This window comes from Euprymna scolopes, chromosome 2, assembly GCF_053919585.1.
Source record: "Euprymna scolopes isolate OS-2025 chromosome 2, ASM5391958v1, whole genome shotgun sequence".
Lineage (NCBI taxonomy): Eukaryota > Metazoa > Mollusca > Cephalopoda > Sepiida > Sepiolidae > Euprymna > Euprymna scolopes.
In genome coordinates, this window is record NC_136483.1 from 128,544,551 (window position 1) to 128,688,729 (window position 144,179).

The following is a 144,179-nucleotide window of genomic DNA, read 5'->3' on the forward strand; positions in this document are numbered from 1 at the left end:
TTCGAAAAAGTCGTCCAAAAACAAATAAATGAAAGCAAAGGTAAGGTAATTTACGTTTCTACCTAATTGGATAATTGTTTAGTGTTTTTATGTAATGTAAAATGTTTAATTGGCTCAAAAAACAGAAATGGTCACGAATTCTGTTGAATACGTTAAGTTTGGGAAAGTAAGTTGAAAACTAAAAACTATACAAAACAGTGTCTGAAACTCACCGAACATATGTTACCATGACATAGGCTGGCATAATGGATAGGTTTCTGACAGTATTTTGTATAGTTTTTTTAGTTTTAACTCACTTTCTCTAACTTAAAGTAATCAACAGTGTCCACCACCACTTGTAGCTTTCAAATACACCAATAAACACTGTTTTTCGAGCCGACTAAACGCTACATTAAATGAAAAGGATTTATATTACTAAACACAGATACAAAGAAGTTGTCAAAAAATCAATATATAACAAATAAATGTTATCAAAGGCAAGAAAAGTAAGTGTTCTACCTAACTGGATAAGATTTTAGTGTTTTTATGTAATGTATAATCGGTTCAAAAACATTCAATGTTTATCGGTATATCTGAAAAATACAAATGGCGGCAGACTGTATCGAACATGTTAAGTTTGGGGAAATTTTGGGAAAATGAGTTTAAACTAAAAATACTGTTAGGAACTCACTCAATATATGTTACCATGATGTAGGCTGGCATATAATCGGTGGTTTTAAACTTTTGCTCGATACAGGTGACGACTTTTAAAAATCCGTTTACCTGGTGTGAGGATATTTGTACAACTAAACGGCAAATCTGCTCAAAAAAATCCAGTATTATTTTACTTTAAGGCCCGTTTCACGTTCATATATAACGAAATATTTTATTGTAGATTTCGGTGTGCTAAAAACGAATCTGCAAACCGTTTACGTAGCAAAAAAAAAGTTTTCATGACATTCATGAAATTACTTTTTCGAAAAGTGGGTGATCACTTTTCAATGTAAATTTACCTTAGAATGAGCACCCACTTTCTGGCCACCTGAGAGAGGGGCATTTTTCTGTTTCTTGGCTAAAAAGTTTTTTGTTTGATTTCTTTTGCATGGTAATAACCCCTGAACTCTGGGACTATTTTCCATTTAACAGCCGTAGCCTTCGTTTACGCTATGCGTAAGCATAAACGAAAGCTGTTTAGCCAATAAACATGGGAAAAAATCCCCCCTCTCTCAGGTGGCTAGAAAGTGGGTGCTCATTTTAAGTTAAATTTACATGGAAAAGTGATCGCCACTTTTTCGAAAAAGTAATTTCTTCATATCATAAAAACTATTTTTTTGTGACGGAAACGGTTTGCAGATTCGTTTTTAGCACACCAAAATCTACAAAAAAAATTTTGTTATTTACGAACGTGAGACGCACAGCCCTTAATGGAAAATTATATCAAAACTCCGGGGGAAAATAGTTTTCAATAAAAACAGCAAATGAATTCGATAGAAAAAAAATGGATGCTATTTTTTTTTTCTTTCTGTGTGTTTCTTGGCTTGAAAGTCTTTTTGTTTGATTTCTTTTGCATGGTATTAACCCCTGAACTCTGGGACTATTTTCCATTTCACAGACGTAGCCTTTGTTTATGCTATGCGTGAGCATAAACGAAAACTGTTAAATATGCATTCGCGTACCAAACTGCCTTGTAAAAAAAACCTTTAAGCCAATAAACACGAAAATAAATGCCCCTTCCTCAGGTGGCCAGAAAGTGGGTGCTCATTTTAAGTTAAATTTAGATGGAAAAGTGATCACCCACTTTTCGGAAAAAAAAATTTCTTCAGATCATGAAAACTATTTTGATACTCCTTGGGCGTTGAGTTCCATGGCGACCCGCAGAATTATTTAATGGTCGTTCCCTTAGTACCCCCCTAGTCAAGGCTAACGCATGCGTACGTAACATTTTTTATTTATTTACTTACGTGGTGGAGTTTCTATACTGATAGGTTTTTTGAAATTTTTTCACTGGATTATTATTGATTGAACACTAACCAGATTATGAAAAAAAATTGAAAAAAAAAAAAAAAATCATTTCAACATTTGAAAGGGATACTCACTTTTTAGTTACCACGTTCTGGTAAATCGGTCACTTTTTATTTATTTATTTTTTTTTTTTCTAAATACGGAAGTGTCTTCGGGAGATATAAAATGGTCGCATGTTGACGAAGCAATGTATCGGGAGGCGTACGGGATTAAAAATTATTGGTAAATTTTTAGATTAGGTCCACCTCCTCAATTTTCTTTTAAATGACGACTTGAAATGGTTTTCGACAATGCTGAATACGAAAATCGCATCGAAATTTTGCAGAAATAAGTAGTTATCAAGATATAAAAAGTTGTATTATGCATTGTAATCTTTGGCGGTCATCTTTTTTACGTGTGTGTATTTGTTTATGGCGCGTGTGCACGTAAAAAGATGGCCGCCGAAGAATACAATGCATAATACAACTATTTATTTCCGCAAAATTTCAATGCAATTTGCGTGTTCAGCATACTCGGAAACCTATAAATGTCGTCATTGAAAGGAAAATTGTGGAGGTGGACCTAATCTAAAAAAAATACCAAATTATTAAACATTTCTCCAGCATGTTAGTGAAATTTATAATACTTTAAAAAAATTAAAAAGAAACAAAAGAAAAGTTTTGAAAAAAAACTCACCTTTCACAAAAACAATTTAAAAAAAAAAAAAAACACAAACTGACTAAATAAGTAAAAAAAAAAAATAATTAAAAATCTCGAAACTTTATTTTCATGAAAACAATAAAAAAAAGTCCTGTTCTCTCTATTTTTTTTCTTTAAGAAACAAATATATTTCTGACTTACAAATGCGGTAGAGACTCATTATTTTTACTTTCTATGGTTTTGATATACCGCGTTTTTATTGCTTACAAAATGGGTGACTGATTTATCAGAACGTTGTAACTAAAAAGTGAGCACCACTTTCAAATGTCGAAATAATGATTTCTTTTTTACATTTTTTTTTTTTTTTAATAATCTGTTTAATTAGTGTCCAATCAATAATAATCCAGTGAAAAAAAATTCCAAAAACCTATAAGTATAGAAATTAAGCATGGGAGTAATGTTTGTACAACAACGTAACGTCGCCTTTCGCACTTTTACAAACATTTTTTAAAAAAAGTAACTAAACCATTTATTGATAATTTGTCACGTGTACAAACATTTATTTATTTACATAGGCTTAACTCCTTTCATGAATAAGAAAAGTTTTACTCTTTAAGAATAATAAAAGGCAAAAAGTTACTGAACATTTATAAAAGGACTTCTTTTCATGAAGGCCAAAGGAATAGTTGGCCGAAAATTCGTGAAACAACAACAATAAATAAAAATGGTGCTAATGCAGAGAGCCGCGCTATTTTTTAAATCATATTTCCACGTTTAAATAACGTTTTACGATATGTTTTTTTTTTTATTCAATTGTAAGGTTAAAGTACAGAATAGGTACAAAACATCCTTACCTCCCCATGTTAAGAATGACTTTTTAAATAATAACATTATTTCAGCACGGATCACTCTCCGCATGAGTAATCTTATATAGAAAAAAAAAAAAACTCAAAAGCAAGCAACAAACTTTTTTTTTTGGCCTTATATAATAAAGAAAAGATGTGTAAATTAAAAAATTTGGAAGATAAACAAATGAAATATGTTTTTTTTTTGTTTTTTTTTTTTTACTTATCGAGTTAACAGAAAATTAAACCTTTCGTCAATTCGTGGCTGTGAAATGAATCGAACCGGAAGTTCAGTTTTATCAACAGAACAGATTCGCAGAAACGATAAATAAATATATTTATTTTATTTAATATTTTAATTTTAATTAGGTAAATTTATTTTAATAACATAAAAACATACCTCGACTCTAAAAATGGGTTGTCTGAAAATTTCAAATAAATTGGTAACGTATAAACATGGTTTTATTTCTTTAGAACGAACCAACTTTATATTTATATATATATATATATATATATATATATATATATATATATATATATAATCTTTTTTTCATGAATCCAGTTGCTCCTATAATTGGAATGATGGCTATCTTCCTAATATTTCAATTTTTCATGTCAGACATTAGTATTTAGTTTTCTCCTTTCTTCTCAGCTAAAAGCATTGAGTTCCACTTTCTCCCATATCACTATGTCAAGTTTAACTGCTCCATTTTCTAGGTAGTTGTGGGGGTCGCATAGTATTAGTGGATTAGACCAGAAAGAACTGTTGAAAATATGTTTTCAGAATTTGCTTTTACACAGAATATTGAATTTTTTTATATGATCCAGTGAAGTTATTTACATTCCACTGGATCACATTTCATAGTTTGTTTATCAACAATTGTTGATAATTGATCCTTTCCCATTTTTATTGTCTTTTCTTACCAAGATTAAAATTATTAAATGAAGGACGAAAATTAGTTACAACTTTTTCGATAAGGCATACTCACAACTGAAAGGTTTTAAAAACTACAAAATTTTCCAATTGCTAACACTATCGAACTATGAGCAACTTAGTCGATGAAAAGATGGATGAAAAGTATGCAAGTTTTTTGTTGTTGAAAATGTGCTGTTTCAGCAAGACAATGCCAAGCTGCACATCACCAGATTGACAAATTGTAATGCATAGAAATTCTGTTCAATCCAAATATTGAACAATGTAGCACATTGTTGGTGACCAATTTCAGTCATATAATGAAGAAGACTCAAGAATTTCTTAATTCAAAGCTGAAAGATTCGTAATTTTTATTAAAGTTGAAATCATAGAAAACAAGAATATTTGGTGTTTACAAATTCTGGCAAAATAAATTTATTTTTATGCAGGATGCAGGAATTGCTTCATCAAATTTGTTTCAACCAGAAGGGTTGACTCTCTACAGTTCTAGGTGTCTGAAGATAGCGATTTTGATCCTACCCAAATCCGGCCAGAGACTTAATTGGCCAAAACGTGGTGAGATGCCAACAACTATAGAAGGCAGTAATTACTGTAGATACAGTTGAAGATTCAGCATTCCTATCCTGTCATGATAAACAACTTGATGAAGGCCAGAGGAATAGTTGGCGGAAAGATCGTTAAACAACAATTATAAAAGATAGAGATAATAGTCTGCAAATAAATAAATAAAAATATACAAACTACTTATCTCAAAAGAATTAAAAATAAATAGCATTAATTTGCATGTCTAAAAATTAAAAATAAATAGCATTCATTTTCATATTTAAAAATTAAGAATAAATAGCATTCATTTTCATATTTAAAAATTAAGAATAAATAGCATTCATTTTCATATCTAAAAATTAAGAATAAATAGCATTCATTTTCATATCTAAAAATTAAGAATAAATAGCATTCATTTTCATATCTAAAAATTAAAAATAAATAGTATTAATTTTCATATCTAAAAATTAAAAATAAATAGCATTCATTTTCATATCTAAATATTAAAAATAAATGTATTTACAAGATTACAAATGCAGTTGTTGTCCCCTACCACTCACCGGAAAAAAAGTATGAGCTTAAAAAATCTTGCTTAATGTCGAGAAAGCTTTAAGTATTTTACAGAAAAGTCAATCATTTTTATGGAGACTATCACCCCCGTCCCTGAAATAGTGGATATTTGACATTTTTGTAGGATTCGGTCTCAGTTGAAAAATAATAGCATTTTCATTGCAAAAAGTGCAGGTTGAATAAACCTCATCTTGAAATGCGTGGGTGCATCCAATGCACAGATTGGATCCGGAGTTGTTTCGGAAATATCGAAACAGATGGACTTATTTCTTTTTGGTTTTTAAGAAATAAATGTTTGAGGAACTGTTTCCATTATTCATGATCAGAATGTCAAAGAATTTTGTTATATTCACGTTTCAACCGTTTCTAGGTTTCAGTTCAAAATGCAGTAAGCTTCAAAATGAAGGCGACCATGTTTGATCATCATCATATTCACTTTACATTTTTTTTTACAAGGTAGTCACCACTTATCAAGGCCTGGAAGCCACTCGGGGATAAGGGTTATTGCGTGTACAGTAATCAATGCATGCACAGATTTTTATATTTAAGACTGCTTTAAAAATGACTAATCTCTACTCAGCTCTTTTTCTCAAATTCATCCTCATCATTTCCTTGCTACTTTAACTGCTCCACAAGCCAAGTACTTTCACCAATTCTTTCAACCAAACCAAAAAGTCTCATATTCGGCAGACATCTCTCTATACTGTACAGATTTAATCTTCCGTGATTTTTTTTGATTGAGCACGATTTGGCAAGAAAGAAAAAAATGTTTTAAATTAGTTTCATGTATTTTTTTTTTTGGGGGGGGTACTTTGTAATTATAATTTAATTGTAAAATGGACACTAAAACCAGTGTTATAAAAAGCTTCCTTTAAAATCTAGAACAGTGTTTCCTCTTTCCGTATGTAAAAAGGAAGGATTTCAGCTACACTATGTTAGTAGATTTTAGTTTTCTATAAAAAACATAGATAGGAGAGTTCATGTTTTCGTATTGCGGAAAATACTTACTTCGCCTTGTGAAAAGTTAGCTACATGTTAATGACGATACATCAATGAAATTTTATAAGTTGGATAAAATGAAAGTATGGAGATTAAAACAAATACTTTCTGTTAACATAAGATCAGCATCTTGAATTTATTTTTCCTATAAAAAAAGTAACAAATAAAGCCAATGTTCAAAAAATATGCAAAAATGTATTTTTCAATAATCTATATAATTATAAAACTAAAATGACCTTGTAACAGGTGTTGTACTCAACATCCGGTTGCGCATGCGTACATAAACATTTACTCACCGTCTTCCTTTTTTTTAAAAATTTATTCTCCATTTTTTTAATACACTTTTCTTAAAAACATTCATACATTTTCTTCTACACTACCAACATAGATAAATAACCCCGAAAATGTTTTTTAAATTGCGTTACAAATAAATAACGTGACAATAACGCATATTGTTTTACTGTGTACGCTTTCTGTGTCCCAATTGTTTTTTTTTCACTGTTTAAATTATTCAAATAAACAATTGTTAATATTTTCTGCATTTTTTTTACAGCATTCATTTCTGTATTACGTTTAAGTTATTTTAACGCAATTTTCTTACAAATAAATCTACTTTAACCTGTTGACGACCATAGGAGCATTTTACAACAGCGATTTACCCACCACCTTCATTTTTTAAAAATTTATTCTCCGTTTTTTAATACACCTTTCTTAACAAACTTTCATACATTTTCTTCTACACTACCAACATAAATGCTTTTTTAATTTGCATTACAAATGAATAATCAACGCGACAATAAACCATATTGTTTTACTGTGTACGTTTTCAGCGTCCCAATTGTTTTTTTTTTTCGCATTTAAATTAAGATATACCAAAATTTGAATTTAACTTTATGGCAAATCACTTATAATTCAATAGCTGTAATTTTTTTTTTTTTAAATAAACAATTATAATAAACAGAACGACTCATAGAAATCTATCTATATTCTTTTTCCATTTTAATATACTTTCATAGAAATGTTTCTGTTATGTCACAAAAAACTATTTTCTTTATGTCACAAGTGTCATGCTCATACATTAATTCGATAGCTAATATAACATACTGACCCAACGGGTCACATGTAGTCGAGTTATCTTATAAAACTCTGGTGAAATTTCAAACTGGATCTCCTAATTTTAGAATGATTTTTTATGGTTTGTCTTTTACAAAATTGTAATAACACTAGAAGATGTAGCTGTAGAAGATTTATTCAGTTATGTCTGTATTACAGATAGAATATAGCAGTGCACAAATAAACACACATAAAATGAAAACTCAAAATTGTTCATTGACGTTCCATCTTTATTGGTCAAAGATTTTCTCAAGATAACTGAAATATAGAATTAAAAAATTTGAAATACGTACTGCATCTATGATGTGAAAAGAAAAACAAAAATACAAACTATGTGAAGTGGAATCAATGTTTTTTTGTTATATCGATGTTATGTACAAAATTCAGTCAGCCTAGATCTAAATTTAAGTTACAGTTAAATTTAGTTATTATTCTGTTCATAAAAGGAGATAAATTGTAGAAGTTCTGATTTAAGTATTTCATGAGATTTATTTTAAATGAATTTACAAAGTTTAATGATTATGTTGCATAACACATTTTTGTTTTGAAAGGTTTCTACATTTCTACAACTCATTTAAAGTATTTTTGCTGAATCAGGAAATGGCACCCATTTTCTCTCCATTGGATCAGGTTTTTGTGCTAAGTTGATTTGAAAAGATCAGATCTTGTGACAAAATCAATTACATTTTGTGGCATTATCAGCTTTGTCAACATATATCATCCTAAATGTTTTTTAGAAAAAAAAATGTTTTGCTAACAACATACCATTATCTGCCAGAAACATTGATTACTGTAAAAATAAGCACATTTAAATTGCATGTTGCTTGACCATTGTTCAAACTTTAGGACTTGACCTTCCATTCTTTGAACTCCTGAAATGCTCAGCAGCAGGGAGGTCTCTCTTCAGATTCCAACAGTAGTCAGCCATCATGATTGCCTCCCAAATACCTGATCTCCAACTCTTTTAGTTCCTGATGAAATCTCATCTCCTGCTCATCACTCATTGAACCCAGGTTCTCACAAAATGTATTATGTGAAAATAAGTAGTGCGTCTTGACGTTCATGTTGCAGCCCAGGTTTCTGAAAGTAGTCAGCATGTTGTTGAAAAGTTCTGCGTATTTTAACTTTTTTTGTCAAGAAAATTCTTCACCAGTAGAACAAATGCCTTCCATACTTTCAGTTCCACTTCATTGAGTTTTCGAACTCTGATGAGCTGCTGGATCTCAGGATTGTCAAAGATGCTAGCTTTGAACTTCTACACGGTCAATCCTGGCACAAGTAAGTGAAGCAGTCACGATCCTTGTCGAGAGCCTTGGTGAATTGCTTGATTAAGCCAAGCTTGATATGCAGCAATAGAAAGAGTATTCTGTCTGTCCACCAGAGGGTTATCGATGATGTTCCTTTCTTTGCACCAATTCTTCCCGCACAGGTCACTCCTTCGTGTATGCTGAGTACCAATTTTTTGGAAGATTTTGAGGTTTATGGCTTTCAAACTGAACCCCTTTTCAACATATTCAAATCCAATAGTTCCAAGTGATTACTTCTTGTCATTAAAATAATTTTCAATCAAAAGAATTATTTGACACGGCAGTTTACCCACCACCAACTTATAAAATCTTATAAAATACTCCACAGTGTACATGTAAAAAAAAAAAAAAATGTAAAAAATGACATGTGGCCATAGCTTGAAAACTTGACCTGATTGAGCAAAATGAATGTGATTTTTGGATTCTAATGCATCAAATTTGTACTAAATCAGTTGAAAAAAAATGAAGACAAATTTGTTGACCATCGTAATATATGAGAGAAATTTAGGAAATTGTCATTTTTAATGTCTATGTTCATCAAGCCTTTTCTTATATATTTAAAATTTTGATGCTTATTCTTTAAAAAGAAAAAGCAAAAACATTTTTTCCAGGTGCAACAAATTTCAAATCAATGACCTTGAGAATGTTTTTGAAAAATAAAAAGTTGAACATATAAAAAAATGTTCAGTTTCCTCGTTTCATTCTTAATTATGCTGGTGTATCAATTTCAAAACTACCATTACATATATATATATATATATATATATATATATATTAGAGGTATATTAAAGAGTTATACTAAATTTGAGGTAATTAGGGCAGTCTTCAATATCATAATAAAAGAAATGTTTATTTTACAAAATTTCAGTAAAGATGAGGCGAAACGACTGAATATAAAAATAACAAAATGAGTAGACAGTCTCATCTCAAAAAGCACAAGTGTAGGTGAGAATGAGAAAAAGATTTGAGTTGTTATCATGAAATCATGAAAGGGTGGGAGGTGTGGTAGAGAAACAGGATTTGTTAATGCTGATATTTGCATTTGAATTTTGATGCTTTTCTTTTGTAGTTTGATTTTTTACTTTCAAAACCAGTTTTTCTTCTATCGTGTTTTTCATCTCTGCCTTTAATTGGTGTTTACAATTGAATCGAACTGAGTGGCTGATTCCTTTTATTATTTTATTTGGATGGAAAAAGATGCTTAAAAAAAAAAAAAATAAAAAATAATAATAATAATAATAATAAAATAAATTAAAAACAAAAACAAAAACGCAAGTGTCAGGTCTGCAGTAGAGTTATAACATCTGCATAAGATTGGTGCAATTAGCTTGTGTTGCATGGAGGATGCCCTTCCCCCAAAATTATTATAAAAAGAAAAAATATAATCATAATATGAGCAAACTAAATATTTTTTTTAATATTGGGAAGTGATTTTTTTTTCGATTAAATAAAACAAATTAGCAGTCATGCAAGTATGAACAACAAATGCAGCAGACGAATGAAAATGCATTCAGTTAAAAAAGTTGATTGAAAATGTAGAATGAATTAAACTTGACACTTAGTAATAGTAATATTCATTTTCATGAAGAAAATTAATTTTATTCATTAAAACCAAACGGATGAATAATAAGTCAAAATTCTTTTGACAAAAACAGTAAAAAAAATTTTTTTTTCTTAAATTATTTCTTTTTATTTGTAACATTGCCCCCCCCCCCCAGTAGGAAATTTAGATTTAGGCCAACTTGCATTTTACAGTGTACAAATGTTTCACAATATAAACAAAGTAATAGGTTAAAATGCACATACATATTGTTGCCGCCAATGTCGATGAACCAAAAGAATGTCTCCCAAAATGTCCAGATCTCAACGCAATGTTTGCCGCTACTGTTTGGAGTTTACCGTTACATCAGCTTCATTTACGTAGAGAAGTCACAAATATAAAATCCTTAAAAAAACTGTTGATGGATGCTTGAAGTCATCTAAAGGCTGACTAGAAGTTAGTTAGACAGTCTTTGTCATTGCACTAGTCACAGAAGAGACATTATGAAGATCTCATGCAACATTTCCTTTTCTTCTTTTATTAACAACAGTTTTCTATTTCCAACGCACACACCAATTGTGCTAAAATTCCTGTTTTTGTGAGGCAGCATGCATATAGGTAAGATATAACATTAATGAAAGAAACTAAAACAAAAACAAACAGCAGCATAAATAATTATGTGCAATGAATCAATTGATCCAGACATCATAATTGCTGGTGGGCTTGAATTTCAGGCAGAAGAGTCTTTTATAATTCTTTGGCCCATGACTGCATGACAAGAGCAAACTGATTTAGTTAAATGCCATGGATTCCACCTTGGACAGATTATGATTGGCCAACAACCAAGTGGCGTCATTTCTATGCAACTTCAATGAATCTTATTGGCCTTCTTTTCTCTTCTGCACGGACAAACATGTTTTTATTACTGTTTAGTATTGTGTTAGTGTTCTGATTTTATCAAAATTCTTCCATTTTTCATGAAATTTTATATCAAGTTAGAAATGAGCATAGAAATCTGACTAAGCCAGATTTTAATTTTCTTTTGAAGAGTCTAGTTAAAACTTCATTTCTTTTTGTAAATACCTAAATATCTTTTAAATTTTGAGCAAAAAGTAAAAAGTTTGGATTAACAGTTATTTACATCAAAATAAGCACTGATGACTCCAAGTCCAAGTGATGATGACAGTTTAATTTTTTTTTACAAATACTTAAATGTACACTCAGTATTTTTTTTAACCTAAAATTTATAATTATGATTTTTTACATTATTCAAGCAGTAGTGATTAGCAGAGGTAAACAACCAATGCTTTACTCATTTTCCAATAATTTCTTTTTCTATATTGCAACTTATATTTTTGCATTAGAAAAGAAAGTCATTTTAATATGACAAGAAGAAAAGTAAAATAAGTTAATGCTTGATTTAATTCAAGATTTAATTGAGTTTAAAATAAACCTTGCTTAACAAACGTCATGCTTTTTATTTTATAAAGAAACTTAATTAGAAAAAAGAGAGATAAATGAAGTCAAATCTAAATCAGAGATTTTTGAAAACATCTTTTTTAAATATTCGGCAAAAAGTAATTAAATATATATTAAACTTTGGGTTTCATCAAAACCAAATGACTGAGATCATGCCAATGAAAAATAACTATTTTGTGTGTAGAAAAAGTGGGAAACTATCTCAGAGTAAAGATGACACGAGTCATATGAAATTCAGTTATATTTTCTTTAGAAATGCAAACCTAAAACAAAACAAAAAGAGGTTTTCAGGTTCTTATTCAAGTGAAGTATGGCAGTTCAAAATGATTAACAGAAAAACTTAATCTACTTATCAGTGAAAAGTATTTAGTGTACACCAAAAATTATTGAGTAGAATTAAAAAAAGAATTTACTATTTGGAGTTAACAAACTCTTAATTAAAAAACTGCATGATGTCTTCATATTAGAAGGGAGATAATCTTGTACAATCTAATAGCTTAAAAATGCATAATAGCACTGCATCAACATGTACTCAGAAATACGAGTAAGAAATTAATTTTATTTTTTCTCAAATTCTATCCAATATTTTTTGATAATTTTTAATGTACACACATACAGTTAAGTAAAAGTATATAAGTTTTTTTTTATTCTGTTAATTCTACCATATTTCACAATCTGAATACAAACCTGCTTTCAAATGTGAAATGAATAAGAAAAAATTGTCTTTCCTTAATATTTGAAAACATCTTTTTTCTCTGCTTTTACTGATTTAAAAAAGATATGCTTAAACTTTCAGCAGTCTCTAGTTGGAAATGTTTAAAAATTCTCAATTATATTTGCTATATATGGAAAACGCCTCAAAACATGTAATGTGAAGCGCACACAGAATTTGAGATGACAATCTGCAGAATGAATTAACATGGGTCAAACTTCAATACAATAGAACTGTTGATCATATTCTCCAAACATTGCACAAACAGATTACTATTGCTTTAGAAGCTTTTCCAAATCATTTGTTTGAGTGCATTGACTAAAAAAATAAAATATAAAAAAAATATCTAAAATGAGGAAATATGATCATGGAATTCAAGGTAATCAAGAATAGGCACTACATTAAATCAATCTGAGATTTTTTTTTTTTAATTGAGATGAGGAAATGGACAGGACTTTCATTCAAACCTTTATATAATTGTTCCGACAAAACAGAGATAAGAAGGAAATTAATTTGGCTTATTTCAACATTTTATGTTTTATGATAAATTTGATTGCCATAAAATCTATAACATACATTTAAATACAAACTCATGTTTAAATTTGTATTAAAATGTACAAAATAGTAGTCAAATTTGTTATAAACTTCTAACTAAAAGGATATCCATTTTTAGAAGTTAAATGTTTTTTGTTTTGAAGTAAAGAAGAGATGAAGTCATAGGTCTAAAATTAAAAAAAAAAAAAAAACAATACAAAATAACAAAAAAAGTGCTGTCAACTGCATTTCTTGCACCTTTGATTACATATGGACGATGTTTAATTTTAATAAAACATTTGGTTATCACCGTCAATTCACCACCAACCTTGATATTGCACAGAAGCAATGTGAAAATTATGTGAAAATTGCAAGCAGCATAAAACTGTCATTGTGAGTATTTATTACTATTATACTGCGCTATCTTAAAGGATAACGAGCTTTTTGTATATGCAATTATTATCTTTATTTCAATCTGCTCTGACTTCTAAAAGTTGATTCTCCATGTTTATTATATATATATATATATAGTAATTGTCTTTTCAAGATAGTAGGTATACACGGCATATCAACCTCAAAATTTGGACGTCGGTAATCAGTCTGTACTGATCATGACACACACTATACGACACAGATATGTATGGTATGTACTGTGATATTAAAATGCTGATGATGATATAATGAAAATGTGAATGGAATATAGACTCAATGGCAGTAATGCTGATAACCAATGATTGTAGACATTTTTACGTTGGGCTGAGTTTGCTTGTAGACTGAACCAGGAAGCTTTTGGTTTTTCACCTAAATTATTAGAAGAAAAAAAAAAGGCATATAAATTATTCTACTGAAAAAATAATAAAATCCTTTGTTTTTTTTAAATGTCTCTGAGTGAATTTTTTCTTTTTATTCCTTTTTTTTAAAAGTAAACAAAAAGTTTTTCCAGAAAAACTGAATTAAGAATTTTTTATATTTTAAAAATTACATAAGTTCTTTTTTTTTTTTTTTTTTTTACAGTTTTAAAAATTTAAACAACTTTCTTTTTAACAAAACTTTGAGTGCTTTAAATTAAAAATGACAAAATTTTCTGTTTTAATGAAAAACAATTAAAAGTTGAAAAATTACAAGATTTTTTATTAAGGAAAAAAAAAAACTGGTTTAATTTTTCAAAATAATTAGTCTAAAAATTCTTACGATAAAATAAATTTTTCATCCACATAATTTAAAAACATTAATTAAAAAGCGAAAAATGTAACAATTTTTTTAATGAATGTAATGGTTGAGTTTTATTTTTCTGTTAAAACAAAAAATTCTTAAAAAAAAAAATGAATTTATTTTAATTAAAGAATTAAATATGAAATGTTTCTTTTTTTTTTGCTAAATGTGACTGAGGATTCTTTGTGGCTGTTATTTTGTTCTTCTGTACATGGCACAGACATGAAGAATAGATTTTGTCAATAGACACACAGACAGACAAACATAGATGTGATCAATTCACAGGTTTGCAAAACATTAAAAAAATGAGGGGATGGGGTTCGTTGGTTGAATTGCTGGCCTCTCTAAGAGACTGTTAAATTGTAGTAGTAGTAAAAATTGAAAAATGGTGGTGGTAGGAGGAGGAATTTAAGGGATGAAATAGGAGAGGAACAGAAGGAGGAAGAGGAGGAGAATGCATTGTGTGGTGGTGGTCATAGTCATCCCTCAGCCAATGGCTACCACGTTTTGTAAAGATTAAAAAAAACAGCTCCAGCACACATAGAAGTCCTGCTTCTCCCCGAAGACGGCCAACAGCGAGACAAACCACTGGCCGTACATGAAAATAATAGGCACAACTGGGACAGTTCATTTTGTTTTTAAACACACCAGATTTTGAGTGCTTTAGGTCTCTTCCTCAGGTTCATCTTCATCCTCGTCCTCATCATCTTCCTCCTCATCTTCCTCATCCTCCTCATCATCTTCTTCCTCATCTTCCTCATCCTCCTCATCATCTTCATCATCATTGTATGGTATCAGGTTGGAATTTGGCAGCTCTGAATCATCAATGTCGGGGTCATCATCTTTGCTTTTCTTAGATGTTGAAACTGTCAGGTCCAAAGGTGTGTCCCCTGCACGTTTGACAGGTTTCTTGAACGTCTTATCTCCTTCCCCTGACGACGTATCTGCAACATAGAAAAAAAAAAAAAAAATCAATAACAATACAACTTGCGCAAGGAGTGAAAGGAAGAAGTGCATCTTTACTAGAAGCGCAGAGTACTGCAATCTTGGGATTGCACTTACAATTCCAAACAAAAACCACTGGTTGTTATCAGTGAAAAATCAATGGTAAACGACTGTGGCAATAATGCAAAGTAATTTGCAACAGTTATTGATGAGATTTGTTATCACTCAGGGAACACCACTTCCTAATGCAACTGAGCAATTACTGTTAATGCCTTGTGTGTAAACAAGTAAATATCATATCAGAAAAACTGAAGAGGGAGAGCACTAAACCAGACCTCCATTGAAATCTTGGGGAGGCTTATTGCCACCCAAATTCCAGAAAAGACCAATGGTCAGTGCCAGCAAAAAATTAATTGGCTTTTGTGAAGAGTACTGGAAATCTGAGGAGATTTCAGGGAACACTACTGAAAGAACACAAAATATACTGCAATACTGAGGACCGTTAGTGTTACTCAAATTCCATAAAAACCCACAAGCAAAAATTCAATCGTAGGTAGCAGTTGCTAGAAATCAAAATGATTTGTAATGGTGAAGTGAAATGTGCTGGAAATCTAAAAAGACCTGTTGTCACCTGGACTCTCGGGACAACTACCTGTTTTTGCAAGTGAACAATCCTTGGTCATAAATTGTGTGAAAACTAGTGCGTAAAAAATACAGTCTACATCACACATGAAAAAATTGATATTGTTTTAAATATCTCAATGACATGCAATGATGCTCTAAGAAATAATCTTAAATTTTAAAAATGTCTAATTTAGGAAGTTATGACTATTTTTGTGTCTTGCACATTTGAATGTTTTTCTTTCTTTTAGACCATATGCATTTCATCACATTTTTGACACTACTTTTTCGGTAAAAATGTTAGGGTCTTGTTAAAACAAAATAAAACAATGAACTTGCCATGTGTATTTTTGTGCAAGGAATCTGAATATGGCACCGAAAATCTCCAGAAATTAATGGTTTCCAAAAAATCTGCAGTAAATGCACATAAATGTGTTGCAATTACATAAAAAAAGAAAGAAATTAGTGAACTCAAAGTTAAATTTAATCTACACAATACTGAAATCTAATAATAAAACTGTTAGAAATTAATATATCGTATGATTTCTTTGGTATTATTGTAGATTAACACCTAAATCGCTCTCACCTGGCATCCTAAAATATATTTTTAGGCAATTACATATGTAAACACTAAAAATAAACTTGTGAGAAATAAAAATCAACAAAAATATAAATTTAATGGAATATAATCTTAGATTTTAGGGCCATTCTAACGTTTTAGGGCAGTTAACCATATACTTTAAATCGTTTTTTCCCTACAATGTGTTTTTAAGTAGAAGAAAATGGCTTGCTATTCGGATTTCAGGTTAGTGGTAGGTAGCAATTATGTATGAACACCCTAAAAACTTAGAAAAAAAAAAAACAACAAAAAAAATTATTGTGACGATGAGGGGGGGGGGGTCTTGCTACTCGGACTTGGTGTTAATGGTAGAGTTATGAAGTGGTAGGGTCAGAGTGTCATTCAGACTTAGGGTTAGTGGTAGGGTCAAAAGGGGATTTTTTTCGAGGTGGAACTTATCACTCAGATTTAAGGTTAATGATACGACAGGCTCAGGGGAGGCACTTTTAGGAGATGGGCTTGTTACTTTGACTTATATTTAGAGGTAAGCATAATTTTTAATAAATATACTAACTTTTTAAATTGAAAAAATATCAAGAATTTAGAATACTAACTGCTCTAAAGGACAAGAATGGACAAGAAATGGGTCATTATACATTAAATTTTTTTTATGTGATTTTTTTTTATGTGAAAATTATTATTTTTTTATGTGAAAATTATTATTATTTTTTTTATGTGAAAATTATTATTATTATTTTTTTTATGTGAAAATTTTTTTTTTAAATTTTTTTTATGTAAAATTATCCCATTTTTTTTCTTTTTTAAAAAATTTTTTTTTTAGGTACTTTTTAGGCTATTCGCACACACAAAGAATAGAATCTTATTTTTTTTCCGTTAACTTTCACTGAAAAATGTTTGAAATTATCGAGCAGAGCCCAACAAATGGTACTAAAAGAAAAAAATTAACAGAATTATTTTAACACACAAAAATAAAAACATTCATTTACTTAGTATTCGGGGTATGAAAAATATTTAGAAAAAAATCTTCAAAACATGCCATGTTGAAGTGTTATTTTTAAAAAAAAAAAAACAGACCAGTTTATTTTGTACCCCAACCATAAGTAAGATTTGTTTTTTTTAAATTGTTTTCCAATTGATTGGTAATGAGCTTCTAAATACTGTAGGGGTAAAAAAAAAAAATCTGACGTAAAATGGTTATTTCATAGCATTAACATTTTTATCATTACTTTCCTAAAAATCTTAAAACATATCATGTACATTATTATTTAAAATATGTGAAAAGATGTTCATTTCTGAATAAAATGGTGATGTTTTGAGGACTTCATCACTCTTAGAGGAAACTTTTCCAGTCAATACTTTTTTTTTTACCAAATTGGATAGTCTTTCAATAATTTATTATTGTTATAACAGATTACTATCATCAATTAGACTGCCAGTAATTGGTGCAGTTATAGTTACAATATTAAGTTTTGGTTGCTCAATATCAAACGATATTAAATGAATAAATGAAAAAGTTGGGCCTATTTCTCAAATAACTGTAAAATCAAATTAATTCAATCGATGTACCATCTATTATATAAATCACAGCCATTTGTGTGTATGTGTTTGTCCATCCATAGCCCTTGAGCCCCTGCAGGGGCATAGGCCATCTACAACTTTTGTAATTTGGCGAGAACTGGTGTGTCAACGTGATTGTGCCGTACATGTGTTTGTATGTCCATTAAAAACTTGTCATTTGCATCAAACAAGCCCGAACATGATATCATTAGAAAAAGTGATCTCTCGGACACATAATAGTGAAAAATTAGAAAAACATTGTCAATTATTTCATGTTTTGTTTGAAGGAGGAGTCAAGTAAAAACCTTGCTTTCGACACTGTTTCTTAATCATGCATATACGAACTGTAAATTTGTTGTTTCATTTAAAAAGCTAAATTTGCAACATCATAAAATGTCTTGTCGTGGTCCAGTCGATAACATATTCGTTTATAAACTTAACTTTTGCGAGTTCGCATCCACCATGTGGCATTTTTTTTTTGTTGCTTACAAAATCGTTCTGTTATTTTTTTTTTTAACGTTTTATATGTCAGCTGCAAGGTTAACTAATTTGAATATTGAATATTTGAATATTCAAAAAAGACATTTTATTAATTATTAGTTGTTATTGTTTTGAAATTCAATGATTATCTTGATTTTAATATTAATATAAGTCTTTGGAACATTGTTTTATTTGCAAGAAAGATATTTAGCATTTGTGTTCAAAGTTCTTTAGACTTGATTTTCAACAAGTTGCAATCTATTTTTAAATTTGAAGTGAAAAGGCGAATTGATTTATTTTTTATGAATAAATTTGTATCAAAATTACCAAAATCTTTATCTTTATGAATAAATGGAAAAGATTTTATTTTATATTTACAAAAACGTTTTCTGAATAAAATTTGTAATTTTTCAAATATTAAAGTAGGGAATTTTGCAAAGTGATAGGGACAACTACTAGCTAACAACTGCGTAAAAGCTATCAGAGCACACAACCTTGCTTAGCTGACACCATGATTTAAAAAACAAAATAATATTTCAGTCTCTGTTTTCTTCTTTCTACACTGTTCACTGCAATACAATTCTTCTCTCTTTTCAAAGTGAGAGAGAAAGAGTTTCTATTACTCTTTCTCTCTCACTTTGAAAAGAATGCAGTTGAAGATTGGACTTCAAAAAAACATCAGACCAGTTTATTTCGGACCTTGACCATTAGCAGGCATAAAATGTTAAGATCTGAATGCCATTGGCGACGCATGCGTCAGGTTGATATTGATTTAAAAGTTTGAAAGGAAAAAAAATACCTGATGTGTAATGCTGTTGCATGCGCCAGGCAGTACCAAATTACCTTGCTTTTAGGTGGAATGATTGACATGAGGTTTAAGGAAGTCTAGATTTTGGAAAAAATGATAAAATGTGTTTTCATTATGATGTGAGAAAAAATAATTTCTCAAAGTAAAGTGGACATTTGGCGATATGGGGTCTGGCTCGACATCCATAGGGATGTCAGCAATAGGCTTTGTGTTTTATATTAAGTGCAGGTGATAAGAATTAACTTGAAAGACGAAAAGACCTCACGAGAAAGAGAGAAAAGGATTTCAGAAGAAAAAAAGAAAAAGGAGAATTAAAGAGAGATATGGATTATGAGAAAGAGAATAGAGGGAGAAATGGTAATATTGCCTAGAGAAGGGAGAGATTACAAATCTTATAAAATAAATAGAAAGGACTTGCTTGATGGCCACGAAAGAGTGCACCTCAACTTTAGGCTCCTGATCAGATGTTGTCCTGAATTGAAATAGGATTAACTAATGTTACACACTTGTAATACTTTTGTCATCAAAATCGGTGAAATTGCCCATTTTTTAAAAATCAAATCCAGATTGCCTGCTCTAGTCGGGGACCCATCGCAGTGCACCAAGAGGAAGCTTCACATGCTTCCCCGCAGTGACAATCCCAAAACATTGTAGTCTACATTGCACTGTAGAGAATTTAATCTTGATTTTATGAAATTATTTTTACATATAATGGCTTGAATCAAAGGTTCCATTATAGTCAGAATAAAAACATTTATTTTGAATATGCTCCTACCTTTGATTTTATATGCTAGGCCCTTCTGCTAGTGCAATGATAAAATGTCTCAAATGAACTTGTGATTTCGGAGTATGTAAGCGTTAACGTTGGTTGTTCCTTCATTTATCAGATTTTTCGATTATTTATTTTTGATACATCAAAGGCATTCCAATAGAAAACTATTTAAGAACACTGCCAGACACAAAGCACATTTGTGTGAAATTTCAAAAACTTCAGCCCAGCTGTTTTAGAATCCATGGAATTTACAAACACACATAAAGTGTCTTCTCTCTCTCATATATATATATATATATATACATACACATAATGCATTAGATATGTCAAGAGCTATTGCTCTAGAAATGAAACCACTGTCAATAGATTCACTAATCCTGTGTGATATTACCGTCAGCACATCAACTGTTGATCTCTCAGAACAGAAACCATATTGCATGTCTCTGAATAGGTTATTTTTGTTGCAGTGGTTCTCTATCACAGACTCAAATAACTTACTCATAATATGCAGGAGATTGACTAATCTGTACTGAGAAGCAGAGGAATGATCTCCCATATTTTTAAATACTGGGCAGACTGTCAAGGTTTTCCAGAGAGTTGGGAAGCATTTATTCTAAAAGGCATCTTTTAAACAACTTTGTATAGGAGTTAGTTCCAGTTGCAGCTTTTTGATCACTATGAAATGTTGTCAGGATCAGTTGCTTTGCTAGAATCAAGGTTCTTGATAAGTCTAACAACGTCTCATATGGATGTTACATAGAATATTTTCAGTTTTGAGAGGAAATTCAGTGGGTAGGCAGCCCTGATCACATAGGGTGGAGTTTAATCCAAAAGTTCTTGGTGAAGAGTTTGGTTTTGTTGAATGCTGATGTAATCACATCAGGACCGTTGATTATGTTTGTTATATGCCAAAACTTGTGGGGACCAAACCTCTGCTCAGTTACTTTAGTTTTTAGAGTATAGGCAAAAAACTTGCATTTTCTGTAAGTCAGTGGCTGTGAGCATACCTAAAGGCAGTTTTAATTTCTGAACATTTAAAGCAATTAAAAAAGTGATTTCTGAGTGCAATGGCAGCAGCACATTCAGAAGTGTACCATGATTGATTATTAGGTTTCAGCTGGAGGGTATTTATCTGCCAATACCAACTGTTAGTCAATCTGTTAAATCGGATGCTATGTCCTTTTTGAATATAGAGTATAAGGATATTTCAGAGATGAATGAATGGAAACTATCCCAATCATCGATCAAGTATCGATACAGTGTGATGGAGAGGAACATCTGAGGTCTTGTTACACATTGTTTTAATCTTAATCATGACAATAAAATAGACAATGGATCCCAGCGGAGACAGAATGGTGCACAGTTCAAGGCAAAAATGATATAAAAGGCAAATTGACCATTAGCATTGGGAAAGCAAGTGAGTTCGTCTGGTTAGGTCTCTCATAATTGGATTTCAACCTCAGGAAGGTTGGAACAAAGACACCTGAGGTTGGAGAAGTACACTTGGTAATGGAGACCGAGGTTAGAAGTTGGGGTACTGGGTTTAATCTTTAGGAAGTTGTTTTTCCTATTAATGGTGAGGTTGGGAAGTATTGTGGAAAAAGTCAGCAGTTGTAGTAGTGAAAATAGTAAGATCATAATTTTGTCCTGTCTTTGACAATTGTTCATGGAAAATTTGGTGGAATTTTGCAAAGTTTGCTCAAGTATTTATTATTAGGTTGAGAAGAAAGTTCTTGCAGAATTTTTAATTTTGATTTCAAATGATGTTTTTTCAAATAAGTTTTCATCAAAACATATATATCATCTTAAAGAGCATATCTCATTCTGTCTAATTGTTTAAATTACAATTGTTTCAAAACAAGTATGTCTTCTTTTCAGAACGTTGAATACAGATGAAAAAAAAAGATGCACAATCTTTTTATTTCAATTCAAGCTAGGCCGAAAAGCTGCTGAAAAAGCTTGTGATATCAACAAAGCATTTGGCCCAGGAACCACTACCGAACACACAGCACAATGATTGTTTAAGAAATTTTGTGGCAGCGAGGAGTTTTGAAAATGATGAACGTAGTGGTGGCCATCAGATGTTGACAAAGATCAATTAAGAGCCTTAGTCGAAAATAATCCACACACAACTGTTTGAGAACTTGCGTCTGAATTAGATGCAACATATACGACAATTTTCAACCACTTGAGAGAAATTGGAAAGATAAAAAAACTTGATAAATGGGTGCCTCATGAATTGAACGACAACCAAAAGAAACCCTGTTATAAAATGTCATCTATCCTTTTACACAATAAGAACGACCCATTTTTTGACCAGGCTGTAACTGACGATGAGAAGTGGGTTCTATTTAAACCGGCGATACTTAGCTCAGTGGTTAGACGTTGACAAGGCTCCACAACACTTCCCGAAGCCAGAGTTGCACCAAAAGAAAGTCATACTGATTGTTTGGTCTCATCTATTAGTTTTTTTTTTTTTTATCCAGGCAAAACATTACGGCAAAGAAATACTGTCAACAAATGGATGAAATGCATCAGAAACTTCAACAACAACACCCAGCATTAGTCAACAGAAAAGGTCCAATTCTCCTCCATGCTCGACTGCATGTTGGTAAACTGACCTTGCAGAAGTTAAATGAATTGGGCTACAAAACTGCCTCTTCTGCCGTACTCTCTAGACATCTCATCTATCAACTACCACTTTTTCAAGCATCTTGACAGCTTTCTGCATGAGAAATTCTTCAGAAACCTAAGCAATATAAAAAACGCCTTCACTAACTTCATTGCCATCAGAATGCAAGATGTTTTACATTACTGGCATAAAAATACGCAATTGTTTTGCGTTGGCAAAAGTGTGTTGATTCCGATGGTGCCTATTTTGACCATTAATATTTTGCTTGAGCAGAGATATGTTCATCTGAATTTAAAAGTTAAAAACCACAAAAACTTTCTTGCGAACCTGATAATAGTAGGAGGAGTTACAGAAGTCATCATCAAAAATAACAACTTTGATCACAACTTATGTTCCCTGGAGTCTGAGTGACGACAAATCCCCCTAGATTTCCAGTATTCTCCAACTCTTTCAATAACGTTTAAAAAAGAATCGGCATTATCGCAACATTGGCATTGATCTTCACTGGAATTTTAATGGCAAAAAGCCTCCCCAAGGTCCCAGTCCTCTTTGCACTCATTCAGCAGAGGTCTGGCCAGTGCTTTCTCTCCTTAGTCTTTCCATCCTCCTTGACCCTCATTTATTTGGTGTAGTTTATACGAAAAAAAAAAATTTTTTGAATTGGTTGGAATGCAAGGGCACATAAGGTACCTAACAATTATGCCGTTTCAGTTTTCATGATTTCATGTTCCTTTCTATTTTACATCTGTAGCATTTTCTGCATGTCCAGTTTGTGTCTGTAGTTCATGTGTGGTGTCAGTCTCCGCATTCTAGGGTTATCCTTAATATTTCTGCAGTTTTCATTATTATTATCCATTATTATTATTATTATTATTATTATTATTATTAGTAGTAGTAGTAGTAGTAGTAGTAGAAGAATTATAGCCATCCTATGCCAAGAATGCTTCATGCCATATTTGATGCAATTCTGCCCAATGATTTTGAAGTTCATGTTTTGTTTTTAGTAATCTTGCTATGACATACTTGGTTAGTAGTAGTAGTATTAGTAGTAGTAGTAGTAGTAGTAGTAGTAAAAGGAATAACAATTTTAACCCATCTTATTTTTCAATTCAGACAAAAATTAATGCCTAACAGAAATTTCATTTACAAAAGAATTTTCATTTTAGATAAAAACAAAAAGACAAGATTTCCATTTTAGACAAACATTAAACCGAAAGGCAACGCCATAAATTGACGTCAAGTTGAAATGCTGAATTCAGTTTTTTCATTTACTTAGTTTTAGAAAAATAATGAGGAAAGGAGCTTCAGCATAACTTTGGTTGACCCCCACCCCATCTTGAGAGACAATGAATACTTTCTCAACAGCTGCTTATACTATGAGGAGTTTATAGTAAAGCAAGGGTTGCACAATTTCCAACCGCACTTACTGTAAACTACATTTAAATGCACTAGCAAGAGGAAATTCAAGTTGATTCGAAATAATGCTGAGATGAGTGGAGAGAAGGACCTGTGTTATTTTAAAGTTTTTCCTTCTCCAAGTCCCCTACCATGAATGGAAAGTGTTGTCTACTCTGTATCTTTCATAAGTGGGAGTAAGAAAGGTAAGTTCAATGTTATTAGAGTTAGTGTCTTTGACAGACACTTCCATCTTGAATTACTATATTCATTAGTTCTTTATACTCACATAAAACATGTTTCTTTCTCACCGTGCTTCCTTTGGTGGGAATAGATTTTAATATCCAAATACCTGCTCCTCATTATTTTCCCAAGCACTTATTCACCTTGCAACTTAAAGTGGGAATATTATAAACACGAGAAGGAAATTGAAATTGTAAAAATTTTAACTTTAATGTCTTCCTTTCTCATTATCATTATCAACACTATACAAACTAAGATGCTAACCAAGTTATTATGCAGTGCAGGTAGGTCTTTAACACTGCTGTAGTAAAAGCCAGAAACACACCAGTTTTTATATATATATATATATATATATACTAGCAGAGACACCTGAGGTTGCCCGGGATCGAATGAGGATTAACAAATGTTTCACCTTTCCATACTTTTATTGTCATCGAAATTGGTGAAATTGCCCATTAATCGATTAATTGCCTGCTCTAGTTAGGGATTCCCTCCCCACCCGCAATGTATTGAGATGAAAGCTTCACATGCCTCCCAGCAGTGACTTAGTCCACAATACATTGTAGCCTACATTGCACTGTAGAGAATCTACTGTTGATTTTATAAAATAGCTCGAATTAAAGTTTAAAATGCAAATGGTTCAATTGGGCTCTAAACAAATTCATTCTGAATGCACTCCTCTTATTAAAAGCACCAACTGTTGATTTTATGAAATTATTTCTACATAAACACTTGAATTAAAGTTAAACATACAAGTCAAGTATCATGGTTTAATTGCGCTCTAAAAAGAAACCTTCATTTCGAACTTACCCCTATCTTATAAAAAAATCTTCAATTAATTTTATAGGTTGGATTTTTCTACTTGTGCAGTGATAAAACTTCCCAAATGCACTTGTGATGTTAGGTTGTATGAGTGTTAACTTTGATAATCAAAAGTCTGATTTTAACCAATTTTCAATACTTATCAGACACATTCTGATTAAAAATCTGTATAAGAACACTCTCAGACACATCAAGTACTTTTGTGTGAAATAAAAAAACAAAAAAACTGGTGCAACCATTTCAAAGTCTATTGAAAATAAACTCATACACAAGTTCCTTTTATATAATATTAGATATGTATAAAAAAACACAACAGAAAATGATTTTGTGGTTCGTTTATCTTGTTTTATTGTCAATCAAGAATTTCCTTTTAAAAAAATGAACCTGATGCTTTTTTAAAGGGGGTGAGGCTTCTGTTTACAATGTCAAAATTATCACGGCCTTTTGGACATTAATATCATTTCCAAATAAACAACTCATTTAACATGTTGAAAAGTTACTGATCATTTGGACATTTCAATTTTATGTGAATGCCAAACTCAGTGAATCTAATATGACAAGACAAATTAAAAGATTTTTTTTTTGTATTTTTTTTTGTATTCAAATAAATATGGTTCCTAAATTTTTAACCATTTTTTTAGAATTGTATCTCAAATGTTTTAATCAACAAAGAATTGTCTTTTGTTTGTAAAAACATAAGTTTTTCAATAAAATATTGTTTACCAGAACTCTTTATTGACCAATGGTGCTTAAACAAATTGGCCCTGGTATAAAAATTAAAAAAAAAAAAAAAATGGATGAAGTAGGGAATAAGAAAACTGCAGACTTCACTGCAAAGAAAGATAAAAGAGGGCACATTTTCCTCGACATCGGTTTGACCTTCACACATTGCCTCTATAAACAAATATTGTGACAAGAAAACTTTAAAAGCAAACTTTGTAACAAGTTATATTATCATATCGCAACAAAAAACTTTAAACTAAACTTTGGATTGCCTTTTTTTGTAAATAATAAAACAAGTTCTATTATTTACTTGCGATCAAAATTGATTTTTACAAACCCTTTTGTGGGGAAGAGGATTTTCCCTACATTAAAAACTGACATAAGAATTTAAAATTTAGGATGTTGATCTCAGTTAAGGAGAAATAAGTGAGATTTAAAAATTACATTATTTTTTTATAATTTTTATTTCTATAAATATGAAGTGTAGTATCACAACGTACATATTTTTTATAACATATCTATATATCTATAAAAGTGAAATTGTCTGTGTGCGTGTGTGCACGTGCATTTCCCTACCAAACTACTCTGTCAATTTTCAGTCTACGGACTCGAGATTTGACATAAGGGATATTGAGATTTGGGAAAATCTTTTTAATCGGTTTTCAGTCAGAAATTTTGTTGTCAAGGAGTGAAAGTTCAACGATTTGACTTTTGAAAACTCCTTCACCAATTTTGGATCTAAACTCTTGAAATCTTAGATGTAAGTTACATCTTAGATGTAAGTTACATAGATCCAACTTTAATTTGATTTGAGCCCAAAACAATAAATGTTAAGGGGTCAAAATTGGGATCAAAGTTAAAAATTTGACCTCTGCGGTCTCTACCAAATTATGCAGCCAATTTTGGGTCGAAACATTTGAAATTTTATATAAAGGGTATGCAAACATGCAACAAGCCTTTTAATCAGTTTTGGGGCAAAAATTTTGCTGCCAAGAGGTCAAAGTTGAAAGAATTGACCTTTGCAGCCTCTACCAAACTCCTCCACCAATTTTGAGTCTAAACACTTGAAATTTTAGATGTAAGTTACCTGGACAAACTTTTTAATATATATATACATATACACATAAAGTTATGAACAGTACATAAGGCCCGAACAAAGCTGGGCTGAACTGCTAGTTTTCTATAAAAGAGCAAAAAACTAAAGGTTAAAAAATAATATTTCTAAATAAAATGTTTATTGACACTGATCTTTCCTGTCAGCAGTAAATGAAGAAATCCTTGTAAACTGAGGCAATTTTATCAAAATGACATAATAATCAATAAAATACATAATTTTATTTAGAAACGTTTTTATAACTTTTTTTATAATTTCTTTTTAGCTTGCCTCCCCACAAGGACAAAGTAATATGAGGTATGATTTTAATGTAAAGAAAAAAACATTTAAACAGGTATCATACAGCTGGGCATTGATTTAATAAACAGTTTATCGCGATTCCACCCAGCTTTCTTAATTCTCAATTCTTATGTCTTATGTTTTTAACAGAAGAAAAATCCTCTCCCCCACAAAATATTTTGTAAAAAAGTTATGTAAATATATAAACGCACTCTACAAAAAAACAAAATAAATCTCGCCCACAAGTAAATATTACTCGTTTTTATTATTATTATTTAAAAAAAAAAAAAAAACAACAAAAAAACACAGTGCAGGTAATGTTTTTTTTTTTTTTTTTATCTTTCTTTGCAGTGAAGATGTCAAGGTTCTTATTCCTTACTTCGTCCAAAAAATAAAAACCCTATTTATATAGGCAATTACTCAAAGGGAGATAATTCAATTATCTTATCAGATAGAAGGGAGATAACTCAATTACCCAAAAATAATAATGCGGCGCATTATTAATGCGCCTTCATTACATTTTGCAGATTTGGTTCACTTCAACAGTCTTGAAAAATGGAAAACATTTTGAAACTACAATTACATTGTCTGTTAACAGACAAAAATCAATTTGAAATCAATTTTTCCAAAAGTAGAAATCACTTGATGCGAGAAAGATCTTCTTTGAAATTGAAAAGAATCAAGAATGAATGCGGCAAGACAGACTAAAACATTAATCAACATCGAAAAGAAACTTTTGTGAATGATATTATAGAGAAGTTCTTTCTCAATCAAATCTAGAAATCGTCATAAACTATAATTTTTAGATTTTTAGATCATACTTGCAAAAAGACCCAACATTGCCAAAAATTGAATGAGAAACCTTATGCTCCTGTGCACTGAGCCCATAATACAATATTTCCCTTTTTATTCTTATCTCTTAAATTTTATGATATTCTATTTGAGGGCGAGGCCAAAGATGTATTCAGCATTGATTGAGTGAGAAGTGGGGGTATATAAAATGACAGTTTTCAGTAAATTTATAACATTTCCATGGAATCAATGAATTCTATGCAGTTCTGGTCCAAGTTCTGAATCCCATATTACCATCTCCATTTTTTTTTTAAATAGTTTTTATAATTTTCAAATACTACATTAAATCAAGTAAAAAAATAGTATTTATTTTTAAAGATGACAGGTCCAAATACAACCACCATATCATTGTACCCCTTTTGATCCAAATAACGTAACTTGGATAAAAAGATTATGATGATCTGTCTTTAAGAGCCGAGGAGAAGTTTGAGAACAAACAGAAACTACACTTTTATCAATATGTGATATTTTATTCTTTAATCGTTTGTCACTTAAAATGCTTGATTCTGATACTCTAAATCTGAATGTGTTAATCTGTAAATTTCTTTTGTGCATTTTGGAAGAGTTTACGTCTGAGATGTACAACAGGCCTAATCAGGCATTGGTTATCACAGCAAATCAGCTTCAACAAAAATATAAAATTTTTCATCCTTTCATTACAAGTGAATTTCCTGCTCTTTCATTTTCCTCATTTAGAAGAGTATCACTAATCATAGATTTGAAGCAGTTTTTACAAGAGCAGATCATAAGTTTTGCAATATTTTGAAAAGATTCAGCAGTTTTTGCGAAGATTGTGAATGTAACAAACCAAACTTAATTATAAGATTCCGAGATAGTCTAATACTCTTGGAATGTTACCAGATTTTCTTTATGATTGGGGTATGGTTTGAGAATACATAATTTCAGTCCTATTTCATGGTCACAGTTGTTACAACGGGAGCATTTTTTGAGCGGTTTGGTTACTGTGAACAAACGAATCTTCAGAATCTTATGTTGATTTTAACTGAGGTAATCTATAAAGAACTGATCCTCGGATGCTACTAATGTTTTTTCTCACGTTTTGTAAGATTTGCTAATGTGTTTTCCAGAATTATAAAAGTATATCATTTTGAAGATGCCAAATATTTGACTTACCGTCATTTTTGTCTGCCATCAAATCAATAAGTTTTCCTTTCTCTTCTTCATCTTGATGTGAATCACCCTGGGAAAAGAGAAAAAAATATTTACACATCAAATTCTCTTGAATATTTTATCAAATAAAATGTCCATTTCTTCTGTGTTTTGGACATTTATAAGCTACAAAACTACTGGACAGAATTACAAGTTTGACACTAGAAACACCTTTAGCAAACCAGCTGTCATAGGGGAGGGGGGAGTAAGATCAGAATTATATTACTACTTAATTAATAATTATAATAGAAAAACTGAACTATTTTATATCCAAGAAGGAACTTCCTTTGTTCGTTATTTTCTTAACTCTTTATTCATAGATCTCCATTTATTTTCCTGATTGACAGATCAAAAAGTTCTTATTTAAAAATAAGAACTTGCCTGTTCTCTCAATCAGGAAAGAAGAAATGGAAATCTACAAATAAAGAGTTAAGAAAATTGTGCATGACACTGAATGGGCTTTTTACTGCTAAATACAAAACAAAAGAAAATATTTCTTAATTATTGGTACATTTTTTTAAATGATATTTTGAAATTGATATTACTTAAAAGATTAAGTTGAAAGACCGAATACCATTTTAGATTGTTCATTCTTTGGTTATTATGTCATGGCATGAATGGCAAAGAAAGAGGGCAAGAAATCAGAAAAAGAAACAAATAAAAGAAATAGAATAAATAGAAGTTAAAAAAAGCACAAAAAAAAAGTAGAAAAGAAAAAAAATAAGAAAAACGCCCCCCCCCCAAAAAAAAACACCCCCACTGATGGAAGAAAATATGATAGAGAAAAATAGACAAACAAAAAGAAAGGAAAGGATTTGAAAAGAAATACCAATCTGAGTAGCATAGAATGTAAAGACAAAGGAGTTTGTTAATGGCAGAATAGCAGAAGAACAAATGAACTGATGCAAATTTCATGGGGTTAATATTAATAGTTAATCTAGGTATGTAGTTGCAACAGAGAGAGGAGGGGGTTCGGTAATGAAAACTATTAAGAATGAGATCTAGAACTGTTAGCATAGTGAAAGAAAAAATTGCACTTTTGGTTGTACCAAGATGATAACGAAGAGGGGGGGGGCATGTCTCATCACAAAATTGCTAAAATTAAAAAGAAAAATTATTTAAACTTAAAAATATTTACACAAAATCAAAATGTTAAAAAGTTCTTAAAACTCTGTAATGAAGGAATGTCACTTTTTAACCAGTTTTCAAAATAGCAGCCATATTTATGTTTTTATCTTTACTTCAAATATTTGGGGAAAAAGTCACATTGTTAGAGATTAAGCATTTTATTAGCAATCTCTATATTTATTATTTCGCCCATGTTCTGAGTTTTATATTCATATCCTGTTCAATCAAATTATAGTTTCATTTTCTGTTTTACAAGTTTGGCACAAGGCTACCAGCTTTGATTGGTTTACTCAATGCTTGCATTATGTAAGAATAGAATCTGATGTAGATGCAAATGGAAAATAAAACAATCTAATATTAATCGTTAATCAGTAAAAATAGGATATGAACAAAAAAAATCCACATAGTACAGCAAAATAACAAATGAATTTAAAGTGATCACAAAAAAAAGGATCAAATTTAACTTGATTCCTTTATTCTCTAACTACAAGACAAATCAATCGGACATTAAAATTATTGGTTGCTTTATAACTGAACATGGATGAATGAAGATAAACTTGGTGATTGAGTGATTTAATGAGTAGGAGTTGGATGATCCACATAGATACCACGTTGGGCTGAAACAAACTACTTAGGAAAGCAAAATATTTGCCAAAGTTTAAAAGTGAAATCATCTTTGTTTATAAACTTTTAATCATTTTTTAAACTTTAATATTTTAACTTTTTTTTTCTTAATTTATAAAACAGCACTTTGCTCCCTTTTATGTCTTAAACGACACTCACGATATGTGAATGATTAAAGTTTCAGTTGAATCACATGCTACAAAAACTATAAATTATTGGCAAATGTTTTGTGTTCATAAAAGGCCTGGCAGCTTGAGTTTCATGACTGCAAGTGAGAGATTTAAATTTCATGAGGAAATTTTTAGCAATGGATTTGTAACTAATTTTTATAATATTAAAAAACAAAATACAATTTTTGAAGACAAAACTGTTTAAGAAAAGCCATATTTGTGAAATTTGGTTTTAAAAAGGCCAATCTGGTAACCCTGGTCAAGAATATGAGAATGACCTAACTTTGATGTAGCCTTGTTTTTGAATATCATTATAATAATATACATGTAATGGTGTGAGGAAGGTACTCTTAGTGATTTCAATATGCAATGGTTCTTGACCAAAGGAAGAAGTCAGCGAAACAATAAGTACAAAAAGGAAAATTTTAAAGAAACAGGGGAAGGAAGAAAAAAAAATCTGCCTAGAAATGCTAGACTAAAGAAATTAAAGATTGGCTCTTACAGTGTGATTTTTTTAAATTTGTATTGAACTATGTAGCACAATATTACTTTGAGTATTTATTAGTAATTATTAATTAATGTCATTTGGGTCACTTCTATATCTTTACACATAATAAAATAGGAACAATTAAAAAAAAAGCTTGACAAACGCAGAGACCACAAATTCATTATGATCACACTACTAGCCACTATCTTATGGCTCATCCCATTGGCCGTCCCCTTTGCATTTCTCAGAATAAGGTATTATCAGTTTCTGGTATTTTTTGAATGGTTAAATTCAAAACAAGATGCCATAAAGCAAACGGCAATACGACACTGATTATCAGAATATTTACCTCAAATAATACTCACAGAATTTCTTACAGGATGTTTTATTGATTCATGTTCGACTTTGCATTTATCTTCATCTTTTTTGTCTTCAGTGTTCAATCAATCTCCAACATCCATATGTAAACAAAGACGCTATTTTTAATGACCGGCAGACTTTCTATTGTTTTTTTTTTTCTGCGATTTCTTTCTTCTACTTCTCCTACATAAAACTGATAAACAATTTCTTACGGGAAGTTTAATGGACACGTTATTGATCGAATAAAGGGTTTTTCTTAAGTATAACTTGCGATTCAACAGTTTAAATGTTTCAAAATTCATTTTAAAATTTCCACAATGTACATGAATGACATACTAAAGGCAAGGTTTTTGGATTGTCACCATAGCTTGCACAGGTTTTCACTGGGTGCATTAAAAAATATTTCCAAAAAAACAAATATGAATAGGTTTTTTAGAGAGCATATATTTTTACAAATTGTGCATAAACAAGCTGAATTGCATTCAGACTCTTAACACTTTATACATATCTGCATCACGCAGAATACAGACCTTGCTGAAATACTTTAATATTTATTGATCTAGTCTTAATGTAGGAGACACTTAACAATTATTTAAACAATACCCACTGTATTCTATATAAGTTTACTTGAACATAATGTCAAATATGTCACATCTTTATTCTGCATACTTACAAAACATGGTGTGATATAATATCTACACCAGCAAACTTTACATTGATCATCGCTACCATTCACCAACATTCGATGAATGACAAAGAATTGTTAAGGCAATCAGTGCCCACAAGTAACCTCAATACAGCAATAACTGCCAGTTTCCGTCAGTGTCATCAACTGAAAGTAACCACCTAAGAAAATCACTATCCTCCAGTTACTGGTGATAACAGTCATATCCACCACGAGATAATAGTGCTTGCCACTGAATTACAATGATCAATACTGACCACTATGCACGGAAGTTGTAAAGGCAAGTAATTGCGCTAAAACACTGCAAACAATAACAACCAATGGATTCTATGGCTGCCACTATAAGACAATGTGAAAGTTGGATGCTTTCATTTTGGCCACTGCCACCAGTGTCCACAATTTTCTTGAGCCGAGAATGTTTACCACTACCATTACTAGGAAGGGAATTATGTGGGTTAAATCATGAAAAACGATTGTCGAAATTAGCAACATATCCAAGAAATATGAAAAGTGATTACATGTAAGCTATATGTGTTTATAATGAAATAAACAGCCCATATGTAGTCTGAAAGTGATTATTTTAGTAAGAGGGGGTCAATTATGTGGGTTACATGATATAAAATGATCCTAAAATTAGTAACATATCCAAGAATTATGAGTAAATTTGAGTTATTTGTTTGGTGTGTTCTTAATGAAATAGAAAGCCACGATGATGTATCACAGTTATTATTTTTGTAAGAACGGGGCTATAATTAGTGTTAAATCAAGAAAAATGATTATCAAAATTAGTAAAATATTCAAGAATTATGAAAAATGATGACATTTGAGTTATTTGATTAGTGTGTTCGTAATCAAATAGACAGCCCAGACAATGTCTCAAATGTATTATTTTAGTAAGAGGTGGCGATAATGTTGGGTAACTCATGTAACATGATTGTCGAAATAAGTAACATATCCAAGAATTATGAAAAGTTATGAAATGTAAGTTATTTTGTGTGTTTATAATGAAATAAACAGCCCAGAAAAAAGTCTCAGGGTTATTTCTTTAGTAGGATGGGGCCAATTATGTGGGTTTAATAACGAAAAATTACTGTCGAAATTAGTAACATATCCAAGAATTACGAAATATGATAAAATGTGAGGTATTTGATTGGTGTGTTTGCAATGAAATAACCAGCCAGACAATGTCACAAAGTAATTATTTTAACAAAAGGAAATGATATTATGTGAGTTAAATTATAAAAAACGATTGTCGAAATTAGTAACATATCCAAGAATTATGAAAAGTGATTAAATAGAAGTTATTGGATTGGTGTGTTTATAATGAAATGAACAGCCCAGATATAGTCTTAAAGTTAATAAGAGGGGATCAATTATGTGGGTTACATCATTAAAAATGATTGTTGAAATTAATAACATATCCAAGAAAAGTGAAAAAGGATGAAATGCGTGTTATGTGATTGGTGTGTTTGTAATGAAATTATCAGCCCGGACAATGTCTCAAATGTATTACTTTAGTAAGAGGAAGGGGATTATGTCGGTTAACTCATGAAACATGATTGTCGAAATTAGTAACATATCAAAGAATTATGAGAAATTATGAAATGTTAGTTATTTGATTGGTGTGTTTGTAATGTAATAACCACCCCAAACAATGTCTCAAAGTTATGATTTTAGCAAGAGGAAGGAGATTGTGTCAGTTAAATCACTATAAACGATGGTCGAAATTAGTAACATATCCAAGAATTATGAAAAATGATAAAATGCGAGTTATTTGATCAGTGTGTTTATAATGAAATAACCAGCAAGACTGTCTCAAAGTTATTATTTTAGAAAGAGGAGAGGGGATTATGTGGGTTAAATCATAAACAATGATTGTCGAAATTAGTAACATATCCAAGAATTATAAAAAATGATTAAATGTGAGTTATTTGATTGGTGTGTTCGTAATGAAATAGACAGGCTAGAAGATGTATCAAAGTCGTTATTTTTGTAAGAGAAAGGGGATCGTGTCGGTTAAAGAGGAGGGCGATATTTGGGTTACTTCATTAAAAATAATTCTCGAAATTAGTAACATATCCAAGAATTATGAAAAATGGTCAAATGTGAGTAACTTGATAGGTGTGTTTGTAATGAAAAAAAAACAGCCATACAATGTCTGAAAGTTATTATTTTAGTGATAGGAGGTGGCGATAATGTGGATTAACTCATGAAAAATTATTGTCGAAATTAGTAACATATCCAAGAATTATGAAAAATGAAGTTTTAGTTATTTGATTGGTGTGTTTATAATGAAATAAACAGCCCAGTCAATGTAGCAAATTTATGATTTTAGTAAGAATTGGGCGATTATATGTGCGCACTAGTTAAATTTGATTGTCGAAATTTATAACATATCCAAGAATTATGAAAAACGATGAAATGTGAGGTATTTTATTGATGTGTTTGTAATGAAATAAACAGCCCAGAAGTGTCTCAAAGGTACTATTTTAGTAAGAGGAGAGGGATTATGTGATTGAACTCAGAAAAAATGACGGTTGAAATTAGCAACATATCAAAAAATTATGAAAAATGATGAAATGCGAGTTATTTGATTGGTGTATTCGTAATGAACTAGACAGACCAGACAATGTATGGAAGTTATTTTAGTAAGGTCGCGATTATTTGGGTTACTTCATTAAAAATAATTGCCGAAATTAGTAACATATCCAAGAATTATGAAAAATGATATAATGTAAGTTACTTTGTTGATGGGTTTGTAATGAAATAACCAGCCATACAATGTCTAAAAGTTATTTTAGTGATAGAAGGGGGCTATAATGTGGATTTACTCATGAAAAATGATAATCGAAATTTGTAACATACCATAGCCTATGTATCAAAGTTTTTATTTTAGTAAGAGTGGGGCGATAATGTGACATGGTTGTTGAAATTGGTAACATATCCAAAAATTATAAAAAAATGATGAAATGCGAGTTATTTGGATGATGTGTTTGTAATGAAAAACCAGCCAAGACATGTCTCAAAGTTATTATTTTAGACAGGTAATGTGGGTTAAATTGTTGAAATTTGTAACAATCCAAGAACTATGGGATTCAACGAGATATGTACACATATATACTTACAGATTACCCGGAGTCACCCTGAATTCAATGAGATACATGCAAATGTATGCAAGCAGAATACATGGTCGCCTGGGATGTAATGAGATAGATGCAAATATATACTAGCAGAATACTTGGCGTTGCCAGGGATTGAATTAGATTGATTGAAATATATACTAACAGAATACCTTGCGTCGCCCAGGATTTAATGAGATTGATTGAGATATATACTAGCATAACACCTAGCGTTGCCCGCGATTGAATGAAATAGGTGAGAATATATATTAGCAAAATACCTGGCATCGCTTGGGATTTGATGAGATAAATGTGTTGCATATTACCTGTCCTTGCATATACATGCTGTAAATTAGCTACCCTAGGTAAGATACAATTATTTCATATGTGTAATACCCGTCTTATGTAGGTAAAATATTCTTTTGCTCAAAATAGCATAAACATACAAAATTCCTCTCTCATAAGAATAACAAATATATTACAAAACCAAATTCAATTTTCTCATTGTTTATACGGTCCCGAGCAACGCCAGGTAGCCCCGCTAGTTTAATATAAAAAAAGAAACTAAAGACAGAATGTTTAATGTCTGAAAATGGTTTAGTCAACATATGGTACCAAATTTTAGACAGTTCCATGGCATTTCTAAGCCAAAAATTAAAAATACTAGAATTCTAAAGTATTCTTTCAAGAAGTTAATAAAATATATTTTTGATATTCACTGGTAGTAAAAGCTGAGGCCAAATTTTTAGATTTTCTAAAATGTTCTTCCTGATTACCATGTGAAAAATCAGTTATAGAAACAATAAGTTAACAATTTTATCTTCGCTAAAAAACAAAGATGACCAAATAATGACAGAAGACATGGAATGTGTGTTCAGTTACAAGATTCACTTTTGGAAGTATGAAAGAACAGAAGTTAAAAGATGTATTGTTAAATGTAATAGAGCAAATTTATGGGTGAGCAAAAGGGTCTCTGTGACACAAGATGACATGATAGTGAAATGAAGCAGTTAAGAAGTCTATCAAAAGAATAGCAGAAAAGATAATGATTCGAGAAAATGCTTAGTCAATAAGTATAAATATCAAAGTCTATTTATTAAATTAAGGAATGTAAAGGTCAACATTAAAGTGATGATCAGTGGCTGTAGTGTTGGAAAACAACTAGAAAGAGGAATGTGTTCTTTGCTCAGTTTATGGAAAGGAAGTTGAGAACAACTCCATTTCTTGTGATACTTGTTAGTGTTGGGCAAGACAACAAGTGCGGTGGAATTACATGGAGATTGAGAGATGATAAGCAATTTGTGTGTAAAAAGTGTAAGACAATGGAGATAGATGTGGAGAAAGTATATATGGATGAAGCTATTGAGATTATTCAAACGTTTTATTACCTTGGGAGAACTATTGCTGCTGTGATTTCAAGAGTTAGGAGTGGATGGATAAAGTGCCATTACTAACCAGCTGAGGTTTACCATCAAGTATATGTATTGTAATATATGCGATAAAAGGGGGGGGGATTAAGTAGTCAGCAAACGTAGGGGTATGAAAGGGAACTTACGATTAAAGCAAATAAATCATTATCTTTGTAACTCATTATCAAAGGGGGGATAAAAGGGAATTTACGAGAAAACAAACCCAAGTATTTATCGCACATGTGACATGGATAAAAAAAACAAAGGAATAGAGACACAAAGACTGAACATAACAAAAACGCAAGAAAAAACGAACATAGACATCAGTGATAATATTTCAAAGTTAATTTTATTATAAAAATTTAAACTATGGTAGGGAGGGGGGATGAGACTAAGTAAAAATAAAAGAAACAGATTACGAGGGTGTGAAAGGGGTATCTTGATATACTCTTTGCAAATGCCAACGAGAAATATAACGATACAAAAAAAAAACCATCAATATCAACAAATACAATGGCAAAATGAACTCATTGGTGTAATATATGAGAGAGATATTCAGAGAGACATTTACAGTTTTTATTTTTATTTTCTCCTTTTTTTGTTTCTTTTCTGCGTGAAGTTTAACCTTCATTTTATTCGCTTCGGACAATAGTTCATAACATGCGGTATTCCTATGTAGTATTCATCCAATGTTTCGGTTATTTTTGGAGTGCTGTGTCTCTTGCTCGTGGAGTTGGCATTCTATATTTTGATGATGCCGGCTCGTTCTCGCAGGCATTATCTCTTTCCTGTCATTGTTGATGGGGGGGGGGAGGGGGCGTCGACATCGGTTTCTTCTCTGTCGTTTGGTGGAGTGGAAATTTTTCCATGTCCGCTTGGCATGATGCCTCGGCAGGGTGTCTTGTACCAAAAATGTCTCCCCCCCCTCTCTCTTCTCTATACATTTCTTACCCCTCTCTTTTCTTTCTTTGTTGCTTAGCAACTAGCAGGGGTCGGAAAGTGTGTCGTTGACCGGGTCACCTGCCAACTCGCTAGCTTGTCTTCTAAACGTCTTTCTCACCTATCCCTCTTTCTTCTATACTCTCTCTCTTTATAGGCTTAGCCTCTCTTTCTCTCTTTTTCTTCCATGTTCATTTTTCCTCGGCGACAAAATATAAAAACAACAAAAAAAGATACACTTCTCGTCGGCCTAAAATTAAATATTTAAATTTTCATTTAAATACATAATCCAATTTAAGGATTATGTCACAGTATGCAGTAGGATGATCAAAGTGAAACCTGCCCAGTTGTGGACAGGCGAGCTCAGATCAAAATTAAAACTGCACAGATGTGTGCAGAACAAAAAACTACTAATTTGGTCACATTGAAAGAATGGATCAAAGTTAGATGTAGAACATCTAAAGTAGCAAGGTCAGTTGGTAGGGAAAATCCAGGGAAACCTTGGAGGAAGAGATAAAGATGGGTTTGAGAGAAAGCGGAATAAATAGAGAAATTTATCCAAAACTTGCGTGCACACACACACACACATATCTGTCTATATAATATAATAGTTAAAGTATATGCTGAGAGACTGGGATCTAATTGTCAAATGAGTTATATAACTAATGCTCAAAAGTGGTACTTGATACGTCTTTTATTACGTAACATGTATATGAAGCAATTTTGGGAAAGGAGTGGCACCCACCCTTTCACCTCACTGTAGGAGCTAATGAAAAGGGAACCTTTGCGTCACCATCTATGACTGATCCATGTATCCATATACCAAGTTAAAGGGTCAGCAGCGAACAAGAATTTGTTGACCATATCACTGACAAATTCATGAAATAAATGTTGGTTAATTTTTTATTATCATAAAATTAATTATCAATAATAATTATTGGTATTTACATATTGATGCATAGCAAGAAGCATTGTTCAACGTATTCACATATGCAATTGTTGTATCAGACTGAAAATATAACTGAACCAGAAAGGAAAGGAAGGGGTTAATCATGACTGAGCAAAGTTACACAGTTGGGTGGACAGGGACTGATTATAAGGTATAAATTAGTTGCAAATATTCAAAATTACAGGTGATCTACTTTGTGCATATGTATGCATATATATATATATATATATATATATAGTAACAAATTTTTTATATGTATGTATATGATATATACGTACATGTAGATAAACCCAATATACAAATGTGTATATACATATATTGTACATACATAACTAAATATCTATATTCACATATAAATATCTATGCAAATGTGTGTATATACATATTATACACATGTGCATATACAAATCCATAAGGCAGAGGTAGACATTCTTAAAAAAAAAAAAAAAAAAAAATTCACTTCAACACTTCTGTTTATTGACATTAATGTGTTTGTATTAAATTAGCATTTGACAAAATTGATCATGGCAAACATCATCCCTCATATGTGCTGTTTGTTTTCATTAATTTCTGAAGGCGTTTTTGGGGGTTGACCTTAACTTTCCAGGATTGTTTTGTCAATGTGACTTCCACATGAATAACTTCAAATCTTCAGATACATAGAGCTTATGCAAATGCACCTTTGAGTTCCCATTCAAAAAATAATCTCATGGACAAATCAGTTGACCAAGAAGGAGTGGGCCACAGGAGTATCAACAAAAATAGGAGATGGTCACTGAAAAGAAAGAGAAAGCAAAAATGTCTATTGACCTGGATGGGTTAGGGTTGTCATAACATCTAGCATAAACTATACAGATCAAATTGTTGATGTGTTTCCTTTGCAATTTACACACTAAGTCATTTATCATTGCCATGATCACACGCGCCATATTTTCATTGTCTTAAGAAAAAAAGTAAGGACAAATGATGCAAATTTTACCAACAGCAAACCATCACTTTGCGACTGTATAGATCTTTTGGATTTTCAAGATGCCAAATGACAATTCTGTTGCGATAAAAATGCACTTCATCTCTAATGTGCTACGAATCATTAAGAAGCTTCTAATGCATTAGCTGTTGAAATGTGATTTTTGCACATTTTTTAAGATACTTAAAATAATACAGAATAGGGAATATCACTACAGATATTAATGCTATTTAATCTACTGATTGAGAGAGAAAGGAAGAGTAAACAGAAAGCGATTAAATTTGGAATTAGTCTTTATTTTAAAGAATTTAACTTTGTAAACTCACTTTTTTCTGATTAAAACAATCTCACCATAGTTATTTTAGTTATGTTAGTTATTTTATTTCTTTTTATTATTTATTTTATTTTTTTTCATATTCCGTGCTAGCTACTTGCTTGAAACTTTTCTCAGATTTCTGTCTTGCGTATCATCTTGTTTAAGCTAGCAATATACACACACACACAAACGATAGAGAAATTGGAAATATGCATCTATTTTCTAGCATTCATCATCTTTGGAAATTAAGTTTGTATGTTTGGAAATAGGAATAAAGAAATCGAAATTATACTGTTCCAATTAAATACAAGGAGGGAAATATCAAAACTACTGTCCGACTATATATATTTTTTATATTGGAATCTCTTGACCACCTGAAGAAGACCAGATGAATAGTTGGCCGAAATATGGTGAGACAACTATGAAGATGAGGATAACAGTCTGCAAATAAATATAACAGCCAGATGTGTTCAAAAGAACACATCTGGCTGTTAAGGCAGACCCTCCCTCCCTCTTACTTCGCTCAAATAGATAGAAATCTTTGCACCCCAAATACATTCCATAACCCTAACCCGATCAACACGGATCGGATCGCTGAAAGAACACCAAGTTAAGTACCTCTATCTATCCGTGTTATGTGTAACTTCTATATGTAAATCTAATCCCACCATTTCTTTTGTTTCTTTGCTTTGTATTTTCTTACATATCCAAGTACTTATTAATACCTATTCATTTATTTTAAAACAAATTAATTACTAAAACAGATTGGTTTTCTTAATAGATACACAATTTCTTCTTAATGTTAGAGGGGAATCCCTCCCTCAACCTGAAATTAAACAAAAACGTAATGAAATGACGACCCAAACAAATATCACGATCAAACCAGACAAAACGAAATCAATTTGCCTCCTCTCTTGAGGCTCGCATTCACAAATATCCATCGGCTTAGAAGTAATCAAGATGATATAGAGCCTTACCTCTTAGTAAACTCCCTGGATATCTTAGCATTAAGTGAAACAAATCCAGACTCCTCAATCCCCTCTAACTACTTTAACATGACAGGATAACTCCCTCTCAGCCATAAGGACTGATAGATTAATGCATGGGCTTGGAAACTAACCCTCCTCTTAACTAGAGAGCAACGTCTTGAATCTGATGATCAGGCTTTTATGTTTTTTGACTAGCCTTTCATCACTGCATAGGTTACTTATATTTTCTTGACCATTCTTCCTTAAGTCAGGACTGTACCTTAATCGATCATGTGTGATAGTATATATGCAGCACTAGTAATGCCCAAATACATGTGTTTGATGACTTTAATGTCCACAATAAAAATTGGATTAGTTTCTCAGGTTGCGCAGATGCAGCTGGATGCTCTACTTATAACTTCTCTATAGCTCATTCCCTCACAGACAGTTATGTTCCTGACCAACCTCCCAGGTCGTGAATACCAGCAGGCTTCACTTCTAGACCTATTTCTCATCACAGTATCCAAGGATTGTGTGACTAATGCCCACATTCTACTTGAAAACGCAGACCACCTAGTGGTATCAGTGGACATCACACTTAAATCCCAATGCCAAGGTGAGGAGTCATTGCTCAAAACAACAAGGTACTACAAGAGGTTTGACTAGGAAGCCTTCAGAGAACACATCAGAGATACCCAATGGACCAATATCTTCTCTCTTCTTGATGAAAGGTGTGCCAATGGGATAACCAAATAGTGCTGAGTGAACACTGAAGCACATGTTCCCACACAGAAGTGTTATAGCAAGCCCCACTCATTCCCATGGTTCACTACAGACTGTGCAGCTGCCATTGCACTAAGATGGCATGCATTCGGCCGGTTCATACGTCATAAGTTAAACACAAATAGGCAAAAATTTATAGATGCTAGAAATCATTGTAAGAGAGAAATAACCACAGCCAAAGAAGGCATACTGAAATAACCAGGAAATGCATAGAATCACAGAAGATAGGAACTTGTAATTTCTGGAAAATCTATAATATTGTAGTGAATAAAGGGCAGTCAGTAATTCTCCCACAATCAAACAAGAAAGTCGCATGCACGGCAACTGAGAAGGCAGAACTGTTTGCCCGGCGATTCATCTCCAACTCCAACTTAGAGCCAACAAACTCTCCCAAATTTCCCTCTGCACACTGAAGCCACGATGATGTGAAAATCACCTATTCTCATGTCCGTGATATCAAAAATAAAAAAAACACCTCCAAGTCATATGGGTTGATCTCATCCATACTATACTAATTAAGAAATGCTCAGCTGAGCTAGCCCCCATACTTTCCGAACTTTACAATAAATGCCTTGCTGAATCTAACTTCTCTAATAGCTGAAAGATGACCTCTGGTACAAGAATTCTGGTAAAAGGACTTTAAAAAAAAAAAAAAATTTTTTTTTTTTTTTTTTTAATTGTATTTTCACCCCAATTGGAACGTAATTTGTAGGGGCTCTATGTAAGAAGTTGAGCAGTAAGATGTCTGTTTACATTACACTTAAACTTCTGCATGTCAGTACAGTCGGGGAAGCAGGAACCTGGAAGGGAATTCCAAAGTCTAGCAGTCCTAGGGAAGAAACTAGAAGAGTAGAAGGCTTTCTTACATCTAGGGATTTCTACCGTGTAGGGGTAAGATTTTGCAGTTTGTCGGGTGTATTTCTGTCATGGGGACACAAGAATTTGTAGTTTGTGGGAGCATCCACCATTAAAATACTTGTAAAACAGGCAGATGAATGCAACATTTCGTCGATAGGACATCAGCTCAGGTGTAAGTAACTTTCTAGCACAGTAGAGAGAGCCCACCTTCTTTGCAACAGCCTTAGGAATGCACTCAATGTATCTGTTTCAACTCATGTTCCCCGTGAATGTTAAGGCGAGGAGTTTAAATGAAGTACTTTCAGGTAATACATTACCATTAACCATGACTGTTAGTGGTTAAGTAGGTTTCTTGTAGTTAATAAAGAAAAAAAGCTTAGTGACCATCCATTTTTGTCCCCATTCCACTACAGATTGGAGGTCTTCCTCTAGTGTTTCTGCCATTTCCTTAGATACATGTTCATTTGTTTTCCCCTCATGTCTGTTATAGAGCATGGAGTTATCTCAGAGAGGTCATTTATGAATATCAGGAATAATAAAGATCCAAAACACCTGCATTTAAATCATTGTTTAACATGACTATTGAGGACAACCTGGATGCTTCTCTCATTTAAGAAGGATTTAATTATGTTAAATATTCGTCCAGTTATATAGGATTTGATTTTCATGAGAAGACCATCATACCAAAGGCCTTAGATATATCTAAGGTTACTGCTCTAGCCTCCCCTGCTTTATCTAGTGTATGGTATATATGTTCAGAGATTACAGTAAGGATATCTGTAGTAGAACAGGCTTGCCTAAACCCATATTGTTGGTCAGACAGAAGTTTAGTAGCTGTGCAGTGATGCACTAGAGCTGGATTAATCATGGACTCAAATATTTTGGCGAAACGAGGGAGGAGGCTAATGGGATGATAATTTAATGAGTCAGTTCTTTTGCCAGAATTCTTGTAAATCGGTAACACAGAACCAATTTTCCAGCAGTCAGGAAAGCAAGATTCGTGAAGGCATTTGTTGAAAAGTTTGGAGAGAACAGAGGCAACCTCAGCAAAGCAATTTTTTAATAGTACAGCAGAGATGAGATCAGGTCCACATGCTTTTGAGGTGTTTAGGTTTTTTTTATATCATGTACTTGAGAAGGGTGATTTCCAGATCATCTAGTATGGTTTCTGTCTGCAGAGGAAAATCTGGGAAGGAGTGATTTTTTAGGTTCAAAGTAGAGTTGGAGGTAAACTGATGAACAAGCAGATTAGCCTTCTCAGTTGCCGTGCAAACAACCTCATGATTGTTGGATAGTGGAGGAATTGTTGATTGCCCATTATTTACTACACTGTTAAAGATTTTCCAGAAGTCACGAGTTCCTAATTTCTGCACTTGAATAAGTTTTCTGATGGTTTTGGTATATTCTCCCTTGGCTGTGGGTATTTCCTTCTTACAATTACTTCTAGCTTCTATATATTTTTGTCTATTTGTACTGGATTTTTGTAAAGATATGTCAGCGGTATGCATTCTGTCTTTGAGCTGTGCAAGTAGAAGTTAACCATTGTGGAGAATGAAGTTTGCTTCCAATTAGCACCCTATCAGTCCCCGCCCCTTCTTCCCTAAAATCTTTGAGACCTTAATCAATCAAGCACTACTCCACCACCTTGCAAAAGCTAATCTTCTCGCTGGAAATGCACTGAAAGGCCATCTCAATTTGAGGGAAGTTCGTGCTCCACAGAATGTGGATTGTCAAGTTAGTCACCTATTGTCCTGCCTGTTGTGCAGCTGGTCATGAGAAGAACCACAGCATGCTTGGCTCAACTGGGTGTTTGACCTTACTAAGGAATTTTTAGCTTTTGTAAAATGTTTTTTAAGGTCTTCAGTATCTTCATGGCAATTCAACTCGCAGACCAATAAGTTACATCTCAAATTTCCAAGTTTTGCATTCTGGTTTGAATCCTCATGTTCTTTCGACATTTCAGTGCTTTCCAGACGTTCAAAACCTAAAAAAAAATACACAAACAGCATCTGTTGCACATAACCATTATTAAATACTTGAAATTCATCTCAAAACACAGTGTATTTCTATTTGACATCTGCATTTTATTTGGAGATTTTCATTTAATATTTTAATGATCATTTCTAAATTATTGCAACATTTCTGCTTGATGTGATTTTAAGTAGAGAATATCTTAAATATGGCTCATATGTATTTTTATCAGAGTTGAAAGTGATATTTAGATAAAATGCTATTTTGATGTTTTAATTCATCATCACTTGAACCTAATTTATTCATTTCCATATCTTTGTTTTTTGGTTTATACTTTTTATTCTTTTTGTATTTATTACAAAGTTCTTAAAACTGTTCGTTAAAAATACTTTGAACATGTCTTTATGAGATAAATTATTTTTCTACTTTCAACCAAGTTAGGTTTATGCTTAATTATTGAAGATGGCTGATTACATATATTGGAATAGTAATCCCCTTCATATATGGCTTATAAATTCCTATGTCTTGATTTAATGCAACATCTAGAAATTTAACTTGTTTAATAATAGACGTTACATTAACTTTTAGTTCTTGTATATTTTTTCTCTTAATATATTTTCATTAAGCTACGACATTTCAAGACTGAAAGCAACAGAAAACTACCATCTTTACTTGTCTTCCCAAGACTACCATGGCTCTCCAATTTGGAGAGCCGTGGTCGCCGACGCTGTAAAAACAACAGGGCTGTTGCATGCATCATATATTGACTTTCATATTTCTATTAGTGTCCTGTATAATGCTATGGTGTTTATATCCTGTATAATGCTATGGTGTTTATATCCTATGGTGTTTATATCCTGTATAATGCTATGGTGTTTATATCCTGTATAATCCTATGGTGTTTATATCCTATGGTGTTTATATCCTGTATAATCCTATGGTGTTTATATCAATATATCTGGTTAGATTATATAATTTAAACAGAAACAGTAAAATTTAACCAATCTATTTGAATTATCAAATGAGTTAGGGTTGTCCTAAAACTCCCCCAAAGAAACTGAGCTTTATGAAGTCTAAATTCATAATGATCGGTTAATTAATTTAGGAGTGAATCTTGTATATGAAAATAAACAAACAGACAGGCATAGACTCATGCTTTATCAAACAGCCACACCTGACCCCCCCCCCCGTCCCAGCATATGATCTAAACATAGGCAATGGAAGACACATTTTAATAATGAAAGGTTGCCCTTTTGTTTTTTTAAGAACAGTAGATGTTAACAATTAAGAGTTCCTTTCTATCAACACACTCTCCTTAAAAAAAGAAAAGAAAAAAAGGAAAGCCTCATACCTCAATATTGGGGGGGGAGGTCAGAGGGTGAGATTTAGCACACACAAGTAGAGGGCCTAATATAAATAAACAGATTGTGATAAAAAAAAGAAAAAGGTGGAAGCAGATGCTGTACCCCCCCCCTCTCAATTTTGAATTGAGTTCTCCTCTGATTAGAATCAGCTGTCAATTTTGTGGAGGAAGAAGGAATTGCAAGGTGAGGGGTGGAGATGAGGACTAAATCAGATCAGGTAAAGAAGGAAAGATCCCTTATCAGGTTAGAACCCCTACACAATTACAAACAATCAAAGGTGTGAAAAAAATATTTTTAAATCAGCTTGCTCTCTCTCTATCTCTGAGGGCTATCTGGTATCACCTGGGATCCTAATTTTTATAAATTAAAAAAAAAAAAAAAATTAACAATTTGCTTAATAGTGAAATTAACACTTATTAATTATGTTTAACTTTAAACAGACCAATTTTGGCCTTATATGGTGAAAATGTTTTTTTTATTATTATGCACCTTGTAATCAAAAGATGAGGCATAAAGAGTGATAAGTCATAAAGTTATGTCAGATACCCCCACACACACACATTTGTGATAGTTTTTTTTTTTTTAATACAAGATATATATAGAACTGATGAAACATTTTTTATGTAAGGCAAAAGTTGATCTGTTTTGACTAAAATTTATTATATTTAAGTTTGATAAATATTTAGTCATAAATAAAAGGAAAGGGAAAAGGTTCTCAAAAGTCCTAATCATGAGGTACTAATTTAATAACATTTTTTTTTTCAAGCTTCACTATACTTTCTTATCCTTTCTTTTTTTCTTTTGTTGCCTTTTATTGAGAGGGGGGAAAAAGAGAAAGTAAAGAGAGAGGGTGAGAGAGGAGGAAAGGAAAACAGAAAGAATGTCACCTGCTGTGTTTCTGATCAACCATAGAAAGAGAGAGATAATTCATTTTGTGGCTCACTAAGTTAGCTCACCATACTTAGATGCAGAGGTTATGAGTTCAAACCCTACCAGGGCATAAGTATTTTTATTTTAAAAAATGTGCAATGAATGCAATTAAGTGGGTAGGTGTTTCTATGCTATGGTGAGTTTGAGAGCTGGAGACTATGGACAACTGAAAAGCACTAAGAGAAGACTTGAGTGATCCAAATCATGAGAGATTCAATAATTTTGAAATCTTGGCTGCAACTCAATACTCTTTAAAAAGGCTATGAGGTGTGAGTTGGAGAATTGCAATGAGATCTGAAAATAGTGGTAGGAAAGATTACACAGATACACTCAGAATGTTAAGAAATTTATTGAGAAGCAGAAAAGAAAAAAGATCCAAATAATGCTAATGGTGATAAATAGGATAAGCATCGGATTGGCAACTATGAAGAAAATTGCTGAATGAGAATCTTTGCAATTCCTCATCTAAGAGTTTTGGAAAGGGAGGGGTAAAGGTGAAGACCAAATCAAAGCAGGTAAAGGGAGAATCCGTTATCAGGCTAGAACCCCTGCAAAAATACAGGTCCAAAACAATAACATTATAAATAAGAAAGGTCGAACACCCATTCAAGTTGTGCATACTCTGATTTGTTTCAAATGAGAAGAACTTTTACCAGAATCGATTGCACAATAACAGAAAGCTATTCTTCAGTCCATAGTTTCATGTGTCATGAAGCACAAGTTCCCTTAAACTGTGATGTCTTTGGTTGTGCTTCCATTGAAGGTAAAGTCATGCCACATCACATCTTTGAAAAGCAACTCAGACTCACTTCTGATGGTTAATATTGATTTTCTGTCAACTGTTAAGCACTGGTTCGAAACGGTGTAAGAAAGCCACATGCTGAACTCAGCTACATATTTTTGGAAAAACCTTAAACTCACTATTTGATAACTTCTATTTTATCCTGTTTCTCTCTTATGACAAAAGGTCCATATTCCAAATTTCAAGATGTTGTCCATCTTATCATTTATTTCTTTAAGCATGTTAAGATGTTCAATACTTGACAGCACCTGTTTCGTAGTGTAGAATCATTCATGTACTTATGATATCAATTTCTGAATTTATTCTGCCCTAAACTCATCAGAAGAAAAGGAACTCATCAATTTTAAAAGAAAATAAAGGCATACAAGCATGATTATAAAATCCCAAAATCGATAGAGAAGTTGCAATTGTGTTTTATTTTAGTTACACCATCTTTAATAGTGGCCTAGCAAGGCCACAGGAAGGCAACCGAAGCAGCAAAACCAACAAATGTAGGAGAGACAACTGAAGCTGCCCAACAGGACACTATCTATAAGCAAATTTGGTTATATTTTATTGGTTTGAAAATATAGGTTCTTTGTTACCAATTGTCATAAAATTTTAACCATAGAGTAGTATTATAATCTTCAAAAAGCCTGCAAATTTATATGTAGTTTTGTCTCATATAACGAAAGATATGAGCATTTCAATATTCAATTTGGCCATGAGTATAGATATATCCATATGTAGATATACCACCTTTTTTTGGCAATTTTATAAGTTTGAAATCTCAGCGACTATTGATCAGAATTTAACAAATGAAGGCTCGTTGGAAAACTAATGACCTGAATTGTGTAGTGGGCTATGTGACATTTGCCCTTAAGTTCACACATTATTGTTTCAAAAGTGGAGGATCACTTTTTTATATTAATTTAACGTAAAATAAGCATCCACTTTATGACCACCTTTTTAGGGGTGTGTTATTTTATTTTAGGGGTGGGGTTTATTGTGACCTGGTAGATCAATACAAAACCTACCTTAAAAAACTTGCTTTCCATATGCTTTTGGGTGTACTGAAAATGAATATCACATTTAAATTTTCTGCAAATTAGTATTTTTCTGGTTATTTTTCAGAGTGCAAAACTATGTGCATGCTTACATGTACAACAATGGCCACCACTTTTAAGAAAGAATTATATTGCTTAATACTCGGAAAAATACTTATTTGCGGAAAATTTAAATGAAGGGATATCTCTACAGAAGATCCTAATTTACCTTATATGTGTTTCCGGGTTGCACTTGCTTACACCACTGCATTTATATTTGCCCTCTATCGGCCCCATAACAGTGGAGTTACTATCTTTAAGAGTATATCTGAGAAAATAGACCACATCCTGTCTGCACATCCCTCGGCTAACATTCACATCTGTGGTGACTTCAACGTCCATAACGTGGAACGGCTGACCCATTCAAATAAGACAAACGATGAGGGGAGGTTTTATCATGATTTTGCCATTGCTTTGACCTCACTCAGATTGTTCGCGAACCCACCGTGTGCCCGATACTACAGGTCAGTATGCAAGCCTTCTAGACCTTTTTCTCTCAACTTCCCCTGAGCTATGTTCATGTTCCGTTCTTTCTCCTCTAGGATCCTCCGACCACTCCGTCGTATCAGTTATGATAAAAATGAAATGTAATAAGTCCCCAGACGTACCCCTCCACTGTACTATATACCGATACTCCATGGCTGACTGGGATAGCTTCCGTACATTCATATCTGATCTACCTCTGCATTCCACGTTTAAAAAGGATGTGTTCTCTATAGTATCAGACCTGACCGAATGGTTAATTGTAGGCATAGACCGATTCATACCATCTAAAAAATTCCAACAAAAATCTAACAGCCAGCCATGGTTCTCCATAGCTACCAACGTAATAGATGCACTGAGACTAAAGCTGCTTTCAGGAATGCCAGCAACCACTGTAAAAGAGTAATAAAAAATGTAAGAAAGCTATATGCTCAGTCCGTTAAATCCAAAGTAGCTGATCAGCAGCTTGGTTCCCACCAGTTTTGGCAAATAACAAATAGGATCTTGAACAGAAGTGTGCGTTCTATCCCAACCATTATCAATGGACCAGAGGTCATCTCGTCAGCATCAGACAAGGCCAAACTATTTGCCAAGAACTTTGCAGTTAATTCTACCCTATGCGACGAAGGCCATCAACTCCCCTTCCTCCTATAACACAGAACACGCTAGGTAACATACAAATATCTGTGCATGAGGTCGCCAAGCTAATCAAGAACCTTGATTCCAGTAAAGCAACTGGCCCTGACGGCATCCCAATTATAGTGTTAAAAAAGCTTTAACCCGAACTTGCTCCCATACTTACAAAACTGTTTAAGCGTTGCCTGGAAAACCTTGTCAGTATGCCCAGTATTTAAGAATTCAGGTGATAAGTCATCTCCCTTTCAGTACAGACCAATAAGTCTCTTGTGTGTCATGAGTAAGTTGCTGGAATCCATATTAAATAGAGAAATAGTCAACCACCTCAGCAGAAATAACCTTCTGGGCCCAACTCTCTTCCTGATCTACATCAATGATCTCCCTAAACACATACTTAAATCATTCGTTGACATCTATGCTGATGACACGACCATCTACAGCAACACATCAAAGGCTGTAAATGACAAAGTTCTCTCTAATTCTCTCTCCTCTGATCTCGAGCGTGTGGTTCAGTGGGGTAAGACTTGGCTGGTTACCTTTAATGCATCTAAAACCAAACTCCTATCTTTACATCATTAACGCTCTGATCCCCATCTGGCATCAATTGAAATGGATCGCTCTCGTCTAGGAGAAGCCCCATATTTTGACATGCTTTACTCCTGATCTGAAATGGAACACATACATCAAATCTGTTGCCAAGGTCGCTGGAAAGATGGTGGGATCCTTCTACCGCTCCAGAAGATATCTCACTACTGATGCAATTTTCTATCTATATAAAAACCAAGTACATCCAAGGATGGAATACTGCTGCCATATCTGGGCAGGAGCTGCTAAAAACACCATATCCTGCCTTGACAGAGTACAAAATAGACTTCGTGGCTTAGTGGGTATGCCCTTTTCTTTTCCCTGCAACCTCTCTCCCACAGAAGAGACATTGCAAGCCTATCTTTGTTTTATCGTTATTTCCATGGCAGGTGCTCGTCTGAGCCCCAATCTCTGCCCCCCCCCTGCCAATCCTTTACGAAAAACACCCGTCTAGCTGAAACCACTGTCTAAAATTTTCCCCACTCTTTATCTGTGCCTAAATCAAAACGTAGATTTCATGAACAAAGCTTCTTTCTTAGAACTGCACGCCTGTGGAACTCTGTTCTGCCTGCCTGCTTCCCACCTGACTACAACCTGGATGTCTTCAAGTCCAACGTAAACAAATTCCTGATGAACCGCCCCCTTAAGTAAACACTTTATTAAATCTCCACACTAACATACTGTTCATGCAATAACCCTTATCCCTGAGTGGTTTCCAGGCCTTGATAAGTGGTGACCACCTTGTAAAAAAAAAAAAAAAAAAAAGAGGCCACAATTACGAAATAAACACCAAAGAATTTGTCTATAAAGTATGTGATCATTTTACATTAAATTAATATAGCAAAGTGATCCCCCACTTTTTAAAATAATAGTTTCTTAATATCTTGGAAACTACTCGTTTCCTTATTTTCGTTTTCAGCACCCTTGAAAACTTATTTTAGTGGTAATTTTAAAGGATTTTTTGGGGTGGAAAGATACTGCACCTTTATCAATATTTCAATCATAGTCATATGTTTTCCTAGTTTTGCATATGAATTACAAAATACCTGATATTTCCCCAAAGTCTCTGGCCTTGATGGAGGAGAGACTAAAACTTGTTGCTATTGTTTCAAATGATCTGAAATAACAGCAAGGGGAACTTGATTCCAAATATTTCTCATGTTACATCTCCTCTCTTTGTTTTTTTTTCTCTCTCTCACACACACACAGCCTAAATACATTCACATATGTACATAAGAAAATAAAATTAAAAGAATACTCTTGCAACATAAATGTTGCTGTTATTATCATTTTATATGAACTTATGGGTGCTTCACTATATGTATGCATATAGATGTACACATCTGCTACCACGTATATATACACATGAATCTATCTACGACCGTAGATAATATATGCGCACATGAATGTACATTGAGGTTCACAAAGAAACATGCATATAAAAACATAAAACCCTAACAGCTACCGTGGTTCTCTCTAGAACGTGCTGCTGTCATTGTGCATAGGAATCATTTTTCCATTCCTTTCAATGAAATAGATGTACTGAGACTAAAGCTGCCTTCAGGACTGCCAGCAACTACTGTAAAAGAATAACAAACAGGGTCCTGAATAGAAGCATGTGCTCTATCCCAATCCAACCATCATCAATGGACCTGAGGTAATCTCGTCAACATCTAACAAAGCTAAACACTTAGCGAAGAACTTTGCAGCAAATTCTACCCTATGCGATCAGGGTTGACAACCCCCGTATTTCCTCCTGTGTTTGAAAACATGCGACATACAAACATCTGTGTGTGATGTTGCTAAGCTAATCAAAAACCTTGGTTCCAGTAAAGCCTCTGGCCTTGATAGCATTCCAATTATAGCACTGAAAAGGCTTCAACCAGAACTAGCTCCTATCCTTACAAAGCTGTTTGTAAATATGGGAGCTACAAAGTTGTCCTATGGAGAAATGCTTCCTAACACTCTGGAAAACCTCATCAGTATGCCTCATAGTTAAAAATTCAGGTGATTGGTCATCTTCCTCCTCTCTATGTGTCATGAGCAAGCTGTTGGAATCTGTATTAAATAGAGAAATAGTCAGCCACCTCAGTAAAAATAACCTCCTCAGTTTCAATTCTACTAGATCTACAATAGATGTGCTAACAGTTATATCTCATAGGATTAGTGAATCTCTCAGTGGACACTTCTTTTCTAGGGCATATCAAAAGTCTTTGATAGAGTTTGGCATAAAGGTATACTCCACAAGATCTCCAGCTACAGTATAGCTGGAAATGTTTCCTCAATTATTAAATCATTTTTCTGATAGGTTTATAAAAGTAGTAGTTGATGGGTAAAAATCAGAAACTCACAGCATATAGCTGAAACAGCTTACGATATTAAAGAAGCGTTTGGTTCATAAACCACTACTGAACGCACAGTACAATGGTAGTTTAAGAAATTTTGTGGCAGCAATGAGTCTTAAAGATGAGTGATTGGATGTTGGCAATGATCAATTAAGAATCTTTAGTTGAAGTCAATCCATGCACAACTGTTTGAGAACTTGCTTCTGCATTAGATGTAACATGTGACAATTACAAACCACTTGAAAGAGATTGGAAAAACAAAAACCTTTATAAATGGGTGCCTCACGAATTGAATGACAACCAAAAGAAACGCCATTATGAAGTTTCATCCTCCCTTCTTTTACGCAATAAGAAGAGCTCGTTTCTCGGCCGGGTTATGATTTGCGATGAAAAGTGGGTTCTTTACGACAACCAATGATGCGGAGTTCAGTGGTTAGATGCTGACAAAGCTCCATGACACTTGCCGAAGCCAGAGTTGCACCAAAAGGAGCTCATGCTGACTGTTTGGTGGTCTGCGACCAGTCTCATCTATTAGTTTTTCAAATGTAGACGAAACCATTACGGCAGAAAAGTACTGACAACAAATGGATGAAATGCACCAGAAACCTCAACAACAACACCCAACATTAGTCAACAGAAAAGGCCCAGTTCTTCTCCACGACAATACCCGACCACACTTTGCTAAACCGACCCTGCGGAAGTTGAATGAATTGGGCTACAAAACTGCTATACTCTTCAGACCTCTCACCTACCAACTACTACTTTTTCAAACATCTTGACAACTTTCTGTGAGAAATGCTTAAAAAATGTAAGTGATAGCAAGAACACCTTCAGCGACTTCATTATCACCAAAATGCAAGATTTTTACGTTACTGGCATGAATACACTTGTTTTGTGTTAGCAAAAGTGTGTTGATTCTGATGGCGCTTATTTGACGAATAAATTTTTGTTTGAGCCAAGATATATTCACCTAATTTAAAAGTTTAAAACCTCAAGAACTTTCTTGTCAACCTGATAGATTCACAAGAAGCACATATCAATGCAAACAAAACTTTGTGGATCACGTTTGTTAGATTCATTGTCTTTGTGCAAACTTGATGACATCACCAAGATGCTGTCATTCACTAAAACAGACATAGCGAAGACATCCTTTATGATATCATAAATCCTAAAGTAATAAAACGATAATCCATGACCTAAAGACACATGTTATCTATGTGAACAGTGACTGCATATATATATATTTGATTATTTTCCTAATATTACGTTGTGATTTGGTTTCAAGCATACTTGATGCATACTTTATTTTATTCAAATTAAAATCACGTTTCTATATGGAACTTAACTCATACCCTTGACGTTATTCTCGTGTTGCCTACGCACAGTTCAAACATTTCAAAATACAACTGCAGGATAAAAAGCGGCTCTTTACAAACAGACTTTTCTTTCTCCAACTATACAATATAACAAAGAAGAAAAAAAAGAAACAAAACAACACACTGAAGATGGAGTATATCTCTGAAATATTTGTGATAAATTTCAAACAAGTAAAATATTTGTTTATTTTCCTAATATTACGTTGTGATTTGGCTTTCAAGCGCACTTGAAATATATAGATATATGTAATATAAAGCTGAACGTCTGTGTATGTGTGGTCACGAATAGGCTCCTATATGGTTGATTATTTTAAAAAACTGATTACATATGATAGAAGATGTATCGAGGATCAGGAATGGGTATGTTTGATCTGGCAGAACGGTGGATCATAAAAATTGTGGGGTCTGTGTTCGCGCCATGCCCCCAAAGTATGGAAATAAAAAATTAAAAAAAAAAAAACGTTTACAAGGGTTTTTGATATAGATGTACATAAGAATACTTTAACTTAAATAGAGATGGTATAATAAAATTGTGGGGTCTGTGTTCACGCCTGGCCTCCATAGAATGGAAATACGCACAAACTTTAAGACTTTTCATATTTATCTGTGATAATTATGTTTCAGTTTGAAGAAATATGGTATAATAAAATTATGGGGTGTTCGTTCGCGCCTGGCCGCATAGACTGGAAATATGTCACAAAGTTAAACAAGGTTTTTTTCATATAGATCCACAAAATATTGTGATAAGTGTTTCAGTGTGAACAGGTATGGTATAATAAATTATGGGAGTTATCTATTTTATTTTTACTTTGTTTTGATACCCCCAAATTCGAAGCTTTCTCTTTACAACCCTTCCTTTTCATAACCTATCATACTTTCATAAATCAGAGTCCATTTTCTGTAGGCTGTTTTTGAACCCAGTCAACGACGGATACTTTTGCTAGTATATATATAATTTGCTCTAGAAAAACATATATATATATATATATATATATGCATGTGTACCCGGCGTTTCCCTGGTTGACAAAGTTTCATTTTGAACACAGCAACTACACTAAGGATATTAATCATTTTCATCGTAGGTAATGTCAATACCCCCCCTCCACACACACACACAACAATTTAAAAAATAAAAGAACAGATAAAAACATGTAAATTTAATCGTCCAAAAAGGGTAGCCAATTCGGACGCCCATAAATAAATTATTTTTACTATTGTTAGAATCTCACCAGGTGGAGAAGGTATTATGTACCCTTAAAAATATGCGAAAGGGAATGTGGTATTATATCGGAGCAGCACACTTACACATTTCCTCTTTGCCGTCGACGGCCGTTCAACAGTCGAAATATCCTTATCTCGAGAAAGTTCTTCCACCGGCAATGAACAGCCGTAAAAAAAATAAAATAAAAAATAAAAATATTAAATTTTCTTGAAAAAAAAAAAACAAACAAAAAAGCTAAATCTTTTCCTGTACTTTCATCTAACAATTTACGCTTTTCGTAAATATATATATATATATATATATATATATAAAGCTGAATGTCTGTGTGTGTGTGTGTATCTGGTCACGAATAGGCTCCTATATGGTTGACTATTTTTAAAAAACTGATTACATATAATGAGAGACACAGGAATGGGTATGTTTGATCTGGCAGAACGGTGGTTCATTAAAATTGTGGGGTCTGCGTTCACACCTGGTCCACAAAGTATGGAAATAAAAAATTTAAAAATTAAAAAAAAAACCTTTACAACTGGTTGCCTATAGGAATAAATGGAATTATTTGAAATCCAGGTACTTATATTATAATATTTTTGCATATTCTCATAGAAAATCACCCTAAATCTTAGAAAAGAAATAAACAAATTCTTTCAAAAACCTCTTTATTTTTTAACTATTTATATATGTTTTTTGTGCAATACAAAAAATGTCAATTGTTAACTTTTGGGGAAATTTTAACATTTAAAATTTAATTAAAAATAGTAGAAAAAGTTTTACATTATTCTGCTTTCTATATGATAAAATTCAGGGTTTTATCTTTCTGGAAAAAAAAAGTTACTCAGAAATAATGGATTTTAATAAATGTAATTTCATTTTAAAAAACAACAACAACTTGATTTTTCGGCCATTTTTGGCGGTGTCTATATATATATATATATATATATATATATATAAAAAATAAAATAAAAATATTTTCAGTCCGCTAAAGGTATGTTTTTGTTATTTTTGATTATTTACATTTATATTTTTTCCAGTTTGTTTGTTTTTAAAACATCTATTACAACGCTCGGCTTAAACCGATGATTGCTGGTCTCGCACGATCCATGCTAGATGGGAAATTCCCGAGAATCCGGGTAAAAATATGCAAGAGTATCAAATATTTAAAAATGAAGCAAAACAGCTTTCTGTCTATACAAAATTATTTTTTCATGCTAGAAACGTCTTGCGATTACCAATTTGGAAAGAGTTTATTTTTTTAGCTTTCGAACTTCGGAATGTATAAAAAAAAACTCATCAGGGGAAATAACTACTCGTTTCATAAAAAAAAAACATCGATGTCGGAAGTAATAATTCCAAATAAATTTGATTAAATATATTATCAATATAATTGTTATTTAGAGTTGATGAAATAACAATCTTAAATAGAACAATTAAAATAACTCTTTTACTAGAAACTTAAACTAACATGCAGCTATTTAGTGCAATCGATTTTCCTTAATACAAACAAATGAGGTGACCTCTTAATCATATATTTTTTAAGAATTATACTATATATAGAAATAAATGTAATACTAAACTAACGGATCTTTTGCATATATTAATCAAATTGTAAACAAACAAATAAACAGGCAGTAATACAAATTTATATATATATATATATATATATATATATATATATTTATTTGTGGGTTTTTTTTTAAGGTTTTCTGAAAACCTTTAAAAAAACCCACAATTGTTGATGGCTACACTCTTTTAAATATACATTTTTTCTCTCGTTTGAACTACACAACCATCACTTTAAATATATATATATATATATATATATATATATATATATCATACATATACACACACACACACACACGTTTTTCTATAGCAAATTTGGTGTATCAGACAAGAGGCATATATCAGATCACTTACAGGATTGAAACCAATATATATATATATATATATATATATATATGTGTGTGTACACACACGTTTTTCTGTCATGTAATATTATAAGACATGATATAAATTTTCAGTATTTCTTTCAACAATAATGTGTGAGTAGAGGCAAGAAATAAGTTATGAAAATATATTTATGGCAATTAAGCTACACAGAGGCATCAGTTTTTCATTTCCATTGGAATCATGGGGCTAAAATGCATTTTAGTTCAATGATTCTCTACAGTGATGAAACACTGTAGCTTAATTGCCATAAATATATTTTCAAATTTTGGAAGGACGATCTTCCGACAACAGAATCCCATGAAAATATAATATAATAAATTAAATCAGTTTATTTTTCATTCACTTATAAAAATGCCTCACCATAAAAACATTATTTTTATAGTTCCTTGACCTTTTAGATAAAATAAAAGTGTACGCGATCCTGGCCATAGCACAAATATGTGTGGATGTCTCATCTGAGAGATGACCAAGGAATGTAATGTTTTGTTGATCAGGAGATGATCCTTTTTTTTTTTATAAGCATCAACTGAAGGTCAAGATCAGATGCTATAGAAAAAGATGGCATTTCTTGGTTGTTGAAAAAAGATAAGTATAAGCAGCAAGGTATGAAATCGAAATCAAGTATGAGTATATGTTCCTTGCCTGAACATGGGATGGTTATTTGTTCTATTTTTTCAATAGCCCTTCAGATGAGTTTAGACTTTTAGAAGTGAATGATTAGATTAATTTAAAAATTACATCATTATTTAGTTGCAAGTTCTGTTTTAAACATTCATACATATATGATGCTTCATAAGATGTAAGCATTTCTTTATTCAAACACGAGCCATCAAATGAAACACATTGTACAGACTTGACTTATACCTTGCTGAACATTTGGCATCTCAATGAGACCCCCACCCTGGATTAATACCAAAATGAGGAAAAGAAAAAAGTTATATTTAGATATGGAAAGTCTTAGATAAAAAAAATTAAAATATTCTATTACTTTCCAAATTGTAGCTTTTTTGGGCTTCAATTTTAATTTTAAGTATAAACTAGTTTTAAAATATTGCATTAGAAAATGTAATATTCAATAGTTAAAGATTATACGCAATTTCGCTTTCAATTCACGTTAATCCTAATTTGTAACTGCTAACAAGCTTGGTGGCCATCTCCAACGGTGATGCTAACGAGCTTGGTGGTCTTCTCCAATGGTTATCGTAACAAGCTTAAAAAATGACATTTTTAGTTTTCTTATTGAAGCAATACTATAGTTTTGTTGTGATCTTTTCAATCTTTTAAACTTCCATAAAAACCTGTGTTTTCGCAAAAAGTTCAAATTCATTTTTCCACGCTTATTGTACCGTAAAAATATTTTTAGTCTAAGAAAAATTAAAAATAGAAAAAAGAATGTTTGGCGGCAATAAAACTACCAATAATTGATTTTTCCAAAATGTCGGCAAATTAGGTAAGATTTCGAACAGACACACTTTTAGATTGACACTCTTCACTGGCCCCTTCCTCAATTATATTATGCTTTTGATCACACGTAACCTGAAAAAGTGGACCCCCCCCCCACAAAAAAAAAAATGCACACACTTTATCTTTCCAAAAGAAAAAAAATTAACTGCCTTAAAACGCTGGAATTGTCTGGAAAAGGTGTGTGTACAGTGTTCTACATTGCAAGTGAAACAGTCGCATTTGCGAGTGATTTTCCGAAGTGGCAACTAGAAATAATGAAACGCTTATCTTGTGGCGATTGCATTTCTTTAACTGAAAATCTTCCAAAGTTCACTACTGAGTGAAAAAAAAAATCTTTTCAACGTTTTTTTTATAATAAAGCAAACAAAGTTAAATTATTTAAACAATAAAAGTTTAATAGAACAATATACTTTTTTTAACGAAGGCTGTTTAAAAAACATTTGAAGAAATCAGAATGTTTATATGGTTGAACATGTATCAACATAAAATTTGTTGTATATTTACAATTAGACTTATTTAAAAATATACAGAAAAATCTTCATGATGTACATAATCGTCACAGAATGAAGATGTCATATTTCAAAAATCACGTGGGTTTGGAAATATAAATTTGTCTATGGAGTTGGAGCCCTGGTGTATGAGAATGGGGTCATTTTACATTAAATTTTAAAATAATTTTTTTTCAGGGTAAAAGATCGAATTTAATTTTTCATGAGTGTGGATATTAATAATATATACTAAACATAATATTAACGTATTTATTAACTGCGTTAGGATATCACTTATCAGCGGAAAAAACTAAGCGCACTCGCACTGCGAGACCATAATTAAATGAGTCTTCCTTTTTTCTTTCTGAAAGGGCTTATGCAAACTGAAGGTCATTGAAGGAAAGGATTACATTTAAGGTGACTGAGAAGGTACCGAAATATCTATATTTATAGCCCCAATTCCACAAAAGTTGGAAGGGCATGCGCGTACGACCCCCCCCCCCAATCTTTCTTTCGCTATCTAAAACCTTTATTACTAAATTAGCACAAGGCCTGTGGAAATTCCACGATGACTAGATTTTTCTTCTTACTAGAAAAATATTTGTCAGATGTAGCACTTTAAATATTAAAAAATTTTTTTAAATAAATAAAAATAAAACAAAGAAAGCCTCTTTCAAAATATTTATCAGTTAAATTTAGAAAACCGAATGTCGACCACAAGGACAGAATTATAATGTACGACATCGTATTCGATTTTTGGAACAATTAAATAAATTGGTAAATTGTACACTTCTGATACTCGGCTAAACCATAATAGCATGTGTGTGTTTTTTTGTTTGTTCGTTTTTTTAACTATTTTCTTCTTTGGCATCGACGATTACTATTCTTATCAGATTTGAGAAAATATTATCAATTAAACATCAATCAGGGGGGGGGGGAGAGAAAGAGACAGAGAACTTGTTCGATTTTTTTTAGGTAGCTTGCTATACAAGTAAAATGCCCCCTTCCCCCATAAATATTTCTCGAAGACTTTTTTTTAGAATAAAACTTTTGTTTGTGTCCATTTTTAGGAAGATGAACTTTCCTCGCATTAAAACCGATTTGTGCCTAACTTTGACTTCATGGGGAAAACAGAAACCTATTCGATAATTTTTATTTCTATTTTGTGATTTATAAATGTAAAAACAAGAGAAGTATTTTAATCCTTGTTATTCTACGAAGTTATTTTTTGTGGTACTTAAAAATTAGAGAGAAAAGTTGGGAGTTTTTTTTTTAATCGAAAGTTTGCGAATAAACTTTGAAACAAATTTAAAGAACGTTTCTGAATTTTTGAGATGAGGATTGGTTATTCGTATATTGGATGGATTGCTGTTATCTTAAGTGTGATTTTTACAACGTTCTGGTCGATGTTGCCTCTGACCTTTAGGTATATCTTGTTGAACTCGGGAAATTGGACGTGGCGCAGTGGTTAGAGAGTACTTGGAAAATCAACTGTAAAAAGTGATATCCTCCTGAAGGTTGAAGGTGTGGACGAGACTTACCTAGGATCTCTATCCAGGCTGACGGAATAAGAGCATGCTACCTCCGTGAGATAAATAAAGAGTTCCGCTCGAAATTCCGTTCAAATTCGAGTTTGACAGATATACCTGAAGAGATTACATCGACCGAAACCTTGTGAAAATCACATTCAAGATGTGAGCAATAATCCGATGAATCCAAATAATACGAAGTTTGAGCCTGTTTCGTCCGTTTGACTATAGGTGGCGTTACTGTTTGTCCACCCAGTTACGGGAGCACAAAATATAGTGGCACCCTTGAAATAAAAAGAAATGTTTTTGTTATATTTTAATTTTAAACATGTTTTTTGTAAACATATTAAAGTTTTTTATTTTCAGACATATTTACGTTTTTTTTTTGTTTTTGCAAACATTTAAATTTTATTTTTCCAAACATTTACGTTTTGTTGCTTGTTTATTTTCAAACATTTAGGTTTTTTTTGGTTTTTACGTTTTTTTTTTTCTGCAAGCATAAATTAAATATTTTTGAAATATTTTTCTTTTTGAAAAGTTTTCTTATGCACTTATTGTACCGCGCTATTTTTTAATAGTAGTTTCAAGTAAGATTCAGGTTTTACAATATCCTTTTTCAAACATATATATATATATATATATATACTCGCGGAAAAGGTAAAATAAGTGCAGAAAAATTAAGAAAAAAGAGGGGAGTCCATAAAAAAAGATAAAAGAAAAAACATTGATTCTTTATTATAAGAGCGTAAAAAATACTCGCATAAATATGTTTAAAAGAAAAATATAGCAAAAGCATTTAATTTAAAAGCATTTGCTTGCAAAAAAAAAACAAACAAAAAAAACGTAAATGTTTGGAAAAATAAAACTTAAATATGTTTGCAAAAACAACAAAAAAAAAAACAACGTAAATATGTTTGAAAAAAAAAACAAAAAAAAAAAAACGTGTTTAAAATTAAAATATAACAAAAACATTTTTATTTCAAGGATGCCATTAAATACATTTTGTGCTTCCGTAACTGGGTGGACAGACAGTAACGCCACCTATAGTCAAACGGAGGAAACACTTCAAGATTACCGGTATAAAGAAACAAACAAACAACAACAAAATAAACATTATTTGAAAGTCATTAGACATATTCGAAGTCTTTAATTGTTGCATTTGTATTATGAGACGAAAGCGAATTTCACGCAAATTTTCGCGCCAATTCTCAAAACCGCTCTTATTCTAATGAGCTCCGTAAAAAGGCAAGGTAAAATTGAACTCCTAATAATCTGAAAAAAAAAAAAAAAATGCTTATCGCTAATTGAACTTCAAAAATAATAATTTTTTTTTTTTTTTTAAATTAAGGGAGAGGATCAGTTAATTATCCAAAGTTCCTTATAGCGAATGGTAACGATAAAACCATTGTTTAATTTTGTTGTTTCGATTAGAGATCTCATCCAAACATTGGACAGAATCATTTTTAGTATGAAATGATTAGTTCTATCCTGAAATGATAATAATAATGATGATGATAATAATAATAATGATAATAATGATAATAATAATAATAATCTAATTTTTTAAATTTTAATGTATGTAAAATTTTACATTTATGTAAAATGTTTATCCATCGCGTTGCTTTTTCGAAACTTATTAAATATTAAATTATCAATTGTGTTTTAGATTTTAATGTTCGGATAACTGTCCTTAAAGAGAGAAATCAGGGGTTTGTATTACTGTACACATAGATTCGAAAAAGTTGTCAAAAAACGAATATATAACAAATAAATGTTATCAAAGGCAAGATAAGTTATTTTTCTACCAAACTGGATATATTTTTCGTGTTTTTATTCAATGTAACATATTTATTCAGCTCGAAAACCATACAGTGTTTACCGATGTAGTGGAACATTCAAGATGGCGCCTGATTCTCTCTTTAACACGGCAAGTTTGGGAAAAGGTGTTATAAATAAAAAACCGGATAAAATACTGTTAAAAACTCGCTCAATATATGTTACCGTGACATAGGCTGACATATATTCGGCGGGTTTTTAATAGTATTTTGTATAGTTTTTTTTTTTATTTATAACACTTTTTCCCAAACTTACGGTATTAACGAGGGTGTGAGACGCCATCTTGAATTTTCGAATACATACATCGGTAAACACTGTACGTTTTTCGAGCTGAATAAATATGTTACATTGAATAAAAACACAAAAAATATATCCAGTTTGGCAGAAAAGTAACTTATCTTGCCTTTGATAACATTTGTTATATATTTGTTTTTTGACAACTTTTTCGAATCTATGTGTACAGTAATACAAACCGCAAAATTGTTTTATTAAAATTATATGTTCTTACGCAGACTTTTGAATTAATGTCTTTACAATTATATTTTGATACATTTTTATACAATAAATGTTTTGGTTTTCAAATGGCGCTCGCCCAGTTTAAATAATTATGCATATGTCATTTTTATTTTCTGTTTTTAATAATAAAAATATATATACGTTTCATGAAAAACATTCCCATTTTCATTAATTAAATCGAAACATTTTCAATTAAATAATTACGGATATGTTCTCTTTCTCTATTTACTTTTTTTCAGAATTCTTTCCGGAAGTAATTAATATCTAGCTTATTTATTTATTTATTTTTTGTTATTTATTTCCTACTTCGGGTATAGTTTAAAATACTGATTTCTCCCTCTGATTGTAATGACAGATGCCCGAAAAAAAAAAAAAAAAAAAAAAAAAAAAAATGGCGTCTCCATTTCCGGCGATGAACTGTAGAAGTACCAAAGTTTTGATTTAAAACTCTCATGCTTCTTCGTTATAATGGCGAAATTTTAAATATTAAATTTCAAGTAAAATCAATGATATCTACTATTAAAAAAATTTAACTGAATTAAGTTATAATTATTGAATCTCAATTTTGAATTGTCAACAAATAACCGTATTGAAGTTAAAAAATTTAACTGAATTAAAACATATTGAAATTATAAAATTGTCTAAATTAAGACTTGTGTTTATTGGATTAACTTGCTATTCGTCGTTTGTCCGACCGTATTATTAATTAACTTGTATTGGGAAAAATGTAATGATTATCCATTACTTTTTCCTCTCCTCCTTAGCAGTGTGTGAGAAATTCCACATTCAACCGCCATCTTTCTTTTAGGTCGCCTACACGGTTTGGTAGGCGGACTGTGATTGGTTTAAATTTGAATGTGTCAGGCGATTTGACTTGGCGCCTCTTTTGTATTCATGCATTTATTTCAGTCTGAGAAAGAACAAAGAACGATACAGAATCAAACCAGCGGTTCCTTCATGGACACCAAACAGTCGGTGAATGAAGGACATATCTCTACAAGCAGAGACAACTTATTTTACCGAGCCTATTCAGATCCAGGATGACATTCAAGAAACTCTTCAGCATATTATTTGATTATTGGATCTCATTTCATCTTGAGTCCCAAGGGGCTCACATTATGCCTGATTATAGGCGCCATCATTCCTGCCGTGTTCTCCATAATTTTCATGGATCCTTCCAAAGGAACAATGAACTAACATTCCAACAATAGGAATTCATACTAAAGGCTCCATGTGTATGGGGGCAAATTGGGCCACTGTTTTGCAATAAAATGAGAATGTAAGAAATTTCTTTCTTACACACTCAATTTCCTCCCTGCAGTAGCAAATGAATTCCACAAACAAAAGCCATACCTTTAAACTCAAAATTTATTCACAAATAACAGCAATGAAAGTTCTTCAGTTCTGGTAAGTCCTTTTGCAAAAAGGTGGCCTGATTGGCTGCCATACGCATGGAGCCTTTAGTATGAATTCCTATTGTTGGAATGTTAGTTCATTGTTCCTTTGGAAGGATCCATGAAAATCATGGTAAACTCAGCGGGAATGATGGCGCCTATAATCAGGCATAATGTGAGCCCCTTGGGACTCAAGATGAAATAAGATAAGATCCTATAATCGGAATAATAAAATGCTGAAGAGTTTCTTGAATGTACTCCTGGATCTGAATAGGTTCAGCAAAATAAGTTGTAGAGATATGTCCTTCATTCACTAACTGTTTGGTGTCCATGAAGGAATTGTCTTGGCTCCCTAGTGAAGGAACCGCTGGTTTGAGTCTGTATCGTTCTTTGCTCTTTCTCAGACTGAAAAATAAATGCATGAATACAAAAGAGGCACCAAGTCAAATCACCTGACACATTCAAGTTTAAACCAATCACAGTCCACCTACCAAACCATGTGGGCGGCCTAAAAAAAAAAAAAAAAAGAAAAGTTCAGCAAAACTCAGTTTTCTCTGGATTGGAAAACGTCATTAATTTTCTACCTTATCGTTTTTCGTAATTTCTAGATACATTCATTACTGCAACATGACAAGTACCATTGGTTTTACTTGAAATTTAATATTTCGATTTTCGAACGTTGCTTTTATAACTAAATTATAATTAAAGTTCGATTTTCAAAACTTTAAAAAGTAAATGACAATTTTCCTTCAAGATAAATAGAATTTAAGACAACCAATATTCGGCGTTGTCCGGGAACCTTTTCACTTTAGTTTTATTTATCGCCTCATTCTCCTTGATTAATGTTTAAATTCAATTTAAAGAAATCAGTTTTGTATTAAAATCTGCGGGGACGTCTTATGAAATGCTAAAACTGAAATTTCATAAATACTTTTGCGTCTTTTACCGACAAAAACAGCTGATCCCGACATCCCTTTTCATTGGATTTTATTTGAATTATTTAAGGTATCCTTTGGTCATTATATTAACTTAATAAAATTATAACATACCTTTAAAAAGTTACGTTTGACATAAATTGCAACAGGCAATAATTTATCAGACAATCTTATTAGATATGTTGATGTGGGCAAAAATTAAGCGAGATTCTAAGAGTACCTATAGTACAATTGAATCTTTCTGGTCTGTATTTTCAGACATTTCTTTGCCGGGGTGAGGTTGTGCATCTTAGCTAGTGCTTCCTCCTTCGTGAGGGGGGTGGGTTTATTGGCGTATGAGGCACCCTTACCAGTGAATACCAACGGGTTTGTTCTTGGTTGTTGATTTATTCGGAACTAGCATGGGTGCTCGGCGTTGGCCGGGTATTTGGAGGTATATGCTGAGCAGAAAAAAAAAAAAAAAAAAGCGGTCAATTTTTTTTAACTTTGACCTCTATTATGACCCCTTAAAATTTATTGTTTTGGGCTCAAATCAAGTTATTACGTTAGATCCATGTCCAAGGAACCTATATCTAAAATTTCAAGTGTTTAGACCCAAAATTGTCGGAGTTTGGTGGAGTTCTCAAACGTCAAATCGTTGAACTTTGACCCCTTAGCAGTCAAATTTTTGGCTGAAAACTGATCAAAGATTTTCCCAAATCTCAGTACACTGTATATCAAATTTCAAGTCTGTAGACAGAGTTATTGCGTAGGGAAATGTACACACACAGACAGACAGATACACAGAGAGACACACAGACACGTTCTCTTTTACAGATATACTAGCATAGGTGTCCGGCGTTGCCCGGGTGTTTGGTTGTGTATGCTGAGAAAAAAAAAAAAAAAAAAAAAAGGTCAATTTTTTTAAACTTTGACCCCTATTATGACATTCCTTAACATTTATTGTTTTGGGCTCAAATTAAATTATTAAGTTTGATCCATGTCCAAGGAACCTATATCTAAAATTTCAAGTGTTTAGACCCAAAATTGTCGGAGGAGTTTGGTAGAGTTCTCAAAGGTCAACTCGTTGAACTTTGACCCCTTATCAGCCAATTTTCTGGCCGAAAATCGATCACACAGATTTTCCCAAATCTCAGTACACTGTATATCAAATTTCAGACATACAGACAGACACGTTCACTTTTATAGATATATATAGATAGATTTGGTAAATTTTTACTTTCTTTCCACTTTAACACTCACCTTTTAAATAACGACTTTTTCAAGTTTTCAGAGATGCTGAAAACGAATATTACATTCACATTTGAGGCAGACAAGTAGTTTTCCAGATATGAAGACATTTTTCCCAACGTATTAATAAATGTCAGTCGTTCGTTCGCCATTCATAACATGGGAAGGAAGGGGTATGCGCTACTTGTTCAGTTGGGGAAAATAACAAACAAAAAAAAACAGTATTGCATAATAAAAATCTTAATATCCAGAAAGCTATTTGTCTGCCCTAAATTTACCCGAAAACCTTAAAAAATCGACATTAAAAAAATACTAAAAACCGAGAGTAATACCTGGAACTTTAACCTATTGTTCCAAGGGAGGTAACTATTTTGTTAAAGTAGTTGACAAAAATTATTTTTTTCTTACAAATTACTCGAATGTTTTTGTTTAAGAAAAAAAAAATATCGTCGCATTTTTCTTACAATTATTAAAATAGAGTTATCTCCCTTAGAACAATAGGTTATAATTCTGAATAACTGATTATTTTTATATGCTTCCATAAAATACTCCTACGGAAGAACTGGACTCCATCCCCGTTAAACTTACTTCAAAGCTTTCAGTAGTACCTTTTAAGGGTTTTATATCTGCCACATCTCACTTTAATTAAAGTTGATGTAGTAATAAACTTCAAAGGGTAAACTCCATTGCGCTGCTGCTGCGCCTGCGGTGGGAAGCGAATTATTGTCCCTACATTAAAATTTAATCCTTAGTTTATTTCATCTTAACTTTGATTTAAAAAAAAAAAAAGAAAAAAAAAGGAACATTCCTCGTTTCAATTAGTAGAATTTTTTAAAGGGTTCTTTGATGCAACAGGGACCGTTTTGTTTTGGAAACAGGAAAATGTATAACTGCCATCTTTCGTCTGGGATCAAGGTGGTACTGGTTACGGTACACTGCAGTGGTGGTGCAGTAAAATCCAGCTAAAACCATTGAGGTTATTTTAAGTAAAGTAGACTACAGAGTAAATGTAGTATTGTGGTAACTGCTGAAGTGAAAGTGATGGACAATAAATTGTGAACGAATAAAAGGAACAGCGTTTGGGTTCAAATGAGTGCAATTAGGAGGAGGAGGATGGACAAAAGCATCCCTCTCTCACATACTTTCGATGGCCCCATGATTGATATTTTTATTAATTATTCAAAATGTATCTGCTCTGACCTATCTCAAAAAACGTTTACCTTCGTCTGACGCGCCTTCATCTAATTTTGCAAAGGATGGGGGGAAAACCCCGTAACAATTTGATCTTGTGCCTGACTTGCCACTGTGGAAGATAGCTAATCACAAAATATTTTACTTTGAATAAATTACTTTTCTAATCGAAAATTTGGTTCGATTGTAGACCGTTGAAAAATCGCACGTTATCGTTGACGTTATATTCAGTAATTAATAATTGATGAGAAATTCACATTAAAAAAAAATCAAAGTTTTATTTTATTTTAGAACCATAAAAATAGAGATTCACAGTCAAGTTGATTCAAAAATGTACACCAAGATGCGATTTTTTTTTCAACACTCCCTGTTCGCCCCGACAATTTCAAAAACTTCAACGACTTGTTTACTATAAATATTTTGAAATTGAAACAATTTCAAAATATTTATAGTAAACAAGTCGGCCATTTCAAGCTATTAGTCATGGAATGATTATATATATATATATATATATATATATATGGCACTCAAATTTGAAAGTTACTTTTAAACCTTTAAACTCAATCAAAAAACAATTTGTAGATTTAAAGCGTGTAAAGGCAACAAACGTTTATTTGTACTTCTGAGCCAATTGTAAAGAAAAGCATAGCTTTCCAAACGTGCTAGCTGAAACTGATTAGATTTTTAAAGTAAAATGTCACGTCCGCAATTCAATAAAATAAAATTTAGAGAAAATATAAATTCACAGTCGATTTCGTAAATTCTTTAAGTTGTAATTCACTTCAAAAACAGTTTGTGACGTGTAAAATTTATTCTTTTAATAACATAAATCACAATTTATAAAAATATTAAAAAGTAAATTAATTTTCTTGAAAATAATTTACGACTTCGAAAAAGTAAACATTTAGTTAAAAAATCAAAATTATACATTACTAAAAATTGCAAAATAATTTAAAAATGAATTTATTATTACTGTAAATATGTATAATGTGTGCGTTTTAAACTGAAAACGTTACGCCCTGGTGATTGTAGCGAAAAAGGGGCAAAAAAGATGTCATTCTAAGTTTTGAACAAAGAATCGTTTTCTGAAATATATTTTACTTTGCCCGCGTAAAACAATCATAATCAGTGGAGCGTAAAAAAAAAAAAGAAAATAAAAGAGGAATCATTATTAGGTCATTTTGAATATCAAACCGTTCCTGTGTTTATGGTCAATTAATGTGCGTATTTTTGTTGTTGTTTGTGCGCATGTGTTAGACAGCATGAATATCCAGTTAAAACAGTCCTAATTGAATAAACAGACCCCCTCCCGATACATCGATTTGTAACGTTAAATAGAAATAAAAAATGCCTTAAAATGTAATAGTAATGAAACTCAAGTGTTCATAAAAGGAGAAAAGAACAACATTATCTATCTATCTATATATATATATATATATATATATGAAACATTAACAAACAACAAAAAACTTGGTACGAGTGCAGTAGTGCACTAGTGCAGTGCAGCCAGTGCACTTATTGATCCGTGCTGAAATAACAACGTTATTTAAAAAGCCCTTCTTAACATGGGGAGGGGAGGGTGTTTTGTACATATTCTGTACTTTAACCTTACAATTGAATAAAAAAAACAAAAACAAAAAAAAAACTTTAATTAAACTTGGAAATACGATTTAAAAAAATAGTGCGGATCAGTAGGTGCATTAGCACCAACTTAAGATAAACATCTTGGACGTTCCTATATATATATATATATATATATATATATATATATATATATGTGTGTGTGTGTGTGTGTGTGTGTGCTCGCGCGTGCTAATAATATTCCAACTGAATGGAAATAAAAAAATCGCTTTCATTTTGTATTAAAAAGTACTTGCATTTTATTTCTTCAAATCAATCACCCCGAGTCTTGTAATAAAGACGAGACATTGATATATAAACAAAATGAATTATTAGAAAAAAGCGGACTTTTTCTTTTACAAAAAGCGACAACCGCAGACAATTTAAAGAAAATAGTTAAAACATTGTATATTAAATAATCCTGCACTTTGACATGTGCACAGGTGTTTCAAATTAAAATGCTAATAGGTAAATAAATTCAAAGTTTGAGTAACTAAAAATTATATATATAATAAAAAAAAAAACAATAAAAGACAAAAAAAAAACGCGGAATGGGCCGCCAGATAAGCGCGCACACACGCGCCAACATCAACAACCAAACGAAGAGTGTATTTCTAGAGCGATATTTCATGGTTAGTAATAGAGATATTTTAGGGCGAAAAGGTTGGCAGACATCTACAAATACTAATACTGGGTATAAATACAAGTACAATTATTAAGAAAGTTAATTTAAAAAATTCTAAATATCTTTAAAAACAAACAAAAAACGAGTTAAATTACAACAAACGCACACCAATGGCGACAGCATGACTCTCCGGGTGACAAGGTCGTGCCTAGAAAGAGCGCAGGTGACCAGTCTTTCCTTACCTTTGAGTTCGTGTCCCCTGTCCCTTCTTTCAATCCGGCCTTTTCCTTGAGTTTACCGATATTTTCCGACTCTTCGTTATTCACACGAGTAATTTTACCTTCTGTCCCGGCCATGTTCTAATAAATGAGATTCAAAAAAAGTTAAAACGGGCACAAACACCGATTTTCGCTTTCTGCTCTACCCTCCGCGGCGACGGACTTGGAAGTAGTCCGTAGATTTATTCACGACACGACGCGGTTTGCCACGATGTTTTTAATTTTTCATTGCTCACATTGAGAGTGGAATCCGTTATTTTTCGTTTTTCTTCTGAAGAAATAGTTCCTTATTGCTCAGGTTTATTTTAGCGGTGTTTTCCTACTGCGGTTATGTTTTTTTTTCTTTTTCTCGTGGACTTGGAATGTGCGGATGTTACCAGTGATGTATTCATACGCTGAGCGGCTAAATTTGTACGGCTCAAGCTGAGAGTGCGCGCCTCTGCTGTGCCGAGTTGTAGAATCGACGTCCTGCATGTAATTTCTTATGTGTCTGTGTGCGAGTTTAATTCTATCTAGATATACTATATGCTCTCTATCTATCTATCTATCTGTCTATATATATATATATATATATAGACATGAAGTGTGTTTTTCTGGCTATGCAACCATAGACAAAGTGTCTTCTTTCTCTCACAATCTTTTTTTTTTTTCTTTCTAGTTTTAATGCTAGTTGTGGAGACTTTATAATCGCGCAAGGTATAAAAAAATGTACCGTGCGCGAGTATAATCCAAGTCCCTACAACTAGCGTTTTATGACATATATCAACCATTTGAGGTTATTTAATGCCAAATCAACATACAATCAGATTGTGTATGTTACATTAAACATAAGTTATGACATAAGCTTATTTTTATATTTTTTAGAATTATATTTATATTTAATTTAGAATTATATTTATTAATCGGTAACATGTGCGTTTTTTAGTCGATTGCCTGTTGTAAATTACTGTTTAATTAAATACACGTTGCTATCTATATACATATCCAACTTCGAGGCAAATGTTGTCCAAATTAAACTTTAATTTAACACCGAAACACAAAATTAGTATTTGTATATGATTAATGATTAAGGTGCTAGTGCACTTACTGATCCGCGCTATTTTTTTAATCGTATTTTCAAGTTTTATATATTTTTTTTAATTATTATTCAATTGTATAGAATAGGTACAAAACACCCTCCCCATGTTAAGAATGGCTTTTTAAATAACGTTATTTCAGCACGGATCAATAAGTGCACTAGTTTCATGATTAATTTAACACACATTGCTGTTTTATTTAAGAAGTTAGTATTTTATTCATTTTATTTTTGTCTCTTTGAATACCGTGACTCGATAAAAACTCTCTGTGTGTGAAAAAACAAACAAAACTGTAGTTTTATAAAAATAAGATAACTTATTTTCGTTTATATTTCTTACGTTTTACCCCAAAGATTTTATTTTTTTATTTGTCATTGGTCATAGAATTACATTGCATTTGATTTTTTTTCCTTCCCACGTTTTTCTTCACATTTAAAAACAGTGCTTTATTTATTTTAAGGTGTTTAAATACCCCCCCTTTTTTTTTTACTATTTAAATTTTTTTTTTGTATATACGGCGTCAATTCTTTCTCTTTCTCCTCAAACTCTATGAGAGCAGCGCAGAGCGGCAGCGACGATGAAGATTTCTCGAAGCCCCCCACCCCTCCTCTGTATGTTTCCGTCTCTCTCGCATATAATTTCTTCTTTTCTAGCGTACTCTTTTCAGTTTTTTACTCTCTCTATTCGTTTGAAACGTTAGACACAAGGTCCGTCTTTTATGTGGCGGTTTCCTCAAAATGGCACCATGGACTGAGAACAAGAAAATATCAGTATAATCGCAAATGAAGACGAAAAACACAAATAAAATCCTCCCTTCTGAAAGGATGAGGATGGCTTTTTGCAACTCTGATAAAATTGTAATTTCTTGAATTTCTCCACAAAAATTTATAAAAAAATGTTTATTATTCATCGATACAAATAGATGCGCAGACGAAAATGGTTTAAGCACAAATGAACACACCGTCGATAAACTTTAGCCTATAATTTTAGCTAGAAATAAATTTCTGTCTGTCAATTAGACTCCGAAATTTCTTTCGAATGCCACGTAATCTCAGTGGCAACCATTTTTTTTTTTTTTATAATGAAGAAAATGTCCGACACAATGTTTGTCATGTAATTCGACATTAGAAAGTGATTTTTTAAGCCTTTAAACTGTCAGTGCGAAATGATTTTTGGCTTGAGTAAAAGTGTATTGACCAGCGCTATTAAGGTTCACTCGTGCTTCCAAACCAGAGAAAAACTATTTATTTATTTTTTAATTCGAAATGGCCACTATTCGACAAAAGAAACAAAAAATATTGTCAATTATTTCGTCGTTGTTGTTAAAGTGATTTCTGGCCCAAATGAAAGATTATGTTTAAAAGGCCGGCTTTCTACAAGTTAACGTCCCTATTCCGAATTTGTGTTCATAGGACGTCACCATGGACAGTTTATCATCGATGTAAATGATCGCACGCTAAAGAAGAAAAAAAAAAAAAAATCGGCTTTCTTCAAACTAAGCGATAAACACTTCGTTTCAGAAATTTTGGTAAATGTCGATATCGGAATACCCTGGCCAAATCACCGCTAAAAAAAAAATCGTCCGCGTCCAACTTCAAATCGGAAACTCGAAAACAAAATGAAACAAACTTTATTTTTATTATTACCAGAAAAAAAAATGTATTCTCCTGTTATTATTTTAGTAAAAACAGATCACTATTTCGTAAAAACGGATCGCTGAAAATGAAAGAAATAATACGACATTATTCGACAGTTTAAAGGCTGTTGATGAGTCCCGAAATAACTATTAACAAGCGATTAAAATTGCGCTGTTTACAAAAAATAAACGCAATAGGTAAAAATGTCGACTAAAGTCATGGCTTTAAAATTCTCAGCAAATTCTCATTTAATTAAAAGATTGAAAGTTTTGTGAGCTTCGGGCCAAGATCACATAATTATTGTTTACTACTTATTTATCGTGTTATTTCTTTCATTTTCAGTGAATTTTATTCAAGTACGCATGGAAAAATAAAAGAATTAATAATTTTATTTAATTTTAATAAGAAAGATAACGAAATAGCAATTCGTTCTTACTTGTCGTGTTATTTCTTTCATTTTCAGTGAATTTTATTCAAGTACGCATGGAAAAATAAAAGAATTAATAATTTTATTTAATTTTAATAAGAAAGATAACGAAATAGCAATTCGTTCTTACCAAAATAATAATCTTTTCTTGTAATAATAAAAATAAAGTTAGTTTCATTTTGTTTTCGAGTTCTCGATTCAATGTTTAAGTTTGATGGACGCGGACGATTTTCTTAGCGGTGATTATGTCGTCAGGGTATTCCGATATCGACATTGACAGATATTTTTGTTATAAAAGTTCAAATAAGGACTTTTAAAAATCTTTATTTTCTTTTAATTTCAATAAATCGCTTCTTAGTCCGACAGGCCCACAGCAAGTGCCAAGGAACTTTGAAGAAAACCAAAAGGTCAAGTATTATTATTCTATCATTTTTTTCTTTGTTGTTTGTTTCGCTCTGAAGAAAACCCAAAGGTTAAAAAAAAAAAAAAGAAATAAAAAAGGTAAATTCCAGATCTACTATACTCGTACGAGTGAAAAATTTACTTTTACCATGACTAATGTTTGTGCAAAATTTCAAAATTATTGAGAAAAATACAAACAAATGAACGGATGAATGATTTTGGGGTCAATTTTACTCTATAATGGTTGAGCTGGAGCCTAGGAGGGCAACCAGAGTTATCCCGAAAAATCCTTTCTGTCAAAAATTTACTTTCACCATGACTAATGTTTGCGCAAAATTTCATAAAAATCCCAGAAGTGGTTATTGAGAAAAGTGCGAATGTTCTAACAGGAGTGAATTACTAGGTCCAATCCTTCCTTTATCAGTGGACTAATAATTTTTAAAATGGTAAAATTTCTAATAACTAGGTACGTACATTAATTGGCGAAAAACTGATTGGAGGATATAGTTTTGAAAGCTAGTTTATCATAATTTTTTTGTAGGTTTCCAATTATTTTTTGATTGTATTTGAAAGCTTAAAGACTAAAGTTAATTTCCAAAAGGAAAAACATATTTGTACAGGTAAAAAAAAAAAAAAAAAAAAAAAAAGTTATAATGAACAATGTTTTCACGGCGACATTCGGAAACAGACAAGTTACGCTAAATTTTGACGTTAAATAAATACATTGTAGATGTTGCTTGAAAGATAAATATTAATTTTGTGGGTCTATTTCAAAGATAATTAGTAAAGTCCTAAGATACTGAATTAAATAAATAAAAAAAAACACCTTGTTTGTACAAAAAAATACCTTAATGAACCCCCAAAACACAAGAGATTCTGACTTCGCAAAAACAAAACAAAGCATGGGTTCTATGGAAGCCCAAAATATCAGAAAGTCAAAAAGCTGTCTGAAAATGATATCAGGCAGTTGGAGGGAGGTAAAATATCAGCGAAAAAAGCGACCCCTCCCTGTAAAAAAGTGCCCAGTTGAGGGTGAAGGAATTAATGTTTCGATTGACTAGCTTTAATTTAAACCTTTACCACTTCTGATTTGGCGATGGACGCAACGGCAAAGACATCACTTTTTTTTTTCTTCCCATTCTTTTCCTCCTTCACGGTACAGGTTTGAACTACCACTTTTTTTTTAGTTCAACAAACACCTCCAAACACCCGGGCAACGTCGGGCACCCTGCTAGAAATAGGTTTTGATAATATATGTATGCCAATGATGATCCTGCTAGAAAATGTTTTGATAATATATGCATCGCAATGATGATCCTGCTAGAAATAGGTTTTGATAATATATGCATCGCAATGATGATCCTGCTAGAAATAGGTTTTGATAATATATGTATCGCAATGATGATCCTGCTAGAAATAGGTTTTGATAATATATGTATCGCAATGATGATCCTGCTAGAAATAGGTTTTGATAATATATGCATCGCAATGATGATCCTGCTAGAAATAGATTTTGATAATATATGTATCGCAATGATGATCCTGCTAGAAATAGGTTTTGATAATATATGCATCGCAATGATGATCCTGCTAGAAATAGGTTTTGATAATATATGCATCGCAATGATGATCCTGCTAGAAATAGGTTTTGATAATATATGCATCGCAATGATGATCCTGCTAGAAATAGGTTTTGATAATATATGTATCGCAATGATGATCCTGCTAGAAATAGATTTTGATAATATATGTATCGCAATGATGATCCTGCTAGAAATTGCTTTCGATAATATATGCATCGCAATGATGATCCTGCTAGAAATTTGTTTCGATAACATATGACTGAAATGATGATCCTGCTAGAAATTGATTTCGATAATATATGCATGGAATTATGACCCTGCTAGAAATTGTTTTCGATAATATATGAAACCAGTGATGATCCTGCTAGAAATTAGTTTTGATAATATATGTATGGCAATGATTACCTGCAAGAAATTGGTTTCGATAATATATGCATGCAATGATGATCCTGCTAGAAATTGATTTCGATAATATATACATGCCAATGATGATCCTGCTAGAAATTAATTTCGATAATATATGCATGGCAATGATGATCCTGCTAAAAATTGTTTTTGATAATCTATGCATGGCAATGATGATCCTGCCAGAAATTGGTTTTGATAATATATGCATGGCAATGATGATCATGCTAGAAATTAGTTTCGATAATATATTTATTATAATGATGATCCTGCTAGAAATTGGTTTTGATAATATATGCATGACAATGATGATCCTGCTAGAAATTGGTTTTGATAATATATGTATGGCAATGATGATCCTGCTAGAAATTGTTTTGATAATATACGCATAACAATGATGATCCTGCTAGAAATTTGTTTTGATAATATATGTATGGCAATGATGATCCTGCTAGAAATTGGTTTCGATAATTTATGTATGGCAATGATGATCCTGCTAGAAATTGGTTCCGATAATATTCGTATGGCAATGATTATCCTGCTAGAAATTGGTTTCGATAATATATGTATGACAATGATGATCCTGCTAGAAATTGGTTTCGATAATATATGTATGGCAATGATGATCCTGCTAGAAATTGGTTCCGATAATATTCGTATGGCAATGATTATCCTGCTAGAAATTGGTTTCGATAATATATGTGTGCCAATGATGATGCTGCTAGAAATTGGTTTCGATAATATATGTATGACAATGATGATCCTGCTAGAAATTGGTTTTGATAATATATGCATGATAATGATGATCCTGCTAGAAATTGGTTTCGATAATATAAGTATGGCAATGATTATCCTGCTAGAAATTGGTTTAGATATTATGTTTATGGCAATGATGATCCCGCTAGAAATTGGTTTCGATAATATATGTATGGCAAAATGAACCTGCTAGAAATTGGTTTTGATAACATATGCATAGCAATGATGATCCTACTAGAAATTGGTTCGTACTATATGCATGGCAATTAGGATCCTGCTAGAAATAGGTTTCGATAATATATGACTGCAATGATGATCCTGCTAGAAATTGGTTTCGATAATATATGACTGCAATGATGATCCTGCTAGAAATTGGTTTCGATAATCTATGCATGGCAATGATAATCCTGCTAGGAATTGGTTTTGACACTATATGCATGGCAATGATGATCCTGCTAGAAATTGGTTTGATAATATATGCATGACAATGATTACCTGCTAGAAATTCGTTTTGATAATATATGCATGCAATGATGATCCTGCTAGAAATTGGTTTCGATAATATATGCATGGAAATGATGATCCTGCTAGAAATTAGTTTCGATAATCTATGAATGGCAATGATGATCCTGCAAGAAATTGGTTTCGGTAATATATGCATTAAAATGATGATCCTGCTAGAAATTGGTTTTGATAATATCTGCATGGCAATAGGATCCTGCCAGAAATTGGTTTCGATAATATATGCATGGCAATTATGATCTTGCTAGAAATTGGTTTCGATAATATATGCATGGCAATATGATCCTGCTTGAAATTGGTTTCGATAATATATGCATGGCAATGATGATCCTGCTAGAAATTGGTTTCGATAATATACGTATGGCAATGTTGATCCTTCTAGAAATTGGTTTCGATAATATATGCATGGCAATATTAACCTTCTAGAAATTGGTTTCAGTAATATATATTCATAGCAATGATTAACCTACTAGAAATTTGTTCATACTATATGCATACCAATATAATCCTGCTAAACATAGGTTTCCATAATATATGCATGGCAATATGATTCTTCTAGAAATTGGTTTCGATAATATACGTATTGCAATGGTGATCCTGCCAGAAATTGGTTGCGATAATATATTCACGGCAATATGAACGTGCTAGAAATTGGTTTCAATAATATATGTATGGCAATGATGATCCTACTAGAAATTGGTTTATAATATATGCATGGTAATATGATCCTGCTAGAAATTGATTTTGATTATATATGCATGGCAATATGAACCTGCTAGAAATAGGTTTCGATAATATATGCATAGCAATGATGATCCTACTAGAAATTGGTTTCAATAATATATGCATGGCAATTTGATCCTGCTAGAAATTGGTTTCGATAATATATGCATGGCAATGATGATCCTGCTAGAAATAGGTTTCGATAATATGTGCATGGCAATTTGATCCTGCTAGAAATTGGTTTCAATAATATATGCATGGCAATTTGATCCTGCTAGAAATTGGTTTCGATAATATATGCATGGCAATGATGATCCTGCTAGAAATAGGTTTCGATAATATATGCATGGCAATTTGATCCTGCTAGAAATTGGTTTCGATAATATATGCATGGCAATGATGATCCTGCTAGAAATAGGTTTCGATAATATATGCATGGCAATTTGATCCTGCTAGAAATTGGTTTCGATAATATATGCATGGCAATGATGATCCTGCTAGAAATAGGTTTCGATAATATGTGCATGGCAATATGATCCTGCTCGAAATTGGAATAGAACAAAATGCATCGAAAGAATATCATATGAGTCTAAGAACTTTGGAACTTCCAAAAATTTCATTAATAAACATACCTCTAAAAATCATATGTTTCGGTTGGCTGTGCACCAAATAGTCATGAAGTGCCAAGAAGCATAAAAAAACTGAGGCAGAAAAGCATCAGCCAGGTCTTCACTTGTAGAGTGCAGAGGATATTGGAACCTTGGCAAGGCTTATTAACATTCAAATTCCAGGGAAAACGGTCGTTATCAGGGAGAAAAAAAAGTGAAAGAGGCGAGGAGTACTGGAAATCTTGAGAGACTTATTGGACCGTCCAATGTCACCTACTTTTAATGTGTGAAGATTTGTGTGAAAACCCCCGAAAGAAATACTAATAATAAGAAGAAAAAGCAGAACAGGAAGAGAAGTGACTCACAGAAACACCTAGACATAGTTAAAAAAAAAAAGAAGGTTGCTTGAACAGAGAAATGGAATCATTCCTAACAGCTGTACTGAACAATGCGATTAAAACTAACTACATGTAAGCTAAAATAAATAGAACCCAGAAAACAATAGATGTAGACTCTGTGGACAAAGAGACAAAACAATAAATCACATAATATGAATGCATCAAACTTATGCAAAAAATACACAAATAAACATGAGTACATAGAGAAAGCAGTCGTCTGGGGCCTATGCAAACGACTGCATTTTTAACATGTAGACAAATGGTATAGACATAAGCCAAAGACAATACTGAAACATGAAAACGACAAAATTCTCTGGGAGATGGGGGTACAAGCAGATAATTTCATTCAAAGAAGTCATGTCATCATAGTTAACAAAATAGGAAGAAACTGCCAAATTGTAGATTTTGTCATTCCAGCAGACAACATGGTAAAGATCAAAGAGTCAGAAAAAGAAGCAAACATGGTAATCGCCAGAGAACTGAAAGGAATATGGAACATACAGAAAGTCAATATAATACTAGTGATTGTAGAAGCGCTTGGAACAGTACCCAAAAACCTGGAAAAAAAAAAGACTAGGAGAAATTGAAATCAAAGGAAAACAGAGTATCCAACGGACGGCGATAATAAAAGCAGCTAAAATCTGAAAGAAAATCCTCCAATATGACAGTCATTTAATTTTGTATTCCCAAGAATAAATCTTGGCAATGATATGTTTCGACTTTATTATTCTCTTTTGGTACGTGCGAAATCAGCATCTTTATCGACTCCTCAACACTATTAATAAAGACATTAACTTTTCGGATTAAAAGAAAATAAATGACCTGCTTATTTGTGAACGGTTTACTACATAATGAACGTCAAAATTAACCCTTGTCTTTTTTTTTTTGGCTTTACAGATACATTTTTTGAGGGGACCATTTCCTTTAGGATTTTGTTTTTAATTGATATAATAATAACATAAACACTGAACTTCAAAATATTTTGAAGAAATTTAGTTTACATAAAACTTACATAAAAACTGAATCCCCTGCTAAAACTTAAAGACTCCCCCTCTTTTTTTGTAATAATTTTTTTTAATCTGCTATAAAACATTATTACGAATAATCCCAACAAAATCAGTCATGGCCATTTTGACGAATGTTATCCACCTTTGTGCTTTAAACTTTGACGATGGTGTCCAGCTAGGGGATTCACCATCTTATGCACCTATTTACAATGCCTCCCCACGGGACAGAGTTAGACACCAGGGTCGTTTTTTAACATGGAGAAAAGGTACAAAAATAAAAATTGTCTCAGTCGTGAAGGATTTCTCCCACACTGAAAGAGAACGAGAAATGGAAGTGCCGCATCTGAAGAACAGATACTACACTTTGAGATATTAAATCCTTTATTCATGTTAAAAATACATTGAAAATGAACAAAAAACTTAGGCACATGGCCAACTCAAAAGGAGGGATTGTGGGTGTCGTTGGTCATCCTTGTCACTCCAGAACTAAACAAAATCAAAAGTTTCTCCCAGCTAGTATCTTTCACCATAATACCACATTCACCCTTTCATACTGGGGGACATCCTACTTAACTCCCAACTTTTTTAAAACATTTTTTATTGACATGTAAAAACAAAACAAGATAACAATAAAAATGGTACAATAATTCATTTGTGTCGAGGGTGGGGGGGAAAAAGGGGGGGGGGTAGTAGGACCCTCCCAACCCCGTCTAGTTGATAGACTGCCCGTTCCACTAGGTTTGTAAAAGGAACCTGGCTTCTGCGGGTCAGTCTCTAAGTGGGGATACCCTCTAGATGGGGGTGAATGGAGAAAAGAAAAGAAAATAAAATTTTGTGGGTAAAGAATGGGGGTTAGTTTGTATTTCTTTCTCTCCAAGATGAGTGAAATTTAGAGGAGGGGGTGAAAACAAAAATTGCAAGAAAGAGGAGGTGAGGATCTTGGAGGCTTCTTAATCAGGGAGGGATGGAACACACACTCAGCTAGCTGAGAGGCTATTTGTTAAATTTTACTTTACGGAACTGCGCGTTCCACACCTAGGCGGGGAACACGTATTCAAATTTGGCTCCTCTTCGTACACACAGACTTGCTACATGTATCCATTTTCTGCCAAATGCCGCGCGATGCAGCCTTCTTCTATCACATGATCTTCACCCGTAGTTGGTGTTTAAAGAAAGCGATCAGATCCTGATCAGAAAAAGACAACAACCCCCGGCAATCTTGCAGACGCGACGTCCAAATCACTATTCTTGCCACGGCCAGGATTGTAACGTAGACCATTTGTCTTTCCCGGTCCCACGGTGGCCTCACATTGTCCACGACATTGGATACGGTAATTGGGCGAGGATGCTCAGGATCGATGCGAGCCGTCACCTCACCAACATACGACCAGTACCGGCGGAGTTCGCGGCAATCAAAGAAAGCATGATCAGTCGTTTCTATGGCCGTTGTCCCACAACGGGGACAATCAGGCGACTCCAAAAACCCAGAACTGCATTGTACATTGTTGAGTGGAAGTGCATTTCGGGCCAATCGCCAGGTGAGAGAGAACTCCGAATTGTTTAGATGACTCGAACCTGGCGCCCAGCTCCACGCGGAGCGGATATCACTCTGCTGCCAACCCAAACGCGCGCATAGCGGGTCGTCAGCAGCCCCCCTCACTAGATCCCTGTGGAGTTCCCTATGGGTAGCAGTCACAAGGTCACTGAACCTTGGTAGTCGTTTTAGCGCGGCTTGGCACTCTTTCATGTTGGCAGATTCTCCCCGTGGCCTGCGATGGCTCTCGATAGAAGGGTCAAGAACGAGGTCGGGGAAGGTGGCAGTAACCACGGGGTGCCACGGTTGGTCATCTTGCATATAGTGGCTCAGGAAGGCCAGCCTCTCAGCGTCTCGATGACACTTCAAGTCCGGCATTCCCAAGCCTCCCTCACACGGACGTTGTCTGCTCACCCAGTGTCTTCCTCTGTCCCAAAGAAGTGAGAACAAGAGTTCGACGAGAGCTGTTAGGTGTTGTGCAGGCAGGGGAAGTATGGCCAGTCGGTAAAGGATGAGAGGAAAGACGTAAGTGGCGCACACCTCAGCTCTACCCTTTAAGGAAAGTTTCCTAGGAAGCCACGAATTGACTGCAGCCTCCACCTTTGACCGTACCTCCAACCAATTTTTGTCAAGCTGGAGGCCTGGTCCGAACCACACGCCGAGGATCCGAACCGGGCCATCTGTCCAGCTGAAGGGCGCCGGGAGGTTGGCATTGCCACTCCAGGCGCCCAACCGCAGTCCTACCGACTTACTGCGGTTTATCTGGGTCCCTGTAATTCTTTCATACTGAACGAGTGCCTCCGACACGATCTTGATGTCTCTGAAGCTCGACACAAAGACCGTGACATCATCGGCGAACGCGGATACCTTGGTGGCTGAGCCACCGGGTATTGCAATTCCGTGCAGGGCCAAATTTGTCTCCCCACGTCTCAGCTTGCGGAGCAGGGGCTCCAAAGCCAGGACATAGAGCAGGGGCGACAGCAGACAACCCTGACGAACCGACCGAGAGATAACAAATGGTTTTAAGCGCTTTCCGTTGACTTGCACGACGGCTGTGGGCTGTCAATACATCACGGAGATCCACTTGCAGAAGTCCGGTTTAAAACCGGCGGCCTCTAAGACAGATGTTAAGAAACGATGGTCGACCCTATCGAAAGCTTTGGACTGATCTAAGTTGATCAGCGCGGCTTCCGTGTCGTCATCTATCCCTCCCTCTAGGTGCAAGTTGTTCTGAATCGATCTCCCCTTCACAGCGTAGTTCTGTTCTGGTTCAACCAACTCGCCGATAACAACCTGCAGCCGATTTGACAGGACCTTGGTCAAAATCTTCAACTCTGTGTTTAGCAGAGTTATGGGCCTGTAATCATCTAACTCTTCCCCACCATGCCCGTCACCTTTCCTCAGCAATGTGATCACTCCCTTGGTGACTTGCCCCGGGATGGATCCCTGAGCAAACCAATGGTTGAACACATCCGTCACAAGAGGCAGAAACATGGGCGACAGCCTCAAATACAGTTCGTATGGCAGACCATCGAGTCCTGGAGATCTGTCACAGCTGACCTGCTTCAGCGCAGTAAAAACCTCCCGCTCCGTCACCCACCCTCGCAACTAGCCACTCTAGCCACCTCAAGGCGGGGAGAGTCAGCCAAATAGTCACTAAACTCAAGGACCGGAAGATCGGACTGCTGCGTAAAACGCTCCTTGAAATGTTCTCGAAACCCCTCGCAGATCTCCCGAGTCGATTCAAGGATGCGTCCATCTGGATGTCTTACCTTTGCAATGTACTTGTCCGAGCCATGCCTAGAAATTTCACAACGTATGTCAGTGTTGGAATTGACTGCTTCATTGCCTACCTTTCTAAGCCTAGCTCTGACTACTTGACCTTCATAACGCTCGCTATTCTCACGCAGAAGGTCCTGCTTGGCTAGTTCCTGACTAACCCTATCACCCTCCCCCGTAGCCCGGGCTAGTTTCTGCTCTAGCTTCTTCCTCTTGTCCTTATCTAGTGCGAGGCGCTGGGCATACTTGACGGAGAAGGTTCTAATTTTGGCTTTTAGACCTACCCACCACTTACTCCCGGTAACCGCCCCCACTAGTGCTTTTTGAATTAATTCTATTAGCTTCTCTTGGAAGTCTTGTATCTCCAGAAGGGAAGTGTTTAACTTCCAGTGAGCCACTAACTTTGGCCTATTTCCTAGCTTCAGCCAGGCCATAACTAGTTATTGATCCGTCTGGCCTAGCCAAGTGAACGTGGGACAAGATAAGAAGTCTACTTCGCCTCTCCTAACTAACATCCTGTCCAAGTAATTATTTGGATAGGAGGAAACACTATTGGTCCATGTCCACATTTTCCGCCCCGGATGCTCGAACCGAAACCTGTCGACCAGACCGCATCTAGCCATCAGATCAGCCAGGCTGGACTCACACCTCTCCGATCCTCTAGCATCTCGGGGTCTAAGATGGCGTTCCAATCTCCTATTAGCACTACCCGCTTCCGACAATCTACAAACGCGTCACTGAAGAATGAGACCCTCTCATGAGCGGTGCTGGGTGCATGAACCGCGATCACCTGAAACACATAATCTTTTACGGCAACATCGGCCACAACCAGCCTGCCCACCGCATCTCTATGGACAACGTCGACCGTCGCCGACAGGGTACGTTTAACCAGCACGGAAACTCCCTTCCCCCGCGGGCTGCCATATGCTGAGAAAACCTCAAAATCTCTGGCCAGCACCTGACAGTCCACAGAGGAAACGAAATGCGTCTCCTGAATCGCAGCCACATCCACTCCCAGGGACAAGAGGTCGTGCCGGAGGCGAGCCGCCCAGCCCAGTGATCTCAAGCCCCTCGCATTCAAACTAGCCAAATTCAAAGCCATGGTACCTACCTTAGGGTGTGTCACACTCAACTCCGAAGTCAGCTGGGGAGAGGACGCCGACGTTATGTGCCATGCTCAAGGTAGTCAGGTTTTTCATATCCTGACCTTCTCTCGCAATGCCGCCGACGTCCAAAGGATAAATTAATTTTATGGCCCTGTAGAGTGACGGATGGACCAACACTGGGACCCTTCCTTTGCATTGTTTTGACAGTTCATCAAGAGAAGGGTCATTTTTTTTCACCAGTTCAATTCCCGGAAACGCCCCTTCAGCGGCCTGCAGCCTTGTCCACAAGTTGGTCTTGCAGGCCTCTGGAGTTCTGACAAAAGTTATTAGGAGTGGGGCGTCCGGGAAATTTGAGGGGATATTTACATCTTTCCCCTCTATCTGTTTGTAATCGAGCAGAGGTTTTAAGTTTTTCCTCTGCCGATGGGAAATGTCTGTGGCCACAGATAGAGGGTCTACATAACATAGTTCCTCAGGGGCAAGGACCTTTAGTCTGGTTGGTCTGCAAGAGGCAGAGGAGTCTCTCTCCTCCCTCGGTTCATTCTTTTCCTTTTCTTTTTGGGGTAGTGGCTCAGTTTGCCTTGGTGTGGGGACGGGTGTTTGTTTGGTGCCTGGTGTTGGTGTTGGTGTGGTGTCTGGTGTTGGTGCAGTGTCTGGTGTTGGTGTGGTGTCGGGTGTTGGTGCGGTGTCTGGTGTTGGTACAGTGTGTGGTTTGGGGGTGGAAGTGGATTTTGTTGTTAGGGGTGGTGTATGTTCACAGGGAGTAGGGGCCACCTTTTCTTCCTCTTTTCTTCTTTTGTTTTTCTTTTTCATTCTTTCGAATGAACCGGGGAGAGGTGAGGTTGAGTTCCTCTCCCTCTCACTTGCGGATTCATCCTCAGAGGAGCAGTCTTTTCTCCGCTTGATCCCCGTCTCGATTGGTGTGGGGACCGTTGGTTGTGTCTGCTCCTCTAGTTGCTGCTGCAACTGTTTTTGTTGTTGCTGCTCTCGCTGGTGTCGTTGCTGCTGCTGCTTCTGCTGCACTTGCTGCTTTTGCTGCTGCGGTAGCTGTTGCTGCAGTTGTTTCCGTGGCATTGGCTGCAGTGGCTGTTGTTGTTGCTGCATTTGCAGAGGCTGCTGCCTCGATTTTTGGGCTGGTGGTGGGACGGTGGCAGAAGGGATTATGTGTTTCTGCTTTTGTCTCACTACCGTGCTCCATTCTTCCCCCTTGGCCTCTTGGGTGGTTTGGGTTTTCCTCGGAGCTGGGGTTGGTGCTGCAGTTGCAGGGGTTGTTGGCGCCTGTTTTGGTGCGGGCGTTGTCTCAGGGGTTGTGACCGCCTTTTGGGTTGTTTGATTAGGGGTTACCCTTTGGGGGCAACTCCTAGCCATATGGCCCTGCTTTTGGCAGAACCAGCAGTGTGGACGACGGCCCTCCACCACTACCGTTATTATGGCGTCTTTGTATGTCAGCAGCGGTGGTATTGCTTGAACACCCTCCCTCTTCTGCCTCATTGCTATTGTGTAGCAGCCCAGGTGAGTCCCAATTTTTGACCGTACTGGGGTCACCTGTTCTACTTCACCATACTGGCTGAAGAGGCATCCTAACACTTCCGCAGGTATTTGGGTTGGCACATTAAATACCTGCACCCGAGTCCTTCTCTTGCCCTGGTATTCAGGTATTAGTTTGACTCTCCCATGCTTTATTTCTTGGAGGGAGAGTCTCTCCGCATCATCCTTGGTGGGTAGGAGGATGTCCCACACAGCAAAGCTCCTCTGGTACAGGTATAGTACTGGGATGTTAAGTTTGTGGAGGAGCCCCGCCATGTCTTCCTTCTTCATCCCGAGGAGGCGGTTTTCCGGTATATCGGAAATGGCAAAGGACAGGACTCTGCCCTCTATCGCCTAACAGGCACCTGGTATGGGTTTTATATCTGCTCCCTCTATGTATTGTCTGTACTTTGTCAGGTACAGGTCTCTATACTCTTGAGGGGACAGTTGTTTTTCTACGGTCTTCCCCCACGCAGACCCTCTTGGTGGTGTTGGTGTTGGTATGGGGTCTTTGGTGGGGTTAGACCGTTTTTGGTCTTTTATGGAGGTCGCCCCTGCCTGTTTATTGGCGACGCTTCCTGCCTCCCCAGATTTCTTGGTCAGTCCTTTTGTGGGAGTGTCACATTTTTGGGCGGCGGCTCCCTTTTTAGTGTCTTTTTCGGGAGCAGCTTCCCGTTTTGGGGAGTCGGCCTCTTGGGGAGCATGATCTTTTTTGTTTACTTTGAGGCCATCTGCCCCTTCCTCGTTTGTGAGGTCCAGGCGGTATGCCCCCTCATTTTCTTGATCTGCTCCCCTTTTGGGAGAGCAGCCCTCTTGGGGAGCGCTGTCCCCTTTATTGTCCTTTTGGTCTGGCACCTCCTCCATTTTGTGGTTGGAGTGAGATGCTACGATCGATTTTGGTTTTGCTCCCCTTTGGGGGGAGTCACCCTCGGGGGGAGCTGTTGTTAAATTTTCCCCCTTCTGAGGAGCGTCCAATGGTGTCATACCCGGGTGGTACGCCCCGTCAGCGGTTGTTTTTTCTCCTGTTGGGGATTCGTCCTCTTGGGGAGCAGTAGCCCCCTGGCTGGGGGTATCCATATTGGTGGGCCCCTGGCTGAGGGTATCCATATTGGTGGCCCCCGGGCTGAGGGTGTCCGTTTTGGGTCCCTCTTTTAAAAAATTCACTGAAAAAAGTGACGTGGAATCAGCGTCCAAAGTGGGGAGCCGACTTTGGTGCCAAAAAGAAGTGGCGCCAAAAGGCGGCAAGAGAGGAGATAGAACTGAGAGAGGGAGTGGGAAGTTAGTGGAGGGAAGAGAGAAGGTGTTTCCGACCCTCCCTCGCGGGAAGGTCGTAAATTAGAAAGACAGACAAAGTGGGGGTGCGGACAGAACGCTACCCAACAAGCTCGTCAAGTGTTCCGGGCACGAGGATGTGTCGCCAGAACAGCACTGCCTCGCACGATGTAGGTATCAGAACAGGTACTACACTTTGATCTTGGCCATCTTATGTAATTACCAGTTTGGAGGGTTATACATGTCAAGGTTTTGCTTTGGGCTGCTCATAATGGTAGAGAGACGAAAAGAACAAAACAAATAACTGTTGTGAGTTAAGAGGCATTCACACAAGCGATATTTTATATTTGTTTAGGAAGAGAGGATTACAGCAATAAGGAGTTCATGAATATTAAGAGTAAGGGAGTGTCTTTAGTTGAGATATAGAAGAGTTCCGATGTCGACACTTGAAAGAGAGGAAAAAGAGAGTGAAAAGTTTTGGTTTAATCTTTATCTATGTAGTCATGTGCTTAGCTCGCTTGAGAGATGGCATCTGATTGGACAAGCTGGAAGGTAAGTTTTATGCCTTCGCTAATCAGTATGGAGCTTCTAAAAAAAAGATATTTAAACTGGTAAGCCACAAAATATCACTGCTGCTACAAATCAATCGTATTCTTAAGAATAAAAACAAATCACTACGAATAAATTTTTTTATGCAAATGAAAACGTCATACATGTCCGCCAAGGTTTGTTAGAAATTAGAGAAGGAATATATTTGCATTACATAACAACACCTTTATTTTGGCATGACTATAACAGAGTTAAATGCAGCGAAATAAGCATATACAGTTTCTTGTTGATGAGTGGTGTATTTAGAAAAAAATATCTACCTAGAACAAAGAGAGGAACTTAGAATAAAAATGAGGTACTTAGAATGAAAATTGGTACAAAATATTGAAGAAAACAGCACTGGCTTTCAATCTACAACTCAACGTTATAATTACAAAATCCTGGAAGTAACAATGAGTTTTTTTTTTCTTTTTTTTACAAAGGAGTCATCAAAGCCCGGAGGCTACTCGAGGATAAGGGCTAATGAGTGTACAGTAGTCAATGGGAAAATATCATAGTAATCATTAGTAGTGGAAATTTGGTAAATTGGATTACTTAAGAATTTGTTCGCGTTAGATATTGTAGTTAGTTGGAAAGCAGGAAAACGGAACAGAGTTCCATAGGCATGCAGTTCTAAGAAAGAAGCTTTGTTCATGGAATCTACGTTATGTTTAGACACAGATAAAGAGTTTCAATAGCAACAATCCAACTTCCATCACACCATGTTTAGTACAATGCCCTTCAAGTTATTTCATGGCGAATTCAGTAATTTTCATGAAATTTTATTTCTCAAATTTTTAATATCTTCATATATTTATTTTGTACTGCTACTCCTCATCAGAATTGACAGAGGAATAACGTATGACTACATACTCTCTAAAACTCACAGAATCGGGCCTCACCACCAAATGTAGTTGATAGACATCTCTCCAGATCCAGAACCCAATGAGTAGGGTGTATGTTTTCTTCATTGTCAGAAACTATTATAAATATCACTTTTGAGACGCGAAACCTGGCGTTTCCATCGATGTTAAAGCTAGAGTTTAATTTCTTAAAGTTCAACGACTTATCTAAACCCAAAATACTACACTGTTTAAGAAGGTTGTGAAAGGCAAATGCACGGATCGCTACACCTTATATACATAAACAATTATAGCAGTGTACAGTGATGATCATATTTATTGGCACGGTAAAATAAAAGTTAAATTTTGTCTAATAGATTCTAAAAAAAGGGATTAAATTAAAGAAAATAACAAAGTATATTATGTATTTTTAACGGGCCTTTCCGATGCAGCAATCGGATTTTAGAAAAAATAAATAACAAAGGAACAACAAACATAATTGCAAAAAACCCTTGTTCAAAATTATTGGCACGATTTATTTAATAATCAATTGTATAGCCTTTGGCCTTGATTACCTTCCCCAGTCGCTTTTCATAGTTTACAACCAAGTTGTTGCACTCTTCAGTAGTAATTTTAGCCCACTCTTCCTGACAATAATCCTCCAATTGAATAAGATTCTTAGGCTTCCTTTGCATTACCCTCAATTTTAATGTTCTCCATAAATTTTCAATTGGATTAAGGTCTGGGCTTTGTGATGGCCACTCCAAAACATTAATATGATTGTCCTCAAGCCATTTCTTAGTCAGTTTAGCCGAATGCTTTGGGTCATTATCTTGCATGAACCACCAACGACGACCAAGTGAGAGCTCTTTAGCAGAGTCTTTCAGGTTTTCATCCAATATTTTAACATAATCTTCCTTTTTTATGCTACCTGTGACCTTAACAAGTCGCCCTGGTCCAGAGGCAGCAAAGGATCCCCAAAACATCAAACTGCCTCCACCGTGCTTCACTGTGGGTATGGTGTTCTTAGGCAGGAAAGCTTCGCCAGATTTTCTGTAAATATAAGACACTTTATTATGGCCAAATAACTCTATTTTTGTTTCGTCAGTCCATAGAACACGTTTCCAGAATGCAACATCTTTATCAATATGACGTTTTGCAAAGGCTAGCCTTGCTTTCAGGTGCATAGGCTTCAATAAGGGAGTCTTTCTCGGACGACATGCTTTTAAACCAGCTCTCTTCAAAACTCTACCAACTGTATGTCGAGATACATTCACTCCAGAGGTGCTCTGTTCATCAACAATCTCCCCAACAGAGATCCTTGGGTTTTGTTTTACTTGTCGAACAATTTTCCGTTCATCTCTTGGGGAAAGAATCCTTTTTCTCCCTCTACCCTCTAAACTCATAACGTGGCCTTGCGATTTGAACTTGTTTATTATGGCTATAACAGTGGATTTGGGAAGGTTTAGCTTCTTTGAAATCTTATCATAGCCCTCCCCATTGGTATGGCATGCTACAACAAGCTTCCTGACGTCTTCGCTGTGTTCCTTAGTTTTAACCATGGCGATTGAAAATTATAATTTAGTCACTTATAATAGTTTAAATAAATCGCTATCTAAAAATTATCTGAAAAAAATTATTCACTGAATTAGCGTTAAACAAGCATAATATGGCTATAAAAAAGTTCAGAAAGCACGTAAACCGGAAATTGATTGATATTATACTGATACTAAAAGAAAAACAAAGCCGTGCAAATAATTTTGAACAAGGGTTTTTTGCAATTATGTTTGTTGTTCCTTTGTTATTTATTTTTTCTAAAATCCGATTGCTGCATCGGAAAGGCCAGTTAAAAATACATAATATACTTTGTTATTTTCTTTAATTTAATCCCTTTTTTAGAATTTATTAGACAAAATTTAACTTTTATTTTACCGTGCCAATAAATATGATCATCACTGTATATAAGTCTAAGAATATGTCAAGAATAAAAAGAAAAAAAAAAGCAAGAAAGAAAAGAGAGAATGAAAGAAAGAAGGAAACTGCATAAGGTGAAAAGGAAATTTACACTTTTCAAATAACGTATGGACATATCTGAGATTTTGGCAACTAAGTCCTCATCTTGGTTAACTTGCAATGATTCTAGTGATTGGCCAAATATCATTTTCCTCTTAGTTACACTAGTGGCTTCTCTTTTCTTTTTTTAATTTTCTTATCAGTTTGTTCAAACTGGGGATGGGGCATTCTACTGGATGCCAGATGTTCACTCACTATCTCATATTTTCCAACCAAAAGATATTTTAAGATTCTAACCGTCCCTTTAAATGCAGTTGTTTGCATCTCTTTGCACTTAGTTTACCGGATGTATTTGCCAGGTAGTTTTTAAAATAATTTTTCATGAGTCCAGTTACTCTTGTCTGACAAACTATCATGAAAAAGCCTTTCTTAGGACATATTTACCGTCAAAGTTTAGTATTGTAGAATGATTAAGCTGTTTCGGGCTATGGACAGCTGCCTGCATTGTCGTGATCATCGATGCTGTTAAATGGCAGGGCTGCTCCTGCTGATGACCACTTTGTTATCAAGGTAGTTTTCATGAGTCCAGTTACTTTTATAATTACTGGAATGATAGAGATCTTCCTAAGATTTGAGTTTCTTTTTATGTCATATTGGTATTTCGTTATCTTTTCCCTCTTTAACATCATTATTGAGGACACTAACTTCTACTATGGTTGCTTCTTTTTCCTTTTTGTCTCATATCACTTTGTAAGTTTTATGACTCCATTTTCTAGGTACGCTGTAATTATAGTTTGCCTTATTTTCAAGTATTCTTTCTGGCATATATCGTCCAGTGGAGTCACTCAGAATCTTACAGTTGAATATCAGGTGGCTCACACTCTCTACTTCTGTGTGGCAGAACTTTAACTTCCTTAAAAGCATTGTTCATCAAACCTTGACAATGCATTATTTGGATTCTCTGGATTATTGTTATCACCTTGAGTTTCATTTCCACAACGTTTCGGTCGATGTAATCTCCGACCTTCTTCAGATGTATCTGGTTGCTCAGAAATTTGGATGGAATTTCAAATGGAATTCTTTATTTACTTCATGGGGCTAGCATGCTCTCGTTCTATCAGCCATGGATAGAGATCATAAGCAATTGTATTTTTCGGTCGTCCACACTGAGAATTGAACCGTCAATCTTCAATTCATTGTTACAATTGAATTTTTCACTGACAGTTTTAGTACAAATTTTGGGAGCCTTTATTTCTAATTGTAAATATCCCTATTTATTACTATATATATATATATATATATATATATATATATATATATATATATATATATATAGATAGATAGATAGATAGATAGATAGATAATTGTTATTGTTTACTTATTACTGTATATATTATCTATTATTTATAATTAATGGTTCCTATATTGTGTTAAATTCTATATGAGGTCTACTTAGCAATTGATTAGTAATTCCTTGTCACTCAGCATTTGTGCTGCTTCTTTGAGTCGTCTTACTCTCCACCGTTGTTCTCTGTCTATAATTTTTACTTCCTCCCATATAATGGAAGATGCTTTCCCTTTTCTCTCCAGATATGGTCAGCTATACCCGACTTTTCGATCTCCACATACGGCTTTTCAATGTTTGTCCAACCATACTTTTAGTGGATGACGTCTCACCTTTGTATGGTTTTCCACATGAACGTGGGGTCTCATATACACAGTTCTTAGTCGTGATTTTTTTCTGTAAGGGCTTGACTTGCATATGCTGTTTCTGAGAAGTTGAAATGCTTTTGCCCTGATATCATACGGATTGCATATAATGGAGATGTTGACTTTTATGTAGAAACTACATACTTCATAATGGAATCTGATATATGCTGGCAGGAAGAAGGTTGGGCGATGGGATAACCATTGTTCTCGGTACTGGCCAATGCACACATGGAATACTTTGAAGAAATGGCGTTAGGATCAACACCACTAAATTCAAGATTGTGGTTGCGATATATGGATAACACATTCATACTCCGATCCCACCATTAAGATGTTCAAACATTACTGGACGTATTTCAAGAGGTTGGCTTATTTGGTTCAACGACATTAACGACCAATTATTGCTTTTTTTCTTAACTTTTATACAATTACTTGTATACATTTTCAAATTAAGAACAAATTCGAAAACAACATATTATTTTATATTATAATACAACCTACAAATTTTATATTATAATACAACCTCTCAGCAATAGTCTAACTATAATTGAAACCAAATGACAAAGCAAAAATATATTTTGAATCAAATCTGGGAGGACTTATGAATGATAAACGCTGACAGTCATTTTGAAACAGAATTGCAATCGCTTCAGAAACCATAAACCTGTACTGCACTAAAAACTGGTTGAGTCATTTTTCCCTTTCAAACCTTCGAGATATAATTCATAAATCCAATAAAGCTTACCATATAATGCCAAATACTTTATTTTAACTAAAAAAAAAATACTTTGACAATAAATAATATTAATATTGGCTGTTTACTGTGTTCATTTATTATTTTATTTCAATTATTAACCATTAATGTCCCTGAAACGATCGTAAACATCCTAATATAATTTGTATGTTTGTGAATGTCTTGTTTTAAAATTAATTGCTTTTCTGAAACAATACAATTAAATATTAAACCTCCTTTTATAGCGAAAATAGAGCTTAGTACAGTCATTTAATTGAGAGTTAATTGTAAATTCATATATTATCACGTGATGAGATTTATTGTGAGAACAATTACTGAATTATCAAGAATATTTATTATTTATATGTGCGTGTGCGATCGTCATTATAAACATCGTTGCAATAATCATCAACAGTGCCGTTGCTACCGTCACCATTTTTTAACAGTCAAGCAGCAGTGTTGACACAATCCTTCAACAATCAGCAGCACAACTGTCATCATCGCCAATGTTCTCAACAATCAAGCAGCACAACTGTCATCATCATCACCAGCATTCAGTAATATGATTAACAGCTCCTGAAACAAGGACTGCTATCTATATTAAATCAGCTACCTCTCTCGAGTCAGCGGACAGTGGCACATTCTGACAATTAACAGAGGATGATACCAACCTCACTAACCTGTCCGAAATAAAAGTTTTTATTTATGGTCTATATGATTTATGGTGGACGTACTGTGTGGTGTACTTGATAAGTGGTGTATATCATTTATAATGTATGTATTTTATTTGTGATGTATATGATATGTGGTGTATATGATTTGTGGTGGATGTTATTTGTAGTGTACGTAATTTGCCGTATCTGTGATTCATAGTGTATGTGATTTGTGGTGTATGTGATTTATAGTGTATCGAATTTGTGTGTATATGATTTCTAGTGTACATGATTTTTGGTGTATTCGATTCATAGTGTATATTATTTATGGTATATTTTATTTGTAGTGTATGTTTTCTGGTACACATACTTTATAGTGTACATGATTATGGTGTATGTGATTTGTTGTGCATATAATATGTATCTTAGTTGTGTGTATGTAATTTATGGTGTATTTTATTTGTGGTGTATGTGATTCGTTGTTTATGTTATTTATAGTATACATGATTTGTGGTGTAAGTGATTGATGGTGCCATTGATTGTGGTGTCTGTGATTTGTGTTGTATAAGATTTGTTTTGTATGTGATTTGTGGTGTACGTGAGTTGTAGTGTACGTGATTTGTAGCGTATGTTTCTTTGTGGTGTATGCGATTTGTAGTCTAGGCGATTTGTGGTGTATATGATTTGTATTATATGTAATTTGTGGTGTAGTATACAATGGTGCATAGTAGCTGTTATGTACTTGACTTCTCATGAGAATAAGTTGTGATGTATATAATTTTTGGTGTATGTGATTTTTGGTGTACTTGTGTCTATGATTTGTGGTGTTTGTGATTTGTGGTGGACGTGATTAGTGGTGGACGTTATTTGTGGTGCATGTGATTTCTGGTGTATAATATTTGTGGTGTATGTGATTTTTGTTGCATGTGGTGGGTGAGGAATATGATTCGTAGTGTATGCGATTTGTTATGTTTGTGATTTGTGGTGTATGTGATTTTTAGTGTATATGGTGTTTATTATGTGATTTGTTGGTGTATGTGATTTGTAATGCATGTAGTTTGTTGGGTATATAATTTGTGGTTTATGTGATTTGTGGCATTCGTGATTTAAAATATATGTGATTTATGGTATATATGCCTGTATTATATGTTATTTGTGCTGTATGTGATTTGTGGTGCATGTAATTTGGAGTGTACATGATTTGTTGTGTATGTGATTTGTTATGTACGTGATTTCTGGTGTATGTAATTTGTAGCATATGTTATTTGTTGTGTATGTGATTTGTAGCATACGTGATTTGTGGTGTATGTGATTTTTGGTGTATGTGAGTTGTGTTGTTCATATCTTATGGTGCACGTAATTTAAGGTGTACGTGATTTCTGGTGTCTGTGATTTGTAGTGTACGTGATTTGTAGTGTACATTATTTGTGGTGTGCATGCCTGATCGTGGATATGATTTTAGGTGTATGTGATTAATAGTGTATGTGATTTGTGGTGTATGTGATTTGTGGTGTATGTGATTTGTGGTAACGTGGTCTGTGGTGCATGTGATTTGTGGGGAACATGATTTATGGTTTATGTAATACTAGCAGTTCAGCCCGTCTTTGTTCGGACCCTATGAACTGTTCATAAATTTATGTGCATACGTATATATATTAAAAAGTTTGACTCATGTCCGGGTAACCTACATTTAAAATTTCAAGTATTTAGATGCAAAATTGGCGGAGGAGGAGTTTGATAGAGTCTGCAAAGGTCATCTCTTTCAACTTTGATCTCTTGGCAGCCAAATTTTCGCCCAAAAACTGATTAAAAGGCTTGCTGCATGTAAAATGTAAATGTTTAGACCCAAAATTAACTGAATTATTTGCTAGAGACCGCAAAGTTCAAATCCTTTGAACTTTGACCCCTTGGCCACCAAATTTTCTGTCAAAAACCGATTAAAAAGCTTGCTCTGTGTCTGAATACACTTTATGTAAAATTTCAAATGTTTAGACCAAAAATTGGCTAAGTAATTTGATACTTTGATGACAGAAGTCAATTGACTGAGTAATTTGAGTAATTTGACCGTTTTTTTTTAACTTTGACCCCAATTTTGATCTCTTAACATTTATTTTTGGGGCTCACATCAAATTAAAAAGTTTGATCCATGTTCAAATAACCTACATCTAAAATTTCAAGTGCTTAGACCCAAAATTGTCGGAGGAGCTTGATAGAGTTTTCAAAGATCAAATCGGTGAACTTTGACCCCTTGAAAGCCAAATTTTGGGCCGAAAACTGACTAAAAAGATTTTCCCAAATCTCAATACCCCTTATGTCAAATTTCGATTCTGTAGACTGACAATTGTCAGAGTAGTTTGGTAGGGAAATGTACACACGCAGGCACACACAGAGACAATTTCACTTTTATAGATATATAGATGTGATGTATGTGATTTTTATTATGCGATGCGTGTGATTCGTAGTGTATGTAAATTGTGGTGTACGTGATTTTTGGTATTTGTCGTTATAGGTTTTTGTAAATTATGTGTATGTGATTTGTGGTGAGTATTATTTCAGTGTATGTAAATTGTGGTGTATATGGTTTGTGGTGGAAGTGATTTATAGTGTATGTGATTTTGCGTGTATATTATTTATGGCGTATGTGATTTATAGTGGACGTAATTTGTGGTGTATGTGAAATGTGGTTTATGTGATTTATGGTGTATACTTATTGTTGGTTGGTTGGTTGTTTTTGTTTTACGGCATATCAATCCTGTTTAGGTTATTTAATGCCGAATCCAGTGATTTTGAAGAACAAATTTTTAATAGAGTATATATATATATTTTTTTTTACGTCGGTTTCTATTCAACCCATAGTTGGGACCCTAACAGGTACTACCAGTCCGGGTCAGAGTGGGGCTGGGAGCAATGCCAATTAAAGGGTGGCTCTACACTTCCCAAAGTCTGCAAGCTGGAGCCTCACCATCGGAGATAGTTTAAGGTCATATCCAAGGCCTATGCTTATTTTAGTGCATTTGATTCGTGGTGTATGTGATTTTTAATATATGTGATGATTTCTAGTGTACGTTGTTTGTGGTGTATCTGATTCAGGGCATATATGTTACATGATAAGGGCTGTCCCCTTTTCATGTAAGTATAAAAATAGAGAGATTTAGTTAAAATGAAAATGAAATAGAATAGACGAAATTCGAACCTCGTAATTTAGGTCTATAAATAGATTACGGGAGAGAATTAGCAAATGGAATGTAAAAACAAACCATTGTTTAGATTAGAGATAAAATAGTTTTAAGAAAAGAATGTGCATTTGTCAATTCTGTTATGAAATTCAATTGAAGAATGCAACTATAAGATAATTTAATAAACATGTTTTTAACATATTGGAAATATAGGTTACTGGCAATATAGGTTAAAATTCCTTTTGTAAACAAAGGAAAAAGTTTTAGACACGCATTTCCAGAACATGTGAAAGAAGACACATGTTTTAACATGTGTATGACGTCATGGAAAATGGGAAGTTCTCAATATAGTTAGAAACTTTAGAGTTAAGCAGAGGGAGTCTGAGAAAGGGAGTCTGAGGACGAGAGACGACAGTCTGGAGTCGAGAGATGGGAGTCAAACATCTGGAAGCGAGACGGTCACCTTTGAAACATAGAATGTAAAACTTTGAATTCCTGACTAAGAAAACCACGACCGGTCGAAGAAGAAATAAACCCGTCATGTGTTTTTATAAACGCCATCTTTGTTGTAATTCTACCAAAAGATAAAGTGAAATTGTCATTATATGTCTTATATATCCTGTGTTTTAAAATGTCTTTACATACACAATGTCTCGGCATCTCATATCTACAATGTGAACACTAAGACTGTCTCAACACTGTCTCCTCACTACACTTCTAAGTATGAACATTTTATATATATGAATCTCTTCATAACACGAACACAGAACGCAACATCTTTCTTAATAAGACTCTCTAAGACTCACTTTTAATAAGACTTCCTAACAACGAACAATAACACCAACAAAAAGAATAATAATAATAATAATATTAATAAAAATAACTATGTAACATATATAATTAATGGTATATTTTATTTGTGATGTGTGTGATTTGTAGTGTATGTGGTTTTTGGTTCACATGCTTTATAGCGTATGTCATTTGTGGTGTACTTTATTTGAAGTGTACGTTATATGTAGTGTTTTTATGGTCTACGTAATTTGTGGTGCACATAATTTTTGGTGTATTTGATTCGTGGTGTATGTGATTTGTTTGGAATTTGATTTGTGGTGTACGCGATTTGTGGTGCATCTGATTTATGGTGTATATAATTAGTGATGTATGTGATTAGTAATGTATGTGATTCGTGGTGCATGTAATTTCTTAGCGTATGTTATTTGGTGTGTAAGTGATTGATGGTGTACATGAATTGTAGTGCACATGATTTGTGGTGTATGAGATTTGTGGTGTATGTAATTGGGGTATCTGTAAATTATTGTGTATGTGATTTGTGGCGTATGAGATTTATGGTTATGTGATTTGTGGTGTATGTGATTTGTTGCGTACATACTTTGTGGTCTAGGTGTATTTGATTTGTGGTGTATGTGATTTCTAGTGTACGTGACTTGTGGTGTATCTGATTCATGGTATATATTATTTATAGTGTATTTTATTTGTGGTGTATGTGATTTGTAGTGTGTGCTGTTTGTGGTGCACGTGCTTTATGGCATTTGTGATTTGTGTACGTTATTTGTAGTGTACGTGATGTGTGGATAGCGTGTTTTATGGTGTACGTAATTCATGGTGTACGTGATTTTTTGGTGCATGTGATTTGTGATGTATGTGATTTGTGTTGCATTTGATTTGTGGTGTACGTTATTTGGATTGTACGTAATTTGTGGTGTATGTGCATTGTAGTGTTCTTGATTTGTGGTGTATGTGATTTGTGGTGTATATAATTTGTATTATATGTAATTCGTACTGTAGTATATTTGTGGTTTATGTGATTTGTGGTGTACGTTACTTGTCGTGCATGTGATTTGTGATGTCTCTAATTTTTGTTGTGCGTGTGATTTTTGGTGTTTCTAATTTTGGTGTACTTATGGCGTCTATGATTTGTGGTGTTTATGCTTTGCAGTGGACGCGATTATTTGTGTATGAGTTTTGTGGTGTTCGTAATTTGTGGTGTATAATATTTGGGGTGTTTTTTTTTGGCGTTGCGTGTGACATGTGAGGTATATGATTTGTTCTGTACATGAATTGTGGTGTTCGTAATGTGTGGTCTATCATATGTGATTTACGGTGCATGTAATTAGTTGAGTGTATGCTTTGTGGTGTACTTGATTTGTGGCGTTCGTGATTTGTTATGTATGTGATTTGTGGTTTACATTATTTGTGATGTATGTAACTTGTGGTTTACTTGATTGGTGGTGTACATGATTTGTGGTGTACGTGATTTGTGGTATATATGGTTTTTTGTGCATGTGATTAATGGTGTACGTGATTAGTAGTGTATATAACTTGTGGTTTACGGAATTTGTGGTGTACGTGATTTCTGGTGTATGTTCTTTGTGGTGTCTGTTATTTGTGATGTACGTGATTTGTGGTGTACATGATTTGTGATGTATATGATTTTAGGTGTATATGATTTGTTGCATGTGTGATTTGTGGTGTATGTTATGTTTTGGTGCATGTGATTTTGGTGTATGCTATTTGTGGTGTATGTGATTTGTGGTGTATTTGATTTGTGGTAATGTGATATGTGGGCACGTGATTTGCGGTTAATGTGGTTTGTAGTAAATATGATTTATGGTTTATATAATATGTGGTGTATATGATTTGTAGTATACGTAATTTGTGGTGTTCGTCATTTATAGTGTGTGTTATTTGTGGTGTACGTGATCTGTGGTTTTTGAAGTTTGTGGTGTGTGTTATTTATGGTATATATGATTTGTGGTGTATGTTATTTGTAGTGTACGTAATTTGTGGTGTACGTGATTTATGGTGCATGTGATTGAATGCTTAACACTGACTACTCATTAACGTAAAGTACCTTTTTGGCATACAATAATATAACAAAATACACTGAATATATTTCTTTCGTTTAAAAACACCTGCTGCATGTAGGATTGTTCTATCTGTGTCATTAATGATTCCCGGACAACGCCGAGTAAACACAACTGTTCTATGTATAATATTGAGCACTTACCAATTATAATATTGTATTATTACTATTATGGCTGCCGGGTAACACTGAGTTTATGAAAGACAGATAAATTCTTTTTTCCAGGCAACTCTGCATTTAAAAACACACACTCTAACTAGGATGTTGAACACTTTTTGATTACTATATACATCATACTACTTTTATTTCTTTCGTTTAGAGCGCTACTGAAATCTTCAAATTAAAATAAGGATGGCTTTAGAGCACTTCTAAACCACCCTTTCAAAGTTTCTTATCAGCTATAAGAGAAACTTAAGAAACGTTAAATTCTACTGAAACATGTACGCAGCTATGTAACCAATAATGTTTGTATAATAAGCAGACTATATATATATATATATATATATATATATATAGAGAGAGAGAGAGAGAGAGAGAGAGGGAGAGAGAGAGAAAGAGAGAGAGAAAGAGAGAGAGAGAGAGAGAGAGAGAGAGAGAGAAATCAAATAGAAGAATACTTTTTCATGTTGACTCTATCCAACTCATTACCATACATCCACATGTCTAGGTCAGTGTTTTGAAGCCGCTACCCACTTCCCTCGGGGGTTATTGCCTATCCCATTAAAGCTACTATGCAACACAAGGGACGTGGGTGATGAAAGCACAACAAACTTTCTAATGTATAAACAGTGGCACACTTGTGCGTTCGTATACATTCGTTTCTCTCTTCCAACTTCCAACTATTAACATCTTTGTCCGTCGTATTTGAATCGTTGGATAAAAATTAGTCGAAAAAACATTTTGTTTCTGATCCTGCTCACCGGCAACTAATACCTATGGCTCTCTAAATAAAACAGGTTGGCATTTTAAAATGTATCCAAGCAACTCGATAAAATGTTCTGTCTATCAGTCTTAAACTTTTAATCATATTTTTGATTCGTTTGTCAGTTGGTCTGTTAGGTTTTAGGATTTTTTGTTGGTCCATGCCTTAAACTTGAAATTATAGTTAAAATTAAGATTTAAATAGAATTTTCATAACAAGCGTATTATTTGAAAATAATTTTAAAGACTGTTGATTAGGACATGAATTAAAATGAGTTAAATTTGATACTTTATTACCTGGAAGTTTTTTTTTTTTACTTTCATTTGTGCTAACTTATCTATTTACTTTATTTATTGTAAGAAAATATTTGCATTCCTCGAAAAATAATTTAAAAGCGTCATAAATACTTTTAAATGTTTTACCTACGTCATTTTTTACCAGGTTATTATACTTTTAAATTAATGTGGAAGCTAAATTCAATTAGTAAATTGAACCAAATTGTGTTCAAAAACTTTTTATTTTTCAATACATAAGAATTTGCTAAGAATTTAAAAAACAGAAGTAACTTTCTATTTGGCACAACCAATGCATTCAATTTTAAATTTCGATGTCACATATTTACAAAATATTAAAATAGTTGACTTGTTTTAGATATTGTGAAGCCTTGAAACTGACCGAAAGAAAGTTGCGCCAAATTCAGTTGATTTTGTATTTAAAATATTGTTCTAATCAGAACTTCTTTGGATTTGGCTTCAAGATTTGCTTTTGTGATATTTTGTCTTTAGATGTAACAATAATGACGATGATGATGCTGATGATGTAATGGTAATGATGACGATGATTATGATGTTGATGATGATGATGGAAAGAAAGTTAAGAAAGGCTTTTATGGTGTTGATTTAATGCACTTAATTGTGAATAAAATGAATTGATAAAAGAGAAATCTGTTTTCCTCCCATGGTAATTGAGTTGGCATAAACAACCATTAAAAACACACCAGCTGAAAAAGTTAATGCTTTGGGTTATAAAGATATCTCGAAAAAATCAAAATATAGGCCAGATATGAGTTTCTTTGGATAGGAAAAACAAGATGGTGGATACGAATTCAAGTAACCATTAATTGCTGTTCAGGAAGTCGGTTATCCCCAAAAGATAACCAATTTATTTATTTTTTTACTTGTAAAGTTGGGAAAACCCTCGGTTTTTTTACTTGTGCAGTTGGGAAAACCCTAGGTTATGCAAATGATGCAGTGAGTGATGGTGAAAGATAAACACCTAATGGCGGGCAAAGGTAATGGACCTTCCTGTTGAAAGTAGCGGTCACAAATACTTTGAGGAAGAAGAAAAAGAAAAAATTTTAGAGCTGGAGAATTTCAAAAGTTGCCTGAGATTGGTTTACTGAGGTTTGTGAAATGAAATTGTGTGAATTGGGAGGCAAGGTTAAGTGTGCCTAATTCTCAATATAATGAAAGGCACAAATAGCCTTGCGGACACACTCTGTCTGACAACCAGGGACCAACACCATTCAGAAAGAAATGGTGGACTCCCACAACCTTGACTAAGCCGGAATAAAGCGGATCTACATACAAATCTTTATGTATGGATTGAAGATAATCAAAGTGCTTGATACTGAATTGGAAATGTAACAATATATATATATATTTATATAAAACAGTATATATATATATATATATATATATATATATATATATATATATATATATATATTAGTGATGGGACGATTCCAAAATCTTTCCGGATTCTGATACTATTACCGATTCTGTTGTAAATTCCTGATTCCGATACAAGTTCCGATTCTTATTCTTTTAAAATTTCTTAACATTTAATTAAAGATTCGATGTTTTTTTAATGTTCAAATGACTGTACCACCCCCGTGTAATGTCCGCATATATTTTGCAAAATGTAAAAATACACTTAGGAGGGAGATGTATATTAAAAGAGTAGATTTTTCTAAATATTTTCTCTATTGTTTGCGATTGAAAATTCGCTCGATTTTCACCGGATTGTTAATATTTATTTGATGCCTTTTCTACTAGCGTTTGATGAATTTCGATTTTGAGCGATTTTCAAGCGTCCCTGTGAAGGATAATAGACAGACATTTTTTATTTAAACTCAGCAAAGTGAACACTTGCTTTAAAATAAGTTTAAATACAAACAAACTCATCCAGCTAGGTAGAAGAGTCTTGTCTTTGGTAAAAATTTGTTGTTGCATATTTGTTTGCCATCTCTTTTTTGTTCTGTTACAGTAAGACATACCCAAATCTTATTCTTCTTTGGGAAAAGGGGTTTAATTTTAAATGTAGATATTTCCTTTTTAACTGGAAACTTTTAAAGATTTTTATCTATATTTTTTACCTGTGTCCAAAGCCAAGAACTAACTATTTCAGACACTAACAATGTCTAGACTGTGCCAACGGAATTGAAAAATCTTATCTAGAGCATTTTAAATCTTTTGAACTGCTGGAATCTTTTAGCACATATATTCCAAAATGTTTACTAAGCGGTGTTTACAGTAATATAACAATAAAAGCAATTAATTAGACTCTGAGAATCATGCTAAATCTGTGAGTGGGATTTATAATCAATTACTTTCGTGTTGTAAATAAACAACTTCTAATAAATAATTCTATGTTCATTTCATTTCATTAAGAAAAAATGTAAAGAATCGTAAATTAGGCTCCAATTTTTCCGATACCAATACCAATTCAAATACTCCCAAAAGTTTCGATTTTTTGATTCCTGATTCCGATAAATCGTCCCAACACTAATATATATATATATGTGTGTGTGTGTGTGTGCGCGCGCATGTGTGTATTCTGAAGACTAAAGGGAGGAGGAGACGGGTTCGTCAACTAAGCGAATTATTTTATAGAAGTACTTTTTGTTGCTCAGAAAGTGATAATTAATTAACAGAGTAATTGATAAAACAAAAATCTTCGTTGATGCATACGAGCTCTCAACTAAATTGGTACTGAACAGTTTGAAGCCGGTGCAATTTCAGAAAAACACACAAAATCCATTTGGTATTAATGGATCACTCAGTCGGTCAAGTAATATTTTAGAAAAAAATTCTATTTTAAACTTAAACGAAATACGTATGCTATTAGAACTCACAACATAGCAGACCAGGGTGGGGGGAACTATTTCCAAATGAAGCATAACAGACTAACGAAAATGCTATTTCAAAATCTCAAAGACTGATTGTGATAGACATAGAGAGGACCTACTTCAGAAACGGGCGAGAATCTGTCTCAGCAGCAGACTGAGAGACAGAAAAAGAAGAAAAGAGGCCAAGATGGCGGCTATTGTCTTTTATAGATCTCGAGCAGTCTCGTGTGGTATATGCAAATTGGGTGTGCCCGAAACATTATAAAAGGTGAGTCGCTGGGAGGAGTGGGAGAAGTGTTTAAGACATGCGAATAGAGAACGTCAACGTGTATCTTGTGTTGTGAACAACGAACTCTACTCAACTCAACTTGTGACTAGCGAACCTCTGCTTGACGTTTTAGCCAAAAAGTTTTGTTGCTTTGCGTTAGACAAAGACTTCTGATACAAGCTATTCCAGCTGTATTCTAATCATGGCTCTAAGACAGTTAGACCTCTGACTCATCCTTGAGTTCAGTGGCGCAGCAATGGATGTTCCAATTGTAGAATGGCTAGAGGATGTAGAGTTAATGTGTGAGCTGTGCGAGGTAACTAAGGTGGAGTGAGTACTGCCACTGCGGCTGAAGAGTGTGGCTCATAAGACGTATCGGTAACTCTCGGAGGACCAACGGAGTGACCTCGAGGAAATCAAGCGTGCCCTTGTAAAGGCTTACGAGATGGATTCATGTATGGCATTGGAACAGTTCACCGCCCGCCGCCTTTGGCCAGGGGAGACCATGGATGACTTTTTGACAGATTTGCAGTGGCTAGCATGCCCGGCAGGTGAAATGCCACCAGAGTGTTGGATAAAGGGAACCTTCGTGAATAGATTGCCATGCCATGCAAAGGGACTTTTGCGAGCCTCAACCCGAATGGACAAGCTATCATTGAAAGAGCTGCTTGAGAGGGCTCCCGCCGTGCTGATGGATACCAGAGATGAGGAGGTCGTCGCCGCAGTGCAACCTCGAAAGGCCACATGTGCACCTACACCACTGCCTACAGCTAGCGAGAACACTAGAAGTGTTAACTGCTTCAGATGCGGGAGTCCAAACCATTGGGCCCATGATTGCCTTTCGTCGCGGTCAATGATCCAGAAGCCTAGCAGACTGCAGTGTCACAAATGCAAAAACCGGGGACACCTGGTTCGCACCTGTCCAGGAAATGGGCTAGGGGAGGAAGTTACAGCGCCAGTCTTCTCCCCAGATCGTCATTAAACAAAGCACTACCTGCAGTGAGCATACGCATTAACGGGCATGAGTGCCACATGCTTGTGCACAAAGAACATTGCGACACTTGGAAAACAACAAGAACTCCAGTGCATCGGTAGCAGGCCTGAATGAACCTTTTTATAAACTCATCAATAACGATGTGGCTTTGTATCAAGAAACAAAGAAGCAGTCAGAGTTAGCAACTATGATGATGCTGGTAACAACAACGTGTATAAAGGAACAGAATGATAGTTCAGTAAAACATTTCATTCTCAATAAAGACAAATAATTTCGATTATAAATAATACAACATACGAAACTATTTGCATCAATTATTCCAGCTTTACACAGAGTCCAAACCTGGTCTCCAACTGCCACCTCAACACACTCACTTTTGAAAGGAGTCCTGATGCAGCGAAACCGACCTACGACAAAGGTATTTTCATCAGAAAACTCGTACCATTGGGAGTGTGAATAACCGGGTGATTCCCCATATCTTTGTCCATACCAAGATGCTATTGTTTAGCAAGAATCTAAATCAATAATCAATATTATTGATCTATCTGCTTTTCCCTTTGCAAGCTTATATACATATCTTGTTCTGTCCCTTTTTCATTAAGTTATTAACATCAATGTAAAGTTGTTTTTCTGTTGTTTTCTGTTTTTTTTCAGAGGAATAATCAAGCTTGGCATCTCCCTCTCTTACTTCTGACCTCGACCAATATCCCATCGAAGTAGTTAGCATTATATTGTTTAGTTTGATACGCTGTGCCATAGCCTTAGAGAAACATCAATATGTACAGAAGACGAGAGAATACGGATGATGATGATGATGATGATGATGATGATGATGATGATCTCTTGAAACAGTGTCACGCATTGTTAGTGCATGTTCTATACTTGATCAAAAAGAATACAAACGTCGCCATGACAAAGTTTGTACAAATCTGCACTAGAGTTTGTGCCAAAAGTTTGGAATCCAAGTAACGGACAAATGGTACCAACATCAACCAGAAAAGGTAGTGGAAAATGAGGACGTTAAGATTCTCTGGGATTTCATGATTCAGTGTGACGGAGAGATAACTCACAGGAAACCGGATATTGCAGTTGTGAACATAAAGACCAATTAATGCCAAATTATTGATGTGCCTTGCCCAAACGACATCAACTTGACAGCCAAGAAACAAAAAATACGGAACTATCAGAAACTGAGGGTGGGGATTGCTAAATTGTGAAATAAGAAAATCTTGCCAATAACCGTAGGTGCGCTTGGCTAAATTCCTAATGATCTTATGAAACGGCTGAATTCCCTGGGAGTCAGATACAACATCACTGTACTCCAGAAGTCAGTTCTGCTTGGCGCAGCAAACATCCTATGCCAGGTGCTTTCCATTTAATTGACTCTTTGACTATCCTTACTAGCTTTGGTGTAAGAGCTTGATCTTGAGGGCGGAAAAAACATCACAACATTGCGAAGTTAATGGAATAATAATAATAATAATAATAATGATAATAATAATAATAATAATAATAATAATAATGATAATAATAATAATAATAATAAGAAGAAGAAGAAGAAGAACGACAACAACAAGAACAAGAACAAGAACAAGAACAAGAGCGTAATTCAATCGTGAAACTGCATACTTCCGTTTAACAATATAGTGGTGGATCCAAGATCTTATCTGAGACTTAATTCTCCCTATTGTATGAAGTATTCCGGCAATCATGCCATAGAAACGGTAAATTAAAACTATTTATCGCACCAGGTTGAAAAATTGTAGTATGATTACTGTTAAGCCAGATCCATACATCAAATTAAAAGAAAAAACTTGAAAGTTAAAATACAATCAAGCTACCTTATCTGAAATTATTAAGATCCAGGTCAAAGTCAAGTAAGATGTGGACTTTATTGGTTACAACATGGGTCAAGCAGTCAGTCTGTATGATGAACAAAACAAAACATTAAGAGTGTGATTATGTAATTATGGTGTGGAGAGCCACAGCAATAAGCAGCCATGGTTGGTGCATGCCCTCAGTAGAGAAGCACACAAAACTGGAACCCGTCCGATACGAAAAGTAATACAAAAATAAGATAAATACAAATTTAGACACGAGGTTAAGGTGGCAACATAAAAAGATGTTTATTTTGTTCTGTGGCAGTGACATTATCTCGTTTGTCAGTCGGGAAGAGGATGAAAAGAAAAAAAATACGATGTCTGCTTGAAGAAGAAACGAGCGAGTTGTGGAAGAAGAAAAACTTCTTAAGTACATCGGTGAGAGTTAAGAAAAGTTCTTTTTTTTACTGATTTGAAAATAAGTGAACGTTTCCTCGTGGGCGAAACAAATATAATTTTGACGTTGAAAGAATTTACATGATTAAAATAGCAATTAATTCCCAGAAAAAATATCGTTCGGTCACAGAAAAAAAAATGCTGTAGACAATCTTTCGACCGTTATTATGGCCAAGATATGAATCAGCAGTGATATGGTGAAGCCGTTTACTGACGAGAGAGATGTGGTTGCGTGACTGAAGAAACTGAGATTGGTAGCAAGACTTCGGAAGGTAGATGATGTGGCAAGCCTGCTCCCATTGTATCCATTCTTGTCGAGATGCTTCAAAATCGTTGGGCAAGAGGTCCGGTGAATATGGTGGATGAGACAGTTTCATAGCCCAATTCGTTCAGCTTCTGTAGGGTCAGTTGAGCAACATGTGGGTGAGTGTTGTCATCGATGAAAATTGGTCCCTTCATATCGATCAATCTCGGCCACATACATTGGAGCTTCTAGTGTATTTCATCAATTTGTCGCCAGTACTTCTCCGTCGTAATCATTTCGCCTGGATTCAAGAAGCTGTAATGGATGGCGCCGGCCGCAGACCACTAAACAGTCACCATAATCTTTTTTTAGTGCAATTTCGGCTTCAGGAAGTGTTGTGGAACTTCTCTGGCATCGAACCACTGTGCTAAACATCGCCAGTTGTTGTAAATGATCCATTTCTCATCACATGTCATAATCTGCTCGAGAAATGGATCATTTTTGTTGCACAGTAGGAGCATAGAAGACACCTCAAAACGACGTATTTTTTATTACCATTCAATTCATGCGGCATCCATTTATCCTTCTCTATTTGCTTTTAATGGCGAACCACTGTTGAGTGGTCGACCTCGAATTCAACAGCAACTTCTTATGTGGTTTTATGAAGATCTGCTTCAATTGAGGCTTTCAAATGTTGGTTATCAACCACAGTCTTCATCTTCGAGGCTCTCTTCACCATTGCAAAATTTCTTGAACCACCGTTGCGCCACACATTTGTTAGTGGTTCCAAGGCCAAACACATCATTGATATCACGAGCTGTCTCGACAGCTTTTCAGCCTAGTTTGAACTGGAACAAGAAAATCGTGCATATTTGAATGTTGTCCATGCTGTTGAAAAGCTTACAAAAAGAAGTAATGGAGAGATTGAGAACGGTAACGAATAACACGATTTGATAGAGCGAAAAAAGCGCTTCAAAATGATATATAACGTGGCTATATATATATATATATATATATATCAATGAATTAATTCAGAAATCATATATAAAGTAATCTATGTGAGAAAACGATATTGTTTTTTCACCAACCTAATACAAATTTAAGACTAAATTATACATGAATTTATTGTTCGACAGGATATATTGGAATTTCTTTAATCTGTGGGGTTTCAAAGAAATGTGTTCTTCTTATCAGAGGAACGATATTAACAAATGAATATTATAGCAAAGCTATGAATTTGGTAGTACTGACATGAATTGAAACTGCATGAAAGTTAATAAATGCAAAAAAAAAATATTGTGAAAAGAGGTCATAAAATGGAGGGAAATAATAAAGAAAATAAAAGAATTAAATTAAAAGACATGTATTAAAACACCAGATGAAAAGATATGGAGAAGTTATCAAGCCGAAATGATGATAGGAGACAATGTTCCCATAAGAATCCAGAATTATAGTGTTGACAAGTAGATTCAAATTAAAAATTAAAATCCAAAATATGTGTAAACCAGGTTTGTACAAAAATCCGTTTGCAAGCAGTCGAGAAATAAAGATTATTTCAATTCGTTAAAGTTCTTTTTACTTATGGAAAATTTGGTCGTCATGGCTGGATATATATATATATATATATATATATATATATAAACGCATCGAAGCACAAAAACTGTGAAAAGGGTAGTAAATAATGGGCAATCAACAATTCCCCGACTAACCAACAATCACGAGGTTGTCTCCTCAGCAACCGAGAAGGCTAACATGCTTGCCAGTCAGTTTGCATCAAACTCCACACTGGACCCTTCCAACCACCTCCTATCTGACTTTCCTATGCAGACAGACGCCACGCTAGACGATCTGAAAATCACCACTGCTCAGGTGCATGCTATCATAAAAAACCTTGACACTTCAAAAGCATGTGGACCCGATCTCATCCCAGCTGTGCTATTAAAAAAATGCTCAGCCGAAGTAGTTCCAGTTCTCTCCAAACTCTACAACAAATGCCTTAATGAAGCTTGCTTTCCCGGCTGTTGGAAAATTGCTTCTGTTGTACCAGTATTCAAGAATTCTGGCGAAAGGACTGACCCATTAAATTATCGCCCCATTAGTCTCCTCCCACTTTTTGCCAAAATATTTGAGACCTTAATTAACCATGCTCTAGTCCATCAACTTACAGATGCTAAACTACTGACTGACCAACAATATGGATTTAGACAAGCCCGTTCCACAGCAGACATCCTAACCGTAATCTCTGAACGCATATACCGTTCACTGGACAAAGCGGGGAGGGCAGAGCGGTAGCTCTAGATATATCTAAGGCTTTTGACAGAGTATGGCATGAGGGTCTCCTCAGGAAAATTAGATCACTTAACATAATTAAATCCTTCTTAGATAAGAGAAAAATCCAGGTTGTCCTCGATGGTCGTACATCTAAACAATATGATATAAATGCGGGAGTGTCCCAGGGGTCTATCCTTGGACTTCTATTATTCCTGATATTCATAAATGACCTCCCCGACAAAATTGCCTCTGAGATGGGTATATATGCTGATGACACTACACTCTATAACAGGCATGACAGGGAGACGAATGAACACATTTCTAAAGAAATGGCAGAAACACTAGAGGAAGACTTCCAATCTGTAGTGGAATGGGGACAAAAATGGTTGATCACGTTCAATGCCACCAAGACTAAACTAGTTTCATTCAATAATTACAAGAAACCCTCTCTACCACCTCTAGCAATGGCCAACGACTCTTTATCTGAGAGTACATCTTTCAAACTCCTTGGCCTAACGTTCACAGGAAACATGAGTTAGAACAATTACATTGAAGGCATTGCCAGGGCCGCTGCAAGAAACGTGGGCTCTCTCTACCGTGCTAGACAACTACTAACACCCGAAAGTATCCTGTACTTCTATAAGGCCACCATTCGCCCATGTATGGAGTATTGCTGTCACATTTGGGCTGGTGCGTCTGCTACTAGTCTCTCGCTCCTTGACAAGGTTCAAAAGAGAGTCGCAAACCTGATAGGCCCTGAACTGGCATCTAAGCTTCAGCCTCTGTCCCATTGATGAAATGTTGCATCCCTCTGCCTGGTCTACAAGTATTTTAGTGGTGAATACTCTGAAGAACTGCAATCACTTGTGCTCCCACGACGTGAGCACCCTCGACAAACCCGACAGGCTGCTAAATCCCACCGCCACACTGTGAAGATCCCTAGATGTAAAAGATCTTTCTACTCCAATAATTTCTTCCCCAGAACCGCTAGACTTTGGAATTCCATTGCAGGTCCCTGCTTCCCCAACAGTACTGACGTGCAGAAGTTCAAGTGTAATGTGAACCAACATCTTGCTACCCAAATCCCTACATAGTACCCCAGTAGTTGTTGCCCCTGATAGTAGCCCCCGACACCAAAGTGGCAATTTGCCTTGTTTGAGGTGAAAATGTAAAAATATATATATATATATATATATATATATATATATATATATATATATACTAGCATGGGTACCCCACGCCTGGGTTGACATGAAGTTCCGTTTGAAACACGCCTGCTATACTAATCATTTTCATCATGGGTAACGTGGATACCCCCACAACAATTTCAAAAATAAAAGAACGGATAAAAACATGTAAATGTAATCGCCCCCAAAAAGAAGTATCTGATGCCCTCTTCACCAGATGTTTCGGCAGAAGGAATCACTGTCCTAAGAAAACTCACGATTTTGTGAACCTTAAAAAAAAATAACGTTTATAAACATTAATGCATGCATTTATTTTTTATTTTGGTAAATGTGTAGTTTAGCGGTGTAAATTATTTGCCAGACAAAAACAATATAAAAACTATTTATTTTTCTATAAAACACATTGTTAGACCCAAAGGCTGGAATAAAACCAGAAAAAAATTTCATTTTTATTATTTTTTTATCATTTATATTTATTATTCGAGGCCGCTATATTGCTTTTAAAATTTGGTCTTTCTAAGGTTTGGCAGATTGGCCTTTTTAAACTCTTGTATGGGCTATGTTTTTGGCCGCCATATCTTTTTTGTAATGAAAGAGCATAAAAGGCGAAATTTGGCCTTAAAAAAACCAATCTGCCAAACCTAAAAAAGGCCCAATTTTAAACATGTAAGGCGTACACATTTAGTCTAATAAAAAATTTTCATAAAAAGCATAAAAATGAATTTTTTTGTTTTGTTTTATTTGAGCCTTTGGGTCTAATAAAGGTTTATATAAAAATAAATAGTTTTTATAATTTTTTTGTCTGTCAAATAATTTATGCCGCTAAACTACACATTTACCTTTATTTTTTATAAAGGCACTTTTTTACTGGATTTTTTTTTTTTTTGTAAATAAAAGAAATTTTAGATTTTCTTTTTTTTAGGAGGGGCTTTTCGATTTGTCGTTTTATGTTTCTAATTTAATCCTCCCCACCAAAAAAATTTCTAATTTAATCCTCCCCACCAAAAAAATTTCTAATTTAATCCTCCCCACCAAAAAAATCGAATTTGTCATATTTTGAGCTTAGTTTTGTTTATTGTTAGGTGAAAGTAGAGAATGGTCTCATAAAAAATAATTAAATTTATCGTTATTTTATGTTTCCAATGTTATTCCACCCCCCAGTTTTTTCCCTTCCCCTCAATTGCCAAACTTTAAAAAAAATGCTAGAGGTGACATGTCTCGTTGAACGCTTGGTGGCCAAAAAGTGGGTGCTCATTTTACGTTAAATTTATATAGAAAAGTGATCCCCCATTCTAACATGGTTATTTTTTTTTTCAAAATTTCTAATTTTTTGGAACTTATTTGCACTTTTACAAGCTAATAATATCTATAAAGGCTGTTTAAATGTATTAGGCTGAAAAAAGGGAGATCTCCATTTTTCTAGGGGTTAAACGCCGCTGGGTCATGTCGTATAAAGTTACCTTCTTAATTAGAAAATTAAGTTTGTAATTGATAAAATTAACGCGAATAAAGAAAAAAAAGTGTAAATTGGGGAATTTAGAGGGGGGAGGCAGTAGATCTTCATTTTTTTAGGTATTAAACGATGCTGAATTACGTGGTAAACATTTACCAATTTCTATATTGCTGTAAGGAATAAAATAAAGCAAACAAATGAAATCTTTTCATTTTTTTACGTAAGTGTTTTTTTTTTTTAATATTTTAAACATTTTTTTCTATCTACACGGAATTATTTTTCCAGCTAGAAACTTAATGAAATTACCAAATGATATTTGGTAAACGTTTTTTTTTTTGATGGATAGCATCTAGGGGCAAATAACTCTAAAAAAGGTTAAAAAAAAAGGTCAGTGTTGGAAATATTAATTTCAAAATAAATTAAATTAAATATATTATCAATATAATTGTTGTTTAAAATTTATTAAATAGCAATTTTAAATAGAATACTTAAAATAAGTCTCTCGCTGAAAACATTAACTAAGATACCGCTATTTAGTAAAATCAATTTTTCTTAATGTCATATGCAAATAAGGTGATCTCTTAATTGTATATTTTTCCAAGTATCGTATATAGAAATAAATAAGAGAGTAAAGTAAGACACGTTTTCTATATATTAATCCAATTGTGAACAAATAAACAGACGGGAATACAAATTTATATATATTCATTTTACAACCTATAACCAATATATTTAGGCCTACTAACCTATTGAGCACTTTTATCCGGTTTTTACCATTTCTGCCTCTGAATATATATATATATATATATATATATATATATATATATATATATATATATATATATATATATATATATAGTAATTTATAAAATATATATGTCGATTAAGCTACACTGAATATTCAGCGTTTCATCCACTCTAGGAGTTTACAGTTTAATAGATTTTGGGGTTCTTTCATGAAAAATTTGCTATCCTGTACTTTAAAGAACCCCAAATCTATTAAACTGTAGAAGAGAAATAGCAAATAACTGTGTTCACAAAATAAAACTTACTCTAGGATAGCGATACAAAATAGCTTTAAAACTAACAAAAACAATAGAAAATAAACAAATAAATAAATTAAATAAACTTGAATATACATAAACGATCACACATTTTGAACCGAGAGAGAGACTTAGCTGTCGTACAAAGCTAAGACTCTGTAACATCATCTTTGTATAGATACTCCCTCAGGCATTTGGGCTCATGGACTTTAAGTGTCTGAGGGAGTGGCACTCATATGACAAGACGTTGCAATCATCATCATACATATGTGCATATATGTATGTACACATATGTATATTTATATATAAAAAAAAAAAGGAAAAGTCTGCCACTAACCTAGTTCTAAAACAGATCCTTTGTTCGATAAAATGCATGCCCATTGGCTGATAGGAAGGGGCGCGGTGGATACTAGAAAGCTGATTGGCTAACTAAAATCCTCAACAGAAGAGGACCATATAAAAACGAGAAACACCCACAGAATTCGTGCCTGACGAATCCTAGAGTGGATGGAACGCCGAATATTCAGTGTAGCTTAATCGCCATATATATTTTATAAATTACTAATTAGCTCTACCTACGTATTGAGCACTTTTGAAGTAAATACTTAAAGTTTACGCATAAATCTATACTTTCGTATATTAATTTTATGTGAGTAAATGAAGTAGTTATATATATATATATATATATAATATAAAGCTGAATGTGTGTGTGTGTGTGTGTGTGTGTGTGTGTGTGTGTGTGTGTGTGTGTGTGTGTGTGTGTGTGTGTGTGTGTGTCTGGTCACGAATAGGCTCCTATATGGTTGACTATTTTAAAAAACTTATTACATATAATGATAGAAGATGTATCGAGACACAGGAATGGGTATGTTTGATCTGGCAGAACGGTGGTTCATTAAAATTCTGGGGTCTGCCTTCAGGCCTGGTCCACAAAGTATGGAAATGAAAAATTTAAAAATTAAAAAAAAAACGTTTACAAGTGTTTTTGATATAGATGTACATAATAATACTTTGATAAGTATGTTTTAACTTAAATAGGAATGGTATAATAAAATTGTGGGGTCTGCATTCACGCCTGGCCTACATAGAATGGAAATACACACAAACTTTAATAAAGACTTTTCATATCTATCTGCGTAAGTATACTTTGATAATTATGTTTCAATTTGAAGAAATATGGTATAATAAAATTATGGGGTGTTCGTTCGCGCCTGACCTCCATAGAATGGAAATATGTCACAAAGTTTAACAAGGTTTTTTAATATAGATCCACAGAATATTGTGATAAATGTTTCAGTGTGAACAGGTATGGTATAATAAATTATGGGGGTTATCTATTTTATTTTTACTTTCATCATATTTTGCTTTGGTTTTGATACCCCCAAATTCGAGGCTATCTCTTTACAACCCTTCCTTTTCATAACCTATCATACTTTTATAAATCAGAGTCCATTTTCCATAGGAAGTTTTTGAACCCAGTCAACGACGGATACTTTTGCTAGTATATATATATATATATATATATATATATATATATATATATATATATATATATATATATAGTCACACTCAATATCTAAAAGAAGAATAGGTTTTAGGATTCTACAATTCATAGTACAATTGTCTGCAAGAACTCGTGGTGGAATGGATATAACTGCTAAGTATCAATTAATTTTAAGTGATAATCTTCTTGGATTTAAAGTGGCCGATACTAAGAATCCAATTATGAATCACTTAAAATATTATAATTATGACTTAAATAAATGGTTACTTTTGAAATTCCATACAGATTTTCGCGTTTGACATAAAGATTCCCAAGTTCTACAAAATGCATCTAAATAAGATCTAAAGTTACATCAGATAAACTATTGTGAAAATAACATCCAAGATGATAACATTTTCCCAAATAATTAAAATAATCCAAATAATAATCCAATAGTTCAAATAATTCAAATAATCAAAATAATCAAAATCCAAATAATTCAAATAATCAAAATCATCCAAATAATTTAAATAATACAATTAATAAAAAAATCAAATAATTCAAATAATCAAAATAATCAAAATAATTCAAATAATCAAAATAATTCAAATAATAATAATAATTCAAATAATACAAATAATTTAAATAATCCAAATAATTAAAATAGTTAAAATAATTAAAATAATCCAAATGATCAAAATAATCAAAATAATTCAAATAATTCAAATAATCCAAATAATTCAAATAATCAAAATTATTCAAAAAATCAAAATAATTCAAATAACAAAAATAATTCAAATAGTCAAAATAATTCAAATAATCCATATAATCCAAAAAATTCAAATAATTCAAATGATTAAAAAAATTAAAACAATTCAAATAATCAAAATAATTAAAATAATACCAAAAATTCAAATAATCCAAATAATCCAAATAATTCAAATGATCCAAATAATCCAAATAATCCAAATAATTCAAATAATCCAAAAAATTCAAATAATTCAAATAATTCAAATGACCCAAATAATCAAAACAATCAAAATAATTCAAATAATCAAAATAATCAAAATGATTAAAATATTCAAATAATCAAAGTAATCAAAATAATCAAAATAATTCAAATAATTCAAATAATCAAAATAATCAAAATAATTTAAAAAATTCAAATAATTTAAATAATTCAAATAATCAAAATAATTCAAATGATTAAAATAATCAAAATAATTTAAATAATCTAAATAATTCAAATAATTAATATAATTCAAATAATCAAAATAATTTAAATAATCAAAATAATTCAAATAATTCAAATAATAAAAATAAATCAAATAATCAAAATAATTTAAATAATCAAAATAGTCAAAATAATTAAAATAATTCAAATAGTCAAAATAATTCAAATAATTCAAATAGTCAAAATAATTCAAATAATTCAAATAATCAAAATAATTCAAATAATTCAAATAATCAAAATAATTCAAATAATCAAAATAATTCAAATAATCAAAATAATTCAAATAATCAAAATAATTCAAATAATCAAAATAGTCAAAATAATTCAAATAATCAAAATAATACAAATAATCCAAATAATTTAAATAATGAAAATAATTCAAATAATTCAAATAATCCTAATAATTGAAATAATTAAAATAATTTAAATAATTCAAATAATTCAAATAATTTAAATAAATCAAATAATCCAAATAATTTAAATAAAACAAATAATTCAAATAATTCAAACAATTTAAATAATTTAAATAAATCAAATAATTCAAATAATTGAAATAATCAAAATAATTCAAATAATGAAAATAATTCAAATAATCCAAATAATTTAAATAAGTCAAAGAATTTAAATAATTAAAATATTCCAGATCCGTATATCTATAAAAAGTGAAAATGTGTGTGTGTGTGTGTGTGTGTGTGTGTGTGTGTGTGTGTGTATGTGTGTAGGTGTGTACATTTCCCTACTAAATAACTGTAAATTTTCGGTCTAGAGACTCCAGATTTGAGATAAAATGTATTGAGATATGGGAACATATTTTAATCTGTTTTCTGCCAGAAATTTGGCTGTGAAGTTCAATGATTCTATCTATTACAACTCTACAAAATTACTCCGCCAATTTTGGATCTAAACACTTTAAATTTTAAATGTAGGTTACTTGGAGATTGATCTAACTTTATAATTTGATTTGAGCCCAAAAAGTAAATGTTGAGAGGTCAAAATTGGGATGAAAGTTAAAAAAAATTTGACCACCGAGGTTTTTACCAAATTACTCAGCCAATTTCTGGTCTAAACATTTGAAATTTTACAAAAACGGTATTCAGAGTTAGGGCAAGCTTTTTAATCGATTGCCAAAGGGTCAAAGTTCAAAAGATTTTACCTCTGCGGTGTCTAGCAAACTACTCAGTCAATTTTGGGTCTAAAAATTTAAAATTAATACATAACGGGTATTCAGAGATGCAGCAAGCATTTTAACAAGTTTTGGAGCGAAAATTTAGTGGCCAAAAGATCAAAGTTGAAAAAGTTGAACTTTGCAGATTCTACCAAATTTCTCCTCCAATTTTCGGTCTAAACACTTGAAATTTTAGATGTAGGTAACTTGGACATGGGTAAAACTTTTTATTTTGATTTGAGACCAAAATAATAAACGTTAAAAGGTACAAAATTTGGTTAAAGTTTTAAAAATTGACCTCTGCGGTCTCTATGTAATTACTCAGACAAATTTAGTTTAAACATTTGAAAGATTATATAAAGTGTATTCACAGGTAGGGCAAGTTATAAACAGTGAATAGGGCCCATGCAAAGCCGGGCTGAACTGCTAGTACTTCAAATAATAAAAATAACCCGAACCTTGGATTAACCACTAAGGAGGCTGTCCTATCAGCAGGTGCAAAGTACTGGGGCTGCTGTATTGCCATTTGGTGAATGGAATCTGGACCATGCAGTAGCTTCTGGTGAGGCCTCTCGATGCCATACTAGTGGGTAATTGTTACGGCTTTACCTTATCATGTGCTACAAAAAAAAAAAAAATTCTTCGTTTCTTTTTCTCTCTTAGTTTCCCCTCTCTGTCCTGCTCTAAGTAAATCTGTCGACCTAGTCCACAAATTCCAAAATTTCATCATGACAAGTTTCAAGAAAAAATACACGATTAAACCCGGTTCTCCAACTTCCAACGTAGACCCCTACTACCATGTCTCCTTCTCCAACATCAGGGGTCTTCGTTCTAACCTTCCAGAGGTTGAAACCCAATTACAGGAGACTAAACCAGACCTTTTATTTTTAAGTGAAACTGGCATTGGACAGGCTATTTCCCTAGATGAGTTTGCAATTACAGGATACTCTAACTTAACTTCTAAATCTGACCCCCAAGATCGCCATGGGCATGGAATATGTGCCTATATTAAAGATAGCTTTCCATGTGGGAGGGACATCTCCAGGGAAGATCCTAACTTACCCTATATGTGCTTCCGGGTTGCTTTAGCTCACACTACTGCATTTATATTTACTCTCTATCGCCCCCACAACAGCGGAGTTACTATCTTTCAAAGCATATCTGAGAAAATTGACCAAGTCCTTTCTACTTATCCTTCAGCTAACATTCACGTATGTGGAGACTCCAATGTTCACAACGTCGAATGGTTGACCCACTCAAACAAGACCGATGATGAGGGGAGGTTCTGTCATGATTTCTCCATTGCCTATGACCTTACTCAGATTGTTCAGGAACCTACCCGTGTGCCCGATAATGACGGCCAGTATGCGAGCCTACTAGACCTTTTTCTCACAACTTGCCCTGAACTATGTTCAGTTTCTGTTCTGTCGCCTCTTGGATCTTCCGACCACTCTGTTGTATCAATTAAGATAAAAATGAAATGTAATAAGTCCCCAGACGTACCTCTTCATCGTGCAGTATATCGATACACTAAGGCTGACTGGGATAGCTTCCGTACATTTATATCTGATCTACCTCTGCATTCCATGTTTAAAAAGGATGTGTCCTCTATAGTATTAGACCTAACTGAATGGTTAATTGTAGGTATTGACCATTTCATACCCTCTAAAAAGTTTCAGCAAAAACCTAACAGCCAGCCATGGTTCTCTCCAGAATGTGCTGCTGCCATTGCGCACAGAAATCACTTTTTCCACTGCTTCAAACGTAATAGATGTATGGAAACTAAAGCCGTTTTCAGGACTGCCAGCAACCATTGTAAGAAAGTAATAAGGAACGCAAGAGAGTTGTATGCTCAATCTGTTAAGTCCAAAGTAGCTGAGCAGCGGCTTGGTTCCCACCAGTTTTGGCAAATAGCAAACAGAATCCTGAACAGAAGCGTGTGCTCCATCCCAACTATTATCAATGGACCTGAGGTAATCTCGTCAGCATCAGACAAAGCCAAACTCTTTGTCAAGAACTTTGCAGCTAATTCTACCCTTTGCGACCAAGACCGCCAACCCCCAATATTTCCTCCTGTATCAGAAAACACGCTATGTGATATACGTATATCTGTACGTGATGTTGCCAAGCTAATCAAAAACCTTGATTCGAGTAAAGCAACTGGCCCTGATGGTATTCCAATTATAGTACTCAAAAAACTTCAACCTGAACTAGCGTGCATACTTACAAAACTGTTTAAACGTTGTCTTAAGGAGAATAGTTTCCCATCTCCCTGGAAAATCTCATCAGTATGCCCTGTATTTAAGAATTCAGGTGATCGCTCATCCCCCTCTCAGTACAGGCCAATAAGTCTCCTGTGCGTCATGAGTAAGTTGCTAGAATCTGTGTTAAATACAGAAGTAATCAAACATCTCAACAAAAAACACCTTCTTAGTGACACTCAACATGGTTTCCGTTCTGCTAGATCTACAGCAGATGTCCTTACAGTTATATCGCATAGGATTAGCAAATCTCTCGACGGTGGCAATCTTTCTAGGGCAATTGCTCTTGACATATCTAAAGCCTTTGATAGGGTATGGCATAAAGGTTTACTTCATAAGATCGCTAGCTATGGTATAGCTGGAAAAGTCTTCTCAATTATTAAATCATTTCTTTCTGATAGGTTCATAAGAGTAGTAGTTGAGGGGCAAAAATCAGAAGCTCACAGTATTAATGCCGGTGTCCCTCAGGGGTCCATCCTGGGCCCAACTCTTTTCCTGATCTACATTAATGATCTTCCAAATCATATCCTTACATCATTTGTAGACATTTATGCTGACGACACTACCATTTATGGTACCACATCTAAGACAGTAAACGACCAAGTTCTCTCCAATTCTCTCTCTTCTGATCTTGAGCACGTAGTACAATGGGGAAAGGAGTGGCTGGTTACTTTTAATCCATCTAAAACCAAGCTTCTCTCTTTACATCATCAACATTCTAATCCACATTTGTCATCAATTGAAATGAATGGCTCTCGTCTTCAGGAGGCCTCAAGTTTTGACAAGCTTCTGGGCTTGACCATTACTCCTGATCTTAAATGGAACACATATATCAAATCTGTTGCCAAGGCCGCTGGAAAAATGGTGGGATCTTTCTATCGATCCAGTAGATATCTCACTGCTGATGCTATTCTCTATCTATATAAGAGCCAGGTACGTCCAAGGATGGAATACTGTTGCCACATCTGGGCAGGAGCTGCTAGAAAGGACTTGTCCTGCCTTGATAGAGTTCAAAATAGACTTCGTAGCCTCGTAGGAGATGTCCTTTTCTCCTCCTTGCAACCTCTATCTCACAGAAGAGATGTTGCGAGTTTGTCTCTGATGTAACGTTATTTTCATGGAAAGTGTTCAACTGAGCTTCAATCTATGGTCCCCCCTCGCAAAACTTTCACAAGAAACACTCGTCTAGCTGTAAACACTATCAATAATTTCCCCCACTCTTTATCTGTGCCTAAACCTAAACGTAGATTCCATGAACAAAGCTTCTTTCTTAGAACTGCACGCCTGTGGAATTGTCTTCCGTTTTCCTGCTTTCCGGCTGACTACAATATGGTTGTGTTCAAGTCTAAAGTAAATAAGTTCTTGATGAGCCGTTCCATATAAGTTATTAAATTTACCAAATTTTCATTACTAATGATTACTATATTGACCAATTTCTACTGTACACTCTTTAACCCTTATCCTTGAGTGGCCTCTGGGCCTTGATAATGTGGTGATGCCTTTGTAAAAAAAAAAAAAAAAAAAAAAAAAAATAACCCAAATAGTTAAAATATCCTAATAATTCAAATAATCCAAATAGTTAAAATAATTAAAATAATCCAAAAAATTAAAATAATCCAAATAACCCAAAACATTAAAATAATCCAAATAATTCAAATAATAAAAATAATTCAAATAATCCAAATAATTAAAATAATCCAAATAATTAAAAAAAATCAATATAATTAAAATAATTAAAATAATAAAAATAATTAAAATAATCCAAATAATTCAAATAATGCAAAAAATTCAAATAATCCAAATAATTCAAATAATCCAAATGATTCAAATAATGAAATAAATCAAAATAATTCAAATAATCAAATAATTCAAAATATCCAATTAATTCAAATAATCCAAATAACTTAAATAATCCAAATTACTAAAATAATTAAATTAATTCTAATAATGTGAATAATACAAATAATTCAAATAATCCAAATAATTCAAATAATCCAAATAATTTAAATAATTCAAATAATTCAAATAATCCAAATAATTCAAATAATCCAAATAATTTAAAAAATTAAAATAATCCAAATAATACAAGTAATCCAAAAAGCAAAAATAATTTAAAAAATTAAAATAATTCAAATAATTTAAATAATCCAAATACTTCAAATGATCCAAAACATCAAAAAAATTCAAATAATCCAAAAAATTCAAATAATTCTAATAATTTAAATTAGCAGGACCTGTGGAAATTCCACAGAGGCATTTTTCATATGTAATATATTGTTGCTGGGCATTCTGTGAGCATTCTTTTCAGCATGAATGAAGGCACAATCATATTATTCTAGCCCTTTTATTATAACTGTATCGCCACCTTACTAAAATAATAACTTTGATATATTTTCTGGGGTAATTATTTCATTACAAACACACTGGTCAATTAATTCACATTTTATCATTTTTCATAATTATTGAATATGTTACTATGTTTGACAATAATCTTTCATAATTTTAACCCACATTATCGCCCCTCCCCTTACTAAAATATTAAATTTGATATATTGTATATATATATTGTATTTCATAAAAAAAACACAACTATCAACTCATATTTCATCATTTTTCATGATTCTTGGATATGATACTAATTTCGACAATAATTTTTATCATTTAAGCACACCATATCGCACACCTTACTTAAATAATAACTTTGATATCTTGTCTAGGCTGATTATTTCATTACAAACACACCAATCAATTAACTCACATTTTATCATTTTTGTAATTCTTGGATATATTACTAATTTCAACAATAATTTTTTATAATTTAAACCAACATTATCGCCCTACCTTACTAAAATAATGACTTTTATATATTTGTTGGGCTGCTTATTTCATTACAAACACACCGATTAATTAACCTCCATTTTATCATTTTTCATAATTCGTGGGTATGTTACTAATTTCGATAATCATTTTTCATAATTTGTACTCACATTATCGCCCTCTCCTTTATAAAGTAATAACTTTGATATATCTTCTGGGCTTATTATTTCATTACAAACACACTAATGCATGAAATCACATTTAATCATTTTCATAATTCTTGGATATGTTACTTATTTCGACAATCATTTTTCATAATTTCAACCCACATTTTCGCACCTCTCCCTTTACTAAATAATAACTGTGATTTATTGTCTAGTCTGATTATTTCATTACAAACAACACACCAATCAATTTAATAACATTTCACCATTTTTCGTAATTCTTGGATATTCGACCATAATTTTTTATAATTTAGACCATCCTCACGCCCTCTCTTATATATTGTCTGAGCTGATTATTTCATAAAAAACACGACTATCAATTAACTCACATTTCATCATTTTTCATAATTCTTGGATATGTTATTGTTATGGCTTGCAATAAGCCACAAAGAAAACAGAAGAATGGAATAGAGTTTAAACAATGTATTACTGGAACAACAACGTAAAAAGGTTACAACTGAAAAGAATAGTAAACTTCACCGAGCAGGCGAGGGTCGCTCTGGTGTTTAATCCACACCTGGGATCAAAAGGTCTATGGTTTATATAATGGTCCATTTGGAGGGTGATTCACCCACAACACCCCCTCCCAAGCTGATTTCCACGGTTGTGAAAATCAGTATTTTTTCCTTTTGAGGCAGACCACCACGTCGAAGCGTCTCGGTTCTGACATCCTTTTTGGAGGGTCTATCTTAAAACAGTCATACAGTTTCAATCGCATCACTGCCGTCCTGCAGTGGTTCTTCTTGATCCTCATAGAAGCATTTCCTGATTTGGTTACGGTGACTCTTATGTTAGAATTTTGGGCCCTGAATGATGCATGTAACATGGCTGATTCTTCGTAAGATCGTGCTCTGTTCCCAAAAAGAAACGTTGTTTCTAAAATGTCTAAAATACACGTTATCTCTGCTGTTAAACCGTTTCGTTGGCATTGTAGAGGTTCTGTTGTGTACTATGTGTTTGGGTAGCAGTTTATCAAATACGGATTTCATTTTCCGTCCAAACATGATTTCTGCTGGGGATCCCGCATTTGGTTTGTTCAGATTTCTCGTGATTCTGTAAACCTGCAGAAATTGCTGAAGGGCCTTTTCTGTCGGTGTACCGGATGCCTTTTTTAACGCCCTTTTAAGCATATCGATGAAGCGTTCGGCCTGTCCATTGCTTCTGGCGTGGTACTGAGGTGTCGTAATATACTTGACTTGATACGTCTCGCAGAATTCTCTGAACTCTGTCAAGGTGAACTATGTAGCGTTGTCACTAACCAGACAGTCTACAACCTCAAACCGAGCAAGCAATTCCAATAAAAAATTTGTCGCTGTTGCTGTAGTCGGTTTTTTGCATCTTAGTACCTCTGGCCATTTAGAGTAAGAGTCAACTACTATCAGGTAGTAAAAATCCTCCACACGTCCCGCATAATCGATGTGGATCCTTGACAATGGTTGTTCAGGCTAAGGCCAAGGTTTATATGTTATCGGTGATGCTTTTGCAGCAAAAGCACAGCATTTGCATCTGTTCACCATGTCGGTAATATCTTGGTCCATAGTTGGCCAATAAACAAAACTTCTCATTAGGCTTTTCATTCTGTTTATTCCTGGATGCCCCATGTGAAAATCCCTGAGAATTCTTTTTTGAAGGGTTTGGGGGATGACAACCCTTCCACTGTATAACAGTATTTCGTCGCAACCAGAAAAAATGTCTGAACCCAGTGCTAATTTCTGCTTCGTGGTTTGAACGAAATTGTCAATTAGGGATTCTGACTTAATTTCCTGAAGTGTGACCGGCAGTTCACGGATAATATTGTTTATCATGGTTTTTACATCACTATTAATACGTAGTGCCGCGATTACTGAATCTTCAAGAAGTTCTATTTTGGCAGGAATCAGTCTGCATGCGCTAGTTGTTTTGAGGAGAGAAATTGAATTGTAAAATTATAGTTCAGCAGAATAGTTCCCCATCTTAATAGTCGGTTCGCAGTGAATGTTGGAAGTCCTATTTTTGATCCAAAAATGGATATCAACGGCTTATGATCGGTTTGTAGAAAATAATGTCTCCCGTACAAGAACCGGTGGAATTTTGAAACTGCAAGTATAATTCCTAGGGCCTCTTTCTCGATCTGAGAATAATTCTTTTCTGCTGGCAAGAGAGTCCGTGATGCAAAAGCAATAGGCTGTTTTGAGCCATCCGGCATTCGATGTAGCATGCATGCCCGACGCCATATTGACTAGCGTTGCTAGCTACTATTATGTCTAACTGCGGGGTTGAAATGCACTAGGAATAGTTTTGAAGTCAGGATTCTTTTTATTTCTTGGAATGATGTCTGGCAATCTTCTGTCCACTCCCAAGCCTTATCCTTTTCAGCAATTCATTAAGTGGTGCGCACAATTTGTGCATATGATGAACCCCTGGTAATAATTTGCCAAACCTAAAAAACTCTGCAATTGAGTTATGTTTACTGGTGCCAGCATTTCTTTAATAGTGGTCACCTATCTGGGTTTGGGCGCCTGCGATCTTATCAATTATTTGACCCAGGTATTTAATTGTTTGTAAAAAGAACTCGCATTGTAGCAGAAGTAGCAATAACTAAAATGAGGGGAAAAAGAGCTTACCTCGGGTACGTCTGTTGTGTCACCAGTTGGGGGGAAAAAGAGAATTCCAAGATGGCGTCCGGGGGTTTTATTAGCATTTACCCCATGCAACTCTCGGAAAATCACGTTTCTGTCTCATGTGATTATGCAAATGGATAATTCCCGGCCACTATAAAAGCAGGAGGCTAGAGACGAGTCGGCAGTGTCCTGCAAACTGTGTGTGTGGGTGTTTCTGGCGATTGGAGTGTGTCTTCTTTTACCACGGTTATCACGGACAGGAATTCCCTCTCTTCTGGAGGTGGGCGATATTGACTATTTTGAAGTTGTACTGTTGCTGACAGAACATTTATTTATTTATTTATTTTTTGCCTATTACATTTTTGTTTCAAGCTATTTCGGCCCGAATATGGTGAAGGTGCGGATAAGCAGTGATATTATCAAGCCGTTCTCTGGCGAGGGAGACGTTGTAGCGTGGCTGAAAAAAGTGAGACTTGTCGCACAACTTCAGCAGGTGGATGACGTAGCGAGTCTGCTACCTTTATACCTGGAAGGCGATGCGCTGGCCCTCTACATGGAAATGGAGGAGGACGATCAAAAGAAAATAGACCAGATTGAGGCTCGATTAAAGGAGGCATTTACTGATGACGCGTTTGCAGCATATAGAAAAATAACTATGGTTAGATGGGCTGGTGAACGTGTGGATGTGTACGCCAACAAAATCAGGCAGTTGGTTGGATTGGCCGGATTCACAGGAGAAAGCTCAGAGAGACTCACAAAATTAATTTTTGTCACTGGATTCCCTGACACCATCTCAATTGCTCTTCAACAGGTGCCGAACATCAAAGCCCTGACCATGGGGGAGCTAATGTCGAGAGCGAGAATTTTGACGACGACTGGCGAACAAAATCAGGATGTGGTTGCGGCCACACGCTCACCCAACAACAGGGCCCAGAATAATCCTGTTAACGTGACCTGTTTCAAATGCAATGTTAAAGGCCACCTTGCAAGGGACTGTCGAAAACGTGGAACACGGTGTTACCGTTGCGGTGAGAGTGGACACTGGGCTCGGAACTGCTCGGGAAACGCGCCAGTCTCCTTCCCAACCAAGATGTGAACACGACGCTCCCGGTGATAAGCATCCATGTTGATGGGACGCGATGTTTGGCGCTTATTGATACAGGATGCTCCAGGACAATTTTACATGCAGACCGGTGCCGGTCTTGGAGAAAAACAAACGTAAATGTCAACACAATTGGTGGAATGTCCCATGCGTGCTGCGGTGTTGGAACGGTCTCTGTATCCACTGATGAAGGTGTGTCTGCCAGAGTCGATGTGTTGGTGGTGCATGGCAAGCCACTGGGATTTGACTTGCTTCTAGGGATCGACGCCATAAAAGCTCTAGGAGGTGTCGTTGTCAAGCCTACAGGATCAGTGCGGCTGGGCGCCAGGAAAAGTATTAAATGCGCAGCCATTTCTATCGATGAACCAGATTTCACTGCTACCTTTGACCATCAAAACCGAACGTGGACCGCATCGTGGAAATGGTCTGTGGACCACCCCCCTGAAAGGCTGCATAATCGAGTGTCAGAGTACCCAGTGCCAGCAGAAATTCGTGAAGAATACACGCAGGAGCTCCACACCTGGATAGATAATGGTTGGCTCGTGCCATACCCAGAGGATAAATTGGGACCCCACAAAGGTCTAATTCCCCTGATGGCTGTGATACAGCAGAACAAAGCCAAAGTGTGCCCGGTAATGGACTACCGGGAGCTAAATCATTACGTAGACGCATTTACGGCCAACGCAGATGTTTGTGCGGCTAAGCTGCGTGAGTGGAGACAAAAAGGTGCTAACGTGTCTCTACTGGACCTCAGAAGAGCATACCTACAAGTCCGGGTCCATGAGACACTGTGGCCATACCAGACTGTGGAAATCGATGGGAAAAAATACTGTCTGACCCGTCTGGGGTTTGGTTTGAATGTGGCTCCCTTGATAATGAGAGCAATTGTCAGCGAAGTACTATCTCAGGAAGAAGTTATAAGCCGCACAGCATCTGCTTACATTGATGACATTTTTCTCAATGAAGACGTGGCGCAGTTCGGGTTGGAGTGCAAGAACCCGGAGCAGTTGAAGGACGGTGCACGGGTGCTGAGATTGGCAGTCAGGATGGAACGCAATGAACTGCGGTGGAAGCGAGGAAATGCAATTCCGGAGGCTCCCAGTATTGTTACGCGACAAACAATCTATTCCCTGTGTGGTCGACTTGTTGGGCACTTTCCGGTGTGCGGTTGGCTTCGTGTGGCTTGCGGAATACTCAGAAGGAGAGTAAGTTCGGTAACGAAGGGCTGGGATGATGAAGCAAGGGACGCCATACTACATCGTATGATGTTCGAAACCTTAAAATCTGCACAGCAGAACGATCCGGCACAGGGAAATTGGTGTGTGGACGGCAAAGAGCTGAATGTATGGGTCGATGCTAGCTCCCTAGCAATTGGGGCAGCCTTGGAGATGTGTGAAACTGTGCTGGAAGATGCATGTTGGCTGCGACCTGAAGATGACTCTCAACATATCAACTTGGCTGAACTGGATGCCGTATTGAAAGGCATCAATTTGGCTCTCCAGTGGCAGAGCAAGGTGCTACACATAAAGACAGATTCTGTTTGCGTATACCATTGGGTCTCGGACACGCTAACTGGAAAGGCGCGAGTACGCACCAAAGCAGCAAGCGAGATGCTTATTAGGAGGCGATTAAGCACTCTTAAGGAGCTCGTGAAAGAGTACGGGCTGACAGTGGATGTGACGCTGGTTCCATCAGCACGAAACATTGCTGACCGACTGACACGAGTGCCACAGCGGTGGTTTGAGGCAATGAAAAAGAAAAACGGTCTTGACCCAGTGATAGGCGCGGTCCACACAGACGAGCTGGATGAGAGTCAAATCATGGCTATTCACAAAGATAGTGGACATCCGGGGGTGCGACGCACTACCTACTTTGTCAGGAGAAGATGTCCAACCACGACAAAAGCAACTGTCAGAACGGTCATACAGAAATGCGAGGAATGTCAGTCCATTGACCCAGCGCCAGTCAGGTGGGAAAAGGGAAAGCTGGAAGTTAACGAGAATTGGCAGAGAATTGGAATGGATATCACGCATTATGGCACCTTCCATTTTTTAACTTTAACAGACTGTGGTCCATCGCGTTTCTCCATTTGGAGGAAATTGGCAAGGCAGGACTCGGCAAGCGTGATTCATCAGTTGGAGGCAGTGTTCCTCGAGCGTGGCGCGCCGCATGAACTCCTTTTAGACAATGACACAGCTTTCTGCAGCAATATGTTCCAAGCATTTGCATGTAAATGGGGAGTTCACTTGCGATTCCGTTGTGCATACGCTCCAGCCGGGAATGGCATAGCGGAGCGATGTCATCGTACAATGAAACGAATAGCGGCTAGAATTTGTTGTCCCATACAGGAGGCTGTCTACTGGTATAACATCACACCAAGAGACGACACATCTCCCTCCACTGCGCCTGCCAACAGGATTTATCAATACGAAGTTCGAGTAAAGGAGACCAATCTCGCAACTGCGTCCCCAGGTCCCAAGAACAGCTTTTACCAGGTTGGAGATCGCGTATGGGTCAGAAGACCGCAAAATCGATGTACCACGAGGTTCGGCAAGGGTGAGGTGACCAAGGTGATCAGCCCTCAGTCGATTTTGGTGGACGGTGTGCCTCGTCACGTGAAGGATTTGCACCCTCGCCATTATGTTGTTACATCGGAGGAAGAGGGAGACTCAGACAGTATGATGTCTTCTGAAAAGACAGAGAGTATGATGCAGGACGACGGAGAGGATTTTGAGCCATATAATGTACATACTGAAGAAGCGGAGGAAGGACCACCCGTCTTGCCTTTACGAAGGAGTACCCGACAGAGACGAATACTGCCCCCCTGCCCTGATTGTGAAACACCGCCTATGGAGCAGACTGGTGGCAATAATGGCGATGAGGAGGATGGCAGGGAGGAAGTGCTGCCTCCGGTTCTTCGGAGAAGTACCAGACAGAGACGACTGCCCCCCTGCCCCATTTGTGATCATGAGATCAGGGGGGAGTGTAGCAGAAGTAGCAATAACTAAAATGAGGGGAAAAAGAGCTTACCTCGGGTACGTCTGTTGTGTCACCAGTTGGGGGGAAAAAGAGAATTCCAAGATGGCGTCCGGGGGTTTTATTAGCATTTACCCCATGCAACTCTCGGAAAATCACGTTTCTGTCTCATGTGATTATGCAAATGGATAATTCCCGGCCACTATAAAAGCAGGAGGCTAGAGACGAGTCGGCAGTGTCCTGCAAACTGTGTGTGTGGGTGTTTCTGGCGATTGGAGTGTGTCTTCTTTTACCACGGTTATCACGGACAGGAATTCCCTCTCTTCTGGAGGTGGGCGATATTGACTATTTTGAAGTTGTACTGTTGCTGACAGAACATTTATTTATTTTTTTTTTTTTTGCCTATTACATTTTTGTTTCACGCATTAATCTGCTTTGATCTTAAATCCATAATTTTGTATTCGACTGAATAGTTGTCTGATATGTTTTTCATGTTCCTCCCTGCTTTTGCTTGCTATGATAATATCATCAAGATATGCGATTGCGGTGTCCAAGCCGGACAGCATAGTATCCATTACTTGCTGGAATATTGCAGGTGCCACCTTGACACCAAACGCGAGTCTTTCGCATCTGTACAAACCTTGATGAGTGTTAATACAGAGGACGTTAGCGCTTTTGTCATTTACTGGAATCTGTAGGTAAGCGTCGCTTAGGTCGATCTTAGAAAAAAACTTGCCGCCATTTAATATTGTGAACACTTACTCTGGACTAGGTAATAGATAATGAAAATCTTCTAAAGACCCGTTGAGTCCGGTTGCGAAGTCGGCGCAAACGTGAATTTCCCCAGAAATTACGTAAACTGCCGGAGCAGCCCACTCGCTATATTCAATTTTAGTCAGTATACTAATGCTTTTTAATCTGTCTAGTTCCTCATCTATTTTGTTCAGGGAAGCGAATGGGACATTACGTTTCTTTTTAAACACCGGTTGTGTGCCAGGTTTCAACTTAAAATCTGTGGCCATTTTTGTACATCTCCTTAGGCCAGGAGTAAATACATTTGTGAATTCTTTTAAAACAAGTTATAAGTTTCTCCGTTTCTGCTGGACGGGTATCTATTTTCTTGCCGAATGTGGATATAGGAAGATCCCAGAGACGAAACTCCTCCATGCTGTCAAAACCGAACAGGTTCTCACTATCTTTTAGCACATACAATCTTAGTTTTTTTGTTTTCCCCCGTAAAGTGACATTTGTAATTAATTCACCTTCAAAATGAATTTTTGTACCATTAACGGCCGTCGCCGTTCTGTTAGTTTTAAACATAGTCGGCTTTCGTAATATTTTCCACATTTTGAGATTTATTATTGAAAGATCCGATCCACTGTCTAATTGGAATTTAATAGCCTTGCCGAAAATGTTAACCATTACATATTTGCGTACATTTTCATCTACGACGTCCTTAGTTCTGGTTTGTCGTACACGGCTTCTATTCTGAGTTTTCCTACAGTGCAAACTTTTATGACCGATCTTATTGCATAAATGGCATCTTTTTGTTGAAAATGGGCAATCCTTTACCCAATGTATTCCACCACATCTGAAACAAGCACTCGGTGCTTTTAGTTTTTCCGAGTTTCAGTGATTAGTATCTGCGTGCCATTTCGATGTTTTTTTCTTAGTTACTTTTTTTATATTCGCGATGCCTGCTTCGATATTTCTTGCATCTTTTTTTTATAATTTCTACTTTTGACAATCCTCAGTCAATTTTTGAAGTGTTAAGTTTGGCTCATTTTCTAATTTTGTAAGGACTCTGCGCCTGATTTCCGCATCTTTTCCCGAGGTTAACCCTTGCGCAAACACAAGACATTTAAAATTGTCTGCTGTAAGTTCAGACAACTTAAAGTCATTAAAGTGTTTGTTCACTACAGCTGCGTAGGTGGTGAAATCGTCATTATCGTCTTTTACCACATTCTAACATCTCCAACACTTATGGAAAAGAGACGTTTTTGGCGAAAAAAGTTCTGTTAACAAATTTACCATCTCATTGAATGATAAATCTGCTGTTTTCTGGGGCAAAATGTAATCCATGAATTTATCTTGCTCAGCCGTTTCCAATTTTCGTAGTAAAAGCCTGGTTTTCTTTTGATCAGACCAGTTGCTGCAGTCAATATTAAAAAAATCTTCATAACACCGAAAATACGCTGCAAATGATTTTTCCTCTTCCTCATATTTAAAATTGTCTATCACGGTCCATATTGTATTCTAAGAAAATGCTGAATTGCTTTCCGCATTCGCATTATTCTTAAGCAATTCCTTTGTTCGTAATTGACGTTTGGCTAACTGTTTTTGAACTTCTAATTGATGTTCGGCTAACTGTTTTTGCAATTCCTTTTGCTGTTCCTCGAATCGTATTTGACGTTCTGTAACAAATTAAGGGTGTGGGTAGGTTGATGCCCCCCCCCCGTTAGGAAGAAAGGCAAAACCACTTGGTATCAAGTTGTTTATTTAAGAAACCTGAGAACTGTGTGTTAAAGGTTAACAAAAACTGTATTTACTAACTGTTTTTTTGAGTTCGATCAGATCTTTGAAGCGAGCCATTGTGTTATTTTTGTAAATGATAATTTAGATTATGGACTGAGAATTGAATTTCTAAACAAAAAAGAAATAATATCCGTGTGATGTTCAGAGGGCGATATAATTGTTTATATATATATCAACAAGTCAGATGGACAAAAGAGAGAATGCGCAGAGCAGAGCGGGCTCTTGACTGGGAAATGCGCAGACAACAGACTCTCATATGGAAAGATAGAGAGAACACAGAAAGTCAGAGCAGAGTGGGCTTTAGGAGAGAACGCGCAGGCATTTCTTGAAGAAGAGATGCTCAGAGAGGAACACAGTCAAAGCAGAGTTGGCTCTTGACTTGACACATTTCTTCAGATACCTAGAGACCGACACTCCACAAAGTTACAAGCTGATGCCTTCGACCATATTCTTAGCATAATAACACACCGCTTCCTTCAGAACTCTGAAAGAATTATAAGAACTGTACTGTTTTTTTTTTGTTAATTTGGTGCAGACTCGTTTTATCCTGTTTTTTTTTCTTTTACTACACAAAAAAATCCACAGCTCTCTTTTGACGACGTCCGTCCTTAAGAGGGTACACAACGAATTGGTCCAGGATATATAACTAGACGATCAACCGATAATTCGGTCACTTCCCCATACCAGTAACTTTAGACGGCCAAGAATTATCACCGGCAGTGGAAGGGTTCCGAGATCGATGATCGTCCTCAACCGACTGGTGAAAGAGTGGGGGTGACAATTCAATCCAGTGTTTTTTGGATTGTGACTGACACTTTTCGGCATCGATATGCAACTTGAGCAAATGATCCAACGCTACTTTTAATTCGTCCATTTTGCTTTGTCAGCGTTAGCAATCTCAAAATGTTTGCTGAATTTTACAAAACTGTTTTAATCTTTCTTATTTTTTCCTCCAGACAATAAAACGAACAGAAAAAACATAAATATATAAAAAGTTCATTGTCTAAAGAAAAAAAAAATCAAATGTATATTTTTCTCCAGAGAAAAAAAAATAACGCCCGATTTTAGCAGCAAAAACCACAAGCGGCAAATTCTTTTTCCAAAAGTATAAAAATTTACCTTTCTAAGTCGCGACGAACCTTTTTCTTTTTGCAAAAGTACAGCGCTATCTTTGAAAGTCATGACAAACTTTTTTCTTTTCAACTCTTTTTTTTTCCCATAATGATCTGCGTTTTTTTTTTTTTAGTTACCGTGAACCTTTCAGTTGCAAGTGTTATGTTAGACACTTCCTGAGGCTTGATAACATTTGAGACCGACGTTGTTAGTATTTTTAGAATACTATTTCAACGCATTTTTTTTTTTCAATGTAGTTACTGGTTTCGATTTTAGTATGCTCCTTGAATCCAATGTCGTCAGTGTTTAGTTTTTTAGAACACTGTTTTTAAACATGAGTACGTTCTCCGAATCCAATGTCGCCAGTGTTATGGCTTGCAATAAGCCACAAAGAAAACAGAAGAATGGAATAGAGTTTAAACAATGTATTACTGGAACAACAACGTAAAAAAGTTACAACTGAAAAAAGTAGTAAACGTCACCGAGTAGGCGAGGGTCGCTCTGGTGTTTAATCCACACCTGGGATCAAAAGGTCTATGGTTTATATAATGGATAGAACAGTCCATTTGGGGGGTGATTCCCCCACAACAGTTAGTAATTTAAACAATCACTTTTTATATATATAACCCACATTATCAATCCCCCCCACTACTAAAATAAAAACTTCGATATATTATATGGGATGATTATTTCATTTCAAACACACCAATCAATTAACTCACATTTCATCATTTTTTTCATAATTCTTGGATATGTTACTAATGTCGACAATCATTTTTTATCATTTTAACCCACATCATCGTGTCCCACTTACTACTATAATAACTTTGATATATTGTCTGGTCTGATTATTTCATTGCAAACACACTAATGCATTAAATAACATATCATTTTTCATAATTCTTGGATATATTACTAATTTCGATAATCAGTTTTCATAATTTAAACCATCCTTATCGCCATTTCTTACTAACATAATAACTTTGAAATATTGTCTGGGCCGATTATTTTGTTATAAACACACCAATTAATTAACTCACATTTCATCATTTTTTGTAATTGTTCGAAATGTTACTAATTTTGAAAATAATTTTTCATAATTTAAACACACCTTATCGCCCTATCTTACGAAAATATTAAATTTGATATATTTCCTGGGCTGATTATTTCATTACAAACACACCAATCAATTAACTCACATTTAATCATTTTTCATAATTCTTGGATATATTACTAATTTCGACAATAATTTTTCATAAGTATGACGCACTTATAGCCTCACCCTTACTAAAATAATAACTTCGATATATTGCCTGGGCTGATTATTTTATTACAAACACACCAATCAACTCACATTTCATAATTTTTCATAATTCTTGGATATGTTACTAATTTCGACTATTATTTCTATAATTAAAAACCCATATTATACCCCCCTCCTACTTATATAATATCTTTGATATATTTTCTGGGCTTATTATTTCATTACAAACACACCAATCAAGTAACTCATATTTCATCATTTTTCATAATTCTTGGATACGTTACTAATTTCGACAATAATTTTCATAACTTAAACCCACTATATCGCTCCCCCTTACTTAAATAATAGCCTGAGCTAATTATTTCATTACAAATAAATCCATCAATTCTGGGTATTCTCATAGTATATATGTTCCACCTATCTTATCCAATCCCGGGTGATGCCACATATTCTGCTAGTATATATCTTTCACCTATCTTATTCAATCCCGGGCAATGCTTGGTATTCTGCTACTATATGTTTTCCACCTATCTGATTCAATACTGAGCGACGCTTTCTGCTAGTATATATTTGCACTTATCACATTCAATCCCGTGTCTGACTTCATGTCTACCACTCCACTGTTAAAAATATACATGAAATAAAGTAATGTTTTAATCGTAAACTGTTTCAACCATTTCCGGGACTGACTTCATATCCTGCACCCCACTGTTGAAAATATACATGAAATAAAGTAATGTTTAAATCATAAACTTTTTCAGCCATTTCCGGGACCGACTTCTTATCTCCTATCCTACTTTAAAAAATATACATTAAATAAAGTAATGTCCAAAACGTAAATGGTTGCAGCCATTTCTGGGACAGACTTCATATTCCCCACCCCACTGTTAAAAATATACATTAAATAAAGTAATGTTTAATACGTAAATGGTTTCACCCATTTCCGGGACTGATTTCATATTCCCCACCCCACTGTTAAAAATATATACGAAATAAAGTAATATTTAAATTGTAAACGGTTTAAGTCATTTCCGGGATTGACTTCATATCCCCCACCCTACTGCTTTAAATTAAGTAATGTTTAAATCATAAACTGTTTCAGCAGCTTTTCGAAATTAATACAGAAAAACATTAACACGGTTAGGGATTAGGCAACCATTTCTTCAACATGAATTTCAGAATGTAGTATCAGTCTCAGCATTCCAGTGATTTAAATCTACCTTTTTTTAGACTTGGTTAATGGAGGATAATCCTTCATTACTGATGCAATTTTTGTTTTTGTTATTGACCGAGTGCACCTTTTGGGGAGCTGGTTTCCCCCCAAATTTTTAACCGACCTCATGTCCAACTCCAAAAGACCGAGAAAGACAAATCATTTTTATTAGCTTTGCCTCAAACGTGACACCAATTTTTTTTGTTCTATTAGGATATTCCACTTTCCTTTTAAGGGGTCACAAGTTTTATTTGGAATATTCCACTTTCCTTTTTTAGGTATGCACAGCATGATAACGACCGAAGCGAATTACGATATTAATATAAAGATAAGAAATGGAATTTCATAACAATTAAACAACCCGGATGTAAGTGTAAAGCACAAAAGAACACACATGCTATCATATAAACAGATAGATAATTCAAATAATTCAAATAATCTAAATAATCCAAATAATTCCAATAATCCAGTTAATCCAAAAAATTCAAATAATACAAAGTATTCAAACGATTCAAATAATCCTAATAATCTAAATAATTCAAATAATTAAAAAAATCCTAATAATTAGAATAATTTAAATAATTCAAATAATTCAAATAATCCAAATAATTCAAATAATTGAAATACTCCAAATGATCCAAAAAATTAATAAAATTCAAATAATTTAAATGATTCGAATAATCCAAATAATCCAGAAAATTCAAATAATTGAAATAATCCTAATGATTCAAATAATCCAAATAATCAAAACAATTCAAATAATTCAAATAATCAAAATAATTTAAATAATTCATACAAACCAAGAAATTCAAATAATTTAAATAGTTTAAATAATCCAAAGAATTAAAATATGCTAAATAATTAAAATAATTCAAATTAATTAAATAATTCAAATAATCAAAATAATGCAAATAATCCAAATAATCAATATAATTAAAATAATACCTCGAAAATCCCAAATAATTTAAAAAATCGAAATAATTTGATTACTCCAAAAGATTGAAATAATTCAAATAATCCAAATACCTCAAATAATTCCAATAATCCAAATAATTCAAATAATTCAAATAATTCAAACAATTCAAACAATTCAAACAATTCAAATAATTCAAATAATAAAAGTAATCCAAATAATTCAAGTAATTGAAATAATCCAAATAATACAAATAATACAAATAATACAAATAATACAAATAATACAAATAATTAAAATAATCCAAATAATTCAAATAATTCAAATAATCCAAATAATTCAAATAATTCAAATAATCCAAATAATTCAAATAATTCAAATAATTCAAACAATTCAAATAATTCAAATAATACAAATAATTACAAATAATTCAAATAATAAAAGTAATCCAAATAATTCAAGTAATTGAAATAATCCAAATAATCCAAATAATTCAAATAATTCAAATAATCCAACTAATTCAAATAATTCAAATAATCCAAATAATTCAAATAATTCAACTTACTTAAATAATTTAAATAATTCAAATAGTTAAAATAATCTAAAAAATTAAAATAATCCAAACGATTGAATTAATTCAATTAATCCAAATAAGTCAAATAATCACAATAATTCAAATAATCCAGATGATTTAAAAATTCAAATAATCCAAATGATTGAAATAATCGAAATAATTCAAATAATTCAAATAATCACAATAATTCAAATAATTAAATAATCCAAATAATTGAAATAATTCATATATTTCTAACAATCCAAATAATCCAAACATTCAAATAATCCAAATAATTGAAATAATTGAAATAATACAAATAATTGTAATAATTCAAATAATCCAAATAATTCAAGTAATTCAAAGTATTGAAATAATTCAAATAATCCAAATAATTAAAATAATCTAAATAATTAAAATAATCCAAATAATTCAAATAATCCAAATAATTCAAATAATCCAAATAATTGAAATAATCCAAATAATTCAAATAATCCAAATAATTCAAATAATTCAAATGATTGAAATAATTCAAATAATCCAAATGATTAAAATAATCCAAATAATTAAAATAATCCAAATAATTCAAATAATCCAAATAATTAAAATAATCCAAATAATTACAATAATCCAAATAATTCAAATAATCCAAATAATTCAAATAATCCAAATAATTAAAATAATTCAAATAATTGAAATGATCCAAATAATCCAAACAAATTATTCAAATAGTCAAAAAAATAATAATAAAAATAATAAAAAAATAAAATAATTAAAGAAATCCAAATAATTAAAACAATAAAAATAATCCAAATAATTTAAATAATTGAAATAATTTTAATAATCCAAATGATTCACATAATTCAAATAATAAAAGTAATTCAAATAATTCAGATAATCCAAATAATTCAAACAATTCAAATCATCCAAATAATTCAAATAATTCAAATAATTTGAATAATAAAAGTAATTCAAATAATTCAAATAATCCAAATAATCCAAATAATTCAAAAAATCCAAATAATTCAAATAATAAAAATAATTCAAACAGTTCAAATAATTCAAATAATCCAAATAATTTAAAAAATTCAAATAATAAAAATAATTCAAATAATTCATATAATCCAAATAATTCAAATGATTCAAATAAACCAAATAATTCAAACAATTCAAATAATCCAATTAATTACAAATAATCAAAATAATTCAAATAATCCGAATAATCCAAATAATTCAAATAATTCAAATAATCAAAATAATTCAAGTAATTCAACTAATTGAAGTAATTCAAATAACTCAAATAATTCAAATAATGTAAGTAATTCAAATAATTCAAATTATTCAAATGATTCAAATAATAAAAATAATCCAAACAATTCAAATAATTTAAATAATCCAAATAATTTAAATAATCGAAATAATTTAAATAATTTTTAATAATTTAAAAAATACAAATGATTCAAATAATTCAAATAATTTAAATAATTCAAATAATTTAAATAATCAAAATAATTCAAATAATACAAATAATCTAAATTATTCAAACAATCATCTAAAAAATTCCAAAATAATTCATTTAAATATTTTCTTTGAAAGTCTTACACCGAATATGGAGGTCATCCTTAAACAACATAACTACCACAAGTTTTTTGTTAGAAATATACATCAAAGCTGCATATTTTGTAATCTAAAAGAGAAAAGAAGAAAAATAAATGATAGTTTTCTGTCTTTTTTCTTTTTTTCTCTTTGGTTTATTTTCATAAAAAAAATTAGTTACTATTTCCTTTAGTATTAGATTTCAAGAAACCTAAAGCTATGCTTTGGAGAATTTATTACTGGATAATAAATTTATATAATGCTTTTATAACGCTTTTGCTAAAATGATAAGATACACATGTTGTGGTAAGATAATAAAAAGTAATAAGTTGAAATTATATGTATGACCATGAAAAAGTAATTGAATACTTTGTCAAAATAGTATAGGATTTCTCCTCACCTATTTCCTTTACTTCCTAAAACAGGAAAATAAGTTCAGTGCTTTCACATTTGAAACGAGTTGAGATGAGTGGTTTTATGATGCTGGTTTTTAAAGAAATCACAGTTGAAACATGTATGCACATATGTAGCCAATAATGTTTGTATAAATAAAGAAAATTGTACAACACTACAGCTGTACTTGTTATTAAGCACTATTTCGTAAATACTGGCGTTCTATTGTATTAACATCTAGGAAACCACAGCAGTACAATTATATTATGTATTATACATGTTATACTGAAATTGAGTTAATCAGCGCTTGTTTCTATAAAGCCCTTTTCCCTATATATTTTAATTACACAAAGTACATGTTAAAATGTTCTTCAGTTTTGGGATTGAATTATGTTTGAAAATCCATTTGGATTATTCTAATTAGCTATAATTCACAAATAACAATTCGCATGAATAATCTCTTGCAAACTTTTTATCTATCACATTCACCCTCTCAAAATTCATGTTGTATGCTCCACTAGGTATGTCAGAAATTTCGTGAAAAATAGTGAATAATTCCACCCCATCTTTCCAAGCTTATAACTCCTCGAAAAATTGTAATTCTAGCCCTAATTTTTTTTTCGATTAAAGGAGCAAGAACCAAGGTTCCATTAAAAAAACAAAAAACAAAAAAAACAAAAAAAAAAACAAAAAAACAACGTGTTTAAAAAAAAAAAAGGTTTTAAACTTCGGACTTTACAGGTAAATTTCTAAAAAACACTATTTTTTTTGTTTTAAATTTGAATATATTATTTATTGACCTTTTCTCTTCAATTTGTGATATATAACACTTTGGTGAGTAAATTAATTATTTACTTTTTAATAGACATTTCAAAATGGGAGGCGTGAATTATTCGACCCTCTGTCGTTCCAAGCTTATAACTACTCGAAAAATGTAATTCAAGCCCTAATTTCTTTTTCAATTAAAGGAGCAAGGACCAAGGTTTCATTAAAAAAACAAAAACAAAAGAAAAAACAAATAACGTGTTTAAAAAAAAAAAGGTTTAAAACTTCGAATTTTACCGGTAAATTTCTAAAAAACACTATTTTTTTTGTTTTAAATTTGAATATATTATTTATTGACCTTTTCTCTTCAATTTGTGATATATAAAACTTTGGTGAGTAAATTAATTATTTACTTTTTAATAGCCACTTGAAAATGGGGGGGGGCGTGAATTAAAAAAAAAAAAACGTTTGTCTAAAATATTATATTCGGTTTATTGGAAAGAGCATAAAATTTCACATTGACCCTGAAAATATCGTAAAAATAGAATCAATAGAAAAACTTTGATAGATTTTTAAAATTTAAAAATTGAAAATATTGAGTTCGTAAAATTCATTACTGTTTTTTAAAAAATAAAAAAAAATATTTCTATTACTTTTAAAACAACTTTAATAGTTTATTTTGGAAGTATAATCCATAAAGAAAATAAACAACCCACTTTTAAAAGAGAAATTACGATTTTTTTTATATTTTATTCGCAGTTTCGTGATAGGGGTGTCAAAAATTTCTACAAAAATTCTGATACACCTAATGCTCCACTGCTGCTCTTACATTGTCTATTATTCTAACTTCCATCTCTCTCTCTCTCTCTCTCTCTCTCTCTCTCTCTCTCTCTCTCTCTCTCTCTCTCTCTCTCTCTGTTTATTAAGAGTTGATAGAAATAAAAAATGAAAAAAAAAAAAAGATTGGAATAGCCTACAACGCCATAGTAGTAAAACTATTTAACGTTAGCAGGAAAAAAAAAATAAATAAATAAATAAATATATATATATATATATATATATATATATATATATATATATATATATATATATATATATATATATAGAGAGAGAGAGAGAGAGAGAGAGAGAGAGAGAGAGAGAGAGAGAGAAAGGGGGGAGGGGATTATGAGTGTGTGTGTGTGGAGTAATTTAAAGTGGGGGATTTGCTTTGTTTATTTTTAGATTTAATTTACCTCAAGCTGAATGGACGACTAAATGGGTCACGGTTTTTCTAATATATATATATATATATATATATATATATATATATATATATATATATATATGTGTGTGTGTGTGTGTGTGTGTGTGTGTGTGTGTGTGTGTGTGTGTGTGTGTGTTAAATGTGACACTCAGGACTGAGTCTGAGTTATTTAAAAAAATCGGATTTTGTTTAATTTGCCAAAATAGCATTTTCATCACTGAATGTGACCACTTATTTTGATTTTCGTATTTAATAATTTGATGCACGTAGCTTCTTTTTTTTTTTTTTTAATGGACTCAAGAAATATTTTCCATAGTGAGTATGAAATCAAGGGAGACAACTCGGGTGTCTTCGCCCAAGGGTACCAGCATTTAACTTTTAAGAGACTTAAATAGCTTTAATATGTTTCTCCTTCTCCGTTCCTCTCTCTCTCTCTTCCTCCCTCTGTCTGTCTGTCTGTCTGTCTGTCTCTCTCTCTCTCTCTCTCTCTCTCTCTCTCTCACACACACACACACATATGTGAGAGAAGCGGAGAAACGTGTGTGTGTGTCTGCATGTGTGCGTGTGTGTTGATAATTATAAATCATATATTATAAATTATAAAAAACATTGTTTGAGAAAACTTACTCCGACAAAGCGATGTGTGCATAGCTAAAAATGAAAGTTGTATGCATATATGTAGCTTAAGATGTTTGCATGAATAAATAAATCAATGTATAAATAAAAGTATCAAATTATGATTCTAAATTTAAAATCAATCATATTAAAAAAGTATAAATTAAATTTTTTTTAAAGTAATGATTTTATAAATAAGCAGATGAGAGAGAGTAAAATTACCCCCCTCCATCGTACCAATTTTTTGAAGATTAAAATAAAGATATAGTTTCTATAGTTCATATTTCATATATGGTGCAGACGCTCGATCATGCCGTTTGCCGCCGGGTGGTACGAGGTAGTCCTTATGTGTTTGCTTCCCAGTAGGCGAGATAACTCAGAAAAAAGATAGGAATCGAATTGTCTGCCTCTATCGGTTGTGATGGTGTGAGGCACACTATAACGCGATATCCAATGTGTAACCAGGGCTCGGGCAACAGTTTCTGCGGAAATATCTGCGATGGGGATGGCTTCAGACCATCTAGAGAATCTGTCGATGCAAGTCAATAAGTATGTACAGTTTCTCGAATGTGGGAGTGGACCCACTAAATCTATGTGAACGTGTTGAAATCGTGCTTCAGGGGTTGCGAAGGTAGCAAGGGGACTTTTAATATGCCTCTGTACTTTTGATTTCTGGCAAGGGACGCAACTCTTGGTCCATTCGCGAACGTCTCGGTTAATGGCTGTCCAGATGAAACGAGAAGTCACCAGCTTCTGCGTGGAACGAATGCCAGGATGTGACAAGTTGTGTAATTGAAAGAAGACAGCTCGCCTATGCTTAAGGGGTACATAGGGGCGTTCATGACCGTTTGAAACATCACACCATATCGTCTCGTTGGAACAAGGTACTGGGACTTGCTTGAAAGTTAGATTTTCGGAGTGACGTAAGCGATTTAGTTCTTCGTCATCCCGTTGGTCGATGGCGATCTGGTGGAGGTCGATCTCGTCAATCGCTTGAATGGCATCGATGTGCATTCTCGACAATGCATCTGCAACTACGTTCTCCTTCCCTCTGATATACTTGATATCCGCAGTAAATTGTGATATGAAATCCAAATGGCGAGCTTCCCTGGGTGAGTGTTTTCCGGGCTTGGCAAGCAAAGCATGCGATAACGGCTTGTGACCCGTAAAAAGCGTGAAAGTGGATCCTTCCAACATGTAATGAAAGTGTTTAACTGCGCAGTATGCGGCCAAAAGTTCCCTGCTGAAAGTGCTGTATTTGGTTTCAGCGTGCTGAAGATGCCTTGAGAAAAAAGCTAGTGGTTGCCAAGTATTATCCACTAATTGTTGCAGTACACCTCCAATGCCAACGTCGGATGCATCGACGGATAAAGCTAGGGGTGCATCTGGACGGGGAAAAACCAACATTGTCGCTTCTGTTAATGCCTGCTTGACCTTATCGAAGGTACATAATTCTGTTTTGCTTAATGTAATCGTCTCATTTTTTTGTTTTTATTTCTGAGTACGTTGGTTAATGGCTGCGCGATTTCAGCAGAATGGGGCACGAAATGTCGATAGAAATTAATTAAACCGAGGAACTCTCAAAGTTTACGAAGTGAAGTGGGAGCTTGGTAATCGACTATAGATTGGACTTTCTCTGGAAGGGGACGGATACCTTCTTTGTCGATTAAATGGTCGAGAAACGAAAGTGAAAAAACTCCAAACTCGCATTTTTGGGGGTTAATAATAATGCCATAATCTGTCAATCTGTGAAATAACTGCTGCAGATGCTGTAAGTGTTCACGTTCTGATGCACTTGCCACGAGGAGATCGTCGATATATGCATAGACGAACGGTAGTCCTTGCAAAACTGCGTCGATAAAGCGTTGAAAAGATTGCCCTGCATTATGTAATCCAAAGGGCATGCGTAAGAATTGGAAAAGGC

The 144,179-nt window shown here is 34.0% G+C and overlaps 1 protein-coding gene across 1 annotated transcript; it reads right to left on the reverse strand.

The window, feature by feature from the left end:
- Positions 1–14,326: 14,326 nt before the first annotated feature.
- On the reverse strand, positions 14,327–71,531 carry LOC145296003 (uncharacterized). Its single transcript, XM_080142018.1, has 3 exons — positions 71,003–71,531; positions 29,386–29,452; positions 14,327–15,372 (listed from the first exon to the last, which is right to left on the reverse strand). Exons 1-3 carry the CDS (start codon positions 71,114–71,116, stop codon positions 15,092–15,094), a joined length of 462 nt encoding a protein of 153 aa, XP_079998144.1. The 5' UTR covers positions 71,117–71,531; the 3' UTR covers positions 14,327–15,091.
- Between the last annotated feature and the right edge of the window lie 72,648 nt (positions 71,532–144,179).

Coding starts and splice junctions, on each gene's coding strand:
- LOC145296003 (XM_080142018.1), bottom strand. CDS start 71,116: ATGGCCGGGACAGAAGGTAAAATTACTCGTGTGAATAACGAAGAGTCG. Junction 29,453..71,002: donor CAGGGGACACGAACTCAAAG/GTAAGGAAAGAC, acceptor CTCTTTTCCCAG/GGTGATTCACATCAAGATGA. Junction 15,373..29,385: donor GATGGCAGACAAAAATGACG/GTAAGTCAAATA, acceptor TCTATGTTGCAG/ATACGTCGTCAGGGGAAGGA.